General features: G+C 38.4%; 3 protein-coding genes and 2 long non-coding RNA genes across 10 annotated transcripts; 3 read left to right on the top strand and 2 right to left on the bottom strand.

Moving 5' to 3' along the window:
* Window positions 1-17,636: 17,636 nt before the first annotated feature.
* On the top strand, window positions 17,637-34,706 carry LOC139969379 (uncharacterized). Its single transcript, XM_071974275.1, has 4 exons — window positions 17,637-17,911; window positions 23,248-25,188; window positions 26,747-26,842; window positions 28,588-34,706. The coding sequence occupies exons 2-3, from the start codon at window positions 23,310-23,312 to the stop codon at window positions 26,839-26,841; spliced, it is 1,974 nt and encodes a 657-aa protein (XP_071830376.1). The 5' UTR covers window positions 17,637-17,911; window positions 23,248-23,309; the 3' UTR covers window position 26,842; window positions 28,588-34,706.
* LOC139969380 (uncharacterized) lies at window positions 30,005-58,399 on the bottom strand. Its single transcript, XR_011793709.1, has 4 exons — window positions 57,781-58,399; window positions 56,114-56,353; window positions 36,924-37,122; window positions 30,005-36,504 (listed from the first exon to the last, which is right to left on the bottom strand). It is a non-coding gene; the product is annotated as an uncharacterized lncRNA (long non-coding RNA).
* Window positions 58,400-62,552: 4,153 nt separating this feature from the next.
* On the top strand, window positions 62,553-91,977 carry LOC139969376 (lamin-A-like). Of its 3 annotated transcripts, none has more exons than XM_071974269.1 (16): window positions 62,553-62,681; window positions 64,568-64,716; window positions 65,271-65,455; window positions 67,409-67,597; window positions 70,078-70,171; window positions 70,915-71,100; window positions 71,756-71,881; window positions 74,476-74,696; window positions 74,879-74,997; window positions 78,420-78,597; window positions 78,963-79,149; window positions 81,744-81,863; window positions 82,570-82,745; window positions 83,392-83,564; window positions 84,133-84,224; window positions 89,933-91,977. In XM_071974269.1, the coding sequence occupies exons 2-16, from the start codon at window positions 64,588-64,590 to the stop codon at window positions 90,071-90,073; spliced, it is 2,316 nt and encodes a 771-aa protein (XP_071830370.1). In that variant the 5' UTR covers window positions 62,553-62,681; window positions 64,568-64,587; the 3' UTR covers window positions 90,074-91,977. The 3 variants fall into 3 exon arrangements, with proteins under 3 accessions (XP_071830370.1, XP_071830371.1, XP_071830369.1); XM_071974270.1 differs by having other exon boundaries at window positions 62,580-62,721; XM_071974268.1 differs by lacking the exon at window positions 62,553-62,681 and adding an exon at window positions 64,325-64,382.
* A 119-nt stretch (window positions 91,978-92,096) lies between these two features.
* LOC139969378 (uncharacterized) lies at window positions 92,097-109,372 on the bottom strand. Its single transcript, XR_011793708.1, has 4 exons — window positions 109,234-109,372; window positions 108,701-108,862; window positions 94,903-99,112; window positions 92,097-94,825 (listed from the first exon to the last, which is right to left on the bottom strand). It is a non-coding gene; the product is annotated as an uncharacterized lncRNA (long non-coding RNA).
* Window positions 109,373-109,587: 215 nt separating this feature from the next.
* LOC139969377 (uncharacterized) lies at window positions 109,588-143,944 on the top strand. Of its 4 annotated transcripts, XM_071974273.1 has the most exons (15): window positions 109,589-109,696; window positions 111,988-112,107; window positions 115,073-115,094; window positions 115,936-116,007; window positions 116,636-116,766; window positions 117,528-117,630; window positions 126,765-126,880; window positions 131,879-131,957; window positions 132,446-132,607; window positions 134,682-134,882; window positions 135,456-135,533; window positions 137,404-137,470; window positions 138,130-138,329; window positions 138,649-138,774; window positions 139,168-143,944. In XM_071974273.1, exons 5-15 carry the CDS (start codon window positions 116,642-116,644, stop codon window positions 139,963-139,965), a joined length of 2,055 nt encoding a protein of 684 aa, XP_071830374.1. In that variant the 5' UTR covers window positions 109,589-109,696; window positions 111,988-112,107; window positions 115,073-115,094; window positions 115,936-116,007; window positions 116,636-116,641; the 3' UTR covers window positions 139,966-143,944. The 4 variants fall into 4 exon arrangements, with proteins under 4 accessions (XP_071830372.1, XP_071830373.1, XP_071830374.1 ...); XM_071974271.1 differs by lacking the exon at window positions 111,988-112,107 and having other exon boundaries at window positions 109,588-109,696; XM_071974272.1 differs by lacking the exons at window positions 111,988-112,107; window positions 135,456-135,533 and having other exon boundaries at window positions 109,588-109,696.
* Window positions 143,945-144,179: the final 235 nt, after the last annotated feature.

Here is a 144,179-nt window from a genome sequence, read left to right as displayed (position 1 = left end):
GATCGATACCGCACATTCGATTGATCGATACCGCACATTCGTTTGATCGGTACCGCACATTCGATCGATCGATTGGTACCGCACATTCGATTGATCGGTACCGCACATTCGATTGATCGGTACCGCACATTCGATTGATCGATACCGAACATTCGATTGATCGGTACCGAACATTCGATCGATCGATACTGCACATTCGATTGATCGGTACCGAACATTTCATCGATCGATACCGCACATTCGATTGATTGGTACCGTACATTCGATTTTTCGATACCGCACATTCGATCGATTGGTACCGCACATTCGATTGATCGGTACCGCACATTCGTTTGATCGGTACCGCACATTCGATTTATCGATACCGGACATTCGATTTATCGATACCGCACATTCGACTGATCGATACCGCACATTCGATTGATCGATACCGCACTTTCGATTGATTGGTAGCGCACATTCGTTGATCGGTACCGCACATTCGATTGATCGGTACCGCACATTCGATTTATCGATACCGGACATTCGATTGATCGATACCTTACATTCGATTGATCGGTACCGCACATTCGTTTGATCGGTACCGCATATTCCATCGAACGATTGGTACCGCACATTCGATTGATCGGTACCGCACATTCGATTTATCGGTATCGAACATTCGATTGATCGATACTGCACTTTCGATTGATCGTTACCGAACATTCGAATGATCGGTACCGAACATTCGATCAATCGGTTCGGTACATTCGATCGATCGATACCGCACATTCGACGGATCGGTAACGCACATTCGATTGATCGATACTGCACTTTCGATCGATCGGTACCGTACATTCGATTGATCGGTACCGAACATTCGATTGATCGGTACTGCACATTCGCTTGATCGGTGGCTCACATTCGTTTCATCATTTCCACAAATTCGATTGATAGGTACCGCACATTCGATTCATCGATAACGAACATTGGATTGAACGGTACCGAACATTTGATTGATCGGTACCGCACATTCGATCGATTGGTACCGAAAATTCCATTAATGGGTACCACACATTCGTTTGATCCGTACTGCACATTCGATTCATCGGTACCGATCATTCGATTCATCGATACCGCACATTCCATTCATCAGAACCGCACATTCGATTGATCGGTACCGCACATGCAATTGATCGGTACCGCAGATTCGATCGATCGGTACCGAACCTTCGATTCATCGGTACCGCACATTCGTTTGATCTGTACCAAACATTCGATTGATCGGTTCCACACATTCGATCGATCGGTACCGAACATTCGATTTAGCGGTACTGCGCATTCGATTGATCGGTTCTGATCATTCGATTGATCGGTACCGCACATTCGATTCATCGGTACCGCACATTCGATTGATCTGTACCAAACATTCGATTTAGCGGTACTGCACATTCGATTGATCGGTTCTGATCATTCGATTGATCGGTACCGCACATTCGATTCATCGGTACCGCACATTCGATTGATCTGTACCAAACATTCGATTGATCGGTTCCACACATTCGATCGATCGGTACCGAACATTCGATTCATCGGTACCGCACATTCTTTTGATCGGTACTGCACATTCGATCGATCGGTACCGCACATTCGATCTATCGAAACCGCACATTCGATTTCGCGGTACCGAACATTCGATCGATCGATACCTCACATTCGATGGATCGGTAACACACATTCGATTGATCGATACTGCACATTCGATCGATCGGTACCGTACATTCGATTGATCGGCACCGAACATTCGATTGATCGGTACTGCACATTCGATTGATCGGTACCGACCATTCGCTTGATCGGTGGCTCACATTCGTTTGATCATTACCGCATATTCGATTGATCGGTAACGCACATTCGATTGATCGGTTCCGCACATTCGATCGATCGTACCGAACACTTGATTAATCGGTACCGAACATTCGTTTGATCGGTACTGCACATTCGTTTGATCGGTACCGTACATTCGATTGATCGGTACCGAACATTTGAATAATCGGTACAGCAAATTCGATTGATCGGTACCGACCATTCGCTTGATCGGTATCGAACATTCGTTTGATCATTACCGCACATTCGACTGATCGGTAACGCACATTCGATTGATAGGTACGGAACATTTGATTCATCGGTACCGATCATTCAATTCATCGATACCGCACATTCCATTCATCAGAACCGCACATTCGATTGATCGGTACCGAACATTCGATCGATCGATACTGCATATTCGATTGATCGGTACCGAACATTCAATTCATCGGTACCGCACATTCGTTTGATCGGTACCGCACATTCGATCGATCGAAACCCCACGTTCGACTTATCGGAACCGCACATTCGATTGATCGGTATCGCACATTCGATTCATCGGTACTGCACATTCGATTCATCTGTACCAAACATTCGATTGATCGGTTCCGCACCTTCGATCGATCGGTACGGAACATTCGATTCATCGGTACCGATCATTCGATTCATCGATACCGCACATTCCATTCATCAGAACCGCACATTCGATTGATCGGTACCGCACATGCAATTGATCGGTACCGCAGATTCGATCGATCGGTACCGAACCTTCGATTCATCGGTACCGCACATTCGTTTGATCGGTACCGCACATTCGATCGATCGAAACCGCACATTCGATTTAGCGGTACTGCACATTCGATTGATCGGTTCTGATCATTCGATTGATCGGTACCGCACATTCGATTCATCGGTACCGCACATTCGATTGATCTGTACCAAACATTCGATTGATCGGTTCCACACATTCGATCGATCGGTACCGAACATTCGATTCATCGGTACCGCACATTCTTTTGATCGGTACTGCACATTCGATCGATCGGTACCGCACATTCGATCTATCGAAACCACACATTCGATTTCGCGGTACCGAACATTCGATCGATCGATACCTCACATTCGATGGATCGGTAACACACATTCGATTGATCGATACTGCACATTCGATCGATCGGTACCGCACATTCGATTGATCGGCACTGAACATTCGATTGATCGGTACTGCACATTCGATTGATCGGTACCGACCATTCGCTTGATCGGTGGCTCACATTCGTTTGATCATTACCGCATATTCGATTGATCGGTAACGCACATTCGATTGATCGGTTCCGCACATTCCATCGATCGGTACCGAACACTTGATTAATCGGTACCGAACATTCGTTTGATCGGTACTGCACATTCGTTTGATCGGTACCGTACATTCGATTGATCGGTACCGAACATTTGAATAATCGGTACAGCAAATTCGATTGATCGGTACCGACCAGTCGCTTGATCGGTGGCTCACATTCGTTTGATCATTACCGCACATTCGATTGATCGGTAACGCACATTCGATTGATAGGTACGGAACATTTGATTCATCGGTACCGATCATTCAATTCATCGATACCGCACATTCCATTCATCAGAACCGCACATTCGATTGATCGGTACCGAACATTCGATCGATCGATACTGCATATTCGATTGATCGGTACCGAACATTCAATTCATCGGTACCGCACATTCGTTTGATCGGTACCGCACATTCGATCGATCGAAACCCCACGTTCGACTTATCGGAACCGCACATTCGATTGATCGGTATCGCACATTCGATTCATCGGTACTGCACATTCGATTCATCTGTACCAAACATTCGATTGATCGGTTCCGCACCTTCGATCGATCGGTACCGAACATTCGATTCATCGGTACCGCACATTCGTTTGATCGGTTCTGCACATTCGATTGATCGGTACCGCACATTCGATTGATAGATACTGCACATTCGATCGATCGATACCGCACATTCGATTTATCGGTACAGAACATTCGATTCATCGATACCGAACATTCGATTCATCGGTACCGCACATTCGATCGATCGGTACCGAACATTCGATTCATCGGTACCGCACATTCGATCGATCGGTACCGAACATTCGATTGATCGGTACCGAACATCGATTGATCAGTATCGAACATTCGATTCACCATTAACGAACATTCGATTGATCGGTTCCGAAAATTCGATTGATCGGTACCGCACATTCGATTGAGCGCCACCGCACATTCGATCGATCGGTACTGAACAATCGATTGATTGGTACCGCACATTCGATTCATCGATACCGAACATTCGATTCATCGGTACCGCACATTCGATCGATGGGTACTGAACATTCGATTGATCGGTACCGAACATTCGATCGATCGGTACCGACCATTCGTTTGATCGGTACCGTACTGCACATTCGATTCATCGGCACCGCACATTCGTTTGATCGGTACCGCACATTCGATCGATCGAAACCGCACATTCGATTTATTGGAACCGCACATTCGTTTGATCGGTACCGCCTATTCGATTCATCGGTACCGCAAATTCGTTTGATCGGTACTGCACATTCGATTCATCGGTACCGCACATTTGATTGATAGGTACGGAAGATTTGATTCATCGGTACCGATCATTCGATTCATCGATACCGCACATTCCATTTATCAGAACCGCACATTCGATTGATCGGTACCGCACATTCGATCGATCGGTACCGAACATTCGAGCGATCGGTACCGAACATTCGATTGATTGGTACCGCACATTCGATCGATCGGTACCGAACATTCGACTGATCGATACCGCACATTCGATCGATCGGTATCGAACATTCGATTCACCATTAACGAACATTCGATTGATCGGTTCCGAAAATTCGATTGAGCGCCACCGCACATTCGATCGATCGGTACTGAACAATCGATTGATTGGTACCGCACATTCGATTCATCGATACCGAACATTCGATTCATCGGTACCGCACATTCGATCGATGGGTACCGAACATTCGATTCATCGGTACCGAACATTCGATCGATCGGTACCGAACATTCGTTTGATCGGTACCGCACATTCGATTTATTGGTTCCGCACATTCGATTGATCGGTACCGAACATTCGATTGATCGATATTGAACATTCGATCGATCGGTTCAGAACATTCGATTGATCGATACCGCACGTAAATCGAAGGTGCGGTATCGATAAATCGAATAAATCGAATGTGCTGTACCTATAAACCGAATGTTCGGTACCGATAAATCGGATCTGCGGTACCGATCAATCGATTGTGCGATACCGATAAATCGAATGTGCAATATCCATAAATCGAATGTGCGGTACCGAAAAAGCGAATGTGCGATATAAATTAATCGAATGTGCCATACCGATAAATCGAATGTTTGGTACCGAAAAATCGAATGTTCGGTGCCGATAAATCGAATATAGGGTACCGATCAATCGAATGTGCGGTACCGATTAATCGAATATGCGGTACCGATAAATCGAATGTGCTGTACCGATAAATCGAATATGCGGTACCGATCAATCAAATATGCGATATTAATTAATCGAATGTGCGGTACCGATCAATCGATTGATTGGTACCGCACATTCGATTCATCGGTACCGCACATTCGATCGATGGGTACCGAACATTCGATTCATCGGTATACCGCACATTCGTTTGATCGGTACCGCACATTCGGTCGATCGGTACCGAACATTCGATTCATCGGTACCGCACATTCGATCGATCGGTACCGAACATTCGATTGATCGATACCGCACATTCGATCGATCGGTATCGAACATTCGATTCATCATTAACAAACATTCGATTGATCGGTTCCGAAAATTCGATTGATCGGTACCGCACATTCGATTGAGCGCCACCGCACATTCGATCGATCGGTACTGAACAATCGATTGATTGGTACCGCACATTCGATTCATCGATACCGAACATTCGATTCATCGGTACCGCACATTCGATCGATGGGTACCGAACATTCGATTGATCGGTACCGAACATTCGATCGATCGGTACCGAACATTCGTTTGATCGGTACCGTACTGCACATTCGATTCATCGGTACCGCACATTCGTTTGATCGGTACCGCACATTCGATCGATCGAAACCGCACATTCGATTTATTGGAACCGCACATTCGTTTGATCGGTACCGCCTATTCGATTCATCATACCGCACATTCCATTTATCAGAACCGCACATTCGATTGATCGGTACCGCACATTCGATCGATCGGTTCCTCACTTTCGATTGATCGGTAACGCACATTCGATTGATAGGTACGGAACATTTGATTCATCGGTACCGATCATTCAATTCATCGATACCGCACATTCCATTCATCAGAACCGCACATTCGATTGATCGGTACCGAACATTCGATCGATCGATACTGCATATTCGATTGATCGGTACCGAACATTCAATTCATCGGTACCGCACATTCGTTTGATCGGTACCGCACATTCGATCGATCGAAACCCCACGTTCGACTTATCGGAACCGCACATTCGATTGATCGGTATCGCACATTCGATTCATCGGTACTGCACATTCGATTCATCTGTACCAAACATTCGATTGATCGGTTCCGCACCTTCGATCGATCGGTACCGAACATTCGATTCATCGGTACCGCACATTCGTTTGATCGGTTCTGCACATTCGATTGATCGGTACCGCACATTCGATTGATAGATACTGCACATTCGATCGATCGATACCGCACATTCGATTTATCGGTACAGAACATTCGATTCATCGATACCGAACATTCGATTCATCGGTACCGCACATTCGATCGATCGGTACCGAACATTCGATTCATCGGTACCGCACATTCGATCGATCGGTACCGAACATTCGATTGATCGGTACCGAACATCGATTGATCGGTATCGAACATTCGATTCACCATTAACGAACATTCGATTGATCGGTTCCGAAAATTCGATTGATTGGTACCGCACATTCGATTGAGCGCCACCGCACATTCGATCGATCGGTACTGAACAATCGATTGATTGGTACCGCACATTCGATTCATCGATACCGAACATTCGATTCATCGGTACCGCACATTCGATCGATGGGTACTGAACATTCGATTGATCGGTACCGAACATTCGATCGATCGGTACCGAACATTCGTTTGATCGGTACCGTACTGCACATTCGATTCATCGGCACCGCACATTCGTTTGATCGGTACCGCACATTCGATCGATCGAAACCGCACATTCGATTTATTGGAACCGCACATTCGTTTGATCGGTACCGCCTATTCGATTCATCGGTACCGCAAATTCGTTTGATCGGTACTGCACATTCGATTCATCGGTACCGCACATTTGATTGATAGGTACGGAAGATTTGATTCATCGGTACCGATCATTCGATTCATCGATACCGCACATTCCATTTATCAGAACCGCACATTCGATTGATCGGTACCGCACATTCGATCGATCGGTACCGAACATTCGAGCGATCGGTACCGAACATTCGATTGATTGGTACCGCACATTCGATCGATCGGTACCGAACATTCGATTGATCGATACCGCACATTCGATCGATCGGTATCGAACATTCGATTCACCATTAACGAACATTCGATTGATCGGTTCCGAAAATTCGATTGATCGGTACCGCACATTCGATTGAGCGCCACCGCACATTCGATCGATCGGTACTGAACAATCGATTGATTGGTACCGCACATTCGATTCATCGATACCGAACATTCGATTCATCGGTACCGCACATTCGATCGATGGGTACCGAACATTCGATTCATCGGTACCGAACATTCGATCGATCGGTACCGAACATTCGTTTGATCGGTACCGCACATTCGATTTATTGGTTCCGCACATTCGATTGATCGGTTCCGCACCTTCGATCGATCGGTACCGAACATTCGATTCATCGGTACCGCACATTCGTTTGATCGGTTCTGCACATTCGATTGATCGGTACCGCACATTCGATTGATAGATACTGCACATTCGATCGATCGGTACCGCACATTCGATTTATCGGTACAGAACATTCGATTCATCGATACCGAACATTCGATTCATCGGTACCGCACATTCGATCGATCGGTACCGAACATTCGATTCATCGGTACCGCACATTCGATCGATCGGTACCGAACATTCGATTGATCGGTACCGAACATCGATTGATCGGTATCGAACATTCGATTCACCATTAACGAACATTCGATTGATCGGTTCCGAAAATTCGATTGATCGGTACCGACCATCGATTGATCGGTACCGAACATTCGATTGATCGATACCGCACATTCGATTCATCGATACCGAACATTCGATTCATCGGTACCGCACATTCGATCGATGGGTACCGAACATTCGATTCATCGGTACCGAACATTCGATCGATCGGTACCGAACATTCGTTTGATCGGTACCGCACATTCGATTTATTGGTTCCGCACATTCGATTGATCGGTACCGAACATTCGATTGATCGATATTGAACATTCGATCGATCGGTTCAGAACATTCGATTGATCGATACCGCACGTAAATCGAAGGTGCGGTATCGATAAATCGAATAAATCGAATGTGCTGTACCTATAAACCGAATGTTCGGTACCGATAAATCGGATCTGCGGTACCGATCAATTGATTGTGCGATACCGATAAATCGAATGTGCAATATCCATAAATCGAATGTGCGGTACCGAAAAAGCGAATGTGCGATATAAATTAATCGAATGTGCCATACCGATAAATCGAATGTTTGGTACCGAAAAATCGGATGTTCGGTGCCGATAAATCGAATATAGGGTACCGATCAATCGAATGTGCGGTACCGATTAATCGAATATGCGGTACCGATAAATCGAATGTGCTGTACCGATAAATCGAATATGCGGTACCGATCAATCAAATATGCGATATTAATTAATCGAATGTGCGGTACCGATCAATCGATTGATTGGTACCGCACATTCGATTCATCGGTACCGCACATTCGATCGATGGGTACCGAACATTCGATTCATCGGTACCGCACATTCGTTTGATCGGTACCGCACATTCGATCGATCGGTACCGAACATTCGATTCATCGGTACCGCACATTCGATCGATCGGTACCGAACATTCGATTGATCGATACCGCACATTCGATCGATCGGTATCGAACATTCGATTCATCATTAACAAACATTCGATTGATCGGTTCCGAAAATTCGATTGATCGGTACCGCACATTCGATTGAGCGCCACCGCACATTCGATCGATCGGTACTGAACAATCGATTGATTGGTACCGCACATTCGATTCATCGATACCGAACATTCGATTCATCGGTACCGCACATTCGATCGATGGGTACCGAACATTCGATTGATCGGTACCGAACATTCGATCGATCGGTACCGAACATTCGTTTGATCGGTACCGTACTGCACATTCGATTCATCGGTACCGCACATTCGTTTGATCGGTACCGCACATTCGATCGATCGAAACCGCACATTCGATTTATTGGAACCGCACATTCGTTTGATCGGTACCGCCTATTCGATTCATCGGTACCGCGCATTCGTTTGATCGGTACTGCACATTCGATTGATCGGTACCGCACATTTGATTGATAGGTACGGAAGATTTGATTCATCGGTACCGATCATTCGATTCATCGATACCGCACATTCCATTTATCAGAACCGCACATTCGATTGATCGGTACCGCACATTCGATCGATCGGTTCCTCACTTTCGATTGATCGGTACCGCACATTCGATTTATTAGTTCCGCACATTCGATTGATCGGTACCGAACATTCGATTGATCGATATTGAACATTCGATCGATCGGTTCAGAACATTCGATTGATCGATACCGCACGTAAATCGAAGGTGCGGTATCGATAAATCGAATGTTCGGTACCGATAAATCGGATCTGCGGTACCGATCAATCGATTGTGCGATACCGATAAATCGAATGTGCAATATCCATAAATCGAATGTGCGGTACCGAAAAAGCGAATGTGCGATATAGATTAATGGAATGTGTCATACCGATAAATCGAATGTTTGCTACCGAAAAATCGAATGTTCGGTGCCGATAAATCGAATATAGGGTACCGACCAATCGAATGTGCGGCACCGATTAATCGAATATGCGGTACCGATAAATCGAATGTGCGGTACCGATAAATCGAATATGCGGTACTGATCAATCAAATATGCGATATTAATTAATCGAATGTGCGTTACCGATCAATCGATTGATTGGTACCGCACATTCGATTCATCGATACCGAACATTCAATTCATCGGTACCGCACATTCGTTTTATCGGTACTGCACATTCGATTGATCGGTTCCTCACTTTCGATTGTTCGGTACCGCACATTCGATTTATTGGTTCCGCACATTCGATTGATCGGTACCGAACATTCGATTGATCGATATTGAACATTCGATCGATCGGTTCAGAACATTTGATTGATCGATACCGCTCATAAATCGAAGGTGCGGTATCGATAAATCGAATAAATCGAATGTGCTGTACCTATAAATCGAATGTTCGGTACCGATAAATCGGATCTGCGATACCGATCAATCGATTGTGCGATACCGATAAATCGAATGTGCAATATCGATAAATCGAATGTGCGGTACCGAAAAAGCGAATGTGCGATATAAATTAATCGAATGTGCGGTACCGATAAATCGAATGTGCGATATCGATAAATGTGCGGTACCTATTAATCGAATGTGCGGTACCGATAAATCGAATGAGCGATTCCAAAAAATAGAAGTTGCGGTACCGATCAATCGAATGTGCGGTACCGATAAATATAATGTTCGGAACCGATAAATCGAATGTGGTGTACCGATTAATCGTATGTGCGGTACCTATCAATCGAATGTGCGGTACCTATTGATCGAATAAGCGATACCGATAAATCGAAGTTGCGGTACCGATCAATCGAATGTGCGGTACCGATAAATAGAATGTTCAGAACCGATAAATCGAATGTTCGGTACTGATCAATCGAATGTGCGGTACCGATAAATCGAATGTGCGGTATCGATCAATCGAATATGCAGTACCGATCAATCGAATGTTTGGTACGCTCAAGCGAATGTGCTGTACCGATCAATCGAATGTGCGGTACCGATAAATCGAATGTGGGGTACCTATTGATCGAATAAGCGATACCGATAAATCGAAGTTGCGGTACCAATCAATCGAATGTGCGGTACCGATAAATAGAATGTTCGGAACCGATAAATCGGATGTTCGGTACTGATCAATCGAATGTGCGGTACCGATAAATCGAATGTTTGGTACCGCTCAAGCGAATGTGCTGTACCGATCAATCGAATGTGCGGTACCGATAAATCGAAAGTGCGGTACCGAACAATCGAATGTGCGGTACCGATAAATCTCATGTTCGGTATCGATAAATCGAATGTGCGGTACCGATAAATCGAATGTGCGGTACCTATTGATCGAATAAGCGATACCGATAAATCGAAGTTGCGGTACCAATCAATCGAATGTGCGGTACCGATAAATAGAATGTTCGGAACCGATAAATCGGATGTTCGGTACTGATCAATCGAATGTGCGGTACCGATAAATCGAATGTTTGGTACCGCTCAAGCGAATGTGCTGTACCGATCAATCGAATGTGCGGTACCGATAAATCGAAAGTGCGGTACCGAACAATCGAATGTGCGGTACCGATAAATCTCATGTTCGGTATCGATAAATCGAATGTGCGGTATCGATCAATCGAATGTGCGGTATCGACAAATGGAATGTGCGGTACCGAAAAAATCGAATGTGCCGTACCGATAAATCGAATGTTCGAAACCGATAAATTGAAGGTGCTGTACCGATCAATCGAATGTGCGGCACCGATAAGTCGAATGTGCGGTACCGATAAATCGAATGTGCGGTACCGATAAATCGAATATGCGGTACAAATAAATAGAATGTGCTGTACCGATCAATCCGATGTGCGGTACAGATCAATCAATGTGCGGTACGTATCAAATGAATGTGCGGTACCGATAAATGGAATGTGCGGTACCGATAAATCGAATGTGCGTTACCGATAAATAGAATGTGCGGTACCGATCAATCGAATGTTCGGTACCGATCAATCGAATGTGCGGTACCGATAAATCGAATGTTCGGTAACGATCAATCGAATGTGCGGAACCGATCCATAGAAAGTGCGATACCGATAAATCGAATGTGCGATACCGATAAATCAGGGGCGTCAATCCGATTGAAACGTGGGGGGGGGGGGGCGTAATCGATTCGAGTATTCCGGCCGTTAGTACTATCTAAGCGGAGCGCCACTATCGGTTGGCGCGCAGCGTACCAAGCAAATTTCAGATTTCAATACCTGTCAGATCGCTGGAGATGGCTGGATAGCAGCCATCTAGTTGCGTGATTTCGGGTGAAAAAATTACAAATTCGTCACTCAGGAAATCTGCAATAAAGTTCATGCGACCTTCATTTTTGGTGGATTATTTATTTTATTAGTGATTCCAATTGACATGAACATTAGAACCCGGTGCAAGTTGACAAATGATGCGGCGAACTGGAACCCCAGCCCCATTTTGCCATATGTTTCAGGATAGAATACCCCTCAATTGTTCAAACCCATGGCAACTAACAATCTGTGAATACATTTACTTCGAAATGGGCACATTATATTGCACCAAGTCGGTCAAGGAATGACCCCAGGGCCTCAGATATAGGCCTAAAGCAGGGGTGCAGGGCTACCTTTTTGAATGAATGGGCCAGATTTTAGAAGCGAAAGACAGGGCCGCACCTAACCAACGACCTGCTGTTGATTTCAAACCTTTGCTTCCGGGGACGTTCAAGCAATAGGTGTGTGTACTAATCTGTATTCACAAAAACATAATGTCAATGCAGTCCAGTTGCTAATTAATGGTGATAATAGACCTACCTGACAACATCATAAGCGCAGATAAATTCTAGGCAGCTAGTTCATTTTTTGTGATGATGTAAAAAATCACTGGCCTGCGGGCCGTAGTTGCCCACCCCTGGCCTGTAGGAACGATGTCCCAAATGTCCCGGACATATAGGCGAAGGAAGCTATCCGCCGCGACTGCATGTGAGTTTCTCGACTTGCCGTCCTGGGAGCCATACCACAAAATTGGTGCATTTCCTCATACGCCATTATTAATAATTTAAATAACTAACTAGTTAGGCACAGCCCAGATCCGAGTTCGTATAGTGAGCTTAGCGCAAATTTGGCCAAAAGTCGTCCTACGCCAGCATGTTAGACCACCAATGACTTTTAATACCACCCGTGACACACTCCCAATGGGACTGTGTCAGTTTAAATGTTTTGCTAGGTCTAAGAGAATACATTTCTATGAAATTTGAAACAAGGATGGCAAGACAAACCACTTTTATATGTTTTCAGGACCTCACACATGCGCATGTATCGTCAGACTTAGAATAGGACCCATGTGAGTGGTGGCTAAAGTGATGAAGGCATCCAAACATATCAGTGGTTGTTCGTTGGAGTACTCACGCAAGTTACCTCGGTTGCTAGGTGGATCTGCATCTGGTTATAGGGTGAATTCTGGTCGGAGCGTATTATGTAACCACCGTGTACCCAGCAACGTAGCTAAGGCCTGATGATGGAGAGGGGGCGGGGGAGGGGGGGGGGGGCGTGTAGTGGCTGAAAATCCAACTGGATGGGTTTTGAAGCCAGAAAATGCCGACTGCTGCTTTGTACCCCCCACCCTCGCGCTACTCGTCTACGATACGGTCAGTGTCAGACACCCAATCTTTCGCGACTGCACTTTTGTTCCGAACTATTTTTCGATACATTTGTACCCACTGGCACTCATTTCACAAATTTATTAGCCCCCCCCCCACCAACCCTAACCAAATATTTTTGTGAAATTTCGGGCAAAATGCTGATAATTTTTCAGGCACTTACTGAAAGAAAGATAATTTGCAATGTGTTTTTTCAGTAGTTAAACTTATATTATTATTATCATTAATATTGTAACGACTTCCAAATAACTCTAACCAATATGGAAGGGTAATAAGACGGACATGATTGTATGTTCATTGTATGCGATTTAAAAATCGATGCATGTCTATATGATATGCACATAGACATGTGGAACGCGCTTAGCGCGCGAAAAATTTTGGTTATATCTTTCGGGCAAGTCGTTACAACCCCTTCCCCCCAAATCAATTGGGCTCCTACGCCTATGGCGGTAGTTCTACTAGGCATTTTTTGATTGGAGTATTTAAAATCATACGAAGCTTTGTACGGTGGAGTATAATAATCGCGAGATACAATTTCTCAAAGTGGCAAGGAATACGTGGTAAATATGACAGATTCAAGGTAAATTTTGACCGAAATTGTTCAATTTTTAGGTCATGCACAATCGCAGGAATAAATGAATAGGCCTAGATAAACTAGAGTGCGACAGTTGGAAATTCCGACTGTCGCACTCCAATTTTCCAACTATCGTCAGTTTTACTAAGTTTGGGGTGAGACACCCCACACCTCACACCCCCCTCTATCGACGTCCCTGCGTGTACCCGGTATCACTAAACAACAAGATAAGATGGGATGCGCTGCCACGGAATATGCTCCCTTATTCATTTACCCAATATTAGAGAAAGGGAACCGTCTTTGAAACACCATCTACAACTAAACAACAACTATGTACAAGCTTTGGCTCTAGCTATGATGTGCTGTCTCTTATGATAATGACGGAGCGCACTATTTTTCTACTGGAATCGCCCGAAGATGCGGCGTCCGTAATCCGAGGAACCAACGAACTTCTCTGCTAACTCCTCAGGCTTCAACTGGGCTAGACGTTCGCGGTGAATATGGCACACCATCACATGGTTCAGCCTATGTTGAGTCATGGTGCTCCGTAGCCATGTTTTCAAACGCCCCAAAACACTAAAGTATCTCTCGGCTTCCGTCGAACTGGCGGAGGAGACGAGGAGGACCACAAGAGAGCTTCGACTTCACCAAACATAGCCCGTACCGCTGGATTCATCAACTTGAATATTTGTCTAAACCCTTCAACCGACGACGACTGGAACTGGCCTCGAAAGAAAGGCAGACTAAGCTTAAGATTGTCGGAGAGCTCAGGGTACCAACTCACGAGATCTGGGTGGAATTCTCCATTAAGCAACAAGTTGATTAATATTCGATGATATGAATCCTGAGATGTGTACCGTAAGTCTTAACCAAATAGCCACATCATTACTCTTTTTCCAAATGTGTGGGGGACATTTGGTATTGTTTCCACCACCCATCGAAATGTGGGGGGGGGGGACGTGTCCCCCCGCCCCCCTGGATTGACGCCCATGCGATAAATAGAAAGTTCGATACCGATCAATCGAGAGTGTGGTGTCGATAAATCGAATGTGCGGTACCTATTAATCGAATGTGCGGTACAGATCAATCGAATGAGCGGTACCGATAAATCTAATGTGGTCTACCGATTAATCGAATGTGCGATACCGATAAATCGAATGTTCGGTACTGATCAATCGAACGTGCTGTACCGATAAATTGAAAGTGCGGTACCTATAAATCGATAGTGCGGTACCGATCAATCGAATATGCGGTGTCGATAAATTGAATGTTCGGTACTGATCAATCAAATGTGCGGTACTGATACATCGAATGTGCGGTACCGATGAATCGAATGTGTTGTATCGATAAATAGAATGTGTGGTACCGTTCAATCGAATGTGCGGTACCGATCAATCGAATGTGCGGTACAGATCAAACGAATGTGCGGTACTGATCAATCGAATATGCGGTGTCGATAAATTGAATGTTCGGTACTGATCAATCAAATGTGCGGTACTGATAAATCGAATGTGCGGTACCGATGAATCGAATGTTCGGTACTGATCAATCGAATGTGCGGTACCTATCAATCGAATGTGCGGTACCTATCAATCGAATGTGCTGTACCGATAAATCGAATGTGTTGTATCGATAAATAGAATTTGCGGTACCGTTCAATCGAATGTGCGGTACCGATCAATCGAATGTGCGGTACAGATCAAACGAATGTGCGGTACTGATCAATCGAATGGGCGGCACTGTTCAATCGAATGTTCGGTACTGTTCAATCGAATGTTCGGTACCGATCAATCACATCTACACTATGTTTTTCTTCAATTTTAGGATACAAATTCAGGATGATAAAAATAACATGAGAAAGTATCAAATAACGTCAGTTAGGATGATTAGACTGAGTTCCTGTCAGGAATTTTCCTGAAAACTGTCACCTGATGGGGCAAAGTTTTTCTTATGTTGACCGCACTTTTTAGCTTCCGTAAAATCGTATTTATTAACGTACATATATTCAAAAGGTGCTTTAGCTTAGGTTTGTATGGCGGGCCATCAGTCTCAAATCGTGGGGAATCGACATATACCGATTTAAATCGACATATAACAATTTCCTTCGACTTATACTAGTTTCAAGCAGCTTAAATTGACTTTTACCTATTTAAATTTACATATACCAGTTTAATTCTACATATCGTCGATTTAAATCATCACATAGCAGTTTAATTCGACATATCATCTATTTAAATTGACATATACCAATTTAAATCGATGAAAAGTAAAATAAATTGGTATATGTCAATTTAAATCGACATATATTAGTTTAAATCGATGATATGTCGAATTAAATCGGTATATGTCAATTTAAATCGAAATATACCAATTTAAATCGATGATAAGTAAAATAAATCGGTATATGTCAATTTAAATCGACATCTACCAGTCTAAATCTATGAAACGTGAATTAAATTGGTAGGTGTCAATTTAAGTTGCTAGAAACTGGTATAATTCCACAGAAATCGTCTTCTATTGATTTTATTCGACATATCATCGATTTCAACTGGTAGATGTCGATTTAAATCGACATAGGCTATAGCCTACCGATTAAGTTTACATATCATCGATTTAAATTGGTCGATTGGTCGATTTAAATGATATGTCGATTTAAATATGTATATGTCAATTTGAGTTGCTAGAAACTGGTATAAGTCCAAGGATATTGACTTCAATCGATTTAAATCGACATATCATCGATTAATACAGGTAGATGTCGATTTAAATTGACATATACCGATTTATTTTACATATCATCGATTTAAATCGGTATATGTCGATTTAAACTGGTGTAAGTCGAATTAAATTGGTGTATGTCGATTTAAATTGACATATACCGATTTAATTCGACATATCATCGATTTAAACTAATAGGCCTATATGTCGATTTAAATTGACATATACCGATTTATTTTTCTTATCATCGATTTAAATTGGTATATGTCGATTTAAATCGATGATATGTCGAATTAAACTGGTATTTGTCGATTTAAATAAATGGCATGTAGAATTAAACTGGTAAATGTATATTTAAATCGGTAGAAGTCAATTTATGCTGCTGGAAACTGGTATAATTCGAAGGAAATTGGTATATGTTGATTTAAATCGGTTTAAGTCGATTCCCTACGATTTTACACTGATGGCACGCCATAGGTTTGGCGTATCCAACTCAGCGAAGGAATTCTTTAAAAGTAAAGCGCCCTCGATTATTCTGATACATGGCGCTGGTATATTCTGCACTGCATAGCACAGTTTGCATGACACTTCCGGGACGTGGGTGTAAGCGGTAAAGGTTGTATGTATGTGTAGCTAGAGAGAGCTCAGGGTACCTATAATATATATAACACTGGTATGAGAAGCCGACTTTATTCATTGGTGCTACACAATAGTGGGCAACATTTTATACTGCCAACGGAATGCGGAAGATATCAGACAGTTGATCATGGCACTGGTCAATCTGTTAGTGTTAGAGTTATGGTAGACGTGATCGGCAGTATAAATGACATCTCCACAATCGAACTTTATGGTAAATTGAGACATTATTCGTACACAAAGTGTAGCATAGACATAGGCCTAGACTTAAAAAGTATTACACCGGGCTAGCCTAACGTTATAAGCCTAAAGTTGATTCACGTTATCATATAGACTAGCCTAAGTTAAAACTAGTACTACATCTGCCTGATTTGTTGTAAGTTGTGACGTTAAGCCACTTGCAACACATATTATAAAGTGATATGTTTTGTTGGATCTGTGACACTGGTCTAACAGTACAAAGGGATATGCCAACTACAGTAATGTTATTAGTGAAATAAAGTTTGCTTCCCAGGGACGCAAGCCCACCAAAAGTTTGCGTCCCATATAAAAAAGCTTGCGTCCCTATCGAACACCAGTTGCGTTCATTGTATTACCTACTGTTACTTGGGAAGTGTAGTATCACTGCCTATACTTTGTGAAGGTTATACACAATGTATAGGGCAGATGGCTCAGTGCCTTAGCTTCCCTGTTTGACAGGGGCGGCCCGACCCACCCTCCTTTCGCCCACCCTTCGGTTTCAAACAATTTTCAATCCCCAGCGCCCTCCTTCATTCCTCCCTTGAACTTCCCTACAGGCCAACTCCGTAGTACAGTAGCTCCATGCTTTGACCTTGCAGCGCTTCCAACAACCAACTTCAAAAATCACTGTAGCTACAGTGTGCATATCTCTTGCTAAATTCCACACAAATCACTGTACTACTCTGCATGTACATGTACAGTATATGCCTGTTCGAACTTCATTTTCAACTACACATGCGCAAATCACCAAAACCTGATCCAACATGTATCCTGTGCACTTTGCAAACAATCATCTGTACGAAAATTACAGGCCTATGTGAATAGCTTTTTACGCAATGTCGATTAAAAAATCATAAAGTCAATTTTCAAAAGTAGAGAAGTTTACACACGAATGTTGCACCAAAATAAAATTTACTGAAGCATATGGTCAATTACAGTAGACCGCAAAACAATTTGCAACAGAAACTACTGGGGTATGAATGCACATTTAAAATTAGCAACTCTTAATGCAGAGAGAAGAAACATTTGTGAGATGAAATATCATTTTCAGGACCAGAGATGTACTGTAAGCTTCCCACAAAATTCATAGATTGTCTTAACTCATAACATTTTCTGATCAAAACAATGATTAAAAATATTATGTGATAGTCTCAGAAACAATTCAAGTGCATCTTTGAACCACCAGTGATTGTTGTCAAAATGTAACTAAAACAATACAAGACAACAACTTAAGGCCTAACGTTATTATATTTGAGTGCACATATATGATAGCCTAAACCACAAACTTTGTTATCTCTACACAGGTGAAAGTAACATTATAAGTAATTGTTGTTAAACAACTTACAGTACTTCGTTCAAGAATGCAAGAATGTTGCCAGACAATCGGTAGGGACTATTAGCCAATCAAATCACGAGAATTTGGTAAAGCAGCATTGTCTAATATTGTTAGCATGAAAATCTCCATAATGGAGTTGGGTAACTGTTAATTGTAACTTAGGAAAGGGTTCATAAAAGTTGTGAGCAAGTACCAGGCTGTTAAGGGGTATGTTCTTGTGTCGTTGATATCTGTAAATAATAGTTTTACAGTACATCATTTAAGAGGCGCAATTAAGTCTGGTAAATGTGCAGTATTTTTATTCAGATTGCAATTTCTCTCTAGGCATTTGTTTGACTTAACATTGATTCCCGACATTTACAGCATGTGCATAGCCGATAACATTTTGCAGAAGTTATGTAAGGGAGTTGTATACTGTTCAGTAGTGTGCAATACATGTCTAGACCATACAGTATTTGGTACTAGTCTATGGTAAACTTGACCGTTTTGAAATTGACAGCAATTTTGTTGTTGTATATTATAGGCCTATCAATATACTGTACTGTAGCCTACAGAACTTTGTGCACAAGCAAATATGTTGTCAGGGGTCATTATAACTACTGTAAGTATTGTTTGTTCTTGTAGAGGTATTTATTAAAGTGCACGATTCATGGAGGACTGCAGGGTCGCAAGTTTTTTGGAGAGGACGCAAACAAGTTTAAGACGTTGCGTGCTGCGAACACAAATTTCAATATCCTACAGTACTAGTAACAATACTATGTTAGTGTAAAATCTAAACCTACACATCAACTGTATGGTATACCATAGTTTCACAATTAGACTACTCAGAACACAGTGACAATGTTTATACTTTGTATATATTGGGTGTGTGACTCTATTGTAAAACTTGCAAATGTATTCTGACTGCTAAGCTTTGCTTGCATAAAGCAAAATCTATTTTAGTGTGAACATTCAAACTTAGGTCAAGCTTAGCTGACTGAAAAATTTGATGTTACTTCACAACAAAAGGGGACACATCATATGTTACATGGCCAGACTGACATATACTGTAAAACCATGGCATAGCAAGCCAACCTCATGCACAACATGTGCAGTTTAAACAAACAATGCTAAATTATAGAACCAAAAGTACTATGTATGGTCTTGTTCAAACATATTTACTACCAGAATGTAAGCATTGCAGTGGGGATATGGTTACCAATTAATTCTTGGGTAAACCAATGCTTGAAGGGCAATCTCAGTCTAAAAACAATCACATCTGCTATTGAGCAACACCTTCATCAGTGAAAAGAGTTTGACAGTCTATAGTACAAAAGCAATGGAGACCACTTGATGTTCTAAGTCAGAGAAGTGACATGATTGATATTAGTGATACAACTGTAAAATTTCTACCTGTTCGAAGTGGTTATTAAAACATTTGTAATGGTCATTGTTCTCCATGTTCAGTTGCATGTAAGGAGTCTATGCCAAAGGAATCAAAGCGATAGTGATGTGTGTGCTTGCCTGCATGCATGACACTTGCTTGTAAACACGGTATATAACTCACAAAGTTAATGGTGGTTTAACTTCATACAGTACTTGGTACAGTATGTGGATCTGTCTTATTGAGTACAAGAAGTGTATTGTTTTTCGCGCAAGAATCCTATTGAAATTGCTAGAGGTCAAACGTTGCATGAGGTCAACAGGCTGAAAATCTTTTAAACATGATAACTCCAAAATTAAAGCTACAATTAACCTGTGAATTCTCCAAAGATATGATTTTCTTTTGGTGACCATAGTTTGGTAAAACTCAGTTCAGTTTGGTTATGTGAAGAGGGCTCTATAGGTCTTCAACAAAACAAACTTGGCATCCAGGTAATGAAATCTGCTTCAGAGTTAATCTCTTACTTGAAACATACACACACTTAAACCTGATATTTAAGGCTTTCTCCCTCTGAATTTCAAGGGGTCATCAGGTTAACTCAAATGGTGCAATACTTGGCCATTTCCCCCAAATATTTCACAGTTAATAAGCAATGTCATGTATAGATCTGGATAACTATTTAAAGGGATTTGCTAGCTCAAAGTTGGTAAAATGTGTCTATTTTTCACAAAGGAAGACTGTTCTTTCTGGATATGGAAACAAGGTTTAAATTAAATTCTATACTGTAAACACCTAATGGTGGATGACCACAAGGGATTTTGTACAAGCAATTTTAGGATATTTGTAGTAAGTAACAATGTGTCTGGCAGTACTGTATCTTTCATGGGTGAAATGAACAACTGTTAATAACAGAAAAGATTACTACATATTAAGTACTGTATTTCACTAAAGACAACTAAGATTGCACAACTGTCAACTGATACCTGTACAAAGAAAAGACAGGCATGACAGGAAATCTACTGAAAAAATCATGACCAAAAATCTTCAAAATTTATCATGATATTTATGATCAGTGCTTGATGCAGGTGATGTTATCTGGATTACAGGTCCCAGCTGCCCTCAGAAACTTCACCATAAACTTTTAAACCAACAATATGCCAATAGATTTAAAAACACTAGAAAAACAGTTGTAACCTTTCTTGGATGGTTGATTTGGAAGGAAGAGGTACAGTAGTACATAGGTGCTATGTGGGGGTGCAGTGCTTAAGTTATGCTCTATGAGCTTTTGCCTTTGCAGGATCTTTTCAATACAGGCTTTTTGCTTTATTAGCAGTTCTCTGTATCTTTATGATTGTTTTACCAAATATTTGAGCGTTGGATCAATGTTAGTGTAGCCTTGCTTTGGGCTATATATCACTTTTTGTGTGTTAAGCTACAGTACTTGTTGGCCTGAGAGCTTAGGCTGGAGCTTTTTCTTAGACCATGGGGCTAGTCATGTCCAGTCTCTGGAGTTTGACTTCACATTTGGTAATCCCTCGTTCTTTTACAAGAGAAGGATTGTGAGTTGTCATTGGACTCCTTCCTTTCCTCCAATGCTTCCTTGGCAGAAGCTCTGTCTTTGGGGTATAAGTTGTTTAGACATTCTGTACATAACATGTTCTTAAAGATCTTTTATTCTTACTTCGAGACCTCAGGGTTCTCTTTTTTTCTGTCAGGCTTTAGTTGGGTCCTGGTGATTTGCCGACAGCCCCCTTTAAGCCTGTGTTTTGTTCCTTGTTCAAGGCCCCATCATTGCTTCGAAACCTTAGGGTTCTCGTTTTTCTTGTTAGTCTAAGGAGCTACACTCCTTTAGTACAGTGCCTTCGGGTCTCCTTGGCGTTCCTGAAGGCTGTAACGATACTTGTCAGGTCTGGTGCTGGCCTTGTGTTCTTACTCCGTTTGAATATCCGCCCGCCCTTTAGTAAGAATGCCTTCCATTTTTGGCCACTACCCACTTCTTCGACTTTCACGGTCATTAGTCAGGAATGTTAGCCTGTGTGTTATGTAATTAACTCACCAAGCCTAGTAAAAGATTCAAGCTTGGAAATGTCACTTGCACGGCTCAAATTTTCCTGCCATCTACCGTGAGAGCCTATTAAAATCCCTGAGGGAGGTACAGTAAACTGTTCTGACAGTGGCATTAAAGGGCACTCAATTATTCTAGCTATGCTAAAAAAATAAAACTTCCAACAAAAACATCACTACTGTATTTGTATACCAAACAATAATGGGATGCATGAGCAGGCAAATTGTTTGACCTCAATACACAATATCAAAAACAATGTTCTACACAATGAAAAATGTTGCTGCACTATCATGCAAGGCAAGTAAATAATGACTTAGTGTTTGTGGAATATGTCCTGCAAACAGTTCTCTCTGCTTTGGAAATGTTGAAAGAGACACACAGACATTACATCTGTACTGTATTTAACTGACAAGCATGAATGAAAACCAAAACATTTATAAATAAAATCAAAATGGCTTTATATTGAATCATGCCATCTTACTGTCTTGATGAATTTGATATAATATGTAGTTACTGCATTCAATTGCCTCTCTTTTTTTTTGCCAGATGATATTGACATCCTGGATGTGGTGTAAAGTGATCTGCTACTTGAGTTGATATTTGTTATCATGGGGGACTTGCAAGTTTGGGTTAATGGTGTTGAAAATACCATTAGTGGTTTAGATACCACTACAACTTCTAGAGATATAGCAATAGCACTTGCACAATCTTATGGATTGGTTGGTTGTTTCAATCTCATTGAGAAAAGTCCAACGGGAGAACGGTGCCTCCATCCAAAGGAACATCCTTTGGACTTGTCTCAGAATTGGGGGCAAAACTCTCACAACTGCTTCATCTTGAGAAAAAAGGTTTTGTCACCCACCAATAGTAGACCACCATCAAGCACTCAGTCAAGTCCTGTTCGAACAAGGCAGGTTGAAGTTTCATCACCTGTCAGTCTTTCATCTGGAATCACATCTGATTCTAGTTTTAAAAAGAAGAGTCAAGGGCCACCAATTGTTAAACCTAAACCCAAACCTAAACCTTCATTGGAAACATCTGAAGCAGAACCGGTGAAACCTGTACCTGTACCAAGGAAACGTGTCTTGGTCTCCTCACCATTACTTGTTCAGGAAGAGGTCTTTCAACAGTCACAATCGAAGCAAATATATCATCAACCAGATATAATTGTTAAAAGTCAGCTTCCTGCTTATTCTAATGACAGCTACCAGCCCAAGTCCCAAGATCAACCAGATCATAAGGACCACTCTACATTGCAAGATAAGGAAGGTAAGTCATCTGCTGAAGGTGAGAGACTAAACCAAGAGAGAATGAGGGCCTTGGAAGTACAAAGACAGCAACAAGAACAGGTGGAGAATGCAATGAGGGTAAAACGAACCAGGGAACACAAAGAAATGAGGCAAGACCTAGGCAACAAGAACAGAAGAGAAGAAACAGGTGGACAGAGACCATTAAAGATAGTAGGACAACAAGAAGATGAACAATTAAAGAGTACAGACATGAAGAAACACCAGGAGCAACAGACAGTACAAGATGACAATAGGAGAAAGGAAGGTACAAAAGACAATGATAGAAAACACAACCAAGAAAAGCAGGGAACAAGTTTGGAGAAAGAACTTGAAGAAAAGAAACAAACAGAATTGGTTAAGAGAAGGAAAAAAGAACTTGATGAGAAGACAAAGGAAGCAGAAAGAGTCCAGTCAAAGAAGCTAGCAGAACAAAAGGAAAAACTGAAACAAGATCAGTTACAAAAAGAAAGGAAGAATAAGAAAGAAATGGAGAAGAGAAAACAGCAAGAGGATAAAGCAAAAGAAGCAAAGAGACAAGAGGAGGAGGAGAGAAAGAAAGCTATAGAGGAAGAAGAAGAGAAAGGTAAATTGGCAGACCTGGTGAAAGCTCAAGAGTGCAAACTCAATCACCAGCAGTCACAACTGACAGGACTAGATGTAGCTATCCAAGGTCTTCTTAAGTTTGAGAATGACCCAGCCATTGACAAGATTCAAGAAGAAATATCAAAGATAGAACAATCTATTCAAAGAAATCAAGCCTTGCTTAATGAAAAAGATTTCTGGGATAATGAACTGGATCTGGAGCGGCAAATGCATAAGAAGTTGGAAGCAAGTGTTGATGTCTTGAAAGATAAGGTAGCTGATTGTAACAGGCAGATCTCCCAGAAACAAGCAGAGATTATTCAATTGACCAAGATTGTCAAAAGGGAAGAAAAAATGGTAAAATTAGACAGAGATCAGTCAGAGGAAGTGAAGGCTGTTAAGGAAGAGTTAAAGGAATTGAAGCATGAGTATTCAGTTATCACAGCCAATCTGGAGAAAGTGAATGAAAAGTTAAATGGGTTGGATCAAGACTTTCAGGAGAAGCAGAAAGAATTAAGACTAGTAGAGGAGGACTTTGGAAAAGAAAAGCCCAAAGGATTGCACATCATTATTCCAGAAAATAATACTGAGATTGATAATGGAAGAGAAAAAGGGTGTAAGTATGAATTCAAGGAATTGTTTGTAGTAGACATGATATATTAAGGTATATCCTTGTGAATGCAACATTGTTAAATCAGACATTCATCATACCTTATGAGCATGCTACTAACTGTTAACTGGGCTGCAACAGGACCTGATGTGTGAGAGCACCATCAAATTATGCTAACTCACATCCAAATCAACATTTGTTTGCTAAATACAATGGAGCAAGGTTCTGTCCTATTAATGTAGAATTTAAAAGTTAGATTACAAGATTATTCATATGGAGGAAGCTATTTAATACTGTATCTGCAAATTTGACACACTTCCGTATGATTCATCTTACTTGGAATTAATCCTCCGTTAACCACCAAGGTGGTACCGCATGAACATCGCTTTATGTTAAGGTCAACCATTGACATCAAGTGATGGTACCAATAAACATCTCTGTAAGATTAGGTTTACTAGTAACATCAAGTAACAGTACCACATGAACATTGCTTTATGGTCATTCCACCTCAAGTCAACCAATTTTCTGAAAGTAACCAGGCGACCCTCTCAGATTTATATGAAATTTCATCAGAATGATTTAATGTGTCCCAGATGAACACATACAAAAAGTAAAAATCTGAGAGGATCACCTGGGGACCACTGGTTAATTTGACATGAAATGACCCTTTAAGATAACTTACACTAGTATGAACAAGTGATGTTACCATATAAACATTGCTTTAAGGGAAGGTCGACTAGTGACATTAAGTGATGGTACCACTAGTAACATCATGTCATGGTACAGTACCACGTGAGTATTGCTTTAAGACAAGGTCCATGAGTAAGATAAAGTGATGTTACCTAAATGAACATCACTTTAAGATAAGGTCCACTAGTAACATCAAGTCATGGTACCACATGAGTATTGCTTTAAGACAAGGTCCATGAGTAAGATAAAGTGATGTTACCTAAATGAACATCACTTTAAGATAAGGTCCACTAGTAACATCAAGTGATGGTAGCACATGAGTATTGCTTTAAGACAATGTCCATGAGTAAGATCAAGTGATGTTACCTAAATGAACATCACTTTAAGATAAGGTCCACTAGTAACATCAAGTCATGGTACCACATGAGTATTGCTTTAAGACAAGGTCCATGAGTAAGATAAAGTGATGTTACCTAAATGAACATCACTTTAAGATAAGGTCCACTAGTAACATCAAGTGATGGTAGCACATGAGTATTGCTTTAAGACAATGTCCATGAGTAAGATCAAGTGATGTTACCTAAATGAACATCACTTTAAGATAAGGTCCACTAGTAACATCAAGTGATGGTAGCACATGAACATTGCTTTAAGACAAGGTCCATGAGAAAGATAAAGTGATTTTACCTAAATGAACATTGCTTTAAGAGAAGATTCACTAGAAACATCAAGAAACATTTTGATTTAATCTGAGGATTTGGACACCTTTAATATGTCCAAGATGCCACCTATTATAAGTGCTTTTCTATTTCATGTGATACTGTACCTTAGTTTGATGTGATCAGAGGGTAATTTTCTTTCTTCATGTTTGCAGCATCCCCTAACCTGCATCGCATTTTGAAGGGCAGTCCAAGGCAATTGGCTGTGGCTACACCATCCTCCGAGAATCCAGAAGGAATATTTCTGTGAAGTAAGGGACATTTTACACCTCCTGTTGATTGGTTACGTACAGAGAGCAGTGAACCTGTGGGTTCAACCTTGCGTGTGTATTTGTATTAGTAGGTCTGACATCAAGCGTGTAAACAGGGAAGGACAGGATTCCTCCAACTGAGTTTATTGACGCCTATTGTCTTTGGCTAAGGACAAAGTTTAACAAGCACAAGCAAAGGTTCATAAAGACCATGATACTTCACATGCTCCTGCTGCTCTATACTGTAGATTGGTTGCCCCTGACAACATAACCAAACTATCCAAATTATGAATCCAGCTCTTGTTATTACTGTGTCAGTTATATTAAATCTGAATACAAATATCAAAGCAGAGGCTTCCAGGATACTTCCATAGTCTAGATACTATTGGTGAGGGGAGATTTAACCCCCCCCCTCCCCATTCATTCAGTAACATTTTGGTAGCAAGGGGTCTATGCTGTTCTTGATTTAACATGTTCGTTTACAAGTTGTTGATGTATTGCTTGTTTATAGATTGTACATTGATCAACTAATGAGTATTGTGCCTGAAGGTGTGATGTATCAAACTATTGCAACATGCTTATGTAGTGTACATTGTTACATCAATAGTTTAGCTATTTTATAAACTGGTAGCACTATGTTCAGATGACAGTGGTAAATTATCTTGCTAAATTTATCTAAAGAATGCTTATAATAGTAGATCTCCCTTGTGAGTACAAGAACCCTGGTGAAATTGGTGGAGGTTGAAAGGTCAGCAGAGATTGACAGAAAGAAAACTTGTGTGTGTGAACTTCTACATTACTGAGTACAAGAACACCATTGTTTATATCAATGGAGGTGAAAGCCTCAAAATTTTGTAAACAAGTGCTCCAGCTCCAAAATCTTGGATGAACTTCATATTTTGAATAGATACAGCTTAGTTCAAGGATCCTATCATTTTTTTGTGGAGGTTAAATGTAATTTGAAGTTAGTAGACTCCAAGGTCCGTGCAAAACGTGGACTTTAAATGCGGAGATTGAAAAGCGAATAAATGGCTTTGAAATGAACTGTATCCGGAAAACTTCTCCAGATCCATTACACTTCGCACACCATGAACAAGCAAGTATAGCCAATAATTGGGAGTTTCATAGGGGAACAGCAACCCCTCCTTTCAGTGGTGAAAAGAAGGAAACTTCAGTGGTTTGGGAATGTAATTAGACAGAATAACAGCCTGGCAAACACTAAATTGCAAGGAGGGACAGATGGGGTACAAAGGAGAGGCAGGCCGGTTAAAACTTGGATTGACAACATAAAAAACTGGACTGGGATGGACTTCAACTAGCTCATAAGAACAGCTGACGATCGTGAATTGTGGAAAGCTTGTGTCGTGTCATCATGTCGCCCCAACTAGATAGATAGACTCCAAACTCCAAAGTGTGAAAACATTCCAAAAATCATTGCAAAAGAAAAGCTTTAATGAACCACATATGTAGTATGCAAATCCAACTATAAGTAAGCACAAATGCCTTTGTTGTTTTATGTGGAAATTAAATGCAATTACAGGTCAAAGTCGAAAAATCTTGTAAATATAACTCCAAAAGTAAAGATTGGATGAACCTTCATACTTCATATGTGCAAGAACCTTGCCGTCAACACTGGTCAAAAATTAAAAACTCCTGTAAGCATTGAGTTGTTCTTATGGAAAATGTGGCAAGGAATTATTCTTATTTCTTTATAGTTTGATGAATGTTTTTCTTTATTTTCACAGATTGAAGTTTTATTTCAACTCATGTACGACAATCAAACATATGCAACTCTACAGCAACTCCATTTATGGCTTCAAGATTCCAATCAAGCTTCAGCTGCTGTGACTCTTGGTGAAATGAGACGAGCCAAATGATGAGACCATCCATGTGAATCAATTAATTTTTCAAATGTAGCAAATGATTTTATAAGTGCAGTACACGGCTGTCTTTATTTTGACTGAAGTGTTATAAATAGCACTTAGGCTTATACTCTGAAACCTGGTAACTTTATGTCTGCACCCAACTTATACAAACTACTTCCTAATTTTCATTGTTTTCATCAAATCTGGTGAATATTTGACCTACTTATCATCGTGTAGGAGGCATGGGGAATAGGAGAGGGGTATGAACATTTGTGTTCTTTCATTATTTAAATAGTAATCTCTGACTAAGGTCCTCAAGTATTTGTCAGGGTGTGTATGAATTTCAAGTCTAAAAACTTGCTCAGGAGAAAATATATGCTTCCATTAGGGTATTCACAAAGTCGCTCAATATTATTACATTAACTGTTGAGAGCTGGATTCTTTAGTTTGTTCATAAATTTGGATTCACATCTCATTTTGATTGCTAAACTTCAGGTTATTCATCAAATTCAGTGATGTTTCTTGGAAATTCTTGAATTAGAAGTTACAAATTCTCTAATATCTTGTCATGTCCTTAAAGATGGTGCCACATGCTGCTAATATAGTGGTTTAGCTGTGTTTTTAAATTATTTTAAATGAAGCCAACAGTATCTTACCCGCTAGTCTAAAATAAGTTTAAATGCCACATTTCAGGGTAGAGTCTTCCACAGTACAGTATGTATGATGATAGTTTATTACCTCAACATCAACATGATATGATGTCAAGTTTAATATAGTGATCTTCCTGGCTGACAATTTAATGTGCTTCCATTTGCTAACTTTTGCCATTATAAGTTCATTTGCAGACATTGAAATGGTGATTAGGGATTGGTACTTGGTGATAGTTATGCTATGTATGTGATATACACAGCACAGATTAGGATGAATCTTTGTTTGGCATATTCCTAACTTAATTAACACTGCAAAGCTGGGTGTGTATATATATTGATGTACACACTTACAGGTAAAGTATTTCTAACTTGATATACACAGCACAGATTGGGATCAATCTGTACTTGGCGTATTCCTAACTCTTTCTGCAAAATTCAATTTCTCTGATTTCTAAGGGATGAATTATACCTGTATCTCATTTTTCAACTGCATCCTTTCACTTGATGCAGATAGCAGATGAGGCCCCCCCCCCACCCCTTTGTTGGTTTTTATAATGGTGCGCATGTCCAGCCTTTTTTTTTTGTATCAAATAATGTTTGCACGGGTTACCCGGATACCCACCGACGCGATACTACCCGGTTCCTAATTTATTACCCGAATCCTACGCAAGTGTGATTTTTTGGTTTCTATGATAATCGTAACCTTTGCATTCATGATGGCGTGTGTGTGTGAGTGCAATTGTGACATCCAGCTTGTAAACAGGATATCTCAAGAAGGAAATGTCAGACCAATTGCCTATGTACTGTGTAGAAGTACCACATTGAGTACAAGAAGCCTATTGTTTTTGGTGGGGGTCAAAGGTCGTTTGGGGTCACCAGTGGTCAAATTGTGAAAACCTTGTAAACATGATATCTCACGAAGGGAAGTTCAGATCAACTCCATACTTAGTCTGTAGAAGAACCACATTAAATACAAAAAGCCTACTGTTTTTTATGGATGTCAGAGATCATTTGGGGTCACCAGGGGTCAAATTGTGAACACCTTGTAAACACGATATCTCAAGGAGGGAATTATGGGCAGACTTCATATTCAGTGTGTAGAAGTACCACATTGAATGTAAGAAGCATACTGTTTTGGTGTAGGGCAATGGTCATTTGGGGTCACCAGGGGTCAAATTGTGAATCCCTTGTAATCATGATATCTCAATACTGGAAGCTTGGGTCGACCACTAATTTAGTGTGCAGAAGTACCACATTGAGTTAAAGAAGCCTATTGTTTTTGGTGGAGGACTGGAGGTCGTTAAGGGTCATCAGAGGTCAGATTGTGAAACCCTTGTTAACATGTACACCATCACTATACATTACGTCAGATTCATGAAGAAAACTGCATTTTTCCATTCTTGTTTTGTTTTTGTGTCTTTAAGCCAATGGTTAGGCAAGGTTTCCCCATTGTGGTAGTGTGGTGTTAGGCTACCATGTGGTTGAATATAAAACCAATAATGAAAGTATTCCATGGATATCTTATAACTGTGTCACAATTTCAGCGAATAAACAGATGGTTAGGCCAGATTTCCCTATTGACTTAGTGTGGTGTTAGGTTACCATGCGGAAGAAATTGTTAGAATTCTCACAATTATTATTTTTTCATTCGTTAATATCATAGAAGGAAAGACTGACAAGGAAATTTACAAGATGTGATTAATGGATTATAGATTGAATAGCTAAAAAATAATAATCGCAAGTGGCTTTTTACTAAAAGTTTATTCCAAATGCATTCAAATTCCGGGAATTGCGCAATCCCGTGGCTAATGCGAACCCTGAGCCCATATAATAGTTAGTCGTAGTTAAAACTGTTTATAAGCTAAATTGGATATTAATATGGTCTAAAAGTGGAGGGCAAACATAAAAAGCGGCGGCAGTGCGATGTCAGTACTTATGTTAATTATATGAAGATATTATTAAGTTAATGAAAGAAACAAAAGCAAAAAGAATTATTGAGGAAGGTTTTATACCTTATCTTACACCTATTTGAACATGAAAACATTGTCAGTGGAGAATCTGTGTAATTTAGTATAGCATCCAATATGTAATTTCCTGAAAATTGCGATACACGAGGGTAAACAAATTGTTCCGGGTATCCGGGTAACCGACAGGTAACAGCTCTCCGATACCGGTTTCATGATTTTTGGACCTGTGTAAACATTAGTACCAAACATACAATAGATGTAATATTCCTTGATATTTTTACAGTAACCTTCTAGTACTAAGGCCTGCTTTCATTTTTTCTGTACAAAATACTTTTAGAAAGGTTTTGTTTATAACATTCTTGATATTGTAGACACTTTTAGGCTAGTACAACCTTCTTTAATATATGCAAGATTTAATTCACATTTGACATTATTACATGTAGTTGCATTTTTATTTTAATATTCATGCAAGTATGTGAAATGTTTTAGTCTTTCTATTAAAGTTAACATTTTAATCTGGAAATATAAATTTATCAGAATGTATGGGTAATAGTTTCAATTGATTGTACTTTGATGCAGCCATAGTGTATGTTGCCATAGTGGTTGTTGGTGTGTATTCATTAGGACAAGGGTAATTTCATAAAAATGTATTCATCATTGTAAGATATAACATATAGTTGTATTTAAATATTTATATTCAGCCTATACCTATATTCCATTATTCATCCTAGCAGGGAAGTCACTTATAAATCATTGGGCAGTTCTATCTTTGACTTCAAATAGTATGTTTTGACAAGGTTCCCCATTCCTGTATCATTATAAATGCATCTTCAGGGAACTAATGTATGCAGATATATTATAAGAGAAATATTAACTTCATAAGGTGTTATCAGACTCCATTTTGTGAACCATTATGATAGAACCTTGAATCATGTCATAGCACTATACACAACATATGTCTGCTGTCAGATTGGTCTCAACTTCAATGTGAAGTCTTCTGTCATGTCATACATCCAATTGTTTAGTAGTTGTTTTTTCTTCAAATGTGACTTACCTAGCTGTTAGTTCAAAATGATCTTGGGGCTACAATTGTCGAGCTTCAGTGCCATATGAAACCTTCAGGTTTGGATATAGTAACGTTGGGGAAATGGCCTGCGCCTTTTACAAAAATTAATTGTTACCTCATTAGATGTTTTAGAGGCAAACCAGACGCACAATCTTGGGAACCATGAGATAAAAATCAGCCGGTGCCTGCTTGTTCCAAATGGAGGTGTACCACATTGAGTAAGAAGCCTGTTGTCTTTAGTAGAGATCAATCTGTATGCTGAATACAAGAAAAGTTTCATTGTCGGTCATCATCTGCCAATGTGAATTATGTTTGTCATATTTCAATTTTCTTTGCTGTACTACCTTGATTTAAGTATGTTGGTCATCTTGGCTATACCCGACAGCCTAGTGTATCACATTCATAGAAGATAATTCATGCAGCATCATCGAAACCACACTACAGTTGAGCTGTCTGGCTGATTCCTTGCAGAGGCAGAAGGAATCTATGGTGATGGTGTGGCACTCACTTGTAAATGCTGTTACTTCATAAGGACAACTGGGATATATTTCATGTTTGGTATGTTGTAAAACTGGTTTGGGATTATTGGTCAAAGGTCAAAGTCTGAAATCATTGTTTACACAGTATGTCAAGATGTGGAAGTTGCAGGAAGATCAAACTTGGTGAGTAGATGATCTGTAGTGTTTTTCAAAGTTGAAGGTAAATTGAGGTCAAAGGAAGGAAATCTGAAGATCTTGTTTGTGGTGGTCAATGGTCATTTGGAGTCCGCAGAGGGCAAAGTGTGAATATATCAAGTGCTTTATCTCGAGAATGAGTACATGAAAAGAGCTCATATATGCATGGGATGATAGTCTAGTGTATTGAATAGTTTGTTAACAATATGATGTAGGCCAGGGTTCATTTAAGGTCACCAGGTGTCAAAACTTGCTGTATAGGATGTATGGCTATAGCTTCTTTATAATGAGTACAAAAACCCTATTGTTTTTAAGTGGAGGGTAGAGGTCAGTTGGGTTTAGCAGAAGTTACCTTTGGAAATTTTAAACATAACATAAGGTGGGCAGTTGATCAGATGTCATATTGAGATATAATTTACCTGTAATGAGTACAAGAGCCCAGTTATGCATTGTCATGGTCAGCAATAGGGAAAGTGATGTGACGTGATGTACAGAATGCACTTAATTTGTCAGACCTTGATTGATATTGATGTTATGAAATTGAGAAAGATATTTATATTTGAGAACCTAATAACTTTCTGACATTTTCATATTTGACTTCATGACACAGTTTCCTTAGCTTTTCTATCAATCAGGTGATTCCATATTTGATCTTATAAGACAAGGAATCACTGAGTCGGTAGGCTTTCTTGTTTCTATTCTTTTTGCAGAAGTCAAATGTCATTTGAAGTAACAAGGTGTCAAAGTCTGAAATCTTTTGTTAACTTTTTAACTGAACTTTGAAGGTAACCATATTGTCTTTTTTATATAGGTCAGAGTCTGAAAACCTAGTGAAAACATGTTCATCCACTTAGTGAGCACATTGTTATTAAGGAAGTCAAAATCCTATCTTAACATAACTTCAGAAATAAAACTTGGATATTATTCATAGTTTCTCTGTAGATTTATATTACTGAGCAACAGAACATAATTCGTCATATGAGCTACAAAATGACCCATTATAAGTGTGCTCATGTAGAAAGGAAGCAAGGAATCGGTGAGCCTTGAGCTCTCTGGTTTAAAGAAACAGAAGATAGCTCATTTACCCTTTCTTCTAATATGAATGGGAGGGGAAACTACGTATCTAATTGGAACAAAAATTGAGCCCAACCTTTTATGTTTAATTTTGGTAAAGATATGTTAATTGAAGATGTGAGGCTCACCTTGTAACAAGTATTAACTAGACTCTAGAGGATACTTGAGGTCATTTTTATGTGATATTAAGAAGCCTGCCGAAAGTTATCTATTCCTTCCAGAATTTGTAAACCTTAAGTCGTATAAGTGCCTTATGTGTTGCATAATTCCAACTATATTTTCTTTATTTTGTATGCGTTTTTGTTATTTTTTGTTATTTTATACGTTGAGCCAGAAAAGGTGCTAGGTAAATTTCATTGATTGACTTGGAAATAGACCGTGTTCAGGATCATTCTTCCACCATTAACTTGTTTCTCTTACATTATATAGATTCTTAAGTAGTAAAAAAGCCTCTCGATCTCATATTTACTGTACTGAATAATTTAATTATATGACAATATATTACCAAACTGTTTACTTTTCATTACTTGGAGATAAAAAAAAAACAATAGATTTCCGAGAAACACGCTTGGTATGTTTATTGGTTAACATTTTTGTGCCAATTTGACCATATTTGAGTACGATAAGGTCTAAAACCTTTTACAAGTAATGATAAGTACATACAAAAACAATGATGCGCTGTAATTATCTGAACAGTGCAATTACTAATTGAGTCTTTTAAATGCTCGTAACAAATAAAAGCTTTGCCTCTTTGCTGGAGTTCTTTCTCAAGTTTAATAGCAAATTATAACTTATATAAACAACCCCTACATCTCATTTCCGCGTTTGTAATATTTTTACTGCAGATGAAGTACTTCAGATAAAAATTAAGAAATTATATGGGTGATTCACAGGAAAATGTTGCCCGAAGCATATGTCGTTCTTTGAAAATATAAACTGACCGCCAAAAATAGCTTACTCCACATCTAAAATGAAGTTCGATATAAAAGGGCAATCCCAAAACAGATGTAACAGGGTTTCGTCATAGCGACCATAAATGTGACATCGCAGGTTATCAATTTGCCCTATTTTATGACGGTAGTGGTTTGTTCCAATAATGCGATGGAGGAAGCGAAATTGGAAATATTGCATCTTGGAATCTCTGACAGAGCGAAACGGCTTGAAATGTATTCTCCCATTGGGTGGCTGTGATATTGAAATAGATTCCATTTGGCTACAGCCGCAGGAGGAGTATTAACACGAGTAATAAGGCTATTATAAATGTGTCTAGAGACAGATGGAATAAACTGGGGATAATCATAAACAATGTCCTTGTTAACCTTCACCAGTCCATCCTTCCATGCTCTAGGGATAGAGAAAATAATTCCATGGTAAACAGTAAATGGGCAATAATCTAATCTATACTTCTCTCTGAAACGCAGTATTGACAATGGACGATTATCATTGTCAAACGGATGCTTCACCTGCCTTAATTCCTTTTTGGAACATTGAGTTGTAAAATACCATCTTATTGTTAATTTTAATGAACGAATTGTTCAAAAATATCTGTTCACCATAATTTGAATTAGGCATAATGAGAGAGTGCAATGACCATGCATGGCAGACGTCATAAATAAATGCATAATCAAAATAAAATAAAACTGTTAGCACTTATCCACTAGAGAGCCTGTGTAAGAGAATGTGTAAAAGTTAGTTGGCCTGACGTTTCGATCCTAGCAGGATCTTCTTCAGAGGCTTAAATGACAATTGGAACATTGAGTTGTAAAATACCATCTTATTGTTAATTTTAATAAACAAATTAATTGCTATAATTACAGTTAAACAAAAGGGATTTGCAGTACTTTTTCAAATGAAAATGGAAAAACAGAAGTTCCAGAAGTTATCGCTACTGTCATTTTATCTTTTCACCCAGGTACACTTAAGACTTAATAATATAATGAGTATGTGTGACTTTTAGTCCACTTGAACTTATAGTACCAATCATATAGTATGGTCGCTCAGAAGTGATGATTTGTTTTATTAATACCAAAATGATACTTTTAATAGTTGTCACAATATAAACCACAACAGAATTCTATGCAATTATCATTTTAGGTCCATAAAGATGTATTTTCAGAGATTTCAGTATGCACGGTGCAGTGTGTAAATACACATATGAGCAATACTGTGTAAGCAGTAACCAGGTCGACGTCTGCAACAACATTTCCAGTCACCAATTTTGATAAGCGTGACCAATTTGGGTGCATTTTCGATACTTGCAGGTTTTATTGGTATCCCTGATAACAGTCCACTTGGTCTGGCTTGCCCTACCTGCAGAAACATCATCCAGAGAAGGGTCAGCGGGGAGGGCTTTTTCGTCTCTGGCTCTGAAATGTGATGAAAACTACTTTTGTTTAGCTCAGCGTGATTCAAACTGACCTACAGGACATACCCAATGTATTCCTGAACTGTTTGGAAAATGTTCAACTGATATTGCATGTCACTCCAGTGCAACTGTAAAGTTACTAAGAGAAGAGAATTGAAGGTGTTCTTTGCCAAAAGCTGGATCATCGGGATTTGTAAACCACAGCGTAACTGTAACAGTATGTACAGTAGTCTAAAGGAAAGATTTCTGAAATGCTATCTAGATACACTGTTCACCTCAATAGCATATCCAGTCCATTTAAATGTTGTGCCTAGGTTGTTACAAAGTATTAAAGACAGTTATAAGGGAAGAGAGGTGGATAGGGGCATATTTCATGATAAAACATTCAAATTTGTTGCTCAGCAAAGAACATCAAATTACCGTACTCTCCATTGGTGGCAAGCACTGGTTCCTATAGTTACTACAGTAGATCTCCCATGGAAGCATCAGGATATCTCTTTCTGCTGTCAGAGTTGTTTGGGATTTGTTGTTACCTTGTCTAACCAGTTGAGTCCATTGATACCACACCCATTCAAAGTATAAAGCTGTGAATGCTGAGGACTTAGCACATCAACTTTCTCTGAAAATTGACACACAAAAAAAAAAGAAAATTAATGATAGTGAATAGGCTTAAAAAACCCTTGATGCACATATGCAGGAGCAGAAAATCCATACCTTTGTGGATTATTTGCTAAATAAGACTCAAAACATTCAGTAGCCACTCCACTTAGGATACAGACCTCATACAACATTGTGCTACAGCTGGTGTAGACTTGGTCTAGGATACTAACATAGCGCCATTATGATCATAATGGCGCTATTAACCTGAGGCCAAGGCCTTAGCTAACAACATTATGGGTACTATTTCAGGGGCGTATCCAGGATTTTCTAACCCGGGGGCGCGCAAAGTACTATCTAAGCGGAGCGCCACCATCGGTTGGCGCGAAGCGTACAAGAAAATTTCTGGTTTAGATACCCCCCAGATCACCGGAAATGGCACTTCTCGGGCTTGAAAATGACCAACCAGATGTACAATTTTGCCTGAAAACCAAGTATTTCCCAATAGTTTTTTTTCCATCCATTACTTTTTGAAGATTGTCACCAGTCACACATCATGTTGGACCTCATTGCATGTCCTGTGGATCATTGCTTTTGTAGGTGATTCTACGTCACGGCCCACAATATCCGAAAGCCCCACTTTTCAAGGTTTTAAGCCTATTATTTGTTCAGAATTTGAAAAGTCAAAATCACTTCAAAACATACCCATAATGTTGCACAAAATTCAATCGATCTATGGACAACCAATATAGAAAAACCTTGAACCCCTAACAGACAGGTCAAAATTGCACGAGTAGAGGAAAGTATGATGAAGAATGTTGGTAAGGAAATTTTCGAAAATTCAGACACAGTTAATTTATTGGTGTAGAAATATTAAAACCCCTTCGTTGAAGGAAATGAAAAATAGCAGATATTTTCGATATCAGATATTTCGAAACATAGGCGTAGGAGACGAGGCTGCAGCCCCCCCCCCCCCCGCAACCAATTTTTTTCCCTGAAAATTCGGGCAATATATGCCAAGAATTTTTCGGGCACCTACTGAAAGAAAAATAAGTAGCAATGAATAGTTTAAAAATTATCTCCTTGGTAATTAAAATCAAGTTCTAAGCTTGGCCGACATTACCACTGTAAAAGAGAGTTTTGACATAATAGGACCTGTATGCTTTTCTCCATGTACATAAGACATTTCGTTGTTTACATTAGCATCCGGCGGTATACTGTGCAACTTTCACGGAACGTACGGTACACGATGCCATGCGATGAAATGACTGATGCTTGCTTATATGATATTGGCATTTATATGTTAAACGCGCGCAAAGCGCGCGAAAAATTTTGGTTATATTTTTCGGGCAAGTCATTACAGCCCCAAAATCCAATTGGGCCTTTGACTACACACATAGACAGTTTTGAGGCTGTTCATCCTGGAACATGCATTTCGATGCTCACTGATATGATGTGATATCTGCTCTTTGCTTTACAAATTCGTGTAGCGAGTAGTTGCCAAGGGAGGGGCGAAGCCTGTAGGCAAACTATCTAAGCGAAGCGCCACCATGAGTTGGCGCGAAGCGTATAAGAAACAATTTTTGCCGAAAATGCCTCCCAGATCGCTGGAAATGACACTTCCCAGGCCTTCTAAGTTGCATCTAAGCATTGTCTATTTTGAAATTACTCCGATGTCATAAAGAAAATTTGCTCAGGGGGAGGCGGTCGCCCCCTACTCGAAATGCGTCATGTTCCCCGACGACTCGAGTCCAAGACCAGCCACAGTTGGTTCCATAGCACAATTATGTACAATTGTTTAAAGCGTCCATACACACACACACGAGCGTTATGATAGACCATATATAGTATATATATATATATATATATATATATAGATACATTAGTGAGAGAGGAAAAATGGAAACGTCAATATGGAGTTGGTCGGTGTAAGGGGAAGGGTGAGGCGCACACCCCCTCCGTAATGCTCGATTCGTCACTGGCTACCCTGTGTATATAATAGGGATTAGCGCTGTAATTATGACTGTTCCTCTTTCTCTTCTCGGTGTCTTGGCGTTTATCTTCTACTCCCTCCTTTTCTCTTTTTTCTCTCTTTCTTCTTTTTTCTTTTCCCTTCCTTCCTCTCCTCCTTTCCCCTCCCCCTTTTCCCTTTTCCTTCTGTTTTTCTCTCCTCTATTCCTTACCCGGGGGGCGCGCCCCAATCCCCCCCTGGATACGCGCTTGTATTTCATGCATTGAAACTGAGCTTTTGTCCTTAGTTACAACTTTAGCAAAAATAACATAAAATATGATTACCATGTACTTTAGGTGCTCACAGATGTCAAATTTCACTGAACTTAGTGGTTCACTTCAGACATACTGAAGGCATTTGGGTCTGATTCTGAAGGATTTTGAATTTTGTGCATTTGGCACCTACTTAGCAGGTTGAAGGTAGGAATCAAAGTACGGAAGCTTTGGCAGGTCAAGGCTTAATGACCCAATAGTTTATTGGGGTGGGAAAACTGGTCAGACGTGCACAGAAGGCTGTTCTAGTCTCATGCATAGAAACGCACATGCTCTTTGTGGTATTTTAATGCTGTAATAATAATTTATGCGTAAAAATTGCCCAAGCTTGAAATTTTCAAACGTTTGCTTGAAAACCATTTTTACACACCATAGCAACTACTTTGGTCCAAAATTGGGACTTCTATTTAAAATGAGAAATTTGGCATTTTCGATTAAGGTAGCATACGCCTATTAAAAGCCCCATTGACTTACACACCAAATCACAAAAGTAATGTGGTCTTTAAGTCTAGATAGAAGTTTTCACTAGCTAAACGCTACCCATCACCGGATAGCTGAAAAGTTGGCCTTTCATTGCACCATCAAATTTCCGTATCATGACCATGTAGATTTTTTGCTATCAGAGCCGGACGTTTTCGTCACTTGTAAACAAACCTCTTCACTCAGTTGGTAAACAATTTTCCTACGCTGCTCCTGGGAGGCCTAAACGGGTCTAAAATTGCCTCAATTGACCCAATTTTTTCACCACATGTACTTCCATTCATGCTCTTTAATATGCAAGCCACAAAAAACTAGATCATGATTGATAACAGGTCAATAAAAGATGTTCTCCTGCTCCTCTTTGGCACTTTTCCTGAAGGAGAACAATCAAGTGGGTGGTTATAGACTCTAATAGGAGTATGCCACCTTAATTTGTCTCTAAATCAAAGCCTAAATAAACAATACTACCCATATACAGTATCTTGCCCATTGTGGTTCTGTTACCATGGTAACACGAGGTACCATGCACAGTGATCCTCGAGGACTCAAAGTATGCAGCTCTAACCCACAAAATGTTAAGCTAACAGGGGTAAGGCAGAACTTGTTAGCAATTATAATGTATACAAAGTGACCTGGGTGATCACTACTAACAATAATTAATGCCATATTGAATACAAATTAAAATAATGTGCACCATGTTAATATGTCACATTTAACGAGCCCCAATACAATGTTGCAAACTAGATAGCAGCAAAATATGTACAGTTTTCCAGCACACACTAAATACAGAAGAATTTAATCAATTGCCATGTGAAACCTAAATATTATGGGATTATATTTAGTGAGCATTACGATAGCAAACTGAACAATAATACAGCAATGTTACTTGCAAAGGACACAACTCAGATAGTCAAACAAGTAATAGAAACACATTCATAAGGGATTCAGGGGTAAATGCATATAGCAAAATTAGTATTAAAGGGGCTGTACATGGCAATTAAATAAGCCTCAGTCACACAAATATCTCTAACCTATTGTAGGAAGCAGTTGCAAGAAGTATAAAATAGACGCTTATGTGAATAATCAGAAAATAAAAGAAGACCTGAAGATATGAAACAGTCTTCAACTCTCTCTCAGGAGTGGTAAAGGTAATGCTACCGCTTGAGTTGGCAGATGAGAGATGCATTCATTGGATGTAGCTAGGTTTTTAAGCCTTACACATCTTAACTTCACCCTTAGAATTATAGGGTGGCCGATGACCACAAACAAAGAGGAGTAATTGTTTTGCCTTTAAAGTTGAGAGAAGCCAGAAGCTGCTTCCAGTGAGGTATAACTTAAGAGGTGTTACCACAAAGCACACATTGGGAGCCAGGAATGCTTCAAGGAGTGAGTACAGGAAGCCCAGAAGTTATCAGAACCAAGAAAATCAATAAAGGGAAACAAAGAAAGAAAAGTGGATTAAAGATAAACAGTCAGGCCAGAGATAGACTCCTTGTCTCTCTCAAGTCAACCACTTCTACTACTCCCAACAGACGTCCATTGTATTAGAACGCCAATGCCCTATGTACATGACATGAGTTATACAAATGCCTCCTCCCTCCCAAGGGCAATCAAAACAATTTTTAATATAATTGATTTAGACTTAATATATTACCATTTTGTATCTGACAACCCTGAATTATTTTCTAAATATTTGTAAAAGGGTGATGAATTCTGGAACCACTAGAGCCTTATTAGTTGGGCCCAATTGCAATAAGAAAGGAGGCAGTGAGGCCTTTGCCCCAACAATGTGGTCAATTGAGAGAAAATGACTCACAGCAATTTTGTAGAAATTATTCACCAAGCAGGGGGGGGGGGATGGGCTGAGATAATTATTTTTCTGGATATTCCATTTCATATTGCACATTATATGTACTCAAACAAAACCATTCCCAACGAGATAGTTAGCCTACTGTAACAGGTTGAAATTATACCCCATCAAATTTTCATATTTGCTGTGCTGGTTTTATGCTGGTAAATATACTAAATGGTTAGCGAGGCCATGGCTGTGGGGTCATTTTGAGTGATGTCACAATTGACATTGTCACTAGCTATGGGGATTCCCCCAAATTGTCTTTTTACTACTACAGTTTGGCATTGCTGGTGCATATTGAGTTTGAAGTATTCATCAGTGAAGTTAATGTATATATCCCTGTAAGAAAAGCGATATATGGGTCATAATTAGCTCTGCCAAACTGTAAAGTAGAAAATCAAAATAAAATGAAACTGTTAGCAAACTGCTTATCCACTAAAGAGCCTGTGTAAGAGAATGTGTCAAAGTAAGTTGTTCTAGTTTATTCCCTACCTTCTTCCCTTAATCCTCTCTTTGTCCATTAACAGCTTCTGCAATGATCAGCTTAATGCACTATGCAACTGTCCTGCATAAACTGCTTGTGCAGAAAGAAGACTGTTGCTGACTGTTGAAGACGCATTCATCATTAGCTGCGCTGCATTACCCTTGACTAGTGAATGCCAAGTTCCTACTGTATATACATAATACCACTTTCAATTTTATGTCATATACCAAGGCATCTCCTTAAGCTTGTGCTCACTCAAAACTGGCAGAATACAACACTATTGGTTAAAACCGATTGATATTTAAAGGTCTGAACCATGATGAGGTATACTAATAAATTTATGCAGTATGACTTGACCCAAAATGCAATAACATATTGGTGTTGATCCTAATTACCTCTGCTAGTGATTCTTGTCTCATATAATACAAAAGCACATTTGTTGGCTTCTAATTAGGCTGGAGGGGGGCCCTCTATCGAATCTGCAACACTTGTGTTTCCAACAGTTTCCAAGTAATTAACCCTGTTTAACGCTGTAAGTGTTACATGTTTTGGTTTGGAAATTGGAAAATCTTCCCCAGAATACTCACAAAATGCATGATGTATACTGAACAGTTACTAACACACTTGCTGACATATTTGCCAAACCATTGAGCTATGTACACAGGATTGTATGTCTTGATGCTAACCACAAATAAGCAGGATTTTCTTATATCTACAGTAAAGCAAATAGCCTATACCCTAACTAGCAAATAGCCTACCCTAACATTCGATCGATCGGTACCGCACATTCCATTGATCGGTTCCGCACATTCGATTAATCGGTACCGCACATTCGATTTATCTGTGACGCACATTCAATTCATCGGTACCGCACATTCGAATGATTGGTACCGAACATTCGATTGAAAGGTACCGCACATTCGAATAATGGGTACCGCATATTCGATTGATCGGTACCGCACAGTCGATTTATCGGTACCGCACATTCGATTGATCGGTACTGCACATTAGATTGATAGGTACCGCATATTCTATTAATCGGTACCGTACATTTGATTTATCGGTACCGAATAGCATTCGATTGATCGGTACCGCACATTCTATTCCGAACATTCGATTTATCGGTACCGCACATTACATTGTTCGGTACCGCATATTCAATTTATCGGTAACGAAATTTCGACTATTCGGTACCGCAACTTCGATTGATCGGTACCGCACATTATGTTGATCGGTACCGCACATTCGATTGATCTGTACCGCATATTCTATTGATCGGTACCGCACATTCGATTTATCGGTACCGCACATTCGATTGATCGGTACCGCACATTCATTTGTTCGGTACCGAACATTCGACTTTTCGGTACCGCAAATTCGACTGATCGATACCGCAAATTATCGTGATCCGTACCGCATATTCGATTGGTCGGTACTACACGTTATATTGATCGGTACCGCACATTCTATTGATCGGTACAGCACATTCTATATATCGGTACCGCACATTCGATTGATAGGTACCGCATATTCGATTGAAGTGAAGAGCACATGAGAATGATCGGAATCGCACACTTGAATGATCGTACCGAACATTCGATCGATCGGTACCGCACATTTCATTGTTCGGTACCGCATATTCAATTTAACGGTACCGAACATTCGACTGTTCGGTACCCCACATTCGATTGATCGGTACTGCACATTATGTTGATCGGTACCGCTCATTTAATTTATCGGTACCGCACATTCATTTGTTCGGTACCATACAATCGTTTGATCGGTACTACACATTCGATTGATTGGTTCCGCACATTCGATTGATCGGTACCGCACATTCGATTGATCGGCTCCTAACATTCGACTCTTCGGTACCGCACATTCCATTGATCGGTACCGCACATTATATTGATCGGTACCGCACATTCGATTGATCGGTATTCGATTGATCGGTTCCGCACAATCGATTGATCGGTACTGCACATTCGATTGATCGGTACCGCACATTCGATTGATCGGTACGGCACATTTGATTGATCGGTGCCGTACATTCGATTGATCGGTACAGCATATTCTATTAATCGGTACCGCACATTCCATTTATCTGTACCGCACATTCCATTTACCGGTACCGCACATTCGCTTGATAGGTACCGCACATTCGATTGAAGTGAACAGCACATGAGATTGATCGGAATCGCACATTTGATATATCGGTACAGCACATTCTATTAATCGGTACCGCACATTCCATTTATCTGTACCGCACATTCTATTGATCGTTACCGCACATTCGATTAATCGGTACCGCACATTCGATTGATCGGTACTGCATATTCGATTTATCGTTATCAAACAATCCAATGATCGGTACCGCACATTCGAATTATAGGTAACGAACATTTGATTGATCGGTACCGCACATTCCATTTACCGGTACCGCACATTCGCTTGATAGGTACCGCACATTCGATTGAAGTGAACAACACATGAGATTGATCGGAATCGCACATTTGATATATCGGTACAGCACATTCTATTTGTCGGTACCGCACATTTGATTTATCTGTAACGCACATTCGATTGGTCGTTGTCTCACATTCGATTGATAATTAACGCACATTCGATTTATCGGTACGGCACATTCTATTGATCGGTACCGAACATTCTATTTATTGGTACCGCACATTGATCGGTACCGCACATTCGATTGATCTCTACCGCACATTCGATTGTTCGGTATCGCACATTCCATTGAGATGTACCGCACATTCGATTCATAGGTACCGCACATTCGATTGATCGATACGTAACATTCGATTGATCGGTACCGCACATTCTATCTATCGGTACCGCACATTCGATTGAGCGCTACCGATTATTCGTTTAATCGGTACGTAACATTTGGTTGATCGGTACCGCACATTCGAATTATCGGTTAACTCATTCGATTTATCGGTACCACACAATCGATTCATCTGTTCCGCCGTCGATTGATGGGTACAGAACATTCGATTGATCGGTACAGCACATTCGATTTATCGGTACCGCACATTCGACTGATCTGCAACGAACATTCGATTGATAGGTGCCGCACATTCGATTGTCCAGACTATTGTCGAGATCATTTTCAATATTTTTGCACCCTTTTACTTCATTATTCCAGTACATGGTACATGTTCGTCGCGGTTGTAATGAATTTTGCCCTCACTTCATTCTTTCGTAGTCGGTATCATATCTAGCACGCACGTTTTCTATTCTCTTCACTACCTACCTTCTTAAGCTTTAACATTATTGTGGTACATAGTAGGTAGTGGTCGCTTCCAACATCAGCTGACCTCAATACTCTAGTGTCTAGAACTGAGCTTCTAAATCTCCTGTTAATCAACACATGGTCAATCTAATTAGATGTTCTCTCATCTGGTGACACCCACGTGGCCTTGTGAATTCTCTAATAGGGAAATAATGCTCCTGTGATCACAAGTTTGTTGAAATCGCACAAGCTGCATAGCCGTTCTCCGTTATCATTTCTTGTGCCCAATCCATGGCTACCCATTACCCTATCGTATTGGTTATTCTGGTCTAAAACTTTTGCATTCATATCGCCTGTAACAACCAGCATGTCATGTTTGTGTATGTGATCCAACACACCCTGAGTCCCTGAAATGTTGTATAGAAATCGTCTTTTGTTACATCATCTACAGTTTCAGTGGGTGCATGGGCACAGTGGCGGAGATTTCTTGTCAGAAGTGGGGGGGGGGGGGGGTTGCAGGCCATTGATGAAATAAAAAGTCATAACTGCTGGCTCACTATCTAAGTGGAGCGCCACCATAAGTTGGCGCGAAGTGCACAAGAATTTTTTGGCAAATATTGCCTCCCAGATTGCAGTAAATGGCACTGCCCAGGCCTTGAAAAGCTGTATTTAACCTGGGGCGTATGCAGGATTTTCTAACCCGGGGGGGGGGGGAAGGGGGCGTATTACTATCTAGGCGGAGCGCCACCATTGGTTGGCGCGCAGCGTACAAGCAAATTTCTGGTTTTGGTACCCCCAGATCACCGGAAATGGCACTTCTCTGGCTTGAAACTGGCCAACCATATGTACACTTTTGCCTGAGAACCAAGTTTTTTCCAAATACTTTTTTTCTCATCTATAATCTTTTTGAAGATTGTCACCAGTCACACATCATGTTCGACTTCATCACATATCCTGTGGATCATTGCTTTTGTAGGTGATTCTTCATCGCGGCCCACAAAATCCGTCAGCCCCACTGTTCAGAATTTGAAAATTCACAATTCTCGTGAATAAATTCACTTCAAAACATACCCATAAGTGTTGTGATCTTCACGTTCTGTGCTCAAACTGACACAATGAAGGCAAATAAACGCTTGATAAAGTTAACAAATTTAATTACGTTCTCGTGCTTCGCTTGACAACCACAGAGTGGTGTCATACAAGTATACAAACTTTCATATCGTTACACCCTTCCTTCTTTAAAAGAAAACTTTCTTAGATCTAACTTCTATTTTTAAACTCTAATTCCTTTTTCTAAACTAATCATATTTCTTACCCTTAAAAGTATTAAAACATATTTACAAACACTTAACGCTTACAAGTGCTCATCAATGGCCTAATATAGGTCATTTACAGCAAACACAATCGGGTCTCTGCTTACGGTTCCTTTGACTTCTTCTTAAATATGGTTCTGGTTCTTGAGTTGTGCATGAACTCTCATTACGTGCTGCATCGTTGTTGCTGCAATCGCTGCTGGTCGGCAGTGCGTTTTGTGAGTCATTTACGTCATAGAACAGCTCGCTTCTGTCAATCAGCGGTTCTTTGGTAGCTCGTAAATGTTTACGATTACGACGGAATTCACGTCCATCTTCTGTGATGATTTTGTAGGAGCGTTTGTTGACGAGTTCTTCAACGCTAGCTTTTTCCCATACTTTCTCTCGTCCTGATGGTTGAACGCGTACTGTTTGCCCTTTGTTCAGTTCTGGAAGGAGCTTAGCACTACGATTGTAATATCGTGCTTGTTTTTCATTTCTCTTCTTTTTCTTCTGCTTGACTTCCTTCACAACCTTAGGTGTGAGAAGTTTCTTGGCAGTAGGTATAACTGTTCTAGTCCTTCGACTAAAATGACGTTGTGATGGCGATGACGACAGACCCTCTGAAGGAGTATTCCTCCAGCTAAGCAAGCTGAGATAGAAATCTTGCTTATCCTGCTTCGCTTTCTTGATCAAGTTCTTAGCGGTCTTTATCGCGTTTTCGACTTTACCATTGCTTTGTGGGAAGAGCGGCGAACTGGTTACATGGTCGAACTGATATGATTGCGCAAAATCAGCGAACTCACGGGAGGAGAAAGGTGGTCCGTTGTCTGACTGAACTGTAACTGGTATACCATGTGTAGAGAAATATCGCCTCATGATTTTGATCACTGCCGGCGCATCTTTCTTGTTTAAGAGTGTGTCAACTTCGAAGTAATCCGAAAAATAGTCCACAATACAGAGATAATCTGTACCATCGATGGTGAAAATATCGACACCAACTTTTTCTCCCTGGTGATCTGGTATGTCGTGGCTCACCAATGGTTCTTTGGTTTGCTGAGTGCGGTATGTATTACAGATACTGCACTGTTCAACATAGTCTTTGACTTCTTTACTCATACCTGGCCAATAAACCGTATCTCTCGCTCTCCTCAGCGTACTTTCAATACCAGTGTGTGAGTTGTGAAGTTTTTCTTTAATGTCCCTTCTCAGAGGTGTAGGAATGACACATCTCTGTGCTTTGAATATGATACCATCATGGATGGAAAGCTCGTCGCGAATTTGGAAGTATGGGCTAGTTCCGGTTGGCAATAGCTTTTTGTCTTCAGGCCAGCCCTCTGTAATGTATCGTTTCAGATTCTGACAGACGGGGTCACTGTTGGTCGAGTCCTGAATTTGCTTGCGAGTTGCTTTAGATACCGGAAGGAAGTCTATAATGTTTACACTTTCTGCCTCGACTTCCACTGCAGATCGTTCCTCATTCTGTAGGAAGGCTCGCGATAATGTATCTGCGAGATACATTTCCTTTCCCGGCTTGTACACAATGTCAACATCATACTGCACCAGTCTTAGAAGTAGCCTTTGGAGGCGCTTTGGGGCAGTCGTGATTTGTTTCTTAGAGATTGAAACCAATGGCTTGTGATCTGTCCAAAGCTTTATCTTGCGTCCGTAGGTGAATTGGTGGTTTCGCTCCAAACCAAAGATTAACGCAAGAAGTTCTTTCTCAATTTGTGAGTATCGAGTCTCTGCGGTGGTTAACGCTCTGCTCGAAAATGTTACCGGCTGTCCCTGTTGCATCAGTGTGAAACCGATTCCTTTTTCCGATGCGTCTCCCTGACCTTCAGTTTCGCTTTGCGGATCGAAGTACTTCAATACTGGTGTGCTGCTGACGCTACACTTCACCTCCTTGAATGCTGCGTCTTGGTCTTGTCCCCAGCTCCATTTCGCTTCCTTATGTGTTAGACGTCGAATCGGTTCACACGTGTCTGATAAGCTTGGAAGGAACTTAGACAAGTATTTCACCATTCCAACGAACCGTTGTACTGCAGCAATGTCGGTTGGTTTAGGCATATCAACAATTGCCTCAACTTTCTTTGGGTCGACTTTAAGACCATCTTTAGTAACGACATGCCCTATAAAATTGATTTCTTTGCACTTAAATTCAAACTTATCTCTGTTAAACTTAATAGATCTCTCTCTGCATCTTGCAAGCAGCTTAGTCATGTTTCGGTCATGATCTTTGTCTGCTTCGGCTTCTGTTTTCCCTTTGCCAGTGACCAATATGTCATCAGCTATGATATGAACACCCTCGAGCCCTTCAAGGTTTTGATCTAGCCTTTGTTGGAAGAGTTCAGGTGCTGGGGAGATTCCAAACGGCATGCGTTTATACTTGTACCTCCCCCATGGGGTTTGGAATGTGGTCAACTTGGAAGAACTTTCATCCAACTCACATTGGAGAAATCCTTCTTTCAGATCACATTTGCTAAATACCTTTACATCATTAAGACTTGGCAAAATATCTTCGATAACAGGTAACGGATAGTGTTCCCGTTTTAGAGCCTTATTTAATGGTTGAGGGTCAATACAAACACGCAGTTTACCACTGGGTTTGATTATGCTAACCAGACTTGACACCCAGTCAGAGGGTTCATCAACCTTCTCTATCACATGCAATTTTTCCAATCGTTTCAGCTCCTCTTTAAGCTTAGGTTTTATAGATAGTGGAACACGTCTTGGTGGTATAATAACTGGCATGACATCAGGATCAGTTTCCAGGTGTACTTTACCTGGCATACACCCTAGGCCTGTGAATACATCATGATAATCTTTTATCACATTTTCTTTTATCAGAGGTAAGTTAGTTTTCTCTATTTGCTTTACTTCCCCTTTAATTTCAGAACTTTCAGTTGCTTTGTTATCTATGTTTTCATACAACACTTTAATCAATTTCATTTGCTGTGATGCCCGCGATCCAAGAAGTGGCACTTGCTTGTTTCCTTGCACAACAACAAACTGCACAGAATATTTCTTCATATTCTTTATGTTTCTCAACCTCAGTTTACAAGTCCCCACAATTGGCATTGGATCATTGTTGTACATGCTCAGATTTTTGTGGTCTGACTCTTTAATCTCAGTGCCTTCAGGGACATACCTTTCAGGTATCACATTACATGATGCCCCTGAATCAATTTGAAACTTTGCAAGTGATCCTTCAACTTGGAACGTGGCATATAATTTGGTCACATATGGACTCACTCTGTTTATATCAACATTGTTAACATCTTCCTGTAATGTTACAGACAGAACTGATTCACTCGAAGATTGTGCCTTTTCGTCACTACTTTCACTACTCAAGTCAACCTGTTTGACTGATTTCTTATGACTCTTATGAAAATCTGACTTTTTCTTTGATTTCCATTTGGTTTTACATTTCACTGCGAAATGATTCATATTTCCACATTTCGAACAAGATTGGTCATATGCTGGACATTTCATTTTGTCTGCCTCATGACTTCTTCCGCAGTACCTACAGTCTTCAACCCATTTACCTTTGTGGCATCTTGTCTTTGGGTTGTACTTGACAGCATGGACTTCAGCACTTTGATCACTCATACCTTTTATTTGTGCTGCAGCCACCTCAGCCGCCTTACAAATGTTAATACATTTTGGGAGATCCAAATCTGCTGTTTGCAATAATTTTTTCTGAGTATTTCTACTAGCTATGCCGCATACAATACGATCTCGAATCATTTGATCCTTTAGTGTGCCATATTCGCACGAGGATGCAGAAATTCTCAGTTTCACTACAAATTCGTCAAACAATTCATTCGGTTCCTGAGTGCAGTTATTAAACTTGTATCTTTCAAAGATTACGTTTGTCTGCCCAATACAGTATGCTTCCCATAAGCTCATTATTTTTGCAATTTTTGTACGATCTACAGCATTTTCATATGGCAAATTGTTGTGGATTTCCAATGCCTCAGGGCCTATACAAGTTACAAATGTTGCCACCTGGATTTTCTCATCTTTTTTATCCAACTCAGTCAGAGTGACATAACTATCCCACAACAATCTGAATTTCTCCCAGTTCTTCTTCAAATTACCCCTGAGGTCCAAGTTTTGTGGTAATGGCACTGTAATAGTACTCATTTTTGGCTAAAGTCTGATCTAACAATGACCTTGAATTTGAAAAACAGACCTTAACTTTTTTCAATTACTTTTATGTACTTTGGGAGTTTGGCCTATCACAAAATAACTCTTTTAGTACTGTCGACTTCACTGTGACGACTTTACTTTGACTCTGTGGTGTCAACACGAAACGTTATTTAGCAACCCTTCTAGACGATACCCGCTGTAAATTGTTTCAGTATCATTATCATTTATTTTCACACAAAATACAACGCAATACTCGGAAACGTCTCCACACAGGCTATGTTCATAAACACGGCAATCACCAATGTTATACTGTACGTGCAAAGGCCTACTGTACGTTATCTTTAACGTCTACACGTGCAATAACTGTATTAAATGCTACGGCAGCCTAACACGCTTACGTAAAATAGCCTAGATTCGGATATTACCCTCAGGTTGATCATACAAGATCGCCAATTTGTGACCTTGGACGTTAAACAAAACCCTATACTTTGGTCATTAAACCACTCACTTCTGACACCATGTTGTGATCTTCACGTTCTGTGCTCAAACTGACACAATGAAGGCAAATAAACGCTTGATAAAGTTAACAAATTTAATTACGTTCTCGTGCTTCGCTTGACAACCACAGAGTGGTGTCATACAAGTATACAAACTTTCATATCGTTACAATAAGGTTGCACAAAATATCATCTATGGACAACCGATATAGAATAACCTCCTTCAAACCCTAACAGATGGGTCAAAATTGCACGAGTATGATGAAGTATGATGAAGAATGTTGGTTAGGGAATTTTCGAAAATTCAGACGGCTACTAAAAAATTTCGTTGAAGGAAATAAAAATATACCAGATATTTCCGAAACCAAACACTACACACATCAACAGTTTTGAGCATGGGCGCAGATCAGTCTTGGATAATGGTGGGGACGCGTGTCTGTTCTATGACACAATCTAAGCGGAGCGCGACCATGGGTTCGCGCGTAGCGTACGATTTTTTTGGGCAAATATACCTCCCAGATCGCCGGAAATAACACTTCCCAGACCTAATGATGCTCCTAAACCTCCTTAAGTTTTAGATCTCATGGCTTAGAAATTTAGTTTGGAGAAATACATTTGCGTCTGCAGAAAGAAAATCAGGGGACAAATAATCCAAGTAGACTTTTTTATATACGATGGGTCTGGGGTCCTCTCCCAGAAAACAAATATAGACTGCCGCAAATGCAATTTCCGTCCTATATTTAACAACTGGATAAAATACAATAAAATGAGAACTGCTGCATGTCATTTGCACAATGCTGGATCAAACTGCGCCAAAGTTCAATACAGGGGAACTTGAAATGCAGCTATTGGTCAAGAAAAATTGGTGGGGACACGGTATATCATGTCCCCACTACTGAAAAAGTTGGTGGGGACGCGTCCCGCTGTCCTCACCAGGATCTGCGCCCATGGTTTGGAGGCTGTTTATCGTGGAACGCCATTTTCATGCTCACTGATACCATGTGATATCTGCTGTTTGCTTTACAAATTCGAATAATTTTGTCACTGTTCCTTTTTCTCTTCCCGTTTTCTTGCCGTATTTTCTACTCCACCCCTTTCTCCTTTTCTCTCTTTCTTCTTTTTCTTTTCCTTCCTTCACCTCGTTGAAGTTGGCAAGTGTATACAGTTCCAAAGCTATTCAACAGCAACAAAACGTTATTTTGTGTATGTCTGTTGTGGGGTGAAGTTAGCGCTATGAGCTACAAGTTCCAATGCGCAAGGTGGGGGAAAGGGGCTAGAAATAATGTGTGGGTCAATTCTAACTCGGTTTTCGGTCGTTAATTGTTGATGTAGCCTACCAGGTAAAAGGTTGAAATGACTTTAACAATTTCAAATTTAATAATTTGATTTATTATGCCATTTGGCTCACATAACATAGGCTATAACAGAACATTACTGGCATAAACTAGGGGGGGTTGATTGTGTGGGCCAACCCCCCTCTTCAAAAAGTGGGGGGGTTAAAACCCCCAACCCCCCTGTTTCTCCGCCACTGCATGGGCATGGACCATAGACATATTGATGTGTTTGGAGCAATATCTGGCTTTGATGATTCTATTGCACCGTCACAGGTGTCCAGTCGATTAAAGCTCTAGCTGCTTCTTTTGACATCATAGCCAAATAATTGGGACATTTTGTTTTAATTATGCTTAGTTTTGTTACATTATACAGTACATGCTAAACTGAATTATATATTATAATCATACCATGTGTGAAGCAGTATGGCTGGGACCGTTGGTTCTGTATATTGGCAGACATCAGAGCTCTTGGCTCCTTTGTATATACCTTCATTGGGCAACAGGTGTGTGTGTGCAAACAGTTCATGAATATCCAGACTTTTGAACTCTGTACTTGAATTTCTATAATGTTGCGATTTGTGTAGAAAATAGCACTTCAACTCTATAGTATTTATCATCAATTCATTTCAGTTTGAGTGTGACGTACAGTCATTGTAATAGTATACGTGATTATACTGCCTCAATATGTTTACCGTTCTAATCTCAGTGAATTGTTTAAATTGTTTTATTGTGTGATTGCATATCGTAATCTGGTCTAATCGTTCAATGTATTACAAGTTCATGTTTTTTATCAGACGTGTTGCAAGGATATTAAGACATTGTTGCTTAATTAATGTTTCTTTTAATGATGCTCACCACTGTTAAATTTGTATAAGATGTCAATTGTCCACCTTGCTACAATCATCCATGTTATCAGATGTGATACTATTGTGTTAGCCTATTCTGATGTTGCTACGTTCTTGCTTTTTCTTTTGCATTTGGGGACCAAACTATTTGAGGGAGAGGATATTACAACAGAAAGCATTTTACCATTATCTTCCCTTTAACCTAGATTCATATTTACAATCTCTTAGCTACTAGCACAAAGTGTTGTGGAGTGTAAGCTCAGTGGTTTACACTAGTGCCTTCCAATCATAAGGTCCCCGGTTCGAGTCACTCTAAGATTAAAGTATGTCGTCCAGTTATAGAGTTGTTGACAATTAACAATTCATAATCATGGACGTTAAATATGAATGCAATAGACTGACTTTTGTCAGCTTGCGGCTTTGATAAGCCAATGAGGCTTCTTCGCGAGTTCCTGCTTGCAGGAGGATCTAAAATACATACATGCATAGGATCTATAATGCATACAGACAGGAAGTCCTCTTAGGCCCCCACATCACACCTCCCAGCTGAAAGATTACTGACAGTTTCTATTTACAAGCCATCAACATAAGATTATACTTTTCCAACTTCTAATTGGTCCCAGTCAGTGGCTTAGGAAGACACTTTTGAGTGGGGGGGGGGGGCTGAAAACTGATGGCCGGTCTGGGGGAGGGGTCTAAGGGGAGGGAGTCTCCAAGTGAGATTTTTTCTCATTTGGAAATGAAAAAGGGGTTTTCTGACTTGCGAATTGGTGGGAGGGGGGCGTAATGATACTTCCGCCCCCCATATTTTTCAGTGGGTGGGGGGGCTGACGCCCCACAGCCCCCGGTTCCTACGCCCTTGGTCCCAGTAGATCACTTATACTTTGTCATTCACAGTAAATCACTACAACAGAAACCCTACACCTGTCTGTGCACCAAATACCAGATCTCTACCAATAAAGTAAACTTCAATATGATGTCATTGCCAATGATGTCATAGTGTGGTCATTACTTAGTAGCAGTAACCTCTGTTTAAGTACAAATGTAGATATGTGGACGAGTATCTCCCTGTCCCATCCTCTGTAATATCCATATCAAACAGTATAAAATGAAACTTTCACACATTTTGTATTCAGACATGTGATTCAAGCTGCAGGAGCCATGCTTAGCACAAATCAATCAAGCTTCTTTCCCCCTGGCACACCTATTGTATAATTCAGTACCGTAGATATCTAGCCAAATGAAGATCTCATATACCGTTTAATTTACTACTTTTTCATTTCCTTATTTCTTGTTCACGTACTGCTGTGATACATTCTAAACAAAAAGAGTGGAAATGGGTTATGAAGAATATCCAGGGAAAGATAAGTGATACCATTTGATATTCATAAGTTACAGTGATAGTGTCTCTTCTACAACATGCTGGAAATTCCTCACCAATGGTGTAAATGACAAAATGTCACTACCATCAATTCTCTAGGTCAGTTGAGAGGAACGCAGCTTCTCGTTGGTAATCAAATATCTTTGTTAGAAAAGTAGCCATGGTTAATTCAACAGGTTTTGAGGAATGAACCGAATTCTGGGACTCAAAACAAACCTCTGGATATCTTTCCTAGGCTGTGACTCATAATGTTATTATCTTTATCTACATGAGTGCCTAAGACGGGTTCCAACCAATCATTTCTAGTTCTTTTATTCATCTGCTTGTATGTCTTCTGCTGCAGGGGCACTCATTAAACACTTCATCTGGGTTCAGCGCTAAATGACCTTAACCCTGGTATGTTTGTTTTATTCAGATATCTTTAGAAATAGACCGATAAACTAATTTTGATACCCCTCTGCTATGATAGAAGACAAAATGAGTCGTGTTCTTAAAAATGGCCCTGGTATGTATACGCACATCAAAGCCTATGTAATATTTGGAAGATACATGTTTCTCGTTGTTCCTCAACTGCCACCAAAGGGATTCTACACCAGGCAATGGCCCTGAAGTATCTTTATTTTATATTTCCGATAAAGTGAATTTGCCCAGTGACTGTACCAAACATAGTGCTTTTAAAATGTACTATATGATACCATATATGTGCATGTTGTAGGTATCTGTAACAACATGATTTTATTCTTGTATGCAAAGTTTAAGAATGTTTCCGTTTTGGGCATTCGCCTAAGGACCCCACCCTGCAGGGGCCCAAAGGCGGGCCCCTGAACCCACTAGATAAAGGATTTCCACCAAGGCCATTGTGGTGGGCGCTACGCGCACATACCTTCAGTTTGATCAGTGTTCAATAATTTATGCGTACGCACAGTTCACACTAATTTCACGTTGAGGCGTCGAGGCCTCATATCACTTGCACGTTTGGATATATAGTCTACTATAGTGAGTTAGTTGTGTGCACAGATCTCTTCTATTAGAATAAAGTACACAGTTCCGTTTTAATTTCGAACTTTTATTGCAATTTTAATGTGACATCATCAAAGCGTACATTTTCTAACCTGGATAATCTCTTTAAACTTGATGTATTTCTGTTAATTACTTACAGTAGACTCTGACCCGTCGAAAGAAGATAGTAAATTGGTAACTATGCTAGCCGGGCTGCGAATTGCTTTTCCCAAACAGGTTTGCAATTACGGAGTTTTCAGCCAATCAGATTGCTCGTGACGTCAGCATCAATAATGACCATCGCTAATTGGAAGTTGGAATACAAACACTGAATCAGAAGAGTGATAAGGTCCATAGGTCTTAAACATGTCAAAACATGAATGAGTTCATTGACGTCACTGAAAAATGGAGAACAGATTAATGTTTGTTATTCATTGACCTGACACTACCAACACATCGTCATCTGCATACCATGATGCGTTTTTGTGCTTTACTTTTAATTCTTGGATCACATATATGTTAACCTTACTTTTGATACATACGCTACATTCCATTGGGTTCGTGTTTGTGTTATCCAATATTAGTATAGCCGTTCTATTGAAATCGGAATTCGATTCGTGGAATGGGTAAATTAATACCAACTTCACGACGCGAGTTCACGAGTCTTGAATGAATATACGCAAACCATGACAGCTATAGACGTGTGAATTGCGCGACTAGGTTAGGACACTAATTTCTTGTCTACAATTTGAAAAATGGTACACGAATGATCAGGGCACAACTTTTCTGTTAAATAATATGTTTCTCCATTTGGGTAAATCATATATAGAAGAAACTTTCGAATAAACACCGCACATGTAGGGCGAGTATATCTTCGTTGCAATGAATGGATGCAGACATTTTGGTAACCTAGAAGTGAAGGTTTCTATGGTGATGACTTAAAGGAATTGTCTGGTGGAAGATTTTGATACATTGTCCTTATAGTTATTATTTTTCTCTTTCTAACCATGTAAAAATTGTCCCCATTCGACGTTTTCTTCTTGTAGAAATCTGGTTTTCAAATTCACCAGTTTCTCACCAAAAGTACCGTTTGTTCGAACGCTTCAATATGGTGATTGACGTAGTGCTTGCAGATAGGCAAAACAGGCGACTTGAAGTTAGCACTCCCAATTCCGCAGCAAATTAACTCACGTGTAAGCACGTTGAATTGCCTCATATATATAACGTACATACTCGCGAACGTATATACTACGATGCTCAGTTGGTGTACTTGTATAACGTTTCACATAGTACACTCACACTCAAACCACAGTTCATTAACTGTTCTTCGAAATCGCTGAAATAAAATTCACGGATCAAATTAACAGTAAAAGGAAACTTATAAAGTATTCGTTAAACCGAAAGATGAAACTTGGCGGGATCGATGTCATCGCAGAACTGTCCGATTGTAAACGTTAGATAGCCTATACACGCGAACATTCTTCGCGCTGGAGCTGGATACCGCGATGTATAAACAACGAAGAGCCTGTTGTTAAAACTTATCTTGTGTTACACAAAGACCACGAAACCACCGATCTACTACATATATTGCGGCTTAAGGAGTTTTTTAAATCATATCTAATTTATAAGAAATTTCACCGGAAATTATTGAAGAAATTGATCGAATCGTTGTCAGAGCAGAATATAGCACTGAGAAGCTTAGGCTTCGCAGAACTGTCCGATTGTCAACGTTTGAGTACAGCCTACATGCGAACATTTTTTCGCGTTGGAGCTGGATAGCGCGATGTATGGCCTGAACAACTCAGAGTCTGCTGTTAAAATTTACCTTGTGTTACACAAAGACCACGGAACCACCGCTCAAGTACATGGCGGCTTAAGGAGTTGGTACAATTATAGAATACAGGGCCATTCATTAACTCTTCCCAGCATCCGGATGCGCGGATGCGCGGTGTGTCTGTACATGTCCGTACACGTATGTCGCCCTCTAAAATGCCATCACGTATTTCATTTTGACTCCGCATCCGCGCATCCACCCGGGAGTACTAGGAATGGACTTAAATAATTTTCGAAAGTTTCCCCATATACCATCACGTATTTCATTTTGACTCCCTCTAATTTCCATCACGTATTTCATTTTATCACGTATTTCATTTTGACTCCGCATCCGCGCATCCGCGCATCCACCCCGGGAGTACTAGGAATGGACTTAAATAATTTTCGAAAAAGTTTCGACATATACCATCACGTATTTCCAATACTGAAAGTTCCGAATGTACGAAGATATTCCACATTAATAGTGTGTCGTTCTTAAAAGGCATCCGTACATGTGTGACGCCCTCTAAAATTCCACCACAGAAGTACCAGCAAAAGACTTAGGAAATTTTTGACTCCGCATCCACGCATCCGCGCATCCACTCAAAAAGAAAGAACTGGGACTTTGACATTTTTTACTCACACATTTTATCACGTATTTCATTTTGACTCCGCATCCGCGCATCCGCGCATCCACCCCGGGAGTACTAGGAATGGACTTAAATAATTTTCGAAAAAGTTTCGACATATACCATCACGTATTTCCAATACTGAAAGTTCCGAATGTACGAAGATATTCCACATTAATAGTGTGTCGTTCTTAAAAGGCATCCGTACATGTGTGACGCCCTCTAAAATTCCACCACAGAAGTACCAGCAAAAGACTTAGGAAATTATAGAATACAGGGCCATTCATTAACTCTTCCCAGCATCCGGATGCGCGGATGCGCGGTGTGTCTGTACATGTCCGTACACGTATGTCGCCCTCTAAAATGCCATCACGTATTTCATTTTGACTCCGCATCCGCGCATCCACCCGGGAGTACTAGGAATGGACTTAAATAATTTTCGAAAGTTTCCCCATATACCATCACGTATTTCATTTTGACTCCCTCTAATTTCCATCACGTATTTCATTTTATCACGTATTTCATTTTGACTCCGCATCCGCGCATCCGCGCATCCACCCCGGGAGTACTAGGAATGGACTTAAATAATTTTCGAAAAAGTTTCGACATATACCATCACGTATTTCCAATACTGAAAGTTCCGAATGTACGAAGATATTCCACATTAATAGTGTGTCGTTCTTAAAAGGCATCCGTACATGTGTGACGCCCTCTAAAATTCCACCACAGAAGTACCAGCAAAAGACTTAGGAAATTTTTGACTCCGCATCCACGCATCCGCGCATCCACTCAAAAAGAAAGAACTGGGACTTTGACATTTTTTACTCACACATTTTATCACGTATTTCATTTTGACTCCGCATCCGCGCATCCGCGCATCCACCCCGGGAGTACTAGGAATGGACTTAAATAATTTTCGAAAAAGTTTCGACATATACCATCACGTATTTCCAATACTGAAAGTTCCGAATGTACGAAGATATTCCACATTAATAGTGTGTCGTTCTTAAAAGGCATCCGTACATGTGTGACGCCCTCTAAAATTCCACCACAGAAGTACCAGCAAAAGACTTAGGAAATTATAGAATACAGGGCCATTCATTAACTCTTCCCAGCATCCGGATGCGCGGATGCGCGGTGTGTCTGTACATGTCCGTACACGTATGTCGCCCTCTAAAATTCCACCACAGAAGTACCAGCAAAAGACTTAGGAAATTTTTGACTCCGCATCCACGCATCCGCGCATCCACTCAAAAAGAAAGAACTGGGACTTTGACATTTTTTACTCACATACGTACTGGGGTGAGACTGAGCATCCGCGAATCCGGATGCTCAGATAGTATCATCGAGTGGCCCTGTATTCTATAATTACTCCAAGGAGTTTTTGAAAACATATCTAATTTTTAAGAAATTTCACCGGAAATTAAGGAAGAAATTTATCTGTATACAAACGCTGTTTTTGTTGTGATTACCGTATAGGTACTGTGCGGAGGGTGGGTTATGACGCAATCTGCTATGGCAGAGCTGACGTCACGTATTGTACTGTTCAAATCATATTTGAAATGTCTATCCATAACGATTAAAAAATCGTTTCTCTGTCAAACGCAACATTAGCGTTCTCATACTTTGACAACATGTTTGGAAAATTATTTACTATTTTTTAAGGTAACTTCTTTGGGCCACCAGACAATCCTTTTAACTATTCCGACCACTGGCGGATCCAGGGCCTTTGTTTGGGAGGGGCCAAAGTGGCATTATAGTGAAATGGGGGAGGGGTCTAAGGGGAGGGGGTGTCCCCCTCCCCTTTGGAAAATTTTCTATTGCTGAATGCCCTCAGATGCAATTTGGTGCGACAAAAGTGTACAATGGTGATGTTAATTTACTTCTAAAAAAAAATGTTTCCCAGGTGTAATTTTCTAAAATATTTATAAAACAAAGTTGGGATCATCTTTCTCAAGAAATTTTATTTCTCATAGGTTATAAATTTCTTACAACCAGCCTGTAACTGCAAAATGGTGTTAAACTGTAATTGAATTGAATTTTTTTGGAATCCTGGTGGTGCCTACATGTAAAATGGTGGCACTTAGAAAGGATTTTGTCACCCAAAATTTTCTGAGAAATATGCATTTTTTTGTGTGTAACATCAATAAATTGAATAGTAGGTGATAATTCATTCTTTCCCGTGGCATGAAAATGTTCGCTGCTCGCCCCAATGAAAAGAATTATAGGCAAATTTGAGGTTCAAATGATGCTGTAAAGGAGGTTTTATACTCTATTATGCTAAATGCTAAAGAAATGATGGTTGCTAAGTCAAAATTTGATGCAAATTTTGTTATGTATACTTGACAATTACAATGCGGCTTTTTCGGACGCTTGTGCGGGTCAGCGGGTTTGGGTGTTAGAATGCGGGTCTAATTCCCGCGAATTGCGGGACAGTTGGGAGCTCTGCATTTAATTTTAAACCAGAAAACGAAAAGGTTTAGACTAGTCTACCACTGCTATTCCTCTCGATTTTTTTAATTTCCAATCATATGATTTAGCGGATGTTCGGAAACACTTTTTGGCTCACCTTTGGGGGGGGGCCATGGCCCCCCTTGGCCCCCCCTTGGATCCGCCAGTGATTCCGACCAATCATGAGCGACTATATTAAATATATTTACACATAATTTTAAACCTTTTTTTTGGGGGGGGGGGAGGATTCTTTGGGGATTTTCCCCCCAGATTTTGAGGTAACTTCGTATTTGTCTTTAATTCAAAGGCACATGTCCCACACGCAACCCCTATTTATTTATATTCACCCAGATTGATCCCTCATCTGCCGCCCTTAATGATTTTTACCTGAACTTTGCGAGAATATGTTGAGCACCACCTTAGAGGAAATACACTGTCAGACAAAGACGCAAATTTAGCGTGCGTGACAGTTTATTAAAACATATAGAGATAGAGCAGTGGAGGGGGGGGGGGGCAAGGGAAGTTTTAAAATATATCAGTAAATCATTAACTTGTTATTAATATTATCGGGCTTCCTTCATGAAAACTTCCGTTTTGAAGTTTCGATTTTGTTATCTAGCAGTTGTGCAATAATAAGTGATGATATCAAAGGTATTTCACGAGTGTGCAATCTATATTGTTACAGTCTGCTAAGTGGATAGAAAATATCTGGCCCAATGCCTGTGATCCTGTTGCGAAGGTGTGAGAGAGGGGGGGGGGGGGTCGTTTATGAAGGTGGAACAGTGGAAGAGTGAAAGGGTGTATTGTCTGCAATATAAGTCATCAGTTGCCTTTCTAATGAATGAGAGTATTAACGAGTGTAACCTCCGTTATTATCGGGAAAGGCCAAGCAGTAAGCCTGATGCCGACGGTGGCATGAAGCCTACTAACCGCCGGCGAACCATTGGTAGCAAGCCGCTATACGGCAACGTGCCATCTTTTAACCGCTGACGGTGGTAAGATGTTGGCTCGCCAATGTCGATATCCGCCCTTCTGCCGGTGACTTGCTTGCTGGGTAAGGAAGAAGTCAATCATTACGCCGAAAATTGTTCGAATGACGAGATGTGCCGTTTATATGTTGTCATTTCAACTAGTTTTCAAAACATAATCAAATTGTACTCTTGCAAAGAGGTCAACAATTTACCATTGTTCCGAAATTTGTTGAAATGACAAGATGTGATAGGTCGTCATATAATCACTTTTCAGAAAGCGGTTGAATTGTCGAGATGACACAACTTAGTAAGTAATTTATAGGAACCTTTTCCGCTAAAATGTCAACTTATAATGGTAAGGACTTTTTTATTCTGATAGTTCCCTACCCTGTGTATTTCTGTGATCTACGAGGTCAATAGTCAATGTTTTTTTAATGGGTAAAACTGTGTTGAAGATTTCACTCATTGATAATTTTGAAGTGGTGGTCTATTCGCATGTTTTCTCAAGTTTCTCAAAGTTTTCAATCATTTGCAGATCTTAAAGCTTTGTAGGAAGTGTTCCCGGGAACTTAAGCCAATAAATTATGTTGTTACCAAGTAAGGCTAGATAAAGATGGCACCGGAAACGTTCCTGCGCAGTGCTTTATGGCTTAGTTAATTTCCAACTTCTTTTAACTTTTGTGTTGCGCGGATTGTGACACATATGGCCGCCCATACAACTGCGGCATCGGATTATAGAATGACCTTTGACAGTTTGCTATGGATACGTACAAACGATGATCAAGTTTTTACCACTGGCACCAAGCCTTCTAAACTAGGTAACGTTATATTGGGGTCCTGAAGTATCTCCTTCGTCATTACAAGTAAGTGCAGTAAGCAGTTTAGTAAAATAACTAAGGCAGGGTAAGTTGTAAGCTACATGTGCTCCGGCTGTACCGATAATGCACGTTTTAATGCATTTCCCCTCGTTTATCACGGCGTTTGGTATGCTGGCCTAGGTCTAGACAAATGCATCCATCGGCGGTTCAATACGAGTTGCGACGCTTTGTATGGCTCAATTGGTGTGCCTAGCGCCCCTAGCCTTGAAACGTAGGCCTAGCCTAACTTGGAAGTTGCAGCAGTACGGTTAGGGCCTATAGCTACAGACGCTGTAACTTTAGGCTTAATCTGTAGCATAGTTATAAAACGCCGCACGAAGTTTTCAATGTCAATAAGATACATACAGTAGGCTTACATATATAGTCAGTATTGCGAAGTTCGGAACACTGCGAAGTTCGGACACCCTAAGAAATACACGATTTCACCATGAAAACCTACAGGAAGAGCCAAATTTCACCAAAAAGTACGAAGCTACAGTTATTTTCTCTCCAAAATGACCCGGGTGCAAGAAAGTACTTACATATTTGTCAATAAAATGACGGAGATCTATGAAGTCTGTTATAGTTAATGAAAGAGCAACTTCGCCACCAATTTTATCAACAGCGCCACACTGTAGGTTGGGTGTCCGAACTTTGCAATACTCTAGCAAAGAAATACCAGTTCCACAATCATGAAGAATCTTCTTGGAATACAACGTGAAAACAGTTTGCAAGAAAGAAAGTTTGACCATGTATCGTACTAAAACAAATTTCTCCCACCATATCAAGTATATTTTCATGTGATTTATACCAGAAGATTTAGTTTTGGGGTGTTTCAAGGCTTAGGTGTTCGAACTTCGAAGTGACCATGCTACTACACAGTCTTCATCAAAGAATAACACCACTTGAATCACTACTTTGCCATTTTCAAATGATGTTAGCATCTCCAAATGTGGTCAAAACTGGCCAACTGTAACCTTTTATAATATTAGGTCCTATTCCAGAATTTGGCTATGTTTGATGTAAGTGTGTACCTTTAGAGTATAGGAACCTAGTATTCACTATTATGATGTACTAATCTACTAATGAATGAATGGATTCATAATGATCAACAACAAGTTACATTCTCATTCCTGATATACCAGTAAACTTGCAAACAGGCCCTATGATGACTCAACAACGTAGTGATAGGATATTTGTCACACTTGCTATGTAAATGTTTTAAAGTGAGAAAGTGTGCCCTATCGTTTTTGGTGTGGACTTTTTGAATATTAATGAGGTTATGGGATCAAACAAAAATCTTTACGTTGTAATAGCTCTGCAATGTTAAGTCGGATTGTAACCAACTAGGTGTACAGTTGTTGGTTAATAGCTGCCAGTACATGTACCTAGGGCATAAATATAATGGTATTGGGTGTTGACAAACAACACTTTTCACAGATGCTACTGTATGTAAGGGACTTCATGGAGGACTGGAGGGACACAAGTTTTTCTGAGCAGACGTACCACAAGTTTAAAGACATTGACTCATGCTGATGCAACTTTTAAAATCCTTGTAACAATACTGCTACGTATGCAAATACAATTTACAAATTTCTGGAAAATTTCAGGAACTTTTTACATTTTCACCTAGATGAAGATAGTTTTACATTATACTAGGCATGATGAAAGAAAGATTTAACCAACAAACTGAACTAAGGATAATGAGTAAGTATTGCAAGAACTTTTCTTTCAAATATGTTAATGTGGCCTTTTAGATAGTGTCACCCATCTAGGACTTAAAGGGTGTATTTACTTTAAAGTGAATAGGTCATGTACCTGACAATTTTCAGACAATATCAAGATGTCATTTCAAGCTAACTAATATGTATTGTTTTTCTAATATATAACAGACATTTCAGCAGTCTTCACAATGAGTGGATATTATCCAATGTCGGTGCCTTCTTCCAGGGATCAAGAGAAGGCAGATTTGCAAAGCCTGACAAATCGCATGCAGAACTACATCGGAAAAGTGAAAAAGCTTAGAGAAGACTCCAATCAGGTACAGTAATTACTGATTGGTGGAAAGTATTACTCATGTTTAAGCATCGCTATCAACTGATAAATGTTAACTGTCTTAATGTCTTACGTGAGATACACAAAAGTAGGTGTTAAGCATGTTAGCTGAAAGAAACAAGTACTTGAAACCATACCTTGAACTTAATTATCACTGAAGAATCTTACTAGATAATATGACCATCCTTGTCTTCTGGAAGCAAATTTGAGAGGAATAACTTAACCTTTTCAGAAATGTTAATATTATTACATTAATACTATCATTGTACAGTGTGAAATGTGACAAAGCAAAAGACTAATTTAAGAACTGATGTTTGAAGGGAGAGTAATAGGAGAAACTACTGAGTATATTAACACAATATTGTTAACGTTACTGGTCGTATAGTATGGTAAGCACTTTGTGCTTCATCCACTTGTTTTGTAATTGAGTGCAATAATACAATTTAATTACTGAAACAAAACATATTTACAAGACACTTATAATGTTAACCAGATTTAACTGCAGACTTCTGTTGATAAACTAATTACATTTCTCCACAGGTTGACTCTTCTGCATTGTTGAATTCCATTCGGTTACTGGAGGATGAAGGGAATAAAGTAAAGTCCATTTATGAAAAGGAGCTTACAAACACACGAGGACAACTTCAGGATGAGCGTGCTGCAAGAACTCAAGCTGAAACTCAAGCACACAGAAACAACCAATTAGCAAATGACTTTCAAGACAGGTGAGAATGGCCAATCTATGCAAATTATGTAATAACAAAATTACATACATGTAGCAAACTGGACCAAGCAGACAGTTTTTTCTGGCAACTATTACAGTGCGATGTTGGGAGATAGATACATCAGAATATTGAATGTTGATAGTAGAAATAGACTTTGCAGTTTGTACTTTTTAAGCAAACAGGTTTGATATCATTGTTGAACACTACCAAAACTTTTGTTTAGCTTTGTTTTTCACTTTGATGTTTAACCTTGAGTGCTAAAGTGAACAATATTCATCCCACTGACTAGTGCATTCATAATGAGACACATCCCAGTTTTGAACTAGAAAATGTAAATTTTGAAGAAAAGCAAAACAACTTTGTCATTTGGTATCTATGACAACTCACCTTGTATAAAACATGTCAGTGTCAAATGATGTTATCTAAAAACTGACACCTAGAAATTGAATGCAAATTTCACTACAAATCTTAGAATATGCTTGATCATTCATCAGTCAAAGGAAATTGTCTTAAAGTGGACTATCAGTTTGGTTACAATGTGGAAGGCTCAGTAACCTTTGCAATCGTGCTGGCGTGTATGTGTGTATATGTCATGGCTAGCTTGTAAACACGATATCTCAACAACTACAAGTTGAATCAATATCATACTTGATAGGAAGTTGCCCCATGATGTGTAGATGTGCCCTATTGTGTTTGGTCCCCATGTCATGAATATTAATTAATGGGTCAGGCTTTACATAAAAATCCTAAAATGTCAATATCTCTTTCAACCGTATGTCCAATTTAGTTCATGTAGGCCTAAATGTTCTTTGCAACAACAATGTTACGTCATTAATATTCATGGAGGGCTTAATGGGAAATCATCAAAAACTTCTTGTAAACACCATGTCCCAACAAACACAAGTTAAATCATGTTATACTTGATAGGCAGATGCCCTACAATGAGTAGAAGTGCCCTTTTGTTTGGTTCCCATCTCATGAATATTGATGAGTGGGTAGGACTAACCATAAAAGTTTTAAAATGTCAATATCTCTGCAACTGTATATCTGATTTAGTTTATTTCTTGTGTAAAAGTAAGTTGGCCTAACGTTTCGATCCTAGCAGGATCTTCTTCAGAGGATAAATGACAAGTAACAGTAACAGGAGGGACAAAACACGCACAAAATACATACAAGTTAATGAGCATGGTGAACACAAAGAGATAGATGTAAGGAGATTAGTGGACAAGGGATGGAGATTCTTTTGGTTAATGCCATTAATATTAATAAATTGGCGGGGATTAACGTACAATTTGGTTCATACTGGTATAGTGATGTTGGTACATAAGAAGCACATTTCATAACGTCTCCAACTTTATGTCAACAATATTCATCTAATTGCAAAAATTGGCTTTCAAATACAAGACAAGAACCAAATGTTCCAAGGTTTTCATTATTGGCTTATTAGGTTTGTCACACTACATTCATACTATCAATCATGTTTTTTTTTGTACATGTCATGAATATTGAACAGTGAACATAAAATTCTTAATAAGATACCTCAGAAATAGTATGTGTATTTAAATGTATACATGAACTTGGATAATACGTTGTAAGTATATAGATACATGCTTATGAGATCATAAAATTTGACCTCATTAATATTCAATCATGTCTTTTTTTTTATGCGATATCACTAAATAGACTTTGTCAACATGATAACTGATTCCTGATACCTTTCTGTTTTAAAATTGCTCCATTAGTGAACAGATAATTGTCTTCATATTGGTGTGCAAAAGTTCATGAATATTAACATGTATGGCTTACCACAGTATGAATATGTTTGGGCATCGGAACCACTAAATGTTTTCGTTTTAGGTTAAGAAGTTGTAGTTGGCTCAGTTTTGTCATTGCAGAATTTGATTTAATTTCTCACCTGAAAGAATCAAATTGATATCACCTTTCTTGGTTTAGATTAGCAGTAGAGACCCAGCGAAACAGAGCTTTACAATCGGAGGTTGATGATGCACACAAACTATCTGCTCAGAAGGACATGGACTGTCAGCAACTGAAATCAAAGTGTGGGGAACTTATGAAGAGAGCACACGATCTAGAGGATGACGTTAGTGCACTCACTCGGCAAAATGAGGACATGCAGAGAAAGTCAGTGCAAATACTTTAAGATATTAAAAATGTTATTATAATAATAATAATAATGTAGATTTATACAGTGCCCATCTAGGAAACGAGTAACTGCCCTTGGCACTTCACAAAGTGAAAAGCATCAACACTGAAATGCACAACAGAAATAATGAGTCTTCAGTAACTCTTAAAAGTAGATACATGAGAACAAGTTGGAAGATTGTCTGGTAACTGATTCCAAAGACTTGCGGCAGAGTAAGTCAAACCTCTGAATCCATAAGCCTCTACACGAGGTTTAGGTACACAGAGGTATGATTTGCTTGTCCAAGGTAATGTGCATACAGGAAGGTAAGATGATAGAAGGTTAGGGCAATACACAGGCTGTTGTAAATCATGAGCATGAAATGCAAGTAGGAGTATTTAAAACTTTACTCGAAAGTCAATAGGGAGCCAGCAAAGATCTTTTGTGATATGTGTAGTGCATCGCACAGGTAGCCATGTGTTGGTTGTTCATTTGTCCCTTTTGGTGTTCGTTGCTGTACCTTGATACATTAAAATTTATACGTACACGAGACATTTTAACGCTCTGTTTCAAATGTAGAGTTTATTGCCGAAGATGCTGTTTTTAAGATGTAATTGAGGAAACCACCTGAAGGTGCTGCACCGTCCTTTTTGTTTGTTGTTTATGTAGTCATTTAAAATAATCTCGAACATGCTATGTGGGAGAAGAAGTAATATACCCCTCAGCCACTGGAACAAGCGGTGGTAGAAATTAGCACTCTCTCCTGCCTATTTATTACCTGCGTGTCCTCACATATGACATCTTCTTCAGTGACTATTTGTGCTGCAGTGTTTTTAATCTTTTGAAGTTTCTGAATTTGGAACTCAGAAAGTCCAAATAAAAGAGATTCAAGCAATCCAATTTTGAAGTAACAAATACATGAAGGTACTTCCTCATTAGACCAATGTTTCTTAATTTCCAATAAGCGGACTGATAAACATTCTCAACATGAAACATACACTAAACTAATTATACTAGGTGAGTGTATCCATGTTTGGTAACTTTTAGATGTGGTTACTTCTCTTTCTTATCAAAGTATCTTATAATATCAAACTCAAAGATATTTAGTAGCAGTGTTTGATTTTAGCAGGTATCGCATCGCAAAATGTATATCGTAAATATGTGATGCAGTATATTTACCACAGTATTCAGTAATTGCAAATTAGTGAACACAAACTGCAAGCTGCAATATGATTCATTCATATTTGCATTTTATTCGGACCAGATCTCTGGACAGCTAGCTATGTGGGTACGTGTGTCATCAAGATTTGGTCAATTGCTATACAAAACCAATTATGTATAGCATTTTTGGCTAAGCAAAAAAAGGCACTAAATCGAATGCTGTTTAGTAGTAACATGTTCTCCAAGGCAAGCTCTGCCTACTATGTGGCCATTTTCCTGTTAAATTTGAAAAGTGCATTGTGTACAAGCTCAAGTTTGGATATGAATATCTAAATGATTATCTTTGGGGATAAATTACCAAGTTGCTTGCTTTTTGGGGAGAAAATAAGAATATCTGAGGTTATTTCTTTCTCCATGTTTGGAAGTTCTGGAAACTTAGGAGTGCCTAGGATACATTTGGTTTACACTAAACCCTGCACACACTTAAGCCAATACCTGCTTCACTTTTGATCTTGTGTATGTCACTGTGGTATAGCTTGGATTTTATTTATTGGCTATGTGAACTCACTCGTTAAGTGATTTGTCTGATCTGTTATCAGTAAAGTAGACTCACCATTTTATCTTCATATCAATCAATCAACAACAAAAATATTTAAAATAGCCAAACCCAAAGGTTGGATAACCATGTGTCCTGAATTGTATTAAACAGCCTTTGTGTCTTTTCTCACATGTATATATGGCTGTTTAGTACTGTAAAACAACTGCCTTCCATATCAAAATGAAAAGACTTGTTTGAAAGGATTGTGTCTTTGACCTATTCAACACTTGGAAATATGGTTGTTCACAGTTCAGTATAATTACTGAAAATAAGGGTTTTCATGATTGTAGTTTATTGGAATGTTAATTTAACACCAATGAGTTAAATCTTCCTGCAACCTCTTTGTTTGAAACATTAATCTACTAGTGTATAAGGAAAGATGTTATCTTACTCCATTGGGACCTAACATTGGAATACAATGATCTCTACTGAGGATTCCCTGTTATCTTACTCCATTGGGACCTAACATTGGCTTACAATGATCTCTACTGAGGATTCCCTGTAATCTTCCTCCATTGGGACCTAACATTGGAATACAATGATCTCTACTGAGGATTCCCTGTAATCTTCCTCCATTGGGACCTAACATTGGAATACAATGATCTCTACTGAGGATTCCCTGTAATCTTACTCCATTGGGACCTAACATTGGCTTACAATGATCTCTACTGAGGATTCCCTGTTAGTGATGAATTCAATTATTTTCTCTGTTTCCTATAGGTTAGACAGGGAAATAGTTGGCAGGCAGCAGGCAGAGGACAAGCACAGAGCCTTGGAGAGAAAGCAGGAATTTGACAGCCGCTTACAGCAAGAGGTAAAGTGTTATTTATGCTCTATGTTGCCCTTTAATTAGATAAATGAAGACATATTTTTCTATGCAATTCTGCTAGATTTATTAATGTAAGGAGCTACATTTTAGTAGCTGTTTAAGCTTCTGCTGAAGTTCATGTTAAACTGCTCTATGATTTCTGTCTGTCTATCAAAACAATAAATCTGACCTTACATAATTTTTTAAGTCTTGGTCACATTATGTTGATTATCATAAAGAGGTGGATGTAGGAATCTTGAAAGGTAAGACACTCATGTATGGTTCTGCTTCCTCTACATGTATATTATTTCAATCTCTTTTGTAGTGTTATGAGCCCAGAGTATCAGCATTTCATTTCATTAGCAGAGTATTAATACTTGTCTGTATCTAGTGTGGATTGAGAAACAAGGGATCTCTTCTTCTTTTTCATTATTGTATTTCAGCTTTTTTAAAGTTTACCATCGTTATTGACTGTATGGGTTTTGTACCAAGTTAAATTCAAATGTCTAAGTATTGCATAAACTGTCATTTTCATTAATTTAGCTTTTCTATTTTAAAGCTAAATATTAACTTAAGTGAAAGTTGTTGAAGCATTCTAGCATCTTATTCTTAATGATGTATACTGTATCTTTGTTGGTTGTATATCCAATGTAATATTGATGTTGGGGTTCTGTAATATACAGTGGTTGCATTTATTTCACTCCTTCATGATTTGACCATCCAGATATTCATATTTACATTTCTTGCAGGAATCCAAGGAGCAGCAGCTACGCCTTGATGATGATGCTAACAGGATTCTTCAGTTAGAGACTAAAGTCAGGGAGTTAGCCCGACCAGACAACACCCTTCACGAGGCGCTGGAAAATATGAGACAAGCAGCAGAAAGAGACCTACAAAACTTTAAAGATGAGACAGAATCCACTTACCATAAGAATGTAAATATATGTAATCAAATGGCAATAATATATGGATTAAACTGCCACTCAATTGTATGCAGTTGCTAAGGAGAGGCCAAGAACTGTTGCAAAGAAAGGGCATAGTAAAATGAATCTCAGAAAGAGATAACTTAGGTGTATAGAGAAAAGTAAGAGTAATAAAGGATAATATATAGCACAATAACTTAACATTCCTTGGCAGATACAGAGTCTCATTAGATAGATAACACTATGTAGTCTGCAAGAATAACAGATGAGAGGTTTGTTGTGCACAAAGTGTTGCTAAACATTTAGCTTAAATTTGCATTCACTTTACAGACAGTATGAAGAAAGTATACACTTGTGTTTGTGACCATTATTGAAATCGATAGCTGTCCTTTTACAGATTATATCTTGGACGGTATGAGAGTTGGTAATCATATTATCTTAGTTAAACGGTTGAAAGAAAGAAGGTTATTTACCATTGACATGACAACCTCTGGACTATTCTTATAACCGTTTTCTTTCCCATGGATAGTTAAAAGGATTAAGGTACAGGTAATCTTAGTTACAGATATAGTTACGGATATGGTTAAACTACATGTTAATCTACATATCTTACTTTGAAGATCAATGTTGAAAGCGTCCATTCTCATATGTTTGAATTTTTCCAAAGCTTCAAGAATTAAAGCACCAGATGGGCAAAGACAGTGAGAATATTCAAAAGCTGGGGAATGAAAATAAAAGTCTTGAGAGGGAAATTGACAGATTGATTGAAGAGCTATCGAGTACTAAGTGTAAGGTGAGTCCACAAAAGATTCTTTCCAATAGGAAGATTTAACCTATTCTCTTAAAAGCAGGGTAGGTCAATGTTTGATTACAATAGTAATGTCACATATCATAATACCTTGTACTTGCTTATAAATGGGAAAGATGTGAAATTCAGCCTTTACACAGACTCCCAATTTTCCTTGACACTTCCTCCATCTTATTCTCTCTGATTGATTGATTGATCGATTGATTGAATTGTATATCCTTTTATATAACCTTTCAAAGTATGTACCACCTTTCAGGGACCGACTGGGTCTTAAAACCAGCCTGGGCATTTTCACCTAGACCGGCCCATTATTCATTGATATGTTACTTACATAGTGATCCCCGTCCTGGGGAGGGCTCTAAAGGGAGGGGGTTCCCCCTCCCCATTGAGATTTTTTTGAAGTTAAGGAAGGCCTAGATGCACAATGGTGCTATATTTCTCAATTTTGTAGGTTACAATAATTCTTTAAAAACGCATTGCTACAACGGTAGTACGCACCGCTTCAAAGGAAGTGAGCACCGTTACAACAGTAGTACGCACTGCTACAATGGTAGTACGCACCGCAATAACGGTAGTACGCACCACTACAACGGTAGTGAGCACCGCTACAACAGTAGTACGCACCGCTACAATGGTAGTACGCACCTCAACAACGGTAGTACCCATTGCTACAACGGTATTACGCACCGCAACAACGGTAGTGCGTACCTCTAAAACGGTAGTGAGCACCGCTACAACAGTAGTACGCACTGCTACAACAGTAGTACGCATTGCTCCAACAGTATTACGCACCGCTACAACAGTAGTACACACCTCTACAACGGTAGTATGCACCGCAACAACGGTAGTACGCACCGCTACATGGGTGGTACGCATCGCTACAACGGTAGTACGCACCACTACAACGTTAGTACGCACCACTACAACGGTAGTACATACCGCTGCAACAGTAGTACATACCGCTACAACGGTAGAAAGCACCGCTTCAACAGTAGTATGCACCGCAACAACGGTAGTTCGCATTGTTACAACGGTAGTATGCACCGCTACAACGGTAGTACGCATTGCTACAACGGTAGAAAGCACCGCTTCAACGGTAGTATGCACCGCTACAACGGTAGTAAGCACCGCTACACTAGTATGCAGGACCTGCTATGATTATGACAATATGCAGTTCTGGCAGTTCATCTAATTAGGGGCCACAGGGGTTGGTTGCAACATTTTTAGTCAGAGGATCACAACTTTACAAGTATGTGTTATTTTGCTTTCACTCAAATATTTAAAGTCATGTACCATACACAGTACATCTGACCTGCTTTGATGCAGATGTGCACTTCACACACATTCAATGAACCTGTCTGGAGTGGCATTCATTGAATTAATCAAACCATAATTCTAGTCAAAACTATGAAAGAGAAAGTTGAGATTTGAAGATATAATGGTTGGATTTTCAAAGGTTATATCTGGACCTTCATTACATCTTCAAAACTAAAATTTAAATGGAAATAATGAAGACACAAAACCAGAACAGTTTTCTTGCCCGCCTCCTCCATGTTTTGATAGCTTCCTACTCCAGTGATGGTTGTTTCTGGACATGTTCCTTCCTGGACCTTAGAATAAATACTTGCGTTAGAAGCTGTTTCTTTTTGTACAAGTAATTGATGTTCTTCTTTGTCCTATTGTTGTGTATGCCAGAGTTGTCTCTCTTAAATTTTGAAAGGTGAAATCAAATAATAGGGAAAAGGAAAACAGAAATATTTATACCAAAGGGAACTATTTCTCATGCAAATTGTGCTCTTCCCAAACTGAATTCTCACCAAGCCTTAACCACAATTGGGGTATTTTTCAATGAGACCCACTGCTTTCTTTGTTCTTGTGTCATGTTATATGTCAGTGGGCATGTGAGTAGACATTTAATAGTATCTCAACAGAAAGCATTCCAAGTGTGATTGTACATACAGGAGTCAACAGTCATTGCTTTTAATGCTCTGCTTGAAGCTCATTACTTTCAAGTAAATATACTGGTCAGTAGTTTAGTTCAGTCAGTAACTAAAGACTTGGAGAAACTCTCCCAGAGAGACACTGCGTGTATCATCAACATCTGAGCATGATTTTTAAAGGAGAAATAAACCCTAGCCTTTTCTGCTAAGAGAATACTGTATTGCAGTACGCTCTTTTTGTTGAGTACAATTCATATCAAGAGAGGGAATTGTTTAACTTACGATGTTGCTCGCTGACATCATTTTTGAAAGCGCCCTTGTGACAACGTGACTGCCAACACAGTAGGTGTGAAAAAATAATTAGAAAATTCCTGGAAATTTGGGGAAAGGTAGTTTTGACTAGTTATTTTACAGAGGGCGAAATTCCTGCAGCGTTTATTGATCCTTTCACTCTTATTTGTTGTTGCAGTTAGTACATTCCTGTTTCTTCTTGGTCAGGTATATATTGCCTGAATAGCATTCTACTGTTACTGTTGCATCCTCCAAGGAAGAAAGTGATTTGTATTGAGTCTGTTCTATAAATGTAATGAAAATAAAATTTCACCGTATTGACCATAACAACTATTGCTTTTGTTCCAGTTGGATCAAGCTGAAAAACAGACTGCAAACCTGATGGACACTTTAAGAAATGACAGGGAGAAGAACACAGTTCATATTAGGGCCTTGGAAGAAAATCAAAGACTATTACAAGATAGCTTGATTCAAAAGATGCATGAAATATCTCAAGCAACTGGCACTAAGCAGCCAATCAGGGCAGAGCTAGAGAGCTTGAAAAACATGCTGGATGAAGAAGAGAAAAAGTAAGTTTTCAAACAATCAAGCTTATCAAAAACAGAAGAAAAATAAAACAATTCTAAAAAAGAAACAACTTCACCACAATACCTTCATGGGTAAATATTTAAGCATTTGTTGACTAGGTCATTAAGTTGATTGTGCATGTTTGGTCTAGATTCAATGGGTATTTTGTTTGCTTACTTGAAAGGTTTAGACACATGGCGACAACTAAATATCCACTGGCTTCATTCCCTGGATCTGAAGGCAGACCGAGAACAGTGGACTCAAGGGCTGGTAGAGACAGAGATGTATTAAATCCTCTGACAAGTAAGATATTTATAATTCTATCATAATGATTCTACCAAACTAAAGCTATCAACTGTACACCATGCAGAGGAAGGTTTGATGAAGTATAACAGTATGGTGCAATTCTCATCAAGTATTGTTAAAAAAAAAAACTTGCTTTGCATCTACAAACCGAGCCAAGGACATGCTATCAGGTGACATTTATTTCTGAGTAGAAAACATAAATATGATGTTTAGTTGTTGAATTCAATTGAAAGGGTTTGTTATTACTGTCCATCTTGTAGAATCTACTTGAAAAGGTTTGTTATTACTGTCTATCTTGTAGAATTCACTTGAAAGGGTTTGTTATTACTGTCTCACTTGTAGAATTCACTTGAAAGGGTTTGTTATTACTGTCTATCTTGTAGGATCCACTTGAAAGGGTTTGTTATTACTGTCTATCTTGTAGAATTCAATTGAACGGGTTTGTTATTACTGTCTATCTTGTAGGATCCACTTGAAAGGGTTTGTTATTACTGTCTATCTTGTAGAATCCACTTGAAAGGGTTTGTTATGACTGTCTATCTTGTAGGATCCACTTGAAAGGGATTGTTATCACTGTCTATCTTGTAGAATTCAATTGAAAGGGTTTGTTATTTTCTGTCTATCTTGTAGAATTCAATTGAAAGGGTTTGTTATTTTCTGTCTATCTTGTAGAATTCACTTGAAAGGGTTTGTTATTACTGTCTATCTTGTAGAATTCACTTGAAAGGGTTTGTTATTACTGTCTATCTTGTAGGATCCACTTGAAAGGGTTTGTTATTACTGTCTATCTTGTAGAATTCAATTGAAAGGGTTTGTTATTTTCTGTCTATCTTGTAGAATTCACTTGAAAGGGTTTGTTATTACTATCTTGTAGGATCCACTTGAAAGGGTTTGTTATTACTGTCTATCTTGTAGGATCCACTTGAAAGGGTTTGTTATTACTGTCTTTCTTGTAGGATCCACTTGAAAGGGTTTGTTATTACTGTCTTTCTTGTAGGATCCACTTGAAAGGGTTTGTTATTACTGTCTATCTTGTAGGATTCAATTGAAAGGGTTTGTTATTACTGTCTATCTTGTAGGATCCACTTGAAAGGGTTTGTTATTACTGTCTATCTTGTAGGATTCAATTGAAAGGGTTTGTTATTACTGTCTATCTTGTAGAATTCAATTGAAAGGGTTTGTTATTACTGTCTATCTTGTAGGATCCACTTGAAAGGGTTTGTTATTACTGTCTATCTTGTAGGATTCAATTGAAAGGGTTTGTTATTACTGTCTATCTTGTAGAATTCAATTGAAAGGGTTTGTTATTACTGTCTATCTTGTAGGATCCACTTGAAAGGGTTTGTTATTACTGTCTTTCTTGTAGGATCCACTTGAAAGGGTTTGTTATTACTGTCTATCTTGTAGGATTCAATTGAAAGGGTTTGTTATTACTGTCTATCTTGTAGGATCCACTTGAAAGGGTTTGTTATTACTGTCTATCTTGTAGGATTCAATTGAAAGGGTTTGTTATTACTGTCTATCTTGTAGAATTCAATTGAAAGGGTTTGTTATTACTGTCTATCTTGTAGGATCCACTTGAAAGGGTTTGTTATTACTGTCTATCTTGTAGGATTCGATTGCAAGGGTTTGTTATTACTGCCTATCTTGTAGAATTCAATTGAAAGGGTTTGTTATTACTGTCTATCTTGTAGGATCCACTTGAAAGGGTTTGTTATTACTGTCTATCTTGTAGGATCCAATTGAAAGGGTTTGTTATTACTGTCTATCTTGTAGGATCCACTTGAAAGGGTTTGTTATTACTGTCTATCTTGTAGAATTCAATTGAAAGGGTTTGTTATTACTGTCTATCTTGTAGGATCCACTTGACAGGGTTTGTTATTACTGTCTATCTTGTAGAATTCACTTGAAAGGGTTTGTTATTACTGTCTATCTTGTAGAATTCAATTGAAAGGGTTTGTTATTACTGTCTATCTTGTAGGATCCACTTGACAGGGTTTGTTATTACTGTCTATCTTGTAGAATTCACTTGAAAGGGTTTGTTATTACTGTCTATCTTGTAGAATTCACTTGAAAGGGTTTGTTATTACTGTCTCACTTGTAGAATTCACTTGAAAGGGTTTGTTATTACTGTCTATCTTGTAGGATCCACTTGAAAGGGTTTGTTATTACTGTCTATCTTGTAGAATTCAATTGAAAGGGTTTGTTATTACTGTCTATCTTGTAGGATCCACTTGAAAGGGTTTGTTATTACTGTCTATCTTGTAGAATCCACTTGAAAGGGTTTGTTATGACTGTCTATCTTGTAGGATCCACTTGAAAGGGATTGTTATTACTGTCTATCTTGTAGGATTCAATTGAAAGGGTTTGTTATTTTCTGTCTATCTTGTAGAATTCAATTGAAAGGGTTTGTTATTTTCTGTCTATCTTGTAGAATTCACTTGAAAGGGTTTGTTATTACTGTCTATCTTGTAGAATTCACTTGAAAGGGTTTGTTATTACTGTCTATCTTGTAGGATCCACTTGAAAGGGTTTGTTATTACTGTCTATCTTGTAGAATTCAATTGAAAGGGTTTGTTATTTTCTGTCTATCTTGTAGAATTCACTGGAAAGGGTTTGTTATTACTGTCTATCTTGTAGGATCCACTTGAAAGGGTTTGTTATTACTGTCTATCTTGTAGGATCCACTTGAAAGGGTTTGTTATTACTGTCTTTCTTGTAGGATCCACTTGAAAGGGTTTGTTATTACTGTCTTTCTTGTAGGATCCACTTGAAAGGGTTTGTTATTACTGTCTATCTTGTAGGATTCAATTGAAAGGGTTTGTTATTACTGTCTATCTTGTAGGATCCACTTGAAAGGGTTTGTTATTACTGTCTATCTTGTAGGATTCAATTGAAAGGGTTTGTTATGACTGTCTATCTTGTAGAATTCAATTGAAAGGGTTTGTTATTACTGTCTATCTTGTAGGATCCACTTGAAAGGGTTTGTTATTACTGTCTATCTTGTAGGATCCAATTGAAAGGGTTTGTTATTACTGTCTATCTTGTAGGATCCACTTGAAAGGGTTTGTTATTACTGTCTATCTTGTAGAATTCAATTGAAAGGGTTTGTTATTACTGTCTATCTTGTAGGATCCACTTGACAGGGTTTGTTATTACTGTCTATCTTGTAGAATTCACTTGAAAGGGTTTGTTATTACTGTCTATCTTGTAGGATCCACCTGAAAGGGTTTGTTATTACTGTCTATCTTGTAGGATCCACTTGAAAGGGTTTGTTATTACTGTCTATCTTGTAGGATCCACTTGAAAGGGTTTGTTATTACTGTCTATCTTGTAGGATCCACTTGAAAGGGTTTGTTATTACTGTCTATCTTGTAGAATCCACTTGAAAGGGTTTGTTATTACTGTCTATCTTGTAGGATCCAGACCAGCATCTGTTCCTGCCACCATGGGACAAGGGAGGGATTATTTTGACTCTATCTTCCAAGATATGAACAGGTCTGGTACAATTAAAACAAAGGTTTATTCAAAATCAAACTCTGCTCCAGCTACGCGAACTCCACCAATGTCACATGACTTCACAACAGCCACATCAAGGTAAGCATTGCTGTTGTAATGTGACTGAATTTGTATTGAGCTCAAATATCTTGATTTACATTTTATAATTCTTTCATACTAAGATATTGTCACAGTATCTGTGTCATGAGAGATTACTGAGAATTCTTAGCAGTTTCTTTGTTGTTTTCCAAGGGACTCTTAGGGTATTATGGACTTAACTTTGTGACTCAAAGTAGTGACATGATATTAAGTGAGAAGAAATAACTTATATAGAGTTGATGTTTTCTTACAGGTACGTGATTATTAAAGTTGAAATTCATCCATGCTGCTTATAATTTGAAGGACTACTGTACAATTTACTTAAGTCACTCTTAATCACTCTAAAATTAAACACCTTCTTTCAGCACCACTGGAGACCTTAAGATATTAGAAATTAATGAAGATGGGAAATTTGTTCGTCTCTTCAACTCTTCACCCGGTAAAGATGTGGATGTTGGAGGTTTCATGATTCAGCAGAATATTGGCGGCCATCCTGTAGCTGTCTATCGATTTGAGCCGAGAACAAGATTTAGAGCTGGTGCTGTTATGACTGTGAGTTCTTAGGAATATCTTTGTCAATTTGAATTCATAGGTTTGGTTCAAGCAACTGCCTTAAAGGTATTAAGAAGCGGGTAATGAACCAGCAAAGGTTTATCCTGTATACACGATTGTGTACTGGCTGTCAACACCAAATCCTGAATAGAAGCAACATAGTCTTGCTTGCTGTGCTACAAAATTTCAACTCAGAAAAGCTTTATATTGTTGAAATTATTGCTACTGCCATTTAACATCTCTCATTTCAAACTCAAACAGGCTATTTGTTCCTTTAACCTGACCTTTCATTTCATGACTTTGTGTTATTGCAACCTTTGAGATCAAAAGTGAAAGTCTAATCTTTTAATTTTTACTAGAGTAAAGGTTGCTTTTGTTACATAAACAAGTAGGCAATCCATGGAGTTGCAGATCGCATACTTTATTCATGGTACAACACGTTCAGCTATATTTTTACTAAATTTAAATTTCTAGCAATTTTGTTAAGCAATCAACTTTAGCTACCAGAAAACCTTAACATGAAACTTGAAATAAGTTAACGACACAGTTAAGGTCACTTTGGTACGTGCACAAGTTTTAATCTTTTCCACCTTTGATCATGTGACATTAATTAATGCATTGAAGATGTGTGGTCTATGGTATCATACTTGTGTCAAGGTTTCGGCCATATTATTTTTTTGGGTATATCTGTAATGGCCAGAATGCTGTTTTTTGGGTTATTTGACTTTTAGTAAAGTAAAGTAAAGTAAAATTTATTGATATCAATCATAAAATGAAGACATAATAAAATGGAATCCGCAGCTTAAAATTATGCAAAATATATATACAAAAATATGATAAAAATATCATCTAGTTATGTGACAATTCAAAAGCTTTATACTCCTCGGTAAAAAAGAATGTCTAAAGCGTTCAGTACGCATACGAGGTAGGGTATACAACCTACGTGGAATGGTGTAAAACTTATGAAGAGGATGGTCAGGATCAGTCAAAATCCCTCTTACATAATGAAGTAAAATATCTTCAATGTACTGATCATCTACAGAATAATACTTTCTGAAATGTCTGTTAATCAAATTGAGTTGAGTCTTGAAACAGGAAGAGAGCCACACAGGAGCACAATAGACCATGAGTGAAAGCACCATGGAACGAAAGAGCCAAAGCTGTTTCTCATATTCTAGACCAAATCCTCCCAACCTATAAATACAATATAGCCGCTGCTTTATTTTCGCAAGTATTGAGCCTATATGAGAGTCCCAAGTGAGAGTATGATTAAAAATGAGTCCTAAATATTTAAAATCTGACACAACCTCAACCTCACTATCATTAATTATAACTGGATCATGCATCTGAACTGAACGGAAATCAACAATTAATTCCTTGGTTTTGGAGCTGTTTATAAAAAGGTAATTGGTTTCACACCACGCTACAATCTCCCAATAGCTGTGTGGTAATTGACAATGCTCTGTGGATATTTATCATTACACAAACCAACAAAAGCTGTATCATCTGCATATTTTATAATGTAAACATTTTCATAAAGTGTGGACAAGGAATCAGTATAAACGCCAAACAGCAATGGTGATAAACAACACCCTTGTGGGACACCAGTATTAGTGACAATATCTTCACTGCTGATCCCATCACAGTATACATATTGAGTTCTGTTGAATAAAAAGTGATACAGCAATGAAATGATGTTGTTGTTTACATGAGCATCTAACGTACGAAGTAAGTTCGAATTGCTAAGAGTGTTAAAGGCGGAGCTAAAGTCCATAAAACAAACCCTGGCAAAATTACCGACAGTGTCCACATGTTGGCGTAAAACTGTATCCAACAGCAAACACCTCGTTTGCTGTTTTGACCTCGGACCTTTGGTCCTATGACGTCATTAGACACGCAGTTGCTACAACCCATGCCCAGGCACATACAAACCAAGTTTGAAGCTTTATGACTGAAGAGTAGCTTGCAAACCCTTTTTAGAACAAATATAACAAATTTTGACCTCTGACCTCCTTTGATCACATGACCTTTAGACTTTTGCATTAATAACTACACTGTAGACATATAGTCTGTGATATCCTACTTGTGTATGAAGCATAAGGCAATATTGTCATTTCCGTACATGCATAATGGCCAAAATGCTGTTTTTTGTCTATTTGACCTCTGACCTTTGACACTATGACATCATGATTCACAAACGAACTACATCCCATACCCTTGCATACACCCACCAAGTGTGCAATCAATCGGCCTGACAGTTTAGGCGTTTGTGACACACTTTTTGGTTACATATACACACAAATATGCACACACATTCTTGTTTGTCCTCAACTTCATAAATGATAAGTCCACACCATGTGACTGTGCCACCCTAAGGTATCCCCATTATGTCAGACTGAGGGTTGTGAGGATGGGCAGCAATTTTACTAACAATTTTGCCAAATATGGTACAATATGTAATCCCAGTACACTAAGTGTAGGGGTGATAAAGGTTATATCACTTTGCTATCTTGTGTCCTTGACTAATGAGGATGCACCATCATGCAATTAGTAGGAAGTGATGGTAAAAATGTCTATTGTTTTAATCTCTGTAGGTTTGGAGTGCATCAAGTCTGGCCAAACATCAACCTCCAACAGATTTTCTTTGGAAGGAGCAACATAGGTGGGGCACTGGTCCAGAATGTACCACAATACTGTGCAAGCCCAATGGTCATGTGAGTTGATTGTATGCAGCTTCAAACATCAATTCTATAGATGAAGGCAACATGAAGTTTGCCTTGATGCAAACCATTTCATTGTACAGTCTCATCATATGTTTCATTATCAAGATGGAGAGTATTCTTACCAAAGACAGATTGAGTTCTCAAATAAGACGGATATCTACAAAACGTTGACACTTTCAAAACAGTTCATTTTCAAGTTCTTCAAAGATACAAAGTTGAGAAATGTTATGTAAATGCAATACAGATGTGAACAAGTTAAAAGCAAACTTTATACATCCTGGGTCCACATGATAGTAATTCAGTATAATTTCAGTTTTATGTGTATTCAATATTTATATGAGTATATTAAAGGTTGCTTAAATCTATCTGTGAATTACTCAGTATTCTGTATTTTGACCGTACTTTTTATCATGCATACCCCTCCTTGCACTGACAACTATCATCATAAACTTGATGACTTTGTAATTGATTGGATTGCATTTCAAACAAAGGCTTGTATCGTACACCTGCCAGTCTCTGAATTTGAATTATCTTTTTTGTGTATTGTCTCTTCATTAACTGCCTTGGTGGCCATTATTGCTCCATAATGTGATAATGTTTTCAGCTGTAAATAGAGTAGAATGTGCTGCTGGAATAGAATTAATGTTAGTTAAATTGGTACAACTTCAAGAGAGATGTTTCTTTCTGTTCTCTTCAGGCCATTGCATGGACCACTGCTGCTCACAGATTTTCTAAAACAGCAAGAAAGTATGATGAAAGTGATGATAAATCTGTTGAGGAGGAAAAGGGGGAGGAGTCAGAAGAAGGAATCACAAATCTTCATCCTGAATTTGAAGTAGAAATAGATGGCAAACCAGTTACTGTTTTGAAGAGGTAACATATGCTACCAAGTCCTTTGTGATACATTTTCTCTCTTTACAAAAAGATATTTCTATAATTATTGTTCTTCTCTTTCAAGCTGCATAACATGTCTTTGTAGTAAACTGTTAATCTAATAATTTATTTATGTCTTAACACAAAACAATGGAACAAGAGTAAAGGGTTTCTCTGTGTCATTAACTATACACTACATAAAAGTTGCAAAGAACTGAAGCTGATACCTGCTGGCAAACCTTCAGTTGTCATAGACCAATCTGATTGCATCAATCTACAACAACACATTCCTTAAATATTTAATCATATCCAACTATTTTCAAAATGACTGTTCATTTACAACATTGGAGACTGGAGCAACTGATATTTACATAGAGTTAATATAGTATGCAAATTTATTTCAATACTGTAATTTGATTAACTTCAAAGTTTTGGATAATGAAACCATACTAAATCATGTGATACATGTAACCTGTTTGGATTGAATTTAATTCATATGTACTATGTACACGCTGGGTCATGTGTGGTAACATCAATACATGTTCAATGGATAATACAGATTATTAGTGTCAGATCAAGTTGCTCACATAGCAGTATAAGGATTTTGTGAAGACTACATTGCTTTATTTCTACTTTTGTTGGACAGAGACAAGCAAGACCCTCCATCTCTTGCGCCTGCTAAGCATCCTCATGGTCAGTATAGTCAACATGATACACACCCAGGGGCCGGAGAAACCAGAGTCAAGACACTCGGTAATGATGGCAGCAGTCTTGTCAGGCAAAGCCGTTCACAAATTACACGTCCTGATGCTGCTCCTGGTAAGAGTCTTAAATGTACCAAAGATGATGATCACATTTGCAGCATAAATACTTTACCCTGGTCAAATGTCCTAAAACATTTTAGGTTGTTGCATCTATTTGATAGCAGGTTTTGGATGTAATTTGTTTGCTTACTTTACACCTTATACACTCTAACAGTAAAGGTACTATATGTATCAAGGATCAAGTTGTTAGTTTCTTAAAGGTTGTTGCATCTATTTGATAGCAGGTTTTGAATGTAATTTGTTTGCTTACTTAACACCTAATGCACTTTAACAGTAGAGGTACTATACGTATCAAGGATCAAGTTGTTAGTTTCTTAAAGTGTTACAGGAAATTGCCATCTAACTTCACCTGTTTGAGTTGACACAGACCCATTTCCTAGCAAATTATTTGGAATTGGAATGTACTTAAGTAATACCAATAGCTGACTTAATCAAGACAAGACACTTACAATGGGATCGTCTCTTCAATAGAACTGTCATATTTTGCATTAAGTTCAGTATGATGAAGTAACATTAATTATTTCACAATTGCAAGTTGTTCATGAATTAATTGACTCTATTAGGTGAGCTGTATGCTGGTTATGGAATTAGTGCTACTCGCACTGGAAGTGCACCACTGAGGCTTTCTTCTAGACCATCAAGTTCAACATCACAGGTCAGTATGTCATTAAAATCCTCTGTATAACAATATACCATGTGTTCTGTGTAAACAAAATTTAATATAATGTATGCCAGAGCATAAGGCAGCAATTCCCTTTTGTTATATTGTGGGGAACTCAATGACAGTATGAATATGATTACCATTTATCACTTGTGCACTTTAAAACTTTCATTACATTGACAATCAAAGTAAGCTTATAATATCTTTCTTGTACCTTTTTTTTTCATTTCCCACATCCCTATGCAGTGTGCTGGTGCTTTATGTACTACATGTGAACAGTTATAGATAAGTCCACATCCCTGTGTGCTGGTGCTTTATGTACTACATGTGAACAGTTACAGATAAATCCACATCCCTATGTGCTGGTGCTTTATGTACTACATGTGAACAGTAATAGATAAATCCACATCCCTGTGTGCTGGTGCATTATTTACTACATGTGTACAGTTATAGATAAATCCACATCCCTGTGTTCTGGCGCTTTATGTACTACATGTGAACAGTAATAGATAAATCCACATCCCTGTGTGCTGGTGCTTTATGTACTACATGTGAACAGTTAAAGATAAATCCACATCCCTATGTGCTGGTGCTTTATGTACTACATGTGAACAGTAATAGATAAATCCACATCCCTGTGTGCTGGTGCTTTATGTACTACATGTGAACAGTTATAGATAAATCCACATCCCTATGTGCTGGTGCTTTATGTACTACATGTGAACAGTTATAGATAAGTCCACATCCCTGTGTGCTGGTGCTTTATGTACTACATGTGAACAGTAATAGATAAATCCACATCCCTGTGTGCTGGTGCTTTATGTACTACATGTGAACAGTTAAAGATAAATCCACATCCCTGTGTGCTGGTGCTTTATGTACTACATGTGAACAGTTATAGATAAATCCACATCCCTGTGTGCTGGTGCTTTATGTACTATATGTGTACAGTAATAGATAAATCCACATCCCTGTGTGCTGGTGCTTTATGTACTACATGTGAACAGTAATAGATAAATCCACATCCCTGTGTTCTGGCGCTTTATGTACTACATGTGAACAGTAATAGATAAATCCACATCCCTGTGTTCTGGCGCTTTATGTACTACATGTGTACAGTAATAGATAAATCCACATCCCTGTGTGCTGGTGTTTTATGTACTATATGTGTACAGTCATAGATAAATTCACATCCCTGTGTGCTGGTGCATTATTTACTACATGTGTACAGTAATAGATAAATCCACATCCCTGTGTTCTGGCGCTTTATGTACTACATGTGAACAGTTATAGATAAATCCACATCCCTATGTGCTGGTGCTTTATGTACTACATGTGAACAGTTATAGATAAATCCACATCCCTGTGTGCTGGTGCTTTATGTACTAAATGTGTACAGTTATAGAAAAATCCACATCCCTGTGTGCTGGTGCTTTATGTACTACATGTGTACAGTTATAGATAAATCCACATCCCTGTGTGCTGGTGCTTTATGTACTACATGTGTACAGTAATAGATAAATCCACATCCCTGTGTGCTGGTGCTTTATGTACTAAATGTGTACAGTTATAGATAAATCCACATCCCTGTGTGCTGGTGCTTTATGTACTACATGTGTACAGTAATAGATAAATCCACATCCCTGTGTGCTGGTGCTTTATGTACTACATGTGAACAGTTATAGATAAATCCACATCCCTGTATGCTGGTGCTTTATGTACTATATGTGTACAGTTATAGATAAATCCACATCCCTGTGTTCTGGCGCTTTATGTACTACATGTGAACAGTTATAGATAAATCCACATCCCTATGTGCTGGTGCTTTATGTACTAAATGTGTACAGTTATAGATAAATCCACATCCCTGTATGCTGGTGCTTTATGTACTACATGTGTACAGTAATAGATAAATCCACATCCCTGTGTTCTGGCGCTTTATGTACTAAATGTGTACAGTTATAGATAAATCCACATCCCTATGTGCTGGTGCTTTATGTACTACATGTGAACAGTTATAGATAAATCCACATCCCTGTGTGCTGGTGCTTTATGTACTACATGTGAACAGTAATAGATAAATCCACATCCCTGTGTTCTGGCGCTTTATGTACTAAATGTGTACAGTTATAGATAAATCCACATCCCTATGTGCTGGTGCTTTATGTACTACATGTGTACAGTCATAGATAAATTCACATCCCTGTGTGCTGGTGCATTATTTACTACATGTGTACAGTAATAGATAAATCCACATCCCTGTGTTCTGGCGCTTTATGTACTACATGTGTACAGTTATAGATAAATCCACATCCCTGTGTTCTGGTGCTTTATGTACTGCATGTGTACAGTCATAGATAAATTCACATCCCTGTGTGCTGGTGCATTATTTACTACATGTGTACAGTAATAGATAAATCCACATCCCTGTGTGCTGGTGCTTTATGTACTACATGTGTACAGTCATAGATAAATTCACATCCCTGTGTGCTGGTGCATTATTTACTGCATGTGTACAGTAATAGATAAATCCACATCCCTGTGTTCTGGCGCTTTATGTACTAAATGTGTACAGTTATAGATAAATCCACATCCCTATGTGCTGGTGCTTTATGTACTACATGTGAACAGTTATAGATAAATCCACATCCCTATGTGCTGGTGCTTTATGTACTAAATGTGTACAGTTATAGATAAATCCACATCCTTGTGTGCTGGTGCTTTATGTACTACATGTGTACAGTCATAGATAAATTCACATCCCTGTGTGCTGGTGCATTATTTACTACATGTGTACAGTAATAGATAAATCCACATCCCTGTGTTCTGGCGCTTTATGTACTAAATGTGTACAGTTATAGATAAATCCACATCCCTATGTGCTGGTGCTTTATGTACTACATGTGTACAGTTATAGATAAATCCACATCCCTATGTGCTGGTGCTTTATTTACTACATGTGTACAGTTATAGATAAATCCACATCCCTGTGTGCTGGTGCTTTATGTACTACATGTGTACAGTTATAGATAAATCCACATCCCTGTATGCTGGTGCTTTATGTACTACATGTGTACAGTTATAGATAAATCCACATCCCTGTGTTCTGGTGCTTTATGTACTACATGTGAACAGTTATAGATAAATCCACATCCCTATGTGCTGGTGCTTTATGTACTAAATGTGTACAGTTATAGATAAATCCACATCCCTGTGTGCTGGTGCTTTATGTACTACATGTGAACAGTTATAGATAAATCCACATCCCTGTGTGCTGGTGCTTTATTTACTACATGTGTACAGTAGTAGATAAATCCACATCCCTGTGTGCTGGTGCTTTATGTACTACATGTGTACAGTAATAGATAAATCCACATCCCTGTGTGCTGGTGCTTTATGTACTACATGTGAACAGTTATAGACAAATCCACATCCCTGTGTGCTGGTGCTTTATGTACTACATGTGAACAGTTATAGATAAATCCACATCCCTGTGTGCTGGTGCTTTATGTACTACATGTGTACAGTAATAGACAAATACACATCCCTGTGTGCTGTTGCTTTATGTACTACATGTGTACAGTTATAGATTAATCCAAATCCTTATGTGCTGGTGCTTTATGTACTACATGTGTACAGTAATAGATAAATACACATCCCTGTGTGCTGTTGCTTTATGTACTACATGTGTACAGTAATAGACAAATACACATCCCTGTGTGCTGGTGCTTTATGTACTAAATGTGTACAGTAATAGACAAATACACATCCCTGTGTGCTGGTGCTTTATGTACAACATGTGTACAGTAATAGACAAATACACATCCCTGTGTGCTGGTGCTTTATGTACTACATGTGTACAGTTATAGATTAATCCAAATCCTTATGTGCTGGTGCTTTATGTACTACATGTGTACAGTAATAGATAAATACACATCCCTGTGTGCTGTTGCTTTATGTACTACATGTGAACAGTAATAGATAAATCCACATCCCTGTGTGCTGGTGCTTTATGTACTACATGTGTACAGTAATAGATAAATCCACATCCCTGTGTGCTGGTGTTTTATGTACTACATGTGAACAGTTATAGATAAATCCACATCCCTGTGTGCTGGTGCTTTATGTACTACATGTGAACAGTAATAGATAAATCCACATCCCTGTGTGCTGGTGCTTTATGTACTACATGTGTAGATAAATCCACATCCCTGTGTGCTGGTGCTGTATGTACTACATGTGTACAGTAATATATAAAACCACTTCCCTGTATGCTGTTGCTTTATGTACTACATGTATACAGCAATAGATAAATGCCCATCCACATTCCTGTGTGCTGGGTGCTTTATGTACTATCTGCATGCAGTAAACAATAAATCCACATCATCAAATGATGTTTCAGCTGATTATAATGATTTGATTTGTGACTGTTTACATTCATTCTCAAGAACAAGACAAAAGCATGCTGGGTTGATATGTACAGTGAAACTTGAGATATTTGTTGTTGAGTTATTCATGTTCATTTATTATTAGCTGAATAATTCAACCTGAGTGTCTTCATGCACAGTACATATCAGTCTCAATTAATGGCAATTGTATCCATACACTGAACATGTTGCTACTTCAAATCTATGATCTGTATCAATAGGACAGTTGGAAATTTGGGCAAATAATTCAAAACAGAATATTTGCATCAAGGCCAATTCATATGCCAATGTAATCTTAGACCACCAACTCTTAGACCACCAACTTGAATTTTTGAATAAAAATATTTATTGTTTAAGGACTTGATTATGTTGGTATAGCTATTTCATGTATACTGTATACCTATACATGAAAACATAAGTCTTCACTTCAGCATAACCTTCGTTTTTCTTGCCCAGGTTCTTTCCTGGGTGACTTTTCTTAAAAAGTACCTTGGACCTACTGCATCTAAATCTACTTTATTGCTATCGTTACTTAAAATATCAGCCCCTCTCCCTCATGTATAAAATAGGCTAATGTAGAGACATCCGCATAGAAGTGCACACTTGTTGTTTCAAAATCATTTACCTTATTTTTAAGTACCAACCTATGTTTTAGGATCTTAATGTAAGCACACCAATTGGAGAGGTGACAAACTGCGATGACATTCTATTGTTAGGTAGAATGTGTGTCTTGTTTACGGAATACTCTTCCTAAAAATCTCTCATATAATTGGCCCTTGTTTGATCTTTCGGTGTGATTTATTTTCTGTGATCCACCGGTTCATTTATGAGACTTTGTAGCGGGGTAGTAGGTTAAACTGACTCACAATCAACAGTAGACCGTAAATCTCTGTTCCAGTGAGGGAAGCTATTTTTATTTTGAATGCTGCAGTTTGGTTGGGCATCTTTGCCAGAGAAGGGGAGCAGTTTATCATAACCATTATTAGTTAGACTACATGGCACTGGTCTTTTAAGGCAAGTTTAGATTGCATTGTTCTGCTGGTTTGCTTGTACAATCATTCAGGAATGTGCTGCTATATTGTTGTATGTAAACCAGTGTTGGTAATGCTGCTTCCGTACACTGATTATTTGGAAATGAAGTTTAATGAGACCAGGAAGAGCTTACCAAGTGAATGGTAAACAAACAATTCAGCATCCTGCTATTCAGACAATCCGTGTTTCATTTTCTCCTTCTATTTCATGAGTGTTAATAGTTGATTATTTTATCTTCTTCAGGGATCTATTAGATTCAGTGCAAGGCCGTTTCTACCACCTCACAACCAAGATGATGTTAACATGAACCTGATTGCCGGCCAGCAGCACGTCGCCTTTAAGCCTCCAATGCCCAATCCATCATATGCTATTTCATCATGGTAATGACATTGTTTCTCCTTGTCACAGAATAATTATTCCCAATGTCGAAAACTGTAAAGGTCTAAGGTTTAGGTGAAAGGTTTATTACAACCTTTAGGTAAAAGACCCAGGATTGAGGAAGTGACATGAGAACTATATTTACATGTTGGTGTCATTAGTTTCAAATTGTTAATTGTTTAGAATGATAGCAGCTAATACATGTAGGATCCTGGTCAGGTTTAAAGTTACTGGAAACTGAACTTACAATCTATCAAGTTGTTTACCTTTCCTGAAAGCTTGAGTCACTCCATTAACCTTGACAATATCAGTAGTAATCATGTTTTCAAAGATTCAGACTTTGGTAAAATGAATTAAGATTTGTCATTGGTGAGATATGCAGAGTATGTAACATGCCTAATATGTATAGTAAACTGAACAGATATTACACAATATTGTTACACATTTTGTGACATGATCCATCAGAAAACAAATTTCCTTGTCTCCAGAATTGTTCTATTGTTTTGCATGTGCACCAATTCTGGGGCTTCAAAACAATGCAGACAAGCCTCAATAATAACTAGCTGTTCGGCTAAGCAAAGTGAAATCAACCTGTTTGACATATTTTCTGTATCACTTAGGTCCTTTTTCTTGAATCTCAAAAACTGCACTAAACAACCCTAAAATAATTGGTTGCAGAGAAAATTAGCAGAAAACATCTGTTGTCACTTCTACACAGATGTGGAAAATGCACAAACAACAAGTGTCTTTGTCTATATCTGATACTAATGTCAACAGTGCTAGAGTCATTGCAAACTCCAACATATGAAGAGCACGTCCTGTTGTTCCATTTAATAGTTCATTTAGAAGAATCAAGTAGATCAGACTCTAAATTCCAAGGACATCCATATCTTTCTTTCCCAAACATTATTTACATTGGTGGAGGAAGTTTTATTTGCAAATGAAGTATGTGTACGATCAATAGGTTCAACACATAATGAAAGACTTTGGATTGTCACATCATAAGACTTTTAACCCCCTCAGCTCAATGTTTTGCATCTGTTTTAAGCACATCATACCATTCATTGTGTGCCATTGCTCAACATCTATTATTTTCACATCTATGATGTAGATTGTGTCTAGGGTTGGTTACTTTTTGTTGTTGAAATATGATTAAAATCACTTTTGCATTTAAAACAAGATATTTCTAGTATTGGGAAGAGAATAATACTTCAAGATGTTTGTCTTCATGTATAAATAGTTAGAATTTATTTCTTTTCTAAGAACTACTGCAAGACCTGTTATTCACAATTCAGATAACACATTTCTTTCAACTACATTTGCCTTTTTTACAAGAAGAAAGCTTTAAAACAATTCTTTATCTTAACGTGTTCCTATGGAGAATGGCAAGGCTTTCTGGAGAATAAACGGCATAGTCATTGAATTAAGAGTGCATGAGCAGTCATTTTTCTTTGAGCTGATATTTTGTGTACTAAGTCGATGACACAAAGATGTGTCATTTGCTCATTACTCATGTTCCATCCCAAGCCTATTATTAAGAATTAGCAATTGAGAAATCAGAAGGAAAAATATTGATTAAGCTGATTTTAATTTTTTTTGTGTATTCCATAATAACTGAAAGGTTTTATTAAGTACTTTTGTATGATGTTTTATTTTCTCTTCTACATCTTATCTTATCTTGTAAAAAGAGCTGGCTTTAAAACTGTGTGAAACAAGAGACTGAAAATTCAATACGCTATTAATTTATCTTTTATACTTTCAAAAGACGCTATTAATTTATCTTTTATATTTTATGATGATTTGATGATCTGTGATACTGATTTGTTAGCAGAATGACTGATGTGCTGTGTGCAATGGACTGTATAAAGAAATCATATATTTGTCAAGAATTAAAGATACACTAAAGCAAACTTTGTATTTGTACCTTCTTTATTTTGTATATGTTAATCTTTGTTGTTTGAAATGATCAGGATAATTTTCTGATTCTCACATGCTAAAATTCCAATAGAATGTCATACAATTGCTGAAAGTGTCAGAGAGGCAAAGACCATAACAGAAAAGAATAGAAACATGAACTTCTTGCACCTCAAATTACTTTTGGAGTTATTGTGAAAAATACTTAACAGTTGTAATATACATTCTCTGCAAAACTTTCTCTTTTAAATACCATTTCAAGTCTGTGGAGTATATAAGTCTACTTTATTGCAGTTTCTTCAGTCCACATCATGTAAGTTTGTTTATCAAATACACATTAAAATACTTAAAGGATTTTGCTCAAATGAGAGGAACAGAAGGAAGAGTGAGTGGTAATAGAGGGGACACCAGAGGAAAAAGTTGCAATAAGTTTAAAGTCAGGTGCAAAGAAAGATGGCCTCAAGATAACAAGACCATTATAATAAGGTGACCAGACATGCCCAGACATTCCAACAAAGCATTTGGCGTGTGACACACGCATTTCTAGCCCTTCACACGTTCACACGGTATGTGCACTTTATCACACGCAATCCACAAACAATCTCTGAAAACCGTGTGTGCAACCATGGAGCGAAATCCATATAAACCTAGGTCTAAAATCAGGTTAGCGACATAATTAAAATATTTTTGGTTTCATCTAGCATCCACTGTTTAACCGATAAGTGCCCCTAAGCATATGCTAGCCATGACCCATGCATCGTCGCTCAGCGCTCACGTATTGCTGAGATTTATCTTCGTCCCTATTGGCTGCTCCGGTCAAGTTAGCTTTGGCTCACATGCTGCATGAGAAGGAGTTGGCCTGACCTGGAGAATAGACATCCTCTGGAGCCATCTAAGAGAGATGACAATTCCTGGAACGACGACAATGCTCGCCAAGGTTGCAGAAGTGGTCCTCACCATCCCACATTCCAATGCTGGAGAAGAAAGTGTCTTCTCCGTTATCCGCAAAATCAAGCAGGATGACCGTGGGATGCTGCAACTCGAGGGCTCTCTCTCTTCCCTTCTCATGGTGAAGATCAATCTTCCAGGACCATGCCACAACTATGAGCCTTCAAAACAAACAAGTCCTGAAAGATGCTAAGAAGGCTACATAGCTCTACAACACAAAGCAACTTTGAGTTCTTACACTTACAAGAGTAGTGCGTTTGCCATGGTGGTGGTGGAAAACACCGGGTGGGAGAGGTGTTGGTACTAGAGATTGAGAAGTGCGCTTCAATTTCCGATATAAATGTTCAATTATGTTAGCAAGTGATTACTGAGTTCAATAATATATATATGATGATGAAATTCTCAATATAAAATTACTCAGAGAAACTGAAAAAGAATGCACCATTTTGCATCTAGGCATTCAAAAATACGAAAATTTTTCCCCTTAGACCCCTCCCCACTGCCGCTGATCACACTCAAAAATTTTCCTCAATGTTGGAAAGTCTGCATGCCCGATTTTCGGGAACAGTCATAGGCGTAGGAGGCGGGGGGGCTGCAGCCCCCCAACCATAATTTTTGGTGAAAATTCGGGCAATATGCTTAGAATTTTTCGGGCACCTACTGGAAGAATAATAATTTGCAGTGTGTTTTTCATTTTTTGGGGGGTAAAATTCGGCAATATGCTGAGAATTTTTCTGGCATCTTCTGAAAGAATAATAATTTGCAATGTGTTTTTCAAATTTTTGGTGAAAATTCGGGCAATATGCTGAGAATTTTCCAGCACCTACTGAAAGAAAATAATTTGCAATGTGTTTTTCAAGTTTTTTGGTGAAAATTCGGGCAATAAGCTGAGAATTTTTCGGGCACCTACCAGTGGCGGAGCGTCCATACAGTCAGAGGGGGCGGATGCCCCTCTGACGAAATGACGAAATGGACTGCTGGTGCCCTTTTCAGCTTTTTACCACTCTTTACTTATTCGCGATTACTAACTTTTTTATTGCGCTCTCAAATACCTTTGACATTTGTCACATTTTGTTGGTGCAATTTTCTGACAAATGGCGATGACACCTATTTATTCTTCGTTTATCTTGAAATTAGCAAGGCCTGGAAAGGGTCATTTCCGGCGATCTAGGGAATATCCTTACTCAAAAAATTTACGCTCCGCGCCAACCTGTGGTGGCGCTCCGCTTAGATAGTGTCGAAAAAGCGCCCCTACAGACCATTCTCTCCCCCCTGACCACTACCCCTATAGCTCCGCCACTGGCACCTACTGAAAAGAAGAAGAATTTGCAATGTGTTTTTCAATGGTTAATTATATTATTATCATTATTGTTGTAACGACTTCCCCAATAATTCTAACCAATATGGAAGGGTAAAAACACGGAAAATGATTGTTTGTTATTGGCATGTGATGTAATTACCGAAGAATGCCTATATGATAAGCACATTAACATGCGAAACGCGCGCGGAGCGCGCGAAAAATTTTGGTTATATTTTTCGGGCAAGTCGTTACAGCCCCCCCAAATCAAATGAGGCTCCTACGCCTATGGGAACAGTCCCCGTATCAAATGTTTTGTCCCCCGATTTTCAAGTGTCCCGAAAATGTCCCAGATTTGATTTCCCAAAAAATTATATTCAACGGATTTACAAATGTTGAAAAATCTACCTTCCTGCCTGTTATACTTTAATTACACATCAATCATTAAAAACAGAGACGTACGCAAATACCTTGCACAGACAATTGCAGAGACCAAAACAAGAACTACTTTAATGTAGGGTAAGCCTATCCAGGCTATCCTACTATAATGTAGGGTAGGCCTATCCAACTATATACGCAGCCGCAATGTACAAACGTGACTGTGCTTTCACTGATCTACACAGTGTGTGCCTCCCATGACATAAATGTTGTGTTACTCCTGTGCTGATCTATAGGCCTGCTCTTGATTATGTCATGTCTGTGCTCTACCAGATTAACATTGTCCAAAAGCGGAGGGGCACACATTCCACCTTCTACATGTCTACATTTTGTCCTAGATTCCTATTCAGTGTGGTCAGTTTACATTATAAGTGAATTGTAACAAAAGGACATCGGTGTTCTACCATAGAGATGGATACAAGATCCAACAATCTTTTTGGTTTCGATGATAATCGCAATCTTGTGGGCGTTTTTGACGTCCAGCTTGAAAATCATGATATCTGAAGAAGGGAGGGTTAGACCATTTTCATATTTGGTGTGTAGAAGGACCACATTGAGTACAAGAATCACACTGGTTTTTGTGGATGTCATTTGGGGTCACCAGGGTCATTATCAAAACCTTGTAACAGGATATCTGAAGGTAAGCTTGGACAGATCTCATATTTATTAGGTATATGAGCCACATTGAGTACAAGAGGTCTATAGGTTTGGGTGAAGGTCAAAGGTCATTTGGGGTCATCAGAGGTTAAATTGTGAAAACCTTGTAAACATGATATCTCAATATTGGTAGCTTGGGAAAATGTACTTGGTATGAAGGTGTATAACATTGAGTACAAAAAAAAAATTGATTTTGGTGGAGGTCAAAGGTCATTTGAGGGACCACGGAGGGGTGGTTAATGGTCATTTAGGGTACGTGTTCATATTCAGGAAGTGACAGCCACGAAACAGCTAGGTGGCCTACTGCTCTTCAAAACCTAAAAAGCTTGTTTTAGGTGTGAATGGAAAAAATGAAAGAAAAAAAACTACTTCTACTGATATTTCCTTCATTCCATAGATATCGTAATAGAAACTGGGAGATTGTAACTCATTCTCATAAGCATTGTCATATCCACCCTGTCTTAAAAAACTGCACTGGCTACCTGTAAAATATCGTAATATGTATAAAATTCTCCTTATTGTTTATAAATCACTTAATGGACATGGTCCAATGTATATTTCTAGCTTATTACATATTTATGTCCCCTCTCGTAATCTAAGATCCAGCTCTCTATTTTTGATTATCTGAAATTAAGTCCAAACATTCTTGGGGGGTAGGTCATTTATTGTTTCTGCCCCTCGCTTATGGAACCAACTCCCCTTAAAAATTAGACAAGCATCTACTCTCTCTAACTTTAAGAATAGCATCAAATCCCACTTAATGACGAAAGCTCTTATATAATCTTGAACAATTAAGTTTTTCTTCTGTCATTGTTTTTGTATTATTTTGTATTATTTGTATAATTTCTAATTGTCAATTGCGCTATGAACATTATTTGAGTGGTGTGTGCGCATTATAAGTCGTAGTATTATTATTATTTTTATTATCAATTAGTATGGATCCCTCAGTTAAGTAGCAGCATACGCAACGATACGTAGTTCAATAAGTCTTTGCTGCGATTGTCTTTACTGCGATTGTCTTTATTGTCTTTACTGCAATAAGTCTTTACAGTTGATTACTGCGATTGTGTCCCCAAGAGCTCTACAGTATAGGTTGAAAGTATACTTGTCTCTGTCGCGTACCTTATAAGACTCGAGTCTTTAACTTGTCTCTTTACCCGGGGTCACACTACAGCGATATCGGATCGGAAACTGATCCGACATAAAAATCGCTCATATAAATCGGATTAGGGGAACAGGTCACACTACAGCGATATTTAAAAGGAGTGCGTATTGTATGTAGCAACCTGTATGCGCGCGTACGTCTGAACTTCAATGCAATTCAGTTATTAAGTGAGAAACATGGCAGACCACGAAATGGACGAAGATATGCTCCTCTATCAATTATGGAGGAGTAAACGTGAAAGATGTCCAGTGAAAGACGGGAGGAGCTCGGTGACTATCACACTCTGGTAAAAGAACTGTCTAGTCACGAGGACAAGTTCCACAACTATACTTTAGATCAGTTTAACAACATATTGGACCTAAGATAATCTAAAAAAACTAGTGACACAGGCTTGTAGCCAGGAATTTGCCAAGGGAGGGGCGAAACTGTAGATTCTGCATTGCAAACTATCTAAGCGTAGCGCCACCATGGTTGGCGCGAAGCGTACAAGAAAATTTTGGCTGTAAATGCCTCCCAGATCGCCGGAAATGGCACTTCCCATGCCTTGTTAGTTGCATCTTAGCATTTTCTCTTTTGAAAATACTAGCGATATCATAAAAACCTTAAAAAAATTTGTAAAAAATATGCTCAAGGGGGGGGGGCGGCTTCCCCCTTCGCCCCCCCTTGGCTACGCGCCTGTAGTGACACGTGAGCTCCGAAAACCAATTTCTGTTCGTCTAAGATTGGCGATTTGTCTAAGATAAGCAAACGTTGATATTGTCGTAATGAAGTCTACTTAAGGCAAAACTTACCACTGGCAGTGGCGTACTCGAACCTGGGGGATATGGCCGATGTTGCGGGCAGGGTAAGGGGGGGGGGGTATTTATGCGTATATATTGTTTTTTTTTCAATGTGTGATATAACCGGATGGTTTTCAACCGTGCAGGCGCTTTCATTATTTGTAAAAAAAATCCCCAAAAAGTTATAAACTTTTGAATTAAAAAAGAGGAAAAATTCGTACATGAATGTAGTGGAAATGGTAGGACCATTTTGCATTTAGGCCCTTTTCGGAAAACAAAAATAGCATGTTAATTAGCTTGATCGCTAAAAGAAACAAAGGGTTTTGCTTTTATCGCGTTAATAGATAACTAGTAATATATGCAACACCGGTCAGTGCACGCAATTTAGATTTTTCAAAAGGGGAGGGGGACACCCCTCCTCTTATACCCCTCACCCAGGATGGCAATCCACCGCTTATGCTTGAAAATGGGGACAGAAATTTGAATCTGCCCCCCCCCACCTTCAAACCAAAAACCTGGCTACGCCCCTGTATGTGTGTGCGTGTATAGATTACAATTTACTTCATAAAATTTAGTTTTAATAGATCTACCAATCATTTATTCCCCTTATTAATGTATTAATATCAACGATTTCAGGAATGATTAACAGTTCTGCTGTATTCCAGGTATTTCAAGTTCCCGTGTAGAAGGCGCATGGATCACCGGAATTTGGTAAGACATTGATAACTGCAGAACTGTAAATCACTCTCGAAGTAGAATATGTTAATGAGGTTTAAATGGACGATATGTCGATTTAAACTGGTATGTCGGATTAAATGGACTTATACCGATTTTAAACTGGTATACGTCGATTTAAACTGGTGTTAGTCCATTTAACTCGATATATACCGGTTTAAATGGGTCTATGATGTTTCCCTTGATCCGATACAGATGACACGCCATATAGCACCTTTCGCTTCTGGTTCCATACCTTTTATCCCTTCTTTTTTTTAAAACTCATCTCAAAAGCTGGAAGTAAAGAATTATGACAAAAAGTCAGATAGAAAACTCCTCGATTGCAAAGCTTGAAACTTAGAAAAATGAAGTTCCTAAAGCATGTCACGAAACCTCTTTTTTGGTCATTTTAGAAAGTTTAATATGTCGTGCAGCATATTTTCATTAAAATACTAGCCCCTGATTTGTATTATCACCTACTTAATAGAACATACAACATGGGGTACTTTTGGTAGGTATACCTTATAAATAGTGCATGGTTTATCATACCTATAATTGATCTTAACTTCTGCTTGATCCGTCTAAGTTGTATCCATAAGATGATCAGGGACTACATCAGTCGCTGTCGCACGCACAAGAGATGGATCAATTTCACTCTTGTGCCGCGGGACAGCAACCCACGTAATCAACCTTTGAATACAACAGAACAGCATTTGTCGAATCATGAAGTCACTTCCTCTTCATAGTACTTGTCATAGCCTCCCGTACTTTTGCTCGATTCTATGTAGCATTGTTCTCAAGGAACATGGTTAACACGTCGTGTGCTGTAAGCGTCTCTCTCAGTCAGTATGGTCTCTGAAATGTTGTGTAGTCCAGCGCACAGACATCTAGAAACAAAGGCAGTAATGCTATCACTTTTTCATCGCGGTCAAGTTTGCGAAACTGTCCATCGACTTCCAGCGTTGAAGTGGTCGTTGAATCCGTGTAGCTGCAGCCAACCAAATAACGTTCTTAAAGTATGGCAGGAACTTATGCACAATGTTGATACTATATTGAAGCCAGGGAACACCGTTCACACCAAAACTGGGGTGATTGGAACATTCTCGGTCTTAGGGTTCGCCTTGCTATTGGATCTGTCAACAAATGATCAATATTGCTTGTCTGACTGTACTTTATCAATATCGTTTATTTCAATGTTAAATGTTTATGTTGGAGTATGGCATGTAAAGCATTAACTAACTTAACTTGTCCTACCAACAGTCAATGTTTGATTCCTTAGATCACTGACAAGCAGTCCTCACAGACGTACACTGTACAAGTATTGTGTTATCACAACCTGCAAAGAAACTCAGTATGGGATTCTTTAATGCAGTGATTGTGTAAACCCACATGCAGAAGCAGCAAACTAAATTTCTTTATTTCAATCTAGTATAGTAATGTTCATACAGCCTACGTACTCAGTAGGTTGGTGAAATGGCCTTCTAATGAAAATTAAAGGGTTTTACTTCAGTATACAAATACCTTGCGGCGTTGACAGGGTTCTCAGTTGACGAAACAAGAACTTCTTTCAAATGTTCGTCATGCCACTGACTATTATCTTCATTTTTAGATTAAAACAACCATTTGAGCAAAAATAGTTCCAATGTTCCGTACATTATACTCTTACAACAGTTTTTCTGTACATGACAACACCGACGTGTACCAACAAGACATACACCCTATTACGATAAGAGGGCGCCAACCAATACATTCATCCACGTTTATAATGCTACAAAAAGAAGCCTGAAGTAAACCCATATACCACACTTAGTCTTGTCCATAGTCCTACAATGGAACTGATATAACAGGAAATTCAGGGAGAAAGTGCAGTGAATTTGGTAAAACCTGTCTCGTGATATAACTCAAAATTGAAAGAGGCACGTGAAGGCCACTATGTCTGATACATACATGGCCGTGCATCAATGATATGCTGTACTGTTGGATGAGTACACATGCAATGTGTATTGACATATACTCGTCTGTTTAGTCTACAGGTCAAAAAAACACGGAGAATGTGACGTGGGCAGAGGAACTCCGGGATCTGAACGCCTTTATCCACATTGATTTATGATCTCATGCTGCACTGTACGTAAAAGCCTTACTCTCTTAGTGATAAACTGTATCTGTCTACAACTAAAAACTCGATCAGCGCGTAGATCTGAAAACACCGGTAAATGGGATTAGAATTTGTATCATGACGCCACGGTTTTGGTTAGACTGACGTAAACTCGGTATTAATCATTGAGTCATGTTATGAAGTTCCTTGCTACCGGTGACTTTATTCTACAGCTCTCTATGCTGCCTTGAAATTCATAGGCGATAAAAGACTGCCCGCAAAATGTCCCATAGAAGTTCGTTCGGATAAATATTGTTGTTCTTAAAGTAACAATGTTACATAAAGGCCTATATTTCACCTTTAATTAACCTCAAATTTATGCCCAAATTTATAAAGGCAAGATAACGTATTTAAACAAAGTAAAACATTCAATTTATTTTTACATTGCAGCCTTGTGGTTAATGGATATTAGACCGACACAGGCTGAACGTGCTGGCACAATAGTTGGTAGTATGCAATATTGTAAATTAATATGTGGAAATAAAAGACAAGTATAAATCTTGACGATAGGCAAATATAAAAATAAAAGATAAATAATCAGCAAAATTATACAGCAAAGAAACGTTAGAAATAGCGTTAATTTGTGACTGAACATAGACAAGTATATATAGGCTACTGTATCTTACCTTCAAACAAAGAAAGTGTTTGAGTATAGCACAATATGTGTCGGTTATACACCAGCTGCAAGCATGGCTGTGTCCTGATGAAATATCACCATGCACCTTGATCAAATCCATTTCCACAAATCAAATGTGAGGTAATTCTTACTGGCTGCTCTTTTTAATTACTTCTAAAGCTTCGGTTGTGAAACAACATCTCACATCACGGACCATTTTCGTTACTAATTAACAGGAATATAATATAATATCTACTCGCTTATATAGTTTGCACACCGCCCTTATGTAGCACCATGTTTGCTTTGTATGAGATGCCTGTCTAGCAGAGTTCAGTATTACGAACACGACCTAATGATTCAACGGTTCGTGACGCCTCTATGCCGCAATGTTTACTGTAAGAAAACATTAGATTAAAGGATTATATATTTTTTTTTCAATTTCGTTTATGATGACCTAACTGCAGGCAATGCTGGTCATAGGTCATGATATACAGGAGTATGTACAGAGGTCAACTTTTCCTCATGGTCATCTTTTAGATACATATGAAGTTATCTTTCATTCAGCTGGAGCGAGGAAAGTGATTGGGAGTCAGAGTTTATAAGAACCAGCTGCCTATATATTAAGTTGATAACATATATACATTTATTATATGTACGTCTATATCATCTCTCATGTAACATTCTCGACACTGGAACTTCAAGATAAGCGGTGAAACAAGAAAGGTAAGAACTACCCCAAAAGCCACCCCAAGTTCCCCATTCCACTGGCTCCATAGCTATGATGATTAGACATGCAAGTCTTGACTGAGAGACAATGAACCATATAAGACCGGTGAAGACGGTGTTGGTAGGAATCACAACAGAATTACGATGGCATCCAAGTGTCGTCTACAAGTACTATAGCATGGCTCTCTGACGTAATCTCTCTCTGACGTAAACCATGCTATGTATATAATGTTGCTATCTCTCTTCAACCCTGGTTATAGGGCATTACATACTGACAAACCCAAGTCTATCATAAATAGGGACTTAGCGCCGCATATGTTGCAAACTAGCACTGAGTGAGATCGTCTCACTGATGGCCTATACACAAGGTGAGTAACCTAACCATCAGGGGCGTAGCGAAGGGTTTTTTGTTGGGGGGTGTGAAGAATTTGATTTGCCGACGGATCTGGAAGTGGTGACTGAAATGGGGGAGGGGTCTAAGGGGAGGTGGTGTCTCCCTCCCCTTTGGAAAATTTTTAGTTTTGAAACGTCCTTAGATGCAATCTGGTGTATATTTTAAGTCAAATTTGATTTGCCGACGGATCTGGAAGTGGTGACTGAAATGGGGGAGGGGTCTCATTTTTAGTTTTGAAACGTCCTTAGATGCAATCTGATGTATATTTTAAGTCAAATTTGATTTGCCGACGGATCTGGAAGTGGTGACTGAAATGGGGGAGGGGTTTAAGGGTAGGGGGTCTTCCCCTCCCCCTTTGGAAAAATTAGTTTGAACGTCCTTAGATGCAATCTGGTGCATATTTTAAGTCAAATTTGGCACGGAAGAAGCTCCCGTTCTCCTTTTTCTATTCAGCTTTCCTTCTTTCTTCCCCTTCCGCTCTCTTCACCTTTTCTCCTTTTGCCGACAGACCCAAAATTTGCCGACAGCGACCCAATTATTGGGGGGGGGGGGGTGTGACACCCCCCACACCCCCCGCTCGCTACGCCCCTGCCAACCATTAGGCTACTTTGCCGGGCAGGAAAGAATACATTAGTAATGGAAATAGGCCAACTAATGACCACAAAAAAAGAGGAAAAAACAACAACCTCAAAACAAAGAAAAAACACTTCATCACGTGTAACAAGATACCTCGGGAAAAAAAATGAGAAATGAAAAATTCCTTGTATTTAGCAGACCTCTGTAAACATCATTCGTACTACAGACATACCATAGCATACGCCTAGTACTTGAAATATTCACCAAAAAACAAAAACACTCGGCAAATAAAAAAGAAAGTATTGTGACTGTGTCTTTACTTATAGGTATAATGCAGACATACCCAGGTTTCATCATCAAAGTATCGTTTGATCACACTGATTATGCAGCCATTATTCTCAATGTACAGATGTACTAAGTTCGCCTATATAATGACGCACAGTGGTGCACATGCATGTGTATGGGTCTTCATGAAATGAAACTCATTGGCTGTATTAGACTCATATGTTTTACACAGATGCCCTTGAACTTTGTTCACAGTTTGTAGATATGAACTGTGCTCACTGTAATCAGTCAGACTTTAATAAATCACCTATTTTAGTTTTTGTTTCTCCCACCCATCATGTACTGCACGTAGACACTGCATAGTAACCTAGAGACTATATGCACAATGGACAGATACAGGTGCTCGTGTGTAGATTCCGCGTCATTATGAATGATGATTTTCAGACAATGTCAATTTGTTCTTCTCACATCGGAAGCATGTGATAGTCTCATAATGGATGTGATGTTGCATATAAGTTATATTTCAATCAGCTGATACCTTCCTCTACTATATATAGACGACAAACCACCATTGGACAAAGGATCCGTTCCCCAAAATCATGAACATATATACACAGTACATTACTTATATGAATAAATTATCTGTGTAGTATCATATAGACAATATAATCATCCACAATGAAATATTTCAAGTTACCAGCAATGACAGACAGCTAACCTGACCTAGTCATAATTAACCTTAACTCGACCTTCGTGGTTTATTGTAACATTTTCCCTCCACCGTTTAAGTGAAAATTAATACACTGAATTGTATATCCTCGTGAAAAATGTATACATATATTTGTAATAAGCAACAGAACACTATAGGTATAGGCTTATAGGAACACATTCATGGCAGAGGAGATGACTTAATTTTCTGTCCACGAAGACTCATACCAATATATTTGTGGCTGGTAAAGATTGTAATTGTGACCAAAGCCTTGACTTTGATTCATACCATGATCGGTATTGCTAAACCTAAACAGTTTTTAATGTCCAATTTCCAATTTTGTTTCACACAAGCAACAAGTAAACGATTGGTCTGTATATGAAATATGGTGATGACAACATGTGGATGGAAGAGTTCAGGACATATACGACCAAAAGACTTAAAAATCAGGGACGAAAAGTGCTCAATTATGTTGAGAGAAAAAAGAAAGAAATAAAAACACGATTATTTACCAAAAGTGTTCATGGCAACCTTTCTATTGCTACAGCCTGTACCGAATGGTAGAGACATATCACATAGCAGGCATCGATTTCAAAGATGGAGGGATTCGGGCGAACATGTGACCTTCATGACACTGAAGGTCACGATGTGCTGTTTCTGTTCCTACAACACTTTGCAATGACCTATATTAGGCACACAAGTGCTCTTACAGCAATGTTAGCAAAAAGGATTGAATATCGATGTCATATCTAAAATACACCTAACTGGCCTGTTCAATCCTACCCTCCCCCACCCCCCCCCAGCCCTCATCCGACTCCCGTATGATATCCCAATAAAGTTAAAACGTTTCCGTGAAACTTTACGGAAACGACTCATCTTCTAGCAGTAGCCTAAGTTCGATTTCGTTTACAAAGATCCGAATTTACTAAATAAATCTATAGCAACATGCAGCAAACTTCGATGCCAAAAATAAGCTGCATATCTCGGTGATCCACTTTCTCCCAAAACTACAAACACCATATACAAAAGAGGAAAGAAAAGAAAAGAAATTACACAGAAATTGATACTTCATGACTTAATGTACTAGACTATAGGTTCACCGAAGATTGTAGTGTTAAATAGAGTCACATCACACAGCAGTAAGAAAGGAACAAACTTCCATGCAAAGAATTGCAAGGCCGCAACAAATCATGTAGGCCTATAACAACCATATAGCTATAATTATGATTAAAGGCAGTGCACGTCTTCTCTTATGAAGCCTCTGTGGGATACTAGGGACTATATGTAAGCTACAGTATATCATAAACAGTATGAGGCTACGTTTATGACCTGCTTGATTGGTCCAGGGAGTGGTACCGTGATCGTCACATTGCCCCATTTCTAAAGTATCCGTATATAATTTGAAAAGTAATCCTGAATGGTGACAATACGCCGGTAGTTTCGAATACATGATCAGAAACGAGATAGTATCTGATCCCCCGTTCCTGTCCCTCCTCAATTATGAGGCACATTAATGCACATATCAATATCCCCACAGCTGTACATAGCATATATCATTTGTGGTGCATTCCAATAAGGTTACACTATAAGTACGTAAATAGAACAGTTTACGATGTTTATAAAAACATTTTAAAATATGCAAGTGTTTCCGTATTTAAGTTAATATGTAGATATTTTTTACTTGTCTGTTGAAGTTATATAGTTATAGTTTCGAATGCCAATCCAAGGCGGCAATAGGCCTGCCTACATTATATAATGAACCTCGACAGCAATCCAAACACATATAGTGAAATACTGGAGAACCAACAAGACATCAACCTTCAGGCGCGTATCCAGGATTTTCTAACCCGGGCGCGAATTACTATCTAAGCGGAGCGCCACCATCGGTTGGCGCGCAGCGTACAAGATAATTTCTAGTTTTGACACCCCCCCCCCCCCGATCACCGGAAATGGCACTTCTCGGGCTTGAAAATGACCAACTAGATGTTCATTATTGTCTAAGTAGCCAAGTATTTTCACAATATTTTGTTCTCTCCATCCGTTACCTTTTTGAAGATTGTCACCAGTCACACATCATGTTCGACCTTATCGCATCTCCTGTGGATCATTGCTTTTGTAGGTGATTCTACGTCGCGGCCCACTTTTCAAGGATTTAAGCCCATTATTCGTTCAGAATTTGAAAATTCACATTTCTCGTGTAATCAATTCACTTGTAATCATACCCATAATGTTGCACAAAATTTCATCTATGGACAGCCAATACAGAAAAACCTCCACGTTTAGAAATGTTTGTCCGGGAAATTTCGAAAATTCAGATACAGTTAACATATTGGTGCAAGGGCGCAGATCAGTCTTGGATAATGGTGGGGTGCGTGTCTGTTCTCTGATACTATCTAAGCGCAGCGCGACCATGGGTTCGCGCGTAGCGTACAAGAAGTTTTTGGCAAATACTCCACCCAGATCACCGGAAACAATATTTCCCAGACTCAATGATGCTCCCATGCCTCCTTAAGTTTTAGATCTCGTGGCTTAGAAATTTAGTTTGGGGAAATGCATGGGCGCCTGCAGAAAAAAAATCAGGGAAAAAAATAATCCAAGTAGACTTTTGTAAACGATCGGTCTGGTTTTGTAACTCATCGGGAAGCGATTAGAGGGGTGGGCGTAGGTTGTGGGGCGCGCGTTTTCATGCAGATGGGAACAATCTCAAAAATTGATGGGTGCGTTCATCCCCCCCCCCCCTCGCCGGAAATGATACGCTTTTGGATCCACTACATGATATTCACATGGAATGTGCTCAATTCTCAAATCCCATGCGGAATTTATTTTTAGATTCATTGTATGAGTTACGGTACTAGGGGTGGGGTAACAATTAGCATTCAGTTCGCGTTGTATAACATTTTAATTCTGCATGGCAGTGTTGCATCGAAAGACATATGTCTAGTGCAGTGAGCATATAGATCCTGGGCTAATACCGAAGTCATGTTCCTCGACGACTCGGTCGAGTTCAAGACCAGCCACAGTTGGTTAAATAGCACAATTTCTACAATTTTTTTAAGGCGTCCATACACACACACGCGTCATGATATACTATATATAGTATATATATATATATATATATATATATATATATATAGGCCTATATATATTTATATATATATATATATATAGATATATATACATATATATATATATATATATATATATATATATATATATATATATATATATATATACATTAGTGAGATAGGAAAATTGGAATCGTCACAAATGGAGTTGTCGGTGTAAGGGGTAAGCTGAGGCGCACGCCCCTTCCGAAATCCTCGATCCGTCACTGGCTACCCTGTGTATATAATAGGGATCAGAGCTGTAATTATGACTGTTCCTCTTTATCTTCCCTGTGTCTAGGCGTTTTTCTTTTACTCCCTCCTTTTCTCCTTTTTCTCTCCTTCTTCTTTTTCTTTTTCCTTCCTTCCTCTCCTTCCTCCTCTTCCCCCCCTCTTTTTCCCTTTTTTCTTCTCTTTTTTTTCTCTCCTCTTTTTCTTACCCGGGGGGCTTGCGCCCCCAACGCCCCCCTGGATACGCGCCTGACCTTCAACCACTTCTGATTACATTCACCATGTAAGTAATTTTACAACTTGACTGAGAATATCATAAAGGCTTATAAAATAAATAAAGATATATACTATATATATATACTATACAGAATACGTTACATGATCACTGAATACAAATATTTTAACCAAAATATGCTCCAAGTCTTGTGATCAGGCCTGACGAAGGGTGTGTGTCGGGGAGGGGGGGGGGGTGCTCACAGGGAGTACAGCCGGGGCCAATTTGGGTCTCAGGAGATTGGGAAAATATCGGATAACATAAAACATAATATTTCTCATTTTCATAATATAGGTCTACTTCAGGAACCATGAAGCGTACAAAACCGGGGATGACAACAATTATCGTCCCGGGCTCGACCTGGCTACCGACGCCTCTGGTTGTGATTGGAACCATTGGAGTTACAGTAGTAGAATGCCAACTAATTAATTTGGATTTACCATTCAGGTCTATGTATACACGAGGTCGATGAGAAAATCGAATTTTTCAATGTAGAAATTGTTCACAGACAAGTCAATGAATGTTAATCGTACATAGAAATGAATTAAGCATTAATTCCTTGCTATCTAAAGCACACTGAATTCATTTGTCAAAATCGAGTGTGTTACATCGATGAAGTTTTGAAAATCATTAACGAGTTATTTTCATCAGGAATGATGGTATAGACACAACATCGTGAATGTTTAAATATTACATAATTATATGATGCACGTCTGTTGGAGGAATCACACACTGCAACGTGAAATAACTTTTAACAGTAATCATGCATAACCTACATCATAAGTAAAAGATCATCCATGCAGGCAGGTATAGCTGTACACCCGATATAGGATAGTTTATGCCACTATCCGTTCTGACTGATACTTATAGCTCGTACAGATATTAGGCGGGTAGCTCCTGCAAACTCTACGCCGATACGTATCGGCGTTGAAATCGGATTTTATTCGCAAATGGTGACAGTATTGGTCGATGTGATCTAACGTTCTATATTTTGAGTCATATTTTTATCCGTATATTTCTAACAAATAGGCCTATATTATAAGACTTTGAGAAGAGATTGACTCCAAATTATAACTTTTTCATCAGTATATTGACTTATACAAGAATGGAAACAATCCACAGGTTATTGTAACAAAGTTGTGGGATATAGCCTACCCGTAAACTTTACCGATATAAATAAGCCAACAAACATATCAAAATATGAAAATATTGTGCATATAGGGGACTTACTATATCAGAAGTTATTTCACAAATTATTATAATAGGCCTACACGTCTGCTGGAAGAACAACGTTATAACTTGCCGCAATAATATGGCTGGCACCTTTTGAATAATGAGTCCGTGAAGTGTACTATCCTATTACAATTATAGGTCTGGCAAAGCGTTGCACATCGCAACCGCTTTTACTCAAATTTGCTTCTTTTCCTTACTATGGCATTTTAATACGCAAACATTGCTATGGCCTGCAAGGAACTGTACGTTATAAATACACCAACTTGGCTGATCCAGGGAAGGTTCACGGGAGGCTTCGGTGGATCCTTCTTCTGTTTGTTGTTTGCTACCAAATATTAGATGCAAATACTGAATTTGGCCCAAACAATTGAAGGCCACATAGTGAAAATTGTTAATACGCTTCACGGGCATGTCTTACCTTCAGTACCAACGTATCGATGTTCTTATGCACTGTTTGGGCCTTTACGTACGTTGCTGAAGAAATTTCGGTAGGTGGCCTAAATTTCTACCAATATTTGTCTCCCGGCCGGGTACCTCTTCGGAGAAATCCTAGATCCGCCACTGGTATTGTAAATGGTTACTGCGAGTAGAGAGAACAAGTTTTGTTGCTCTCTATAAAAGGAACTACAGGTGATGTGTACTTCATGTGTAGGGTACTGACATTGACTCTATACCGCTGGGTATTGAAAGGTATGCCAACATTCACAGGCTTAGCACTTGTTCAGCCACCCAATCCCATATCCCGCCTTACCTTTTTAAATGAGGCCAATGTGTGGAAAATTGATATTGATTATTTTTAAGCCTACGTACAATTGTGACATTAATAGTGTGCCACACGAGTTATTAATAAAGCTTTGTCTCATTACGCTATACTCTAGCTTGCCTACAAGTGTTACCGCGCAAATTCGTTTTCAACTGAGTAATTGGCAAATAGGACACACCACATCTTACCTCTGGGAGAATCACCGCACACTTCACGGTGACAATATGCATTTCACGCAGTTCCACGGTTCAGGATACTAGATCCCTCAGACAGTACGTATTTGAAAAGACATCATGCGCACTTCGTCCACGTGTCGGTAAATAGAGGGTTGTGAAACTCTTGTAGTTGTTATCTCACGGCGTTGTCCTCGGTTATGAAAGTTCAAAGATTGTCATTATCTAAACGATAAATGAAGCATCAAATTACAGCAGTTCACGTTTTGCACGTACGCTATTGCCATATTTGGCAGGGGGGTTCCCCGAATTCATGCACATCCCACTGTTTTGGTTAGGGGGTTGTGCAAGTGCTGTTGAACCAATCAGAAAAGAACTATATTTAAGTTACATAGCAACGACAATTAACAATCACCAGAGACAACATGCACTTAAAATTTCCTAGCAAGAAATTTTACTATGAGTGGCAGGAATTAAGGTACTAAAAACGAATTTTCGTCAGCATCTTTCATTCCTATTAACCTAATGAAAAGGAAGAGTTATTAACAGGAGTATAAGTTAGATAATCATGAATACAGAAAATATTGCTATTGGGTAGAAATGTATACGTTAATCTAGCCTAGCCTATGTAATATTACTGGTTGTAGTTTCGCGAAATTGCTGGGCTAGCCAGTGTTGTATGGTTAGGCTAGTATAGTAAAAGCTTCATAATTGACGCATCTTCAATTATTACTAGCAACGATACAGCAGGCCACCTAAACTTTTTGCAGTCAAGTAGAATTACATATTTCATGAGTTTGAATCCATTTCAGCTATTTGCTGACCAAATTGTGGTATTTTTTAAGCTTTTAACACCTTCCCCCCAGTTTTGCACATTTTTTTTGCATTTGGAAATCTTACACCCTAAAAGTAACCAACAATACCTCAGTATGATAAAACCTCTCTCTGGGACCTGACCTGTCTGAGCTTAGAGGCTCAGAGCATAGCAAGAAGCATCTAAAGTCAATGGATGTATACTAAGGCCTACAGTACAGTTAGCTTATCGAAGGATGTGTCAATTTAGGGGTATGAAAGAACTTGACACGGCAGACATTTTGTGGTCAAATTCTGCTCAATTGTACGGTGCATAAGCACAGAACCTTAAATATTTTGAGATCATAACATTTCTGAGGAACTACACATATGAAAAACACATACAGTTGAGTGATTTGGTTTTTTCCTTGATAGACATCGTTGATCAAATCCTTAAGTGCGTCAATTATGAGCCCACCATGCTACTACTACTACTACTAGGCCTAGGCTATAGTAATTAGTATTGTTCTGGCCTAATCTAATATTGGCACAAATTGTTCTTCATAACCGTAGCAACAAATTAACCAAACAACTGGTATATACAAAAAATATAACAGTTGATCGATAGGTGACACCTCTTTGCATAGGCTACACAGCATTAAATTTGGGCCGTGGCTGTTCTTACGACTAGTCATAACAATTATTTATAAACTATTCTTACGACAAAGGCGAATTCAAGCGCAGTAAAGTAAATAAAGCAACTGCGCATGTAGTAGGGGTAACCCTAACTTTAACCCTAAACACCAATCCTAACCCTAACACTAACCCTAACCGGAAATTATTGTTACTCCTGGTCGTAAAAACTAGTACTCCTGTCATAAAAATAGCAACTGCGCATGCGTAATCGGAAATTATTTTTACGAACAGTCGTAAGAATAGCCACTTTGTTAAATTTGTTTAACTAGGCCTAGCTTCAATTAGTTTAGCCTGGCCACTCATTCCTCAGACAGATAATTATGATAGATTCAGAAATTCAAGTGAAAACATCCACTTAGTATCCCAAACATAATGTCATAGGAGAAATATAAACTTTGAATTGATTCCTTATAAAGGAACCTATGTTGCAATATCACATTCTGATATTCCATTGGCTAGGCTATTGTGTTGATGATTAGAAATTGTGCGAGAGTAGCAAAGAATAGATGCTCTTTGCATTGTGTGGTGTATTACTATTACTACTACATTCTTTACATAGCCTAAGTCACCTAACATGTACACACAAATTGTAAATGCATAGATTTAGCCTAGAAATGACTTGGACCTATATTATTCTTGACTTCTGTTTTTTGAATAACATACTGAGATGCCGGTCTGCAACCAATGGTTGTAAACCAAATGTTCAGGTTGCAAAGCATTTTAGAGGGGTCATGAAATTGATTCAGAAACCACAGAAAGCTTTACAAAGTAAACTGTACAGCCTGCGATGGTTATCAGGCTTCTATTAATACTATTCTTATGTGACCAGATGTCCGATATCCAGGGAAAGTTCCAGGAATTCATCTGCAGTCTCCCGATTAAAAGTATCCTGATAATGTCCACGGATTTTAGGGGTGTTACTAAAACGAAAGACAATTGCATTACACATAACGAATGACAATATGTTGTACATGGGCGTCAACAGGTGGGGGACGGGGGGGACATGTCCCCCCACTTTCAAAAGTGGAGGGGATATCATATCATTTGTCCCACCCACTTTTCAGAGCAGTTATTAAAAAAAATCACATGCATATGCGCGATTTTCTATCACAATTGCTGAGCTGATTCAAGTAGAATCTAACTTAAGAATCATTATCAATAAATTGCACTGGAAATTAGAACGGTGCTTGGCCCTTTATCCCCCTTCCTCCGATATTCACCCTCCCCGCTTCGTCCGAGACCTCTGATAAAAGTTTGTGCGTTGTTTGAATGATGTTTTAGAGTGTTTTGTGGAAGCACCCTTCTCGCCAGAAAATGGAATTCCCCTTGCCCTACACTGTGAATCAGAGAAAACAACGACGCATTTCAACTTGAAAACAAGGCCAAGACCCCACCAGGAAGGTAATATCATATATTTTAGGCCCTATAGACAGTATTCTGCCTGTATGCAGGATATTATATGATACCAAACTACCGAAAATATTTCGTTTGAGATGGACGCTGTGTAATTCGTCTCCCTTGGTGTCAGAACGGCATCTTTCTACCAGTACTTTCTGTCGGAATTTTGTTTTGTGAGACAAAATTTCTCCTCACAGATCTGGTTCTGATGTAACTAAAAACGACTCAGGAAGGCCGTCTCCTGCGATCTAGGGGGTCTTATGTACCCAAAATTTTCTGGTACGCTACGCGCCAACCAATGGTGGCGCTCCGCTTAGATAGTATAGTGTCCCCCTCACTTTCTGAAACCTGCTGACGCCCATGATGTTGTACACACTAAAAAATTGCGTTGACTAAAACAAATGACAGTGAATGACAGCACAGACATTTGCTTCAACCGGATAGCACAGTTCAGACTTTGTGGGTATATTAAAGCCACGCAAACTGAGTGGACGCGAAGTGCGTGGCTTACAGATCTAGTAAAGTACGGACAAGATACAAACGCGCCTTAAAGCGAAATTGTTAGTCTGATATTAAAAAGTAAATTTAAAGTCATTTTTCCGATATTGTTTGTTAGAAACTAACCAATCTATACTCTTGAAACCGTGCTAAAAATTTCAGGAAGAGTCCTTATATTGGACATTTCTATGAAGAAAAAAATTTTTTTTTTTTAATGGGGGGGGGTGCAAGAGGGACTGGAAAAGGAGAACATTTGCACCAGTTATGGAGCAACTCTGTAATGTTAATCATTTTATCTCTTCTCACCACCGTCCTTCGTTGTCATTCGCTGTCATTCGCAAAGGATAATTAACCCTGTACAAAGTCAATTGTCATACGGTCATTTGCTGTCATTCGTTTTAGTTTGTCCTGATTTTAGGAATATCCCTGGAATTTGTGAATAGGACAGAAAAACAGCTTAAAACTCTCTGCTAAGGGAAGCCTCGCAAATCTAACTGTCGAGTGGGGACCGGTGGATTTATCTGCGGTTATAATGAGCATGGCCACAAGCAGATAATGAGTCACACTTAAGGGCACACTGTCTCCAAACTACCCTCCACGTTATACAGTTACATTCACAGCTGCGGTCAAGCTTTTACTATGCAGATTTGAACACAATAGTGAGTTGAACAGTGAGTCAAATGGTATCCAAAACTGAAACGAAATCACAATCTAACTTCTTGTACACATGCACCTTAGTGTGAACCAGAGTCTAAGATACGTAAGGCCCTAGCATAATCCTATGTGTGAAGAACAGAACCTGAACTCCCACACAGTGAAGAGCAATTTTTGCACTCCGGCGGATCTGTTTGTTATTTTTTAGCCAGCTTGTAACCTACGTGGGCGAGAAAAAATAACCTAGAGTCCTACGATATGCTCACCTATTAAAGTCCAGCCTTATGAAGATAAAATGCGACAGTTCTTCCGATCGCATAACAACACAAAAAGATAATGGGAGCAGTCTAATCTAACGGGTGTTTGTCGCTCAACTTGTTGCTCGCACTAAAATTCTCACCGAATACTGTCTTACATTTCTAACCACATGGCAGCCTTGCAACACACTAAGTCAATGGGAAAATCAAGCCCCACAGTTTGTTTATTCAGAGAAATTGTGTCGCAGTTAGCTGGCACTAAATTTATCCACCATTTAGAGGGATGTTCTACTGTTATGCAAAGATCGACTTTACGGTCGATGGTCTTTGTAGTTAGCATACATGTGTGGCACAGCTTAATTATTGTTTTGCTCGACATTTGGTTTTTCAATATGGGTTTTCCGAAGTTCTTGGGGGGGCATATTTTTGATGCAAAGGCTGATTCACTTTATCAATCATAGCTACGTTACACTTGTTGAATAAGACTAATTATGTACAGGACCAGGCTATAAAGGCTATACTTATGTGCTGTTTTTATCAGACTTTTGAGTAGCTGATTGTCACGATTGTTGGTAAATGACCAAGAAATTTTATTTGTGAGGTTTGATAACTTGGAAGATTTGCAAGAACTATAAAGTGTTAAGTATTGAATCTCGGACATTTGTTAGTGGCTTATTTTATTGTATTAGGCAATTTGCAACATAAACTACAGCCCTATTGACTGTCAAAACCGCCAAAGTAAATACGCTGACTTGGCCAAGTTTGCTCATTGTTTGTGAACAATAAGCAGCTTTGTGTTGTCATGACGGTGTGAATTAATGAGTGCTTAGGGTATAAGGAAGCCATGGCTCATGTGACACCACATTATCCCTGTGATAACTATGGATGAGCATCAATGAGTACGTCAAGCATCTGACAGCAATAACACTGACGTAATGCATAAAGCTGGTATTAATTATGTATGCCATGGTTATGAGTGATCAACAATTGAAATATACACAATGCTGGTACTAGTCTCTAGTGGTCAGTCTAACATGTTAGCTTCAAAACATATTTATGAAATTGGCAGGCCTCTTCAAAACCTCCCATAATGCAAAGCACTAAGTGTTGTTAGTTTGAGCTTGGAGACATCTTCATTCAAGGCAAAGTACATAGAGAATGTGTTGTTACCGTTGTGGACTGATCCCTTATATGTATGTGTACATGTTGGTATACATAAAAATGACAGGAATTACAGCAGGGTATGAAGAAAGGCTTGGTATTGGAGAATATGTCCATTCATACATGCAGTTGCCTATGGGCCCTCAACTCCATACAAATAAATGTTGGCAGCCTAAGGCTAATGGAAATGGGTTACTTACCACAGTTTATGTCATTACAATTTAAAGGGTTCAGGGGGCATGCAGGGAGAGAGGAAAGAAAGGTGGGACATTGGGAAAAGGTGCCATGCCAGAATACTTGAAATCTACCGTTGTGTGGTAGGGTTACTACATTAATGTCTAAAAGTTGTCTTTAAGAAAGTAAATTGTAACATCTTTCATATCTTCATTTGTTCTCAGTTGTCTGTCAAGAGCTCTTGGGGTGAGTCAGGTTTTATGGTTATGTGCGATATTATCTGTTTCACAATGTGTTAAATATAAAAATAAATCAATAAAATATAGAATGAAATAATAGCTTAATGTGATAGAATCTAGTCTTGTGAAAATATTGAACGAAGAATAAGTGAATAACTCGTTCATAGCTTATCCATTTGAGAATGCTAAATGAAGCTGATTCTTGCAATGAAGATACAAACATCCTCATACATTAACTGAAACCAAAACAGCTATTTTAAATTAACGAATGAGACATTGGTATATTGTCATACATTGAATCATATCAGTGAACTTTTCAATTGATGATTGAAACTAAATTTCTTTAGACCACTTTTAGTTTAGAACTTAGCTGAGCTAACCTACTGCCCTCTGATAGCTTTGATATGTGTAAGGGAATTACTTTAGAACAATTGATTGTGTTTCATCACATAAAGTGACTAGAGCAGTGCTCCTTACAAATGTTATCATAAGTATCTTGTAGCACAATGAAGGTCCAACTACTGTAGCTGGTAAATTAGCCATACGGCCCAGGTAATAAAAGTTATTATTATTGTAATTCTTATGTACAGTAGGCTAGAGTTCAGGCACATGTGACTGAGTGTTGTTGATTGTTCTGCACAGGTGTTAAAAATTTGATGGATCTGTATGTGACTTAAATGAAATTAAGGAGCAACATACTCAATATTACTCATTAACTTGTATTGTGTGAGATGTACTCAAATTTCTTCTCTGCTTGTTTTGACCTCTTCTGTTTTGCAGTTTTTAACTATGTATGCAATTTCGTTAAAAAAAGAAGAAGATGTAGTATGTGTCTATTTTCTGTTTAGTTCCATCCTAGAGTCATCACAGAATGTATACCATCAGATCTGGTCAGAAAAGAAGATGGTATTAGCCACAGGGTAAGTCAAGTGTACTTTAAAATACCATCTACAATGTAACTATAACTATATATATAGAAAAGTGTGATAGATCTTAGTATGGGGAATCCAAGCAATTAGTATTGAAGAGTTTCTAAATTCTGAAAAAGAATGAAACAAACTTTGAACAGGATTTGGACCAAAGATTAAGTTCCAAGGATAAAACTGCTACATTGAGCCAAATATAAGACTGAAATCAAGCAACATGGATGGCTGAATAATATGGCCAGTCTGATCTCATTAATAATCTGATAATATAATAGCAATAATGGCAAATCCAAACATCCATGGTGTAGGTTCTCAAAAGAAATATTTGTTGATTATTAAAACAATATATATCATATCAGGCTGACATCATGATGAGACTGTGAGAACAGTAATATCATTTTAACCTGCTGACATACTGTACAGTTTACTCTACATTTGTTGTTAATAGGGTATGCATGCAAGCTTTCATGAAGGGATGTACCAGGTTGGCATTGATAAATACTACCAAGAGGGTCACTATGGCAACATATTTTGACATATCTGCTGTCGTTTGATCATGTCATTTGCATACAATATATACAGTTTCTTTGCATTTCTTAATTGAATTATCTAATTCTTACAGGAGCTGATGAAGTTAATTAACCTGAAGTTTCTCAACGATGCTTTGGACAGGTCTGCTAATATGCATACCGCTGATTACAACATCAATGTTCTCAAGAAAAGCATAGATCTTCTCAACCACAGACTCCTGAGGTTTGTTTAATTCCTGAAGCATTGAAGACTTGTTTAAGGAAGAAGCTTGTAGTGACAAGTTATTCTGATTACTCAAATCCCTACCTAAAAGCCTTTCAGCAAAATGAGTTGGAAATCATTAAAACTAATGATTTATTACTTTGCTCCTTGTTTGAAGATAGGGAATGTTTCTGAATTTGTTGGATTAAATATGCCAGATAATCTGTTACACAACTGTGGTAGTTAAACTAATTGCTGTTTTTGTTTTGAAAAGTGTAAATCTCTCGGTATGTTAACGTCCCTTGTGACATTAATGTCACAATCAAAGTTGTGTTTCCAGTGTTTAAGAGTATCTAATGTTGAAAGATGTTACAAGTTACTATTAAACCTCAGACATGCTATCCATTTTGACATGGGTGTTGGTTGGTACAAGGTGACTTTCTCACTTAACCTTTATATAGCCACATGTTCTGCTTCTTATCACATGAACAGGAACAAATAGTTTAGCAAATTTGTTTTGCAGTGAGTTGCACATTTTCTGATATTCTATTTTAAGTCAAGTGTTAACCTTTAAGTTTCATTTATACTGACTTTTGTTAGTCAATGAATGACAAGTTCTGTGTTTATGAAGCTAACCTTTAGTCTCAGTAAATGAATTGCCTAACGAAACAGAGTCACAAGACTTTAATCACTTCATACATAATTATCAGACAGTCACATGATCATTAACTAATCTTTCGTTATAGGTAAATTGACTCATAACATTTTCTTATCTCTCTTAGTTTTGATGAGCTGAGTGACGTTAGAGTTGCTTTTCAGGTTTATGAGGCTGGTGATATGAGAGGTATGATGATTGACCAACAAACCCTTATGAGAACACTGAAGGTAATGTGGCCAGATGTTATGATTATCATATTAGAACAGCACATCACTTAAAAATTGCGTATGCATGCACAACTCGATTCAAGTTCCATAAAACTTTCAATTAGTCCATTCATTTGGGATCCATAATTATTTGTAAATATTAGTGTTTGGTATTGGATCTCTCCTTTGGGGCATGTGTGTATAATAATTCAAAGCCCAAGCTTATTATATTAGAATTGAAAATGACATCTAGTACATTTGTAAGTTTGTTTCAAACGAAATTGCCCTAACAGATATTTGAACCTGTATTTTCAGCCAAAACTGTTGCACAAACAGTATTTCACTGAAAATGTTGTGATTCTTCCTAACTTTGGGCACTACTATCTTTTCATTGCAATTACTTACAAAGCTCAGGACTATTTTGTTGGGTTATTCTTTGCCATGCATTCTGAATCTTATGTCAAACTAGCAACAATTATCTCCGTTTTAAAGCTGAATGCATCTAGAAATCAAACTTTCACTTCCAGAAATAATCTTTGCAAATTTTTGAGACCGTAGGTCATACAGAGCTGTACCTCAAACAACATGGAAAATAATTCCTCACTCACATTCCATCACGTTTCCTGTTTTTGCAAAACTTTAGGTGCGTAATATGTCCAGTTATCAATGAGAACACCATTACTCAGTTTTAGAGGGGGGTATTAAACTTGTTTAAATTTTAGAAATGGCATTAAACTCCAGCAATTTTTTGATAAAAATATCACAATGTATAATATACATGTAAACTCACTATTTGCATTCCTTTGTGCCAATACATTTTCATTTGCCTTAGCAACATGCTACATTCTACGTGGTAGAACCTGTAGGGAGTGGTAGAATATATAGGGAGTGGTAAAATATATAGGGGGTGTAGAATATATAGGGAGTGGTACATATATATATAGGAAGTGTTAGAATATATGGGGAGTGGTAGAATGTATAAGGACTGGTAGAATGTATAAGGAGTGTTAGAATATATAGGGAGTGGTAGAATGTATAGGGAGAGTAGAATATATAGTGAGAGTAGAATATATTTGGAGTGTAGAATATATAGGGAGTGTAGAATGTATAGGGAGTGGTAGAATATATAGGGAGTGGTAGAATATATAGGGAGTGTAGAATATATAGGGAGTGGTAGAATGTATAGGGAGAGTAGAATATATAGTGAGAGTAGAATATATTTGGAGTGTAGAATATATAGGGAGTGTAGAATGTATAGGGAGTGGTAGAATATATAGGGAGTGTTAGAATATATAGGGAGTTTTAGAATATATAGGGAGTGGTAGAATATATAGGGAGTGGTAGAATGTATAGGGAGAGTAGAATATATAGTGAGAGTAGAATATATTTGGAGTGTAGAATATATAGGGAGTGTAGAATGTATAGGGAGTGGTAGAATATATAGGGAGTGGTAGAATATATTTGGAGTGTAGAATATATAGGGAGTGTAGAATGTATAGGGAGTGGTAGAATATATAGGGAGTGTTAGAATATATAGGGAGTGTTAGAATATATAGGGAGTGGTAGAATATATAGGGAGTGGTAGAATGTATAGGGAGAGTAGAATATATAGTGAGAGTAGAATATATTTGGAGTGTAGAATATATAGGGAGTGTAGAATGTATAGGGAGTGGTAGAATATATAGGGAGTGGTAGAATATATAGGGAGTGGTAGAATATATAGGGAGTGGTAGAATATATAGGGAGAGTAGAATATATTTGGAGTGTAGAATATATAGGGAGTGGTTGAATATATAGGGAGAGTAGAATATATTTGGAGTGTAGAATATATAGGGAGTGCAGAATATATAGGGAGTGTAGAATATATAGGGAGTGGTTGAATATATAGGGAGTGGTAGAATATATAGGGAGTGGTTGAATATATAGGGAGTGGTAGAATATATAGGGAGTGTAGAATGTATAGGGAGTGGTAGAATATATAGGGAGTGGTAGAATATATAGAGAATGTAGAATATATAGGGAGTGGTAGAATGTATGGGGAGTGGTTGAATATATAGGGAGTGTAGAATGTATAGGGAGTGTTAGAATATATAGGGAGTGGTTGAATATATAGGGAGAGAAGAATATATAGGGAGTGTAGAATATATAGGGAGTGGTTGAATATATAGGGAGTGTAGAATATATAGGGAGTGTAGAATATATGATGTATATGGTGTATGATGGCGCTGATCAAGAGCGACACGGTCACTAGAGCTCTCCTGTTTTTAATGTTATTTCATGTCGTCATTTCATCTGTATCGTCCACTTTCCTGCAATATTCCAGAGAGGATTTATTACGATTACGCCAGGATCCTTTCTCGCAATCCGACGGTTTCGGACTCAACGAAAGTCAATTTTCTGTGGACTGGCCAACCGATGCCCCTTGGAATGAGCCTAAGCCTAACGTTAGGCCTACACGTAAGCGGGGCAGGAGAGGTGGCAAACTAGTAAAACTTCGTCGCAGACATCAGAACACTCCAGTACCTAGTATTATCTTAGTGAACGTGCAGAGACTTTTCAACAAGACGGGTGAGTTATTTTCGAGAATCGCAAACTTCCGTGATTATGCCGACTGCAATGTGTTTTGTTTAACTGAAACCTGGCTCACCACAGATCACCCTGACTGTATATTGCAACCACCGGGGTTCACAATCTATCGACATGATCGGGATCGACAGATTACGGGGAAGTCTCAGGGCGGTGGAGTTTGCTTCCTCATCAACAATAACTGGTGTAAGGACGTAAGGATAATTTCCCAAGGAACCACCCCGGATATGGAACATATCATGATCAAGTGTAGGCCGTTCTACATCCCCCGTGAGTTTTCATCAGTGACTCTGTTAGCGGTTTACATACACCCTCGCGCCGATGCAACCATAGCAACAGAAAGCCTGCGAGGGATGATTTCCAATTGTGAGAACTCCGACCCAAACACGTTGTCTATTGTTGTGGGGGATTTTAATCACGCTAATCTGAGGAACTCAATGCCCGAATTGAAGCAGCATGTGACATGTGCCACTCGCGGCAACAACATCCTAGATCACTGTTACTGTAAAGTAAAGAATGTATACAAGTCAGTCCCGCGAGCTGGTATCGGTAACTCTGATCACAACACAGTGCTACTTATCCCTATTTACAAACAAGAGTTGAAGATAACGAAGCCAGTGAAAAGAACGGTCAAAGTATGGACTCGGGAAGCGATCGATAAACTACAGGATTGTTTTGATGACACGAATTGGGATTTGTTCAAAGAGGATAATGATTTGCATTCATTCACAAATACGGTGACTGCGTACATCAAGTTCTGCCAGGACATTTGTATACCAACTAAGACTGTCACACAATACCCAAACAACAAACCGTGGTGTGACAAAGCTGTCAAAGCAAAAATAAAGGCCAAGGATGAAGCTTATCGGACTAAGACCACTGATCCAGATAGATACCACCTCGCCAAGTCTGACCTCAGGAGAGCCATTAGGAACGCGAAAAGAGCACAAAAGGAACTGATTGAGCAAAAGTTTGATACTGTAAACCCGAGAGAAGCATGGGCGAACATCGGGGAGATTACCAACTACAAAGGGGTGAAGAGGTCAGCGGATAGTGATGACGTAGAGCTGCCAGACAAGCTGAACGAATTTTATACGCGGTTTGACAAAGATAATAACAGCCAACCATCTCCAGCCAACAACACAGACGTCACCGCGCCATTTGTCATCGATGTGACCTCGGTGAGGAACAATTTTAAACGACTCAACGAACGGAAAGCACCAGGACCCGATGGCATCACTCCAAAACTGCTCAAAATATGCGCCGAACAACTTGCTGGCGTCTACACTGACATATTCAATTGGTCGCTGAGCACGTCAGAAGTACCCCGGTCATTCAAAGATGCCACCATAGTACCCATCCCAAAGAAGGGCATAGTATCTGGCTTGAACGACTATCGACCGGTCGCGCTTACATCTGTACCGATGAAAACATTTGAACGTTTTATCCTTTCTTTTATCAAATCACTTTTACCCGAAGGTTTTGATCGCTCGCAATTCGCCTATCGCACGAACAGATCGGTGGAAGACGCTATTTCTATATGGTTACATGGGACCCTGGCTCACCTGGAGAGGAAGTGTTCCTACGCCCGCGTACTTTTTATCGATTATAGCTCAGCTTTTAACACTATTATTCCTTCACAGTTACATTTTAAATTATTGGAACATTTGAAATTCCCTCCTTCAATTTGTAATTGGATCCTGGATTTCCTTCTGGAACGCAAACAGACTGTGAGGGTCGGTAACAATTATTCAGCGGCTGTCGTTCTCAACACGGGCACCCCACAGGGGTGTGTACTTTCGCCACTGCTGTACTCCCTGTTCACACATGATTGTGCAGCCGTCCACCCAAACTCGCGGATCATCAAATTTGCAGACGACACCACAGTCACTGGCCTGATCACAGATGACGATGAAAGCCACTACCGTGATGAGGTAAACCTTCTGGTGAACTGGTGCCACGATAACAACTTAACTCTTAATGTGGACAAAACCAAGGAACTGATTGTGGACTTTAGGCGTAACAAAAATACAAAGGACCCTCTGATCATAAATGGTTCTGCTGTAGAGCAGGTGCACACATTTAAATTATTAGGCACATTCATTATGGAAAATTTGTCTTGGAATGAAAATTCACATGAAATATTGAAGAAGGGACGTCAGAGACTATTCTTTTTACGGACTCTTAAATCTTATGGTGTTAGTGATTTTATTTTAGTGAATTTCTATCGTGCAATTATAGAGAGTATTTTAACTACAAACATTTTAGTCTGGTTTAGTCGTGTGAGTCAGAGGGATCTAGGGAAACTTCAGTCAGTTATCAGGAGTGCTGAGCGTATAATTGGCACTAGTCTACCGTCCCTCCATTCACTATATCAGGAGCGAGCACTGAGGCGTGTAGACTGTATTATGAAAGATCATTCCCACCCAGCATTTGTGCATTTCAATTTCCTTCCCTCAGGAAATAGATTACTAGCTTTTAGAGGTTCGAAGCGTTTTACCAACAGTTTTTATCCATCTGCAGTGAAGATTTTCAACGCGCATCATAGTCGCTAACTTATTTATCACTCCCTGTATCTTATGTCTTATTTGTTCTGAATTCTGTTTTATTGACTTAGCGCTCTGTTTATCGTACAAGTATACATTTTATGGTTCTTGCCGTACATATTTCTTATCATTCGTACTGTTTTACATCGTCACTTTTATCGCAATGTTTTTATACCATTGTCGATAGCCTACCGGTATTTATTACTCATGCAATATCACTTTTATATGTGTTTCATCGCTTTGCGTTTCAATTTCATGTCTGTTTTAGAGCTCTTGTGTTTTGAACAATTTCCATTGTATTTTTATGCATGTGGCTGAATAAACCATCTATCTATCTATCTATCTATCTATATAGGGAGTGTAGAATATATAGGGAGTGGTTGAATATATAGGGAGTGGTAGAATATATAGGGAGAGTAGAATATATTTGGAGTGTAGAATATATAGGGAGTGGTTGAATATATAGGGAGTGTAGAATATATAGGGAGTGTAGAATGTATAGGGAGTGGTAGAATATATAGGGAGTGGTAGAATATATAGAGAATGTAGAATATATAGGGAGTGGTAGAATGTATGAGGAGTGGTTGAATATATAGGGAGTGTAGAATGTATAGGGAGTGTTAGAATATATAGGGAGTGGTTGAATATATAGGGAGAGTAGAATATATTTGGAGTGTAGAATATATAGGGAGTGGTTGAATATATAGGGAGTGCAGAATATATAGGGAGTGGTAGAATATATAGGGAGTGTAGAATATATAGGGAGTGGTTGAATATATAGGGAGTGTAGAATATATAGAGAATGTAGAATATATAGGGAGTGGTAGAATGTATGGGGAGTGGTAGAATGTATAGGGAGTGGTAGAATATATAGGGAGAGTAGAATATATTTGGAGTGTAGAATATATAGGGAGTGGTTGAATATATAGGGAGTGTAGAATATATAGGGAGTGTAGAATGTATAGGGAGTGGTAGAATATATAGGGAGTGGTAGAATATATAGGGAGTGTAGAATATATAGGGAGTGGTAGAATATATAGGGAGAGTAGAATATATTTGGAGTGTAGAATATATAGTGAGTGGTAGAATATATAGGGAGTGGTAGAATATATAGGGAGTGGTAAAATATATAGGGAGAGTAGAATATATTTGGAGTGTAGAATATATAGGGAGTGGTAGAATATATAGGGAGTGTAGAATATAAAGGGAGTGGTAGAATATATAGGGAGAGTAGAAAATATTTGGAGTGTAGAATATATAGGGAGTGTAGAATATATAGGGAGTGTAGAATATATAGGGAGTGGTAGAATATATAGGGAGAGTAGAATATATTTGGAGTGTAGAATATATAGGGAGTGTAGAATATATAGGGAGTGTAGAATATATAGGGAGTGGTAGAATATATAGGGAGAGTAGAATATATTTGGAGTGTAGAATATATAGGGAGTGTAGAATATATAGGGAGTGTAGAATATAAAGGGAGTGGTAGAATGTATGGGGAGTGGTAGAATATATAGGGAGTGGTAGAATATATAGGGAGTGTAGAATATATAGAGAATGTAGAATATATAGGGAGTGTAGAATATATAGGGAGTGGTAGAATATATAGGGGGTGTAAAATATATAGGGAGTGGTAGAATATAAAGGGAGTGGTAGAATGTATGGGGAGTGGTAGAATATATAGGGAGTGGTTGAATATATAGGGAGTGTAGAATATATAGAGAATGTAGAATATATAGGGAGTGGTAGAATGTACGGGGAGTGCAGAATATATAGGGAGTGGTAGAATATATAGGGAGTGTTAGAATATATAGGGAGTGTAGAATATATAGGGAGAGTAGAATATATAGGGAGTGGTAGAATGTACGGGGAGTGTAGAATATATAGGGAGTGGTAGAATGTACGGGGAGTGCAGAATATATAGGGAGTATTAGAATATATAGGGAGTGGTAGAATATATAGGGGGTGTAAAATATATAGGGAGTGGTAGAATATATAGGGAGTGGTTGAATATGTAGGGAGTGTAGAATATATAGGGAGTGTAGAATATATAGGGAGTGGTTGAATATATAGGGAGTGTAGAATATATAGGGAGTGTAGAATATATAGGGAGTGGTAGAATATATAGGGAGTGTAGAATATATAGGGAGTGTAGAATATATAGGGAGTGTAGAATATATAGGGAGTGTAGAATATATAGGGAGTGTAGAATATATAGGGAGTGGTAGAATATATAGGGAGTGGTAGAATGTACGGGGAGTGCAGAATATATAGGGAGTATTAGAATATATAGGGAGTGGTAGAATATATAGGGGGTGTAAAATATATAGGGAGTGGTAGAATATATAGGGAGTGGTTGAATATGTAGGGAGTGTAGAATATATAGGGAGTGTAGAATATATAGGGAGTGGTTGAATATATAGGGAGTGGTAGAATATATAGAGAATGTAGAATATATAGGGAGTGGTAGAATGTATGGGGAGTGGTAGAATGTATAGGGAGTGTTAGAATATATAGGGAGTGGTTGAATATGTAGGGAGTGTTAAGTATATAGGGAGTGGTAGAATATATAGGGAGAGTAGAATATATTTGGAGTGTAGAATATATAGGGAGTGGTTGAATATATAGGGAGTGGTAGAATATATAGGGAGTGTAGAATATATAGGGAGTGGTAGAATATAGAGGGAGTGTAGAATATATAGGGAGTGGTAGAATATATAGGGAGAGTAGAATATATTTGGAGTGTAGAATATATTTGGAGTGTAGAATATATACTGTAGGGAGGGTAGAATGTTCTATCAGATGTCTGCCTGTAAGAGATGGTTGCCCTTCAGTATGAATTAAAAGAATGCATTGCAGGGGAGATAAAGTGCTTCTTATTAAAAATGAAGTGTACTTAACATACAGTTTACCTTTCACAATAGTGAATAAATTAGTGTGCTTGATATAATACTGTATAAAAGCTGTCACTGTGCTGCTGCAACTGTGGCATATACATTACATATTGTAGAGAGATCTGAAATGGTGTTTAACTGTTTGTGCAATATTGTGGTATAAGGATTGACTTTCTACGTTTTAAATTGAGTAATTGGTAGAATTGGTGAAATGGTTTAGAACATTTGCTAACATTTGTTTGATGCTTGTTTGTCATGCAAAAACATTTTTAGTATGATATAAGTATGTATTTCATTGTAATCACACAGAAGCAACCCCATGCTGTCAACACAACCCTCTTCTTCCACCCATATTTGGTTCTTTCATAAAGACTAAGCAAATAAGGTCATATATGCAAACACTATGAGTGCCCATGTTAAAATGTCTTCAAACTGTGAGTGGTGGAATCTTATTATCTAACTTTCAAAGGTCTTAAACTTTTCAAAGTTTATAGTGTGCAAACAATGCTTGAACAATCACTGTCTTTTTTCACAAAGTTCATCATGCTCATCAATTAGTATTACTGTCTCTGAATTTAAATTCATCATGCACAAGGTATTTTCATGTCCTTAAAATATGGCTCACAAAATGTAGATCACATGGTTTAATGTGGCAATAAATGCTGTGTGTCAAGATAATCAATGGATTACAAATATTCAACTTGTTAAATCTCCATAAGTAATTGTTTAAGTTAGGTGTTGATATAATAGTGCGTTTCACAAGAAATTTATTTATTTAGAAAACTAGTGATTGTCAGATTTCTCACCTAATTGGTTCAAAGTATGTATTAGTGATGTCAAATTGTGGGCATCTGTTTTAATTCTCACAATTATATCACATAGAGTGTGTCTACCACCTTTAAGAGATGACCTAATGTTGACTGAGAATTAAAGGGGATTAGATGTTATTTGTAATAAAATTATAACTGAAATAGATCATTGACAAAAGTCAGTATCCAGTTAGGAAGTATAAATATATATCTGGTATTTGTAAAAGTTTGCTTCTTAAGAAACATCAGGTATCTTCATTACATGTCAGTCTTTATTCTTCATATTAAATAAAGTCACAGAGCCTTTACTTTCATTGCAGTTGTGCGGTAGAACTGTTGCTCCACTGAAGTTAATGCACAGAGTTAAACACATGGAAAGGAGGTTAGATGAGCCAGGCAGGCTGCAGTTCTATGAATTTTTGGATCTCATTGTTTTGTAAGTATTATTGTTATAGACTCAATTGGTATCACCAATAGAGCTACTGTATTGCCGTAGCAAAGTGTCTATCTATTTGTCTGTCACTATCCGCTGAAAGGCTTGACAAAAGTTGGGCTTTATTTAATCTTAAACATAAAGTAGGTCAAAGGTCATTTGAGATCAAGACAGCTCCAAATTTGAGATGCTATGCTTCTAGTATTTTGATGGAATCTGGATGATAATTTGTGGCAGTGGTTGGTCGGTGAATGTGCACAAAAGTTGTATAGAATAAAAGGTCAAAGGTCATTTCAAGTGGTAATTAATGAAACATGGAATACTTCTTAAACGAAACTTCTTCACTTAACATGAATAGAATTTTAGCAAAGCTGACAGTGGATTAGAAGAAAGGGCACAGTTAAAACGGTCAAAGGTCATATGAAGCTATTAGCAGGCAAACAGAAGAATGCTCTCTCCTAGAGGCTTGTTCAGATTTCAGCAACTTTGGATTGAACAATTCAGTCTTTTTAGTTGCACAACATGCAGTACAGAAGAATACTTCAGAGCTTATCTTGAGCATGTTATAGGGGAAATCATTAGCTTGGTTGCATTATATGTTCATTCCTCTCTCAACAGTCTAACAGAGTCTTGTCTTTGCTTGTTTGGTTGAGATCAAACGGATCAGACTTTATCACCTGCTAGGTTAGCACTGCACTCAATAAGTTCAACTCAAGTGGCAAACCTTTTTCTGAAAAATAGATTTGACCAAGATTTGGCCTGCATTTAGCAAATGTTAAAGAGATTGTCTGATTGGTCTATTACTCAGACTACTCTGATATACATGAGGAGTTTATTGCAAGGCCAATGCTTTCTCTCAATCATAACAGTTGAAATTGATATTTTTTCCCTTCCTTGTTGGACAGTGACAATTTTGTCGGATTATGTCTAACCATATTTACAGCTTTTAAAGTGGAATATGAAGCGAAATTCATGTCTTCTCAATGGAACGCTGAACCAAACTTTTTGAAAATGTTTCTCCTCAAAAGGAGTATTTACTATGGAAGTTACTGACAAAAGTCCATGATCTGAAAGAGGAAAGTGTTGTGACAAGCAGTAGTATCTCAAATTGGTTTGTTATCTGTTACACACACAGACAACATCAGTATCTAAGATTGGTTTGATATCTGTTATACACAGACAACATTAGTATCTAAGATTGGTTTATTATCTGTACACACCGACAACATCAGTATCTAAGATTGGTTTGTTATCTGTTACACACAAACAACATTAGTATCTAAGATTGGTTTGTTATCTGTTACACACACAGACAACATCAGTATCTAAGATTGGTTTGATATCTGTTATACACAGACAACAGCAGTATCTCAAATCGGTTTATTATCTGTTACACACAGACAACATCAGTATCTAAGATTGGTTTGTTATCTGTTACACACCGACAACAGCAGTATCTCAAATCGGTTTATTATCTGTTATACACAGACAACAGCAGTATCTCAAATTGGTTTATTATCTGTTATACACAGACAACAGCAGTATCTCAAATTGGTTTATTATCTGTTACACACAGACAACATCAGTATCTAAGATTGGTTTGTTATCTGTTACACACCGACAACAGCAGTATCTCAAATTGGTTTATTATCTGTTATACACAGACAACAGCAGTATCTCAAATTGGTTTATTATCTGTTACACACAAACAACATCAGTATCTAAGATTGGTTTTTATTCTGTTACACACAAACAACATTAGTATCTAAGATTGGTTTGTTATCTGTTACACACAATCCCCTGTCATCTATCTCATTGTGTTCACCGTGCTCATTAACCTGTCTGTATTCTGTGCTTGTTTTTGTCCCTTCTGTTACTGTTACTTGTCATTTAGCCTCTGAAGGAGATCCTGCTAGGATCCAAACGTCAGGCCAACTTACATTTACACACACAAACAACAGCAGTATCTCAAATTGGTTTGTTATCTGTTACACACAGACAACAGCAGTACCTCAAATTGGTTTAATATATGTTACACACAGAAAACAGCAGTATCTCAGATTGGTTTGATATCTGTTATACACAGACAACAGCAGTATCTCAAATTGGTTTGTTATCTGTACACACCGACAACAGCAGTACCTCTAATTGGTTTAATATATGTTACACACAGAAAACAGCAGTATCTCAGATTGGTTTGTTATCTGTTACACACAGACAACAGCAGTATCTCAAATTGGTTTGATATCTGTTATACACAGACAACAGCAGTATCTCAAATTGGTTTGTTATCTGTTACACACAGACAACAGCAGTATCTCAGATTGGTTTATTATCTGTTACACACCGACAACAGCAGTACCTCTAATTGGTTTAATATATGTTACACACAGAAAACAGCAGTATCTCAGATTGGTTTGTTATCTGTTACACACAGACAACAGCAGTACCTCTAATTACTTTAATATATGTTACACACAGAAAACAGCAGTATCTCAGATTGGTTTGTTATCTGTTAAACACAGACAACAGCAGTATCTCAAATTGGTTTGTTATCTGTTACACACAGACAACAGCAGTATCTCAAATTGGTTTGATATCTGTTATACACAGACAACAGCAGTATCTCAAATTGGTTTGTTATCTGTTACACACAGACAATAGCAGTATCTCAGATTGGTTTGTTATCTGTTACACACCTACAACAGCAGTACCTCTAATTGGTTTAATATATGTTACACACAGAAAACAGCAGTATCTCAGATTGGTTTGTTATCTGTTACACACAGACAACAGCAGTACCTCTAATTACTTTAATATATGTTACACACAGAAAACAGCAGTATCTCAGATTGGTTTGTTATCTGTTACACACAGACAACAGCAGTATCTAAGATTGGTTTGTTATCTGTTACACACAGACAATAGCAGTATCTCAGATTGGTTTGTTATCTGTTACACACCTACAACAGCAGTACCTCTAATTGGTTTAATATATGTTACACACAGAAAACAGCAGTATCTCAGATTGGTTTGTTATCTGTTACACACAGACAACAGCAGTACCTCTAATTACTTTAATATATGTTACACACAGAAAACAGCAGTATCTCAAATTGGTTTGTTATCTGTTACACACAGACAACAGCAGTATCTCAAATTGGTTTGATATCTGTTATACACAGACAACAGCAGTATCTCAAATTGGTTTGTTATCTGTTACACACAGACAACAGCAGTATCTCAAATTGGTTTAATATATGTTACACACAGACAACAGCAGTACCTCTATTTGGTTTAATATATAATACACACAGAAAACAGCAGTATCTAAGATTGGTTTGTTATCTGTTACACACAGACAACAGCAGTACCTCTAATTGGTTTAATATATGTTACACACAGACAACAGCAGTATCTCAAATTGGTTTGATATCTGTTATACACAGACAACAGCAGTATCTCAAATTGGTTTGTTACCTGTTACACACAGACAACATGGTGTTTGGAACAAAGTTTGTGCAAGTCACTTAGAACAAGACAATGGATCTTCAACATTGTTGATGTTGATCTAGTTTTTTCTATTTTATGAGTGATGAGTCTTTGTCACTGTAGTGATGCTGGGTTGATATGATTGTTGTCCATGACATATAGTCTACAAGCTACGGAAGCGTAGAAGGGACATTGCATTGACGAGTTACCAACTTGACAAAACGACAATTATCTGCAAATTGATGAGTTTACGAGATGGTAACGTGACAAAACTCAGAAAATTGACGTTTTGACGAGATAACGGATCTCGTCAATGCAGCAATTTTCTGCAAATTGACGAGTTGCACACTTACTATCATCTCGACAAGTTGACATAATTCAGAAAATAGACGTTTTGACGAGATAACGGATCTCGTCAATGCAGCAATTTTCTGCAAATTGACGAGTTGCACACTTACTACCATCTCGACAAGTTGACATAATTCAGAAAATTGACGTTTTGACGAGATAACGGATCTCGTCAATGCAGCAATTTTCTGCAAATTGACGAGTTACACCATCTCGACAAGTTGACAAAATTCAGAAAATTGATGTTTTGACGAGATAATGGATCTCGTCAATGCAGCAATTTTCTACAAATTGATGAGTTGCACACTTACTACCATCTCGACAAGTTGACAAAATTCAGAAAATTGACGTTTTGACGAGATAACGGATCTCGTCAATGCAGCAATTTTCTGCAAATTGACGAGTTGCACAGTTACTACCATCTCGACAAGTTGACAAAATTCAGAAAATTGTCGTTTTGACGAGATATCGGATCTCGTCAATGCAGCAATTTTCTGCAAATTGACGAGTTGCACACTTACTACCATCTCGACAAGATGACAAAATTCAGAAAATTGTCGTTTTGACGAGATATCGGATCTCGTCAATGCATCAATTTTCTGCAAATTGATGAGTTGCACACTTACTACCATCTCGACAAGATGACAAAATTCAGAAAATTGTCGTTTTGACGAGATATCGGATCTCGTCAATGCATCAATTTTCTGCAAATTGACGAGTTGCACACTTACTACCATCTCGACAAGATGACAAAATTCAGAAAATTGACGTTTTGACGAGATATCGGATCTCGTCAATGCATCAATTTTCTGCAAATTGACGAGTTGCACCCTTACTACCATCTCGACAAGATGACAAAATTCAGAAAATTGTCGTTTTGACGAGATAACGGATCTCGTCAATGCATCAATTTTCTGCAAATTGACGAGTTGCACAGTTACTACCATCTCGACAAGTTGACAAAATTCAGAAAATTGTCAATTTTCTGAATTTTGTCACGTTACCATCTCGTCAACTCGTCAATTTGCAGATAATTGTCGTTTTGTCAAGTTGGTAACTCGTCAATGCAATGTCCCTTCTACGCTTCCGTAACAAGCTGCATGTAAAATGAGCAACATATGTGTGATATGACTGAGCTGTAGTAGCCCTTTCTATTTACAGATGTGAACTAACTGATGTGATATCTGTCCCTGATCCCAAGCACAAACCTTTGGATAAAACATGGAGGAAACTCTTTGAGGTATGTTAGATTGTCCTTGCTGGTTAGTGTATATAATCTTACTGCCAATCATAAGGTAGAGAGACCAAAACATGTGCCACTTTTAAGAAATTACTTAAAATTCAAGTTTTCTTTTTAGGAATTTCACTGTAAATATATATTGTTTTTTAAAATTATTCCTTAGTATATATATTTTTATATTAATATTTAAGCTGCATCCATTTTATTTTTCATATTCACATTTGAAGGGTTTTGTCACTTTGTTGTCATGGTAAAAGCACTCTTGAACATGCTAAAGCATGAAAAGAGCGCTATATAAATCTGGTAAATAATGATAATAATACAAATGAGGGATGTTCTTTGCTAGCTAACTGAAGTTTAATGTAATGACTTATAACATGCACTGATACACACATGTGTTTCTTATTTAAAGTAACAAAATGATTTTGATCTTTAGACTTCAAAGTTATCATTTTGACGTGGTGTCTTTCTGCTCATTTTCTTGAAAGCTGGATCATTTTGAAAATGTCTTTGCAACATATGATGAGAAGCTAGAAGGTTTCATGAATTCTCTGTTTGTGCAAGAAGAAAGAAACTATGGCCATGAAAGATTGGGAAGCACAAGGATCCCTAAAGAAGCTGCAGTAGAGACCAGTGCAAGGAAGAAACTGGTAAATCTTCAATTCTTTAATATGCTCTTTAATCTAATGGAACTCTATTCATATTGATGTTGCATGTGGTAAGCATGTATGAACCAACAGGTTCCATTCAATGAAACTATTAGGTTTTTGGGGGCATTTTCTCTTGCCTGACTGTCATTTATTTTTACTGTTCTTTTAGTTTGTTTTCAGTTACTTTTAATCACTATTTCCTCAGTTCCCTTGCTACTATCCCTGTGCATGTATAAACTAGCAGCATGCATAATAATAGAGTAACCCAAAACAACGTACTGATAGAATTCCATTTCAACAACACACTTATAGTATTCCATTTCAACAACACACTTATAGTATTCCATTACAACAACACACTTATAGTATTCCATTTCAACAACACACTTATAGTATTCCATTTCAACAACACACTTATAGTATTCCATTTCAACAACACACTTATAGTATTCCATTTCAACAACACACTTATAGTATTCCATTACAACAACACACTTATAGTATTCCATTTCAACAACACACTTATAGTATTCCATTTCAACAACACACTTATAGTATTCCATTTCAACAACCTACTTATAGTATTCCATTTCAACAACCTACTTACAGTATTCCATTACAACAACCTACTTATAGTATTCCATTTCAACAACCTACTTATAGTATTCCATTTCAACAACCTACTTATAGTATTCCATTTCAACAACACCCTAGTATTCCATTTCAACAACACCCTAGTATTCCATTTCAACAACACACTTACAGTATTCCATTTCAACAACACACTTATAGTATTCCATTTCAACAACACACTTATAGTATTCCATTTCAACCACATACTTATAGTATTCCATTTCAACAACATACTTATAGTATTCCATTTCAACAACATACTTATAGTATTTCATTACAACAACATACTTATAGTAGTCAATTTCAACTACATACTTATAATATTCCATTTCAACAACATACTTGTAGTATTCCATTTCAACAACATACTTATAGTAGTCTATTTCAACGACATACTTATAGTATTCCATTTCAACAACATACCTATAGTATTCCATTTCAACAACATACTTATAGTATTCCATTTCAACAACATACTTATAGTATTCCATTTCAACAACATACTTATAGTATTCCATTTCAACAACATACCTATAGTATTCCGTTGCAAGGCTTAGGCAGCTAGAAGAGAACAGTTGCATTTAAGAGTTTCACATTTGTGTTTAATTTGTGTATAAATTGAAAAGTGCTGTAAAAATTTAGTTATTAGGTTATTGTGTGGCAGGTTATAAGCAGACCTGTCAACCTGTTTGACCCCAAAATAGGGAGAATAACATTTTGCAGGGCCAAAAAATAGGGAGAACAAGTGGAAAATAGGGAGGTTAGTAATTTTCAACTGAAATGATATAAATACTCCTAAATAAGTATAGTCTACTTATGCAATACAGTGAGAGAATCATCCAATCTGTGTGTCTTACAGCAGCTCACTTCGCTTTCTACAGGGTTTCTTTAGTAGGCTTCCATTTGAAACAGGGAACAGTGGACTCTGGGTACTGTGACTTCATGGCTAGTATGCTAGATAGAGTCCCATCAAGCTTGAGACTTGACTGACTGTCTGTCTTGTTCTTGCGAACTACACTGAATAGCCTTTCCTGTTCAGTGTTACTGTGGGGAATTACTAAGCATAAGACTAATTGTTGACTATTTTCAGAAATGTCGCAAGTGATGAAACATTAAAAAACAGGGAGAATAGAATATGAAACCGGGATGCCGGGAGATTGGGGTAAAAACCGGGAGTCTCCCGGTAAAACCGGGAGAGTTGACAGGTCTGTTATAAGGAAGTAGCAAATCACCAATTTAAATAATTGTTTATCCTGTAGAGACTTTGCAGCTTTAAGACCAATTACCGTCTGCATTCATGGACTGATGTCATCTTCTGTTCCAGCTCTCACATGGCTATTGTTGAAGTACCACCCACAATACTGTAATTTATGTCATAGGATGGCTGACTTAATTTTCTCTCTTGTATATAAATGACAATACTCTGTGATTTTCATTGAAGGTTAAATTTCATAAGAAGAAGTATAAGGAACTTCACAAGAGTATTAGTGAGTCTACTACAGAACTGAAGAAAACAAAGGCAGGAGTGATTAGACCCAGGCCAGTTACAGCCCCAGATGTGGAGGAGTTTAGACTGCCATCAAGAATGTCCAAGATGTCTAGCCACTCAACAGATCAAGAGAGACCTCACACAGTGGCAGAGGTAAGGCATGCATGCCATCATCAGTTGCTAGTTTGATGTGAATTACCAGAAACAATCATGATTGTTGTTTGCCCATCATGCACTGAAAACTGACAGTGATATTAACCTTTAGTGACTGCCTCACCAAGTGATTATTGCAAAGAAATATTAATCATTGTCCTGGTGTGACAAGTTTAACTGCATAGTGTTTGTTTGTGTAAGAGCTACTAGGCTGAAGGAATTGTTTCAAAGAGATCATTGCTTCAATTGCAATCATTTGAAGTACCACCATTCTTATATAGCACGAAACACAATTAAGTCTTATGCCCTAAGAAAAAGATGACAGAATAACAGAGAGAAAAACTAGAAAAATAAGCTATGATTGTGATAGCCTCCATAATGTACTAGTGTTCTAAGATATACAGTGCAATACTTGGGTCTCTGGTCATAAATATTAAATGATGTACCAGCCAAGATACTAATACTCTTGCTTGGATAGAGAACTTTCTTGTAACTGCTAGCCAACTAATCATGCCTTGCCTAATCATCAGTCATACCTCTTACTAACTGCTTTGTTTTTTGCTGTGTCAGCAGTTTCTAAACTTGAAATGGCCACACAGTCCTGCCTTTCATACCAGGCCACAAACTGCACCTCCTACAACACATTGCCAGGTTAGTACTGCACCTCACCTTGCTTGTATTTTTGCATTTTTTCCATGTCTGGAATCATCTTTTTGCTTTGTACATAGCAATGTAAAGCCGTAATACGTTAGACCTGTTCACTTATGTTGCGCTTTCATTCCTGACATTTCTGCACTCCATCTTGATATGCACAATGCAGATATTGACATCATAATATGTCTTAATTGCTATACACCCTGTCAACTAACGATTAATGACTGATAATTGAAGTCAAGTCAGTAATTGCTGATTGTATTGCTGCACACTTCTCCTGATTCTGAATGCTAGCTCAAAATGTGACCCAACTCTGAAGCAACCAAACAAAGCAATGCCAAATTATTTGTTGTTAAATAGAGTGTCTGCTGTGGATGGTTTTTAATCTCAAATTTGCATAGAATTGATTCCATAGTAATGCATCAATGTGTTTGATACACTCAGGTAAAGGTGTTATCTTACTGATTGCCAGGAAAATTGACTAAGGCAGTGCAAAGTAGAGTTCATCCCATAGCAATGTCAAAAAAATTCCATCTAAAAGAGATTAACAATATAAACAAGACTCGATGGACATATCCAGTGAACTTTAGCTCATAGCAATTCATCTAACTGCCAGTCACAGTGGAATGGTTTTGTCTTGTTAAATATGGGACAGTTTCCGGGAACATAGTCAAGGTCATTTCAGTTCTAAGAAGATTTGAAGTCTGCAGAAATTGTTCTCATGTAGGTGATAAGACCAGATCTAAGGAAAGTATCTGACAAGGATGTATTTGCAAGTAGACAGTGGTTTCAAAAGCAAGTTGTAACAATAACTCAAAACGTGGTAATAGATCACCAATCACTTGCTTTGTGTCCATTGGTCACTAATTGAGTTACATTATTGCTGGTGTTCTGTTGCAGATTTAACACTGATTTGGCCACAGTGAAATTGAACCTGATTGGTAACAGATCATTAGTCACAAATCAGTAATAAATACAACAGTTGAAAAATGCTCAAGAATGCTTCAAGAGTAACAAAGATTGGAAAAGCTGTGATTATTAACATTACATTCTATTAATGTAGAGAAAAATATCCTCTTTTCTCTTAAGTAGATAACAATTAAGAGATATGAGCATTAATTTGCAGGTATAGCAAACAATTGGTCATAAGTCAGGAACCTGTTTCAAATTCACTATGTAATTTTAAGTATATCTCTTTGCATTTGCTTCATAATGATCAATATCTTTGGGCAACATGGAAGTTTAGTATGGTAACATAGTACATACTAACATTAAGTATGCATTTATTCTGTTATGAAATGTTATTTTAATCTAGAAGAGTGTATCAGTTGACTGTTTTATTTTTCTGTCTCTCACTTTAATGTGGAATGAATCATATCAGTTGTAAGATTTTCAACAGCATCTCACCATACTATATAATAACAGCCTTATATAGGGACTGTGAGGGGATTAACATGCATTGTGACCCTTGTCTGTTAAGTTGTGAAATGAAAAGAATATATTCTTTATTTTTTTTATAGTTGTGATCACAGGGGGTAGCTTGCTACCACTAAAGTAGGTCTACATGATGTAACAAGGGAGTATGACTTATAATTTGACCATTTTTGGTACATTTTACATATGTTAAGAGTATAAGTGCCAGTTATCTGTGTTTAGTATCTTCAGTTTCATTCTTTCAATATGTTTCATATGTTAATAGTATAAGTGCCAGTTATCTGTGTTTAGTACCTTCAATTTCATTCTTTCAATATGTTTCATATGTTAAGAGTATAAGTGCTGGTTATCTGTGTTTAGTATCTTCAATTTCATTCTTTCAATATGTTTCATCTTTCTGTCAGGTAAAGTTATGTATCTTCTTTTCTTTCAGTCAATGGAATCTATGAAAGTGGATGATCCAAGGGTGTTGTTACTCCTTAATATGCACAAAAGAAAAAGTAAGTCTTTGATCCTCTAGTGTCATTCGAGTTTATGTTTTGCCATGAATAAGAAGTCATTGTGAAAATAGTCGCCCAGGCTTTCATACATAGTGCTTGTTGTAACATACTGCTACCAGGAACTAGTTACAGTATGTTATTCTTCTTTCATCTTTAGCAGCAACCTGATCATGACTAATTGTACTCTAAGACGACATTCACTCATAATGAATGTTTTTGTATTTTTAATTTATCAATAAGACCATTTAGATGCTATCAACATACACATAATGTAAAAGAATTTCTGCCCTTCCTGCATTTAGTATTTAAACAGGAAATTTCTCTTGCAATACATCTGGGTATTTGGACCAGTCTTGCACTATTTACTAGTATTTTTACCCTGTTTGTAACATGACCTTCATACAAAGTTGCACTGAACATTAATTCTTCTCAGTACTTATGTGAACTTTTTTTAATTTGTGAAAATGTGTCAAAAATGGCGGGGGGGGGGGGGGTGGAATCCACTCAGTGCCCTACAGTCTTAATGGTAAATATTTTTTGGTCAATTCTTGTTCAGTGACTGGAATTTTGTTCAAAATTGTCCTTGTTTAGTTTCAGAAAGATTGATCTAAATTAACTAATATTCTATTTGAGAGGATATTTTTATTTTATTTGTTAAGCATTAAAAAGCCAGCCGAACAGACAACTCTATGGGAGTTCATCAGCCCCACAATTAGGGCCAAGACTACAGTTTCAAGAAGTCGCCCCCTGGACAAGCAAACCCATCAGTAGGGTGCAGACACCTTTAGTTGTTACCAACAAAGATGTTTGCCAGAGACAGAGACTGCTAGACAGTCTGCAGTATGAAATAGAAACACTGGTAAGTTCATACAGACTTAATTAATGTTCCACAAACATATTAGAGCTATGGATAGCACTTTACACTGTCAAAGCAAACAAGCATTAGATCTCATATTTTCTTTTATGAACCATGAATTTTTCATACTGAGCAATATGGTTATTAATGTTCATTTCTTTTGCATGCTATGAAAGGGACCGTTCGCATGTGTATATATTATTTGATAGCCCTTTGGCCTTGTATATACAAGAGATATTACATTTAACTGGTATTTGATACCATTTTCATTCTACAAGTTGATCTTATCTTTGTAAAGCAAATTGTTTGATTGAATTTAAAGGAAGAGAGAGCTTACCATGAGTTAGCGGATCAGTTGGAGAGAACTGTACCTCGTTACAAGAATAGGAAAGCAGCAGAGAGGGCAGAGGCAGAAAGAGAGAGGATGGATGCAGAGAAGGGAGCAAAGGTAGGAACAATTGTGAGATATTAAATCATTAAATATTAAATCATTATAAGCATAGGTAAGTAGCAAAGAGGGAAGAGGCAGAGAGAGAGAATAGATGCAGAGAAGGGAGCAAAGGTAAGAACAATTGTGAGATATTAAATATTCATAGAACAGTAAAGAAGACTGCATCCATTGTTTAAGGTGCCCCATATTGGCAGTGTAGTCTGTTTTGTATAAGAAGATGGGAATACATTTATAAAGAGATATGAACAAGTCCTGTGTCAGTTGAATTCCATATTGCTTGATTGATGTTATATTCCTGAACTCAACAAGTTGACTCTTAACGTTGGTTCATGTTTGATGTTGTTCAGCATTTCTTAACTAATATTAGTTACACTTATCTGTTTATTTCAGAAGAAAAAAGAAAAGAAGAAATTTCCTATCCAAGAGGAGAAGAAAACCGATCCGATTGCATTTGACAGGATCACGCACAGAACACCAAAGTCATTCTATAAGGAACACAACAAGAACTGCAGCTCAAAGCAAGTAGCTCTGCCTAGCTCAAGACCTGTAGTCAAGAAAACATCTAAGCAGTCAGGTACGCAGCAAGATGGGAAAGTGTTAACTGATACCTATGAAACATTACAGAAAGGATTGAATGAAGCAACAAGTTCAGTTAGTAGTATAGGTGATGTATCTAATGCTTCAGACTTTACTAGACACATAGGAACAGCAGCAACAATGACTCCTTACAGAGGGATACTTCAGTCTCCTCTTAAGATGGCATCTCATCAGTTTGAAGTGTCCAGGGTTGGCACAGCTGCTGTGCTGTATGACTACCTTAGTGTTGATGGTGGTGATACTGATAAAGAGGAATACTCTAAACCCAGTCAGCTCCTGATCAACTGTGACGTCCAAAATGATAGAAGAGAGAAGAATGAAGACATCGTCTGTGACTCCACATTAACCAATGATGTTAAAGCAAGCCTAAAGGAACCCTCAATACTACCAGTCAGTCATGTACGTACTCCAGACTCTAGGAAAGTACGCTGGGAAAAGACAAAAGTCTCAAGGAAAGTTACAGTGTTTGATGACGATGAGTTGAAATTATATGGTGTACCTCTGAGTGAGATTGACAAATTAACTCAGAAATCAGAGAGTTTGGATCTAGGGGACCTCTCTCAGATACAGGCTGCAATAAATGGAAGATAAGTAACACACTGAGACTAGAATTCATGTAGCACAAAGTGCTGCCACAAACAAATAGATGGTTGAGTCTGTCAAAGGGGTGACCACATCACTTAGAGTCAAAACACTTATTATGTTGTATATTCCTGTTGGACAATCAAACTCTCTCAATGTGTGTTTGCCAAATTTTACCATCGATCTTCCAGCTTACTGCCCTAAAAGCTCAGTAAAAATTACACCGTTCTATGCAATTTTTATATTAATATTCATTATTTTTATTGATTTATCTGTTGTTAAACATTTTGAGCTGAATAAAATTTACCAGATTTGTTAACGTGTCCGTAGATTCTACAAGCTTCAATCAAAATTTGCAAGCACCGCCCAACAGATCGTGCGCCAATCAAATCTCTTGGATTTGTTTACAACGGTTAGGCCTATCATACTTTCACTTTGGTGGCTAGCCTGTGTTAGGTCTCTTGAATAGTATCTTTCTTTCGGTCTTACCAATGTAGTTTGCAAAATTGTGTCATTCTCTTCCATTGCAATGAAGAAACAGATATTTCAGACGTTTCCTTTGTGGTATTGGGTCAAGAAAGTGGATGATACGAGTATATATATAGGTTACATTTGTGTAATGAGCATGCTGATATGGACAGTCGCAGTGATTTTACGGTAAATCGTTTGCGCCATAAGGGCAACAGAAAATAAAATTCTTTCCTTCAATTGCAACAGCTTTTCTCAATTAAACCTACTTGGTCAGAGTGCATTTAGAATAAGAAACATTGAATCTGCTTCGGAAGTTTGTTTTCCGAAATTCATCAACAAACATGTATTGAGACTTTAAAGTACAAGCAAGAAACATCCTTAAAAATAGCCATGGAGTCCCTCATTATGGATATCATCATTCCAATATGTTCATTATATCTGTTAGCAGTTCTTTGTCCAGTGATGAGTCAGACTTTCTAGAGCTGTGATGAGGTCATAAAGATTGATCAATTGTTGATATTTGTCATTCTTACTTTATGAACAGTTACAGGCTCCTTGGTCTGTCTGAGTATATTCTGGTGTTTAGCAATCTACTTTTTTCAAGTTGCTTAATGACATAAATGCAACACTATTCTATAATCCATAAATAGGATTTATGCTTGATAAGAATTTCTAAGTTGTAAGAGCTTTCAATGATATTTAAGGTGATAAATATTCATGATATGTTAATTCAAGTTAGATCGAATGTTACGAGTAGGCTACATTGACATTTATACTAACCTGGTATGTTACTTACCTGGTACTTTAAGAGAGTACCAAAATACAAACCTTGAGCTTCAACCTCAATCTCATGTTACTAGATCTAAGATACTCTAAAGATGTCCTTAAATCTATGATAACAGCATATGACACTGTTGATTCACTAGTTTGTTTAAATAAGGAGACGTGTGTAGATGTCATTTATCTTTGAATTTCTGCTTTCTACCAATTTATCAATTTATATGAGATTAATTAGTAACTTCATATCTACTATTTATATCCTTGTTGCTTATGGCAACTCACAATTTCAGATGCACACATATGTTATTGGCTTACTGATGTTTCTTTCAACATGGGTCTTCAATTGCATAATTTGGCTCCAGTTTATTTGTTTTTGCTGTGACAAATAAATTTGCATTCTCTTTGTTTTTGAAAATGCATTATTCATGTCTTATTTATGTCATAAATTAAAGCACTCTCAATTTTTTTCCCATTAAGTATTGTAGTTCATTATCCCACACCCTACAAACCAAGTTCATTGTTATTGTCGGAGCAACCTCAAACCATTGCTTTGATTTTTCTCTCTTTAAGAATGATTTGCCAAATCATGAGCATGACTTGAAGCAGCTGCTTGTGTTGATTTTGATACCAGCTAGAAATACTGTTTGGTACAAAAATCTATAACAAATGTTAGTTCTTTAACTTCACCTCCATTTCAAATTAGGACGTAGATTATGAAGTAAAATTTTAAATTTTCCAATGTAAGTTCCCATCAGATTAATACTTATGACTTACAAATACACAATAAGAAATGGATGCATTAAATAATGACTTTAGGCAAGGGCGGCGGAAGCACTTTTAATCTGGGGGGGGGGCACCGACATCAAAGGGCACTTTGCAGAAATTCGATTGGACTGATGTAGCCTTATATTTGGTACCCTTTATAACTCTTATTGTATTATCTTATTTGCGTATACACATCACTCCATCAAGTTCAATGCCCCCCCCCCCCCCCTCAAGGAAAATATGCATACTAGCACTGCAATATCCAATGTGCAAATTGGGAAACAAGGAACAAGTTTTCTATTGAGACAAAATGAGGTGAAATCATGCTAGTTGCTAATGTAGGAATCTTCCGAATTAGAGTTTATTTCTTGTTAATATCTTAACAATTTTTTTCCATTCGAAATAGCTTGAGTTTGACCCACAGAATTTCATTAAAAGTTAGGGGCGTAGCCAGGATTTGCAAAGTTATATGCACGACTATCTGAGCGGAGCGCCACCATCGGTTGGCGCGTAGCGTACAAGAAAATTGTTGGTTTTACAAACCCCTCAGATGGCCGGAAACGGCCCTTCCCGAGCGTTCATTCTGGTTCCCTGGCCTCTTGCTAACTTGGGACACCTCAATTTTTATGTAGAAAACGGGCACATTTTTAACCTGAGGAAAAGTGGGGGGGGGGGTGCACGTGTCCCCCGGTTCCGCCGCCCTTGACTTTAGGTTTGGTTTGTTGTAGACCAATCAAATCACTGCTATCAGTGCAGGTTGTATTTATATGATACTATTCCTTTTTTGAGAAAAGACTCATAAAACAGCTGAGGTTCAACTCTAATACACTGACAATCAGGTAAGTTCCTCTGATGCAACACAAAACTCAATAGGAAATACATAAGACTTATGGTCTACATGTTTTAAAATGTTGTAGTTTAGTGCATATGGTGATCCAATGGTGCTCTGTTGTTGATAGGAATTATGAGAGCACGTTTTGGTTGAGTGTATTGAATTTCTAAAACAATGGAGTAACATTTAGGCCTGCGCAGAGGAGCCAATTTAGACTTAAAGGAGCATACCAAACATATTTAGCATACTTTAAAGCTCAATGTATTGAGAACATCACCAGCACTCATTTGTTTCTTGGGCAATGACATATCAGGAGTCAACCTTTAATTACGTGGTATTGACATTGGTGTAAAGATTGTAGGAGGGTGTCTTAGTTTGACCCTTTGCTGTGTTATTTTGAGGAATAACGCGTAGGCTTAGCAAACACGAAAATCTACTTGAAGACCAAAATTTTCAAGCAAGTATCCTGAAAAGCAAAACACGCACTGATGCAATACATGCAACAAAGTTAGCATTAGATGAGGTAAAAGAGACTTGAATACAATGAAGTAAGAAAAATATTATGCCAAGAAGGAAAACAGAAGAAAACAATAGAAAAGGAGGACACTGCAACAGCAAAAGGCAACAAGCTGCTGGTATAACGTATGCAAGTAAACGAGAAAGCAACTTACAACTGACCTCATAACTTAGCACTAAAAGAACCGAGTTTGACAAAATCGTATTACTTGTATGAAACAGTTCTTCCATTTTGAGAGTATTATGATACCAATAGTTGTTCACAAGAAGTATTCAATCAAAGAGGGATATTCGTTCCGTAGTATTCCCTGGTTACACACAGGAGCGTAGTAGACAGTGGCGGACTGGCCACACGGGCATTTTCGGCTGGGGAGCCTGGTAGAAATTACAGCCCATTTTCACAGTAGTTGATAGAATACAGACGGGCTGTGTAGAAATACATTTTTAACTGTTGGAATCAGCTCATGAAATCACCATGTTAGTTAGTCTGTAAGTTCGTAACAAAAGAACGTGCTATATAGCAACGCGTCTGTGCTAATGAATTTTATTTAGGGTTTTTCCATTTTTTTTGCAAGCATGTCACAAAATGCTTGAAAAACTCAATAAAATCCAGTCTAAAACATATATTTTTGTCTATTTTTGTTTTAAGTTTTTATCTTTCCTCAATTTAATCAAGTGTTGCTTCTGGAAAATTATTTTTGGGTCATTTTTGGGTCAAGGATTATTGTAACCTACAAAATTGAGAAAAATAGTTATTTTTTAGGGGGGTGGAGGTGGGTGCGGCAGGGGTGGTTTGAGGATAAGAGGGTGAAGCAATATCACCATTTCCTCCAAGGGCTGCTTTAACTACGGACAGTTT

The sequence above is a fragment of the Apostichopus japonicus genome, chromosome 7, assembly GCF_037975245.1.
Source record: "Apostichopus japonicus isolate 1M-3 chromosome 7, ASM3797524v1, whole genome shotgun sequence".
In the NCBI taxonomy this organism is placed as follows: Eukaryota; Metazoa; Echinodermata; class Holothuroidea; order Aspidochirotida; family Stichopodidae; genus Apostichopus; species Apostichopus japonicus.
Note: the sequence above shows the minus strand (reverse complement) of the source record. Positions and strands in the feature narration are given on the sequence as shown.

Coding starts and splice junctions, on each gene's coding strand:
- LOC139969379 (XM_071974275.1), top strand. CDS start 23,310: ATGGGGGACTTGCAAGTTTGGGTTAATGGTGTTGAAAATACCATTAGT. Junction 25,189..26,746: donor TAATGGAAGAGAAAAAGGGT/GTAAGTATGAAT, acceptor TCATGTTTGCAG/CATCCCCTAACCTGCATCGC.
- LOC139969377 (XM_071974271.1), top strand. CDS start 109,644: ATGCACTTAAAATTTCCTAGCAAGAAATTTTACTATGAGTGGCAGGAA. Junction 109,697..115,072: donor TATGAGTGGCAGGAATTAAG/GTACTAAAAACG, acceptor ATTTGTTCTCAG/TTGTCTGTCAAGAGCTCTTG. Junction 131,958..132,445: donor CATGGAGGAAACTCTTTGAG/GTATGTTAGATT, acceptor TTTTCTTGAAAG/CTGGATCATTTTGAAAATGT.
- LOC139969376 (XM_071974268.1), top strand. CDS start 64,337: ATGATGAAAGAAAGATTTAACCAACAAACTGAACTAAGGATAATGA. Junction 65,456..67,408: donor GCAAATGACTTTCAAGACAG/GTGAGAATGGCC, acceptor TTCTTGGTTTAG/ATTAGCAGTAGAGACCCAGC. Junction 82,746..83,391: donor CCAGTTACTGTTTTGAAGAG/GTAACATATGCT, acceptor TTTGTTGGACAG/AGACAAGCAAGACCCTCCAT.